Below are 121,370 nucleotides of genomic sequence, written 5' to 3' on the forward strand. Positions count from 1 at the left end.
TAGTTCTTTGATTTGAAGTGAAAACGGCGAAGTGGAACAGCGATTCACGGAAAAGATATTTCGGGAAATCGGAGCCTTTGGATCACGCAGGTATTGTAGGTACAACAACTGGAGAAGCTATCTTCATCAGATTCGATTTTCGAATTCCCGCAACACCGCGTCACTGATCGATTGTTCAATTGTCCTCAGCGGGCGAGAATGTGCGTGATTCTCGCATTACGACGTATTGGAAAGTCACAAATAGTGACATAGTACATCTGATTCCCTGTCTACTTTCAGATGGACAACTACACCGAATGTTAGAGAAGTATTGGCTTATTCACTTGAAGGTAGAATGCGCCCCAGGGACAGATATTCGCACTCTCCAACTTTTACAATCCTCTTTTGGTCAAACACTCGTTGGGGCTCATTTTGAAGCTCACGCATGGAGTAGGCTGGCTAAAGTTTTTACCGGCTTATTTTTATGAATATAGAATATTGATTTTCCTCTTGGAGTTAAGGGAATGATTAAACTTTCTTTTGAACAAAAGTTTAACCGCCGGTCGATTTCGAGGCGCGGTCTATCTGTATAATTGCACGTATAGGCCTACAGAACACAAGGAAATGTCCGATGTTTGCATAACCTTGAAACTTTCACATACACACGATGTGGGGTACTACATTAGAAAATCTTTAAGATGTATTTAACGAACCAGATTTTAAGATAAAATTGCTCGTTTTTATTTCTTTCTTAAAAACATTTGCGAAAAATGGCTGTCCCAGGAGTTTTTCGACAAGTCCATCATTTATTCGTATATCAGTTCTTTTCTCGGACGGTAACTGAGTTTACGCTTATGTATATGCCAAACAGCGATTTGCAGAACTTACAGATTTTGGTTTGACAGGAAATGATGATGCTTCAGCCTCACCCGTGCAGCTCTAATCTTCTTCACTTGAACTCTCCGTTACTTTAGATGTAACTTTTGATGCACATTTCCCACTGGTATTTTGGTTCTCTTAGTAAAATACAGTTTCTCATTCTATATGCAAAGTCATATAAAATGTGTAGTGTTGAACTTAACGTCACGGCCTGAATGTGTATGATTCTAATCTTATTGCTGTTATTTTTGCTCTTGGTGCTCAAATATTTTAGTTTGGATTATAATCAGTTTTCAATCTTAAAATTGCACGTTTTACGTAGTGCGTTGTGTTTGCATGGGCCAAAAGCTGTCCGTCCGTGTTTTGAGTAATGAAAATATTATCAGCAGCTCATAGCCCTTGCGTTACTATGATTCCTCTAAAGTAAATGAAAAACTAAAATTTTTTCCTATGGAATCAAGAATGAAAATCGGGGGTCACAACTTCTTGGTTTTAGAGAACAAATTACCACACATTTACCGAAAGTTGAAGTTCAAAACGGACGCCATTCCTGTGTTATCTCTTTGGAAAATAAATGTTTCGATTTTCACAAAACTTAGTCGATATAAACTTTATTTAAGCTTACTCCGTAAGGTTCAAAACCAGCACCCAACAAATGGAAGGCCAAAAGAATATGTAATTTTTTTACAATCCGTAGCCTACATTTACCCCTGAGGCGCATTCTACCTTTTAATAGGCAAAACTGAGTTTAGATTTATCCCTATGCCAACAATCCCATGGCAACACCAAGCCATACGTCATTATCTTCATTTATTAGTTACGTACTTACCTCTCACAAACACCATAATGGAGTTAGGCCTATATAAATCAGACAAATCTACAACAAAACTTTGGAGTTTGGTATCTCTCCTATAGCTCCTGAACACTTCGTTCATTCGGTGTTGTTTCTTCCTGTTATCTGACTCAGTTTTTTTTATTATTGTACTTTAATATTCCTGTCCCACACTTTGTTCTTGTTTACAATTTTGTCACTTTTTGGTTAAAACTTTGTTGCCTGTCCTATCAAATAATTTTTAGAAGTTACATGTAACTTGAAGTTGTTGACGAAAGATGGTAGGCCTACTGACGGTGCTGTTTTTATTCTTCCCATACCAAGCGCTCGGTAAGGAACAAATGAAAACAGAATCATGTGCATTTTGGGTTAAACGAAGGTGTCATGTTCAGCACTTACGTCGATACCGGCCCGCTACTTACACCACTTAGTATGATGTTCATCAGTGTTCATGTTTCTTGATATGTACCGCAACGATAAATACAGATGACTGAAACAAAACCTCAACCAATTAAACGTTCTGCAATTGTAATAGCGAATCGCAACAAAGCAAGATTTCAAAGTTCCCTGTGCTATGACCATAAGAGTATTAATGTTTGTGAGAACGTCCGCAAAGCGATGGAGGGACTGTTGCAAAATATAACTCTCATGGCCTGCCAATCAACAAATTACAACGAATATAACTGACAATGTGTTAAGGGGGTTTGGTTTGGGTCAATAAAAGCGCATTGTTATCTGATCGCATCCGTTGTATATTTACGTGAAGCTAGGGGATACGAATACAAAATGGCGTCCACGCTGTGCAATACAGACTTTCCTCCGTACACAGTCTGTATGCTCGACGATGTTAATTTTCTTGTCGCCGGCGGAGGGGGTCCCGTCAGAAGTGGAGTGCCGAACGCAATTGTGAGTACATTTGTTTCATGGTGTCATCCAGTGGCAAATATCAGAATTTGAGACCAGGATAAGTCCGACGACTCGCGGCCGGCTGGTGAGAGAAGTGCATCCTGGCACAGACCTATATACATGTTACGATATGTTACATTGCAATGCCAATTATTGGCAATATACAGTTATACTGCTGATCGGTTGGCTACGGTCCCGTATGTCTTTACATGTAAATTGCCCCGCAGCCAGCCGTGTCTATAAAGTTTGGCCTACCTTTGCATGTTTTACCCCTATAACTCTTAAAATTTCATTAGCATGTGTGCAGAAATATTCACTAAACGAATGAAAGTTATGTAATGTAAATTCGTTGGCCTGCACTGCAGCAACCTGATGTTATTAGTATCATAAAAGACGGATTTGACTGTAATTCTATTACTACTCCGTATGTAACATTGTGCCAGTATTATGGAAACATGTCCACATCTTTTTTTTTTTTTAACCACAGTGAAATTCTTTATTAAAATGACCGCCACGATCGATTGACCCATGTTGCATGCATCATTCAATATGTATAATAAAATTCCCTCTACAGACAATATGATTCATTTGAAATGTGAGTTCTGACCTCGCAATGCAAACAAACGCCTGCACTGACGGTACGATTATTATGTTGGAAGGACGCAAACAAATACATTAAACACACAGCAAAACCATTCTAACTGTGCATCCCAGTACAATCCATGGATTACAAAAATTGGAGAATCCATTTTTGTTGCATTTTACAACCATCCACAGCCTTATACCTATTTATGCATTTTGTGTTGCCTTCTTTTTTACAAGGATAATTGCACTGTTCATTCTCTGATCATTTTTATGAAATAATTCAATTATTCATTTTTAATTTGCCCGAAATAGAACATGATATCCAAGGCAGTTTAAAGGGCCACAAAGCCTATGTATGTCTGGTTAGTACAAATCTATTAACTTAAAAATTAATCATTTCAAAATGTAACAGACTGTATTTTTTTCAAATATTCTGTTGACATTCAGGAAGTGTTTGAGTTGTTTGGAACAAAAAAATCGGTGTCAGCTGTGAGCGCATACAGATATGACACAGATATGTCAACAGACAGGAGCGCCATCATGAACAGCGCCATCACCGCTGATGGAGAAAACAGCTGTCTCTTAGCAACGGGAAAGGATGAGTTCTGTCAACTTTACCGCGTGAAGAAAGAAAAAGAGAGTGATGAAACAAGTGATGAACAAGGTAAGACAATGGAATATCCAAAATGCTTATCACATAAATAATTTTATGTAAATCGCAGTTTAGTAATAGAAGACCTTGAATACTAAAGCTTGAATTATTTTATTAGCATCTACCTCATACAAAGCCTGAACATGAAAGCATTTATTGTAGTCATTCTGTGAATATTGATATATGCTTGTAAAAGGTTTATCAAGCATTGTGATAAAGCTGTTTGCTCAATGAAAAGTAATTGTTCTGAAAGTTGCAATAGTGAGAAATGAATGAATGAATGAATGAATGAATGAATGAATGAATGAATGAATGAATGCATGAATGAATGAATGAATGAATGAATGAATGAATGAATGAATGAATAATAAATAAATAAATAAATGTGTAAATAAACTGAATAAATAAACAAATGAATGAATGAATATTTGAACACAAACCACTAGAGGGCAGACTTATAAAGCTTTACAAAAATGTCAGAGGTACTGATTGAAGCTACATAAGCTGTACCTTTTGGCTATTTTTTCAGAACTTTCGTTTTGTCGTTTCCCTACACTTTCTGCATTGAATCCCTAAACTGTAATTTAATGCCAAGTATTTAGCATATATCAACACGACCTATACGAGTTTAATCTACATTGTTATTATTGAAAATTGTATTCAAGTCCGGACTAGAATTCATTTGTAAACAATCAACAGTGATCACTACACACATACAAAGTGTGTTGATTAAAGGAATGCTTGAAATGTCAGCATGACAAACGGATTAGGGTCAGACACTGTGGTTTCAGAATAATGAAAAACCTGCCATAAGTTACAGCTTATGTCCCTTTAAGGTAATACGTGCCTTGAAACTGTAAACTTTTGCTCTAATTTTCTTTACGAGATCTGTAAACCACTCTCTTTCAAAATCAAGCATAAAAATTCAGGGATTATTGTGCAACTTTTGGTATGGGACAAATTATCGAAAATTCACAGATATTTGCAATTCAAAATATCGGCTATCCCTGTGTTAACTATAAGGGAAAAAAATTAAGATTGTTGATTTAATAAAAAACAAGATGGCCAACATTTCATCTCTGGCGTAAACATGTTCACACAAGCAGCATACTGGCACAGTATTGTTGAAATATGAATCTTAATATCAGTACCCAAGGCTAGGTACATTCCACCATCTCTCTTGTACATTGTTTCAACATTTCCGGTTTCTTTAACCCTTTTCCTGCCAAGTCCATATTTCACCACAAGGTCAAGATAGTTAAAATTAATGAAACACAACATACTCCCTATGGTGTATTTTAACATAATACTGTACATTTAAAACTGAGCTGTTGAAAACATAAATACTGTAAACTTGATTTTTTTGGACTGAAGATGCTTTAACGGACCAAACCAAGTGGGTGATAATACGTCATGTTTTGGCTCAATACTGCTTTTTACTGACTTGACTGATGGGGAAGTGATACTGTCTGGCAGGAAAAGGGTTAAGCCTCCATCATACACTTGCTGTGCACTGCTTTGAAACCTCTCATGTGCTTGGAAAACCAGCACTGACCCTATTAAAATATATGATTTTCTCTTTTTCTGTCGGATAGAACTAAGAAAACGGAAAGGCAAAGAAGATAAAAAAACAAAGGATGATATTGACACTGAAGACTTGTATCAATTTATCATTGAAAGACTTAAGTCAACACAGACTGATTTTAATGAATCTGAACAATATCAAAAAGCCGTCAGGTTTGTCCCGGAAAAATCTCTCCTTGTTACTGGGGGTGTGGACGGATATCTCAGATTTTGGAAGGTAAGTGTCAAGTGAAGTAACAATAAATGTTACTGAAAATTTTGTTTCAATATTTTTTGTTCAGACTTTTTTCATGTCTCGTTTTTTATTGTTTTTCATATAGTATCCAATATCTTCTCTTCATTTTCCAGATATGCTTTCACTGATTTCACTTCATCGTGATTTCCTTCAATGGTTTCCAAATGTATCAACCAAGCAAGGAATATATCATTAACAGTGACTTTTTGCTTCTTGTTATTCTTGATTTCAAAGAGGATGACTTCAAGGTTCCATACGGAAAGCTCAAGTTAAAATATAAGTCTTTCAATTTTGTGGCACGTACTGCGTGACCACTCAGGAGTTATGTGTAAACTCAACAGGATCACAAATACACTATCTTGTCACATACAGCCCCTGTTCATTCTCAGTGTCTTTGTAAATATTCACAGTACTATATACTAGTGACGGCTTATGTTTGATTTCCACAGCACCCAAACCTGAGCAAAGAATTAGAAATAGAAGCTCACAGTAAAGAGATTGATGACCTTGATGTCAGTCCAAGTGGAGATAAGGTAAAGTGATATCGTAAACTTACCAAATGCTACGTCCATTCACATTTTATCTCATGTATGAAATTTATACATGTGTAATATGGCTTTATTTAAGGTAGAATGCGCCTCAGGGACACATCTTTTGACTCTCAAATTTTTACAATTCTTTTCTGATCTACCGCTTGTTGGAGGGGGGAGGCCCTCATTTGAAAGCTCTTAAAATTGTCACATCTTAGTTTTTTGAAAATAGAAAATATTATTTTTCCCCCATAGAATTAACACAGGGATGGCGATGGCATGGCGGCCATTTTGAATTTCAAATATCGGTAAATGTCAAGTAATTTGTTTCTCTGGTACCAAGTTTAGCACGGTGACCCCAGATTTGTATTCTTGGTTTGGGAAGAGTATGGTTGAAAGTTTCATTAGAAAAGTTTGAGCAAAAGTTTCAGTCTTTTACTTTCCAGACGCTTACTACCTCAATACATCTACTTCATTAGGTCCTTGGAGTTCCAACACTTGGTAACAAGTTTTTTGAACAAAGTATGTCCAAATATAAATCATTATGATCCTTGTAAGAGGAAGGCCAGGCTGGTTTCTCACTGTCAAATATTCAAACCGTAACATTTTTTTCCACTTATTCATTTGTATAGCCGTGGAAAGACTGAAATATGCAAGAAGTTTCATTCATTTTTCAGCGTTGTCATTCATGAACATGGCAGTATTTATCTGAATTTATGGAATACTTGATACCGATAAATGCATAAAACCATGACAATACACGTCAAGTTATCAGAACCAGTGGGTTTCTCATCACAACACACATGCTACAGATCGTTGTTGTATTCAGATTTCTTTCAAGGGTGCTGCCAGTCAACTACATGCGATATTTAAGCAACAAACCACACCCAGCGATTGTATATCACGAGATTTTGACCTGTTCATGACATATGTACATTAGCGATAGCGAGTGCATATATGAAGTGAACTGGTCAAAATCGAGTGGTATACCATCCCTGGGTGTGGTTTATTGCTATTATATCATAACAGCATATTGAAATTCTGGCGTGGAACATCAAAACAAGATTTTTGCTCTTGCTGAGAGGTCGTACCTGTGCCAAACATGCTACTAGTATATCTCGAACATGGTACAGTTATTTTCACATCTCAACCAATCAGATCACAGTATTTGCGCTATCAATATACTGGTATGATGTAATACTAGAAATCTCATATTTACTGTGCTAAAGGTTTGTGCCAGAATATTGGTTGTTTAAGGAAGAAATGTGCCAGCCTATTTACCAATCTAAAAAGAAAGCACTGCTCACTTGATTGATTGATTTGATTGATTGACAGGTAGTATCTGTTTCAAGAGATTGTAAAGCCTTTGTGTGGAATACCAAAGATGGAAGCCAGTCGCATGCACTATACTGGAAACAAAACACTGAAGAGAAAGCTTATAGATTTAGATCTTGTAGGTATGTATGTACAGATGTATATCAATGAAATGACAAGGAGTGAACTTTGTTATTTGTACTGTACAAGCAATCTTTCAATATGAATATTCATCATTGGGTCATTGGCGGTGGTATCAGTCAATAACAAAGAAATCAACTCTGCGGAAGTTAAAACATTGTCTGGAAGGAGGTGACTTGTTGTCAAAACAACACCACACATCCTGCTAACTCTCCAGAAAGCACCATTTTGCAAATTTAAAGTTATTTGTGCGAATCTAGTGGTGTTGTTTTGACCATACGTGTGACCTCCTTCCTGACAACTTTTGCAGTGTTGATTTCTTTGTGATCGACTGATATTACAGCCTAGACAATAGTTACACCTGACAACGTTGGCAACTCCTCAATTGTGACAGTACGTCAAGTTCCCCCATTGCGAGTGGTTCAACGTAAACCCTGTATGCATATACTGCTACAAGCAGTAGCAATAAGAACATAAAATACGCACAATAATAGTGCTAAATTTAAACCTGTACTCTCAGTTCAAGTATATATTTATGTAAAATGACAAAGCGTAGCTGAAGAATTAAGCTTGTATGTGTTGATAAGAAACAAAAGAATTAAATTAAGGCAAAGAGCATTATCTGCTGATTCACCAAATCAAGTAACATACTGTCTTGGTTTTTGTGAGAAAGTGAAACTCACTCAAGTTTTGTTTTTGTGTCACAGGTTCGGCATAGTGGAAAATAATGTCAAAAATACAAAACTGTTTACAATACATGTACCTCACGTTCAAGGCAAATCCAACACACAGTGCTACATCACCAAGTGGGACACCAAACACTTCTCAGAAGAGAAAACGGTATCCACTGGAACGGATGTCTTGTCTGCCCTCGCAGTCAGGTAGGCGGATAGTTCTATATGAGAACATTTCATCATAGTTCCGTCGTGAATGATGTTGATACTAATTAATGTTTAGAGTTTTCTCATTAATATACAAAAATAAATACTTATTAAATGGTCAGATATAGCTGTAAGAATACATGTATTTTAAAAATACATGCTACAAGTTGATTACTCTCAAAACTGAATGATGTAAATCAAATCAGGTGAAAAGTTAGGGCTGTAAGTGTCTGGGTCTAGTATCTTTCATATGTGTGTACTCAGAAGAAGAAGATATGCACTGTATCATTGATGTGGAACTGGCTCAACTTTCATAACAAAGCATTGTTTGTTTACACTATTTACAGTGCTGATGGAAACTACCTTGGTCTAGGAACAATGTCTGGAGCAGTGGCAGTGTATGTAGCATTCAGTTTACAGGTAAAATGATTTGTCCACCTTGTCAACACCTCACAGAGCAGTTTATAGCAGTGGTGAAATACGTCTTCTATGTTAAATAGTATCTGTTCCTGGTCATTCATTCAGATGTTCATCTGTCTTTTCAATCCAAAACTTTGGAGTGTAAACTTAATTGCTTCTGTTGACTTTTGCAGACTCGTATTTTAAACTGTACACCCCCACCACCCATGAATAGATCCGCATGCACCATTGATAACTATGGGTTTGGGCCAAACCATGGTGGTGGAAGGGTTCAGAAATGGGGATGGAATTGGTGTGGCATGTCACATAACCATATCAGTGAACTGTGTGTACATCTTCATCCATTTTTAGCCATTTGACAAACTGTCATGCCTGTATATGGCACAAGACCTGTACTTAATTTCCCATAGGCCACCACAGTAGCGTTGAACTAAATTTCCTAATTTTAAAACATTCAGCGGCACAAATCATCTTGACAGGTGTTAGGTCAATGCCAGCTTGAGTAACTGATGAAGTTTTTTGTGTGAGGAAGGCCATTGAAATGTTGAGTTTGTGATGAAAATGGCTACGATTTCCATGGGCCCTATAACTCCATATATTACTACAGAATGCTACAGTACAGCCATCTTTCACAACAGTCTGCATTTTGATTCAGGCAGACAATGATCTTTGCAAAAATATTTCAAATCTAAAGCTCAAACCAAACAAGCATCAATACAGGTATCAAAACTCAAAGGTCTGCATTATTTTTAACGTGATCTATCTTCGCTGATAACAAACCCAGAAGTGAGTTACTGGTTTTGTGCCATATGTTTTACAATAATAGATGTTATTATATGACTTCATGGCAAGTGACAAAACCTGTGAAATACTGTGCACAGACTAAGCTTGCAACAGACAACACGAGGATTATAAATTTCTCTCCAGTGAATGCAAGCTATTGGAGCCATTTGCTTGTGATTCTAACAGTACAGTACTGTCTGGCTGTTGTCATAACAACCAGCCTGGGGATATTTTCTGTATCTTTAAATATCCATAATATATTTGCATTATAAGAGATTTGTCGCAGTGTAATTATTTCAGTGGATTATCAAGTAACATATGTTTTAATGACAGTTACAGATGTGTATCTAGCATTTGTGTAAAAAGTGATGATGTATGAATGAATCACGCCATCTGATTTCAATCTACATATTCAGCAGATAGAGAACCTTTTCATAAATTCTCAGTGTTGTCATTGGTCAGTTAATGTATACATTTCCATCACAGTGTTGGAATTAATTAGCAGATGGTTTAGACTTGTCACATATTGTGAATTCAACGTTCTCTGTTTCAGGTTTGAATTCAGTTTCAGATTTGGAATTCAGCTTCCAGTTTGGAATATAGTTTCAGATTTGGAAGACAGTTTCAGGTTTTGACTCTGATGGCAGTTTAACTGATCAGAATTTTAGGAACTACAAGACCAAACAATTGAATAGTGTGTGACTTATAGTTTTCCCTGTCGAGCTTACGTAAAATATATTTCAAACTCTATAGCACTGAAGTTATCTCCAGTATTTATCAAGAACTTGACTTTAAATGTGAATAAGCCTTACACATACGTTGGATGTTATCGAGATTATCTCGGAGTGTAACAGTTGATTGCCAAAAAAACTTATTTACATTCACCAAACTCTATGGTGCCTAGTTCTAACCAACCACAGACCTGACACCTTGCTGTTGTAATGTTTATTTTACAGAAACTGCAGTGGGTGAAAGACGTACATGGTATCTTTGTGACTGGTTTGTCATTTGTTCCACTGACCGAAAGAAACTCAAAAATTCTCGGTGAAAAAGACTGTGCACTGATCAGTATATCAGTAGATAAACAATGTAAGATGGTCAGAGTAAATAAAAGAAGTAAGTAATACTTTTATCGTTGGGGGCGCTCTATCAAAACAAGTGGTCAACTAGAAAGTGGTAGACGTCAAATAGTGCTTAAGCAGTGTAAACATTGTAAGATGGTCAGAATAAAGAAAAGAAGTGATAGTTTTTATTGTTGGCATACTCTGTCATAAAATGGTCTACTACAAAGTGATTGGCTGTCGTCAAAAATTATGGCTTTAGCAGTGTCAAAAACTTTTGCTTTACTCGCAATACAAATCCTTTACATATCATTCATCTCACTGTAAAGTTCAGCTTTAGCTGTATGAAACAGACTGTTTAGCCAAAGCATCACTGTCTCTCTGTGGATGATATTACCATTTTGGTAATGCATGCATAATACATATATTTTGCATCAGTTAGGTGTCTGCAGTTTCACTATATCTGGTGAATGTACGACTGTTTTCTGAAATGTGCCTTAGGGAGTGTTAACATTTCGTCTATAACACAGACTATTATTTTTGTATTTTGTCTTGCAGGTGAATATCCAATAATACTGATGTTATTAGGCTTTCTAGCCATAATAGTTGGTATATTTTTTCTGTCTGACTACCTCGGATATCCTTTGTAAAAAATGAGACAACGGATATACTTACTGTTCAGTACGAACAAGTAATGGATACTGTGAGAAGACATGAAGCTGATGACATTGTTTGAAAGTTGGTAGCCTGCATGATGTCATGGGAAGACTCTCTGACGAAACAGCACCATCAGAAGGCTATCTGACTGAACAATGTCATTTGATGGTCGGTTGAAAGAAAGGAATACACGCCACGACATTTCTCAGCAGTCTCTCTTCTCAGCAATACAGAGAGGAATCTATCCTAACAATCAGCCCTTAAAGTGGAAATATATTTATTTATTAAATTTTCTTGAAACTTTTAGTTTTTAAAATGAGAAAATTGTGGTGCAGGATGTAATATTTGACACGATCATTGACACAAGATTTAAAGGTTGAAATGATAGAAACAGATAGGTAATCTGTCACATGAACTTCCATATTATAAAACAAACAATTATAAATTTTCATTGAAGATTATCAAAAATACAACAAAACTTCAGGACTTTACCTAATCATGATTTAGGGACAACTTTATCAGGTAATATGCTTGCTAAGAAAAGGGAGAATTTTAAATCTGCTTTGTTTAGCTTACTAGCAACTTCATTTTAGCACAGTCCCTCTACAGATAGAGGGACCGTGATTTTAGTTATATTTGAAAGAACGAGAACACGTGTGCTTATGTTTCAGCTTGTGTTTCTATAATTTTATTTCATTCCAAATGTCTTGTTTTTGCAAGCAATAGATCTAGAAATGAGTGAAAAGGACATAATTAAGAAATTTGGACCAAAGTATTTAAAAGTATACCATAGGAACTAATGAAATGGCTTATAATCCAGTCTCTTTATAGCAAGTATTATCATAGCTTTGTCAATACAAGTGAACTTTATGATGTCATACTGTCAGATTATTGCTGATAATTTATCTGATTATCCAGTATTGTGGCCCAAGATGTTTTCTACATCTATAAATTCACTGGCATTGCCAAATCTATAAAACAATAACAATAATGTACCCCCTCCAAGCCCATAATGGACTTATGCAAACTTTGCACTCCATAATGTACTCAACCACGCCTAGTAAATCATGTCAAGTTTGCTTTCCTCCGTTATAGGTTATAACTGTATCATTTATGTGCATTGAGGAAACTACAGTTGAGAAAGATAAAATTCACCATTGGCTTGATTTTATTTTGTGTGTGTGCAGTTTTGATTGGAAGAATATGAATCTATAAAGTGCAATTATTAGAGAAATTGATGATGGTTCCAATATCTCTTTAATTCCGTAACGATTGCCATTTTATGAAAGGACTCTTCACCATAGAGACCTGATGACTGATGAACATTTATTTCTTTATCTGAATAATGTTTTTTTGTTCTGCACTGTGTCGAAAATCAGAGTTCAAAACAGATGCGGTGATTGCACATGAACACTTTCATACGGATTCTTGCAATTCACACTGCCGCAAAGTCCAGTCACGAGACAATCTTAAGAATGGTATGTATGCAATTTAGAATTCCTTGGTCCGTAGACTGTGAAGTCTCCTTGACCACAGTCCCTCTAGTGGATAGAGGGACTGTGCCTTGACATATTACCATATCTTTTCCACACTTTTTGATCTTTGATCTTTAATCTATGTATCATCTTGGCACATGCACTGTGCCTTGATGGTGAAAATGAATTTATAATCTAACATATCTGTAGGCTTCCATTTTTCAAGTCAAAATGGATTTAACTGACATTTTTATGTGGCAACTGTTTTGTGACTGTATTGATATAATTTGTAGCTAGGGCCACCAGATACTCAACTTGGTTTTCAGGATGAAACTGGTGTGGAGTAAAACAAATGTATGGCACAGATTTCAATCATGTAGTACTTGTATCTCTTCCAATGTATTGGACGTTTCTTGACTGTATTCGCATGGTTGCTTCTGTCCCTCCAGGCAGTAGTGGTGCTTTAACAAGGCTTACATTACTGCCACGGTTGGCTAGCATAACAAAGATGCATAAATATTTTGTACGTCAGTGATTCTTGTAAGTGTACATACGCATTAACAAGGCCACAATTTATTTCCACCAAATTATGATAGAGATGCCAATCTAAACACATTTTACATTCTTGGATTTTGGGTACAGGGTACAGCTATCTTGTACTGATGTAAAATCATCTTGCACTCTCAAACTTGTGTTTTACAAAAAATTGGTGAAATGGTCACATTTTGTTACATTATTGGCAGTGATATAATCCTTGTTAGAGTGCAACCTCAGCATGAATGCATTGTTTCTAGTCAATGGCATCTGTATTTCATATACATGTATATTTTGAAGAGAACATTGTCTAAATCGATACTTGATTTATCCCAGATTTGTCTTTGCCAATATTTCAGTCTTCTCATGCTCTATGCTTTTAAATGTTCTTCCTAATGCTTGTTACATTACCTTGGTTAATTCACATTGAGAACAGAATTATAGTCTTTATTTTTCTCCTCCACAGGGTCAAAGGTCATACATTTCAGATACTTTTCATTTTTTTTAGCTAATTTGAGTAGTTGTCCACACAAGTGAAGTCTAAAAACATTGTGTTGTTTTTTCTTAATTTGATGATGGGACATTTTTTAAAACTGCAGAAAAGCCACTTCACAATTTTAGACATACACACCATATATACATTTACGGGCAAGATAAATCTGTTCAGTGGCCCTTTTGATTCTTGTAGTTCTTTTGATTCTTGTACCTCATGAAATGGGCATTCTTGTCACACACATACACACCCAGACACACCCAGTCTCAACCGTAGGCAGTATTAGCAAAATCAGGAGACAGGCTAGTTCACATATTTGTCGGAAATTTTGTTCAGAATGGTACACAAGACTGGGCTTTTATTTGGGAATTATTTATTGAATAAAAATAAAAATAATCTTGTGCTGTATGCTTATAGCGTGAATGTTTGAAGCAAAAATGGTACTTTGTTTATAAACAAGAGAATGTGATGTGCGTGCAACCTGGACAATTGGGAAACATGATCTAGTCCTATTTTATGAAGGTGACAAGTGACATGTATTACGGTAAACGTGTGGCTAACATGCTTTGGTGGCATGAATTCTCAGGCTTGTATATATTGGTTGCATGATTAATGAATTTGTTTTGAATGAGATATTCAAACTGAAAATTCCAATTGTAAAATCCCGTAAGGTGGAGCTGCATGTTGCGAACACAGTTTTTTTCAAAGCAGTATTTCTCATCAAAGAAGTCAAGGAAACCCCCCTCATACTATATATTTTCAAAAAACAGAGACTCTAAACTTTAGTATGGTAGCAGTAGTTTACTCAAAGGATGAAGTAGGTGTATATTTGGGGTAAAAAACGTCAATTTTTGATATTAATGATAAAAATTAATTTAAATCAAAAACTTGACACTATTTTCTGAAATATAGTATTTCACTTGGAAGAAGAGTATATGTAGAAAAAAACGACAATTTTATTTTGCATTATCTATCCTCATTCTAAAATGGCAAGGGTTGAAAGACTGACACTCAAAAAAGTGATTAAAATCATGATTAGCAAAATTAAAATGCCTCTTATTCAAAATGTAAGAACTTTATTGCCAAATAAAATAGTCTTTATATAGCATTTAAAGAACATAATGTGAAAATTTCAGAAGATTTGACCAAGCCAGAGTGGAGTTAAATTCTTTAGAAATTTTGAAATTGGGAGGAAAAAGAAGCCTGGAAATTGGGTGATTTGCATACATTTGCATAAATTAACTTCTTTGTTGTGCAACTTTTGACTGCTTTACAAGCCAAAAGGTGAACACAACCAATATTTTCTTCCTGGGTTAACAAATTAATCAAAATTGAATGAATATTTGCAAAAAAGTGACTTTTGAGCAAAATACGCTGTGTTGGGTGCAACACCCCCGTAATTTTATCTTTATCATGTGTGACACAATCTGATTAAAATCAGATGTAGAGTACAGCGATGTCTTTACATGTACTTACGCGGTATTCTCTTGCTGTCGCGACAGCAAGAGAATACTGCGCAAGTACAGGTCGCCGTACTCTACATCTGATAATCAGATTGGTGGGGACATTACCAAATTGTGTCAGCTATTACAAAGATGATTAACACGGAGCCAGATCATGAAATATTACTTTGATTGTGATTGTTCAGTACACTAATGAATACCATAGTTACCATGGTAATGAGACAGGTTTCAACCATGAGGTATGTATAATATACATTATGCAAACACTTTGTTGTAACATTCTTACTGTTAAAGTTATTTTCACAGAGACTGCAAGTAGCTGGCATTAGTGTTTGATCTCAATAAATGGGGGTGTTTAAGTGTGATTCAAGGTGACCATTGATATCTACACAAGAAATTGCTTTCCACATCAATTTGAACTTGCATGCTATATGTCAAAATGTCTACCCACTGAAATTACACACACACACAAACACACAGAGTTCAATGCATTTCACCTACGTCTGATGTAGATGGCACTCACGATAATGAGAAAGACCCCACACTGTACATGTACATTCTGTTAAGTATATCTCGCAATTTATTATTAACAAAGTGATTGGGTAAAAGGCTTTATATACATTGAAGGAAAACATTTAAATTTTCAAAATAATACCAAGTATGAAATGATATAAAACAAACATAAAGGACATGAAGTACTGCTTCAGGAATGTTCACCCCTAATTCCCTGTAAACAGGTCCACAACCATCATTGATAACAATGGGTTTGGACCAAACCATGGTGGTGACAGGGAGGTTTGTAAACCACTTTCTGTGTTATCTACTTTCCATGTTACACTAGCTTGGTACGAAGAGCATATATTTGAACTGTACTTGTCAAAAATACAAACAAATATCTCGCTGAGTCAGACTAAATTTGACAGAGTGTCAAGGATCCACAAGGCTTTTCAATACTTTATGTTAAATACTAAATCTTATATATACATACATGTCATACATCTACCTTTGAGATATATATATTTCAACTTTTTCTCTTTCAGGGGCGTACAGTTGTCAAATTTATACAAAAAAACCATCCTTTGATAGATACTTTTCAATAAGACAGCATTCATCGGACAGTATTGACATCACTTCTGGTATTTCAATAAGCTGAAGTCATTATTAAGACCAAAAATTAAACTTTCTTTTTTCGCACAACTTGGTCTTCCCATCCTTGAAGTACATATGGAAACAAAAAGCAAAGCTAATATCTTTCATAGATCTACTCTAATATTCAAGAAGCTCAGACTTTGTTGTTTTTTTATTTACATTTGTTAAAAATTACGACAAATCAAAAACTGAAAATAAGTGCTCAAGCATTGTTTGTTTTTGTTGTTAATCTGTTGTGAGTTATATTTACAAAGTTGAACAGATAGATGGAAATGCATTTATTCATAAAACCAAGACGGTGAAAGAGGACAGAACACTGTGATAAAGACATCAACGACAATAAAAAATAAATCAAAATTATGTACTTTGATTTCTTAAGTATCAAATGCACAGGAAAGCTTTCGGATTGAGCACTATCAGTATCATTAACATTTTTTTCCAAGTTTAAGATTTTGACATATCTTCGGCAAGATGCACAACAAAATATACTTGGTTCTTGTCTGTCTTGCATCAGGCAAAACAAGTATAATACTCTCCCTGAGCAATTCAAATTCTATGCTATATTATTGGTCAGACATCTATGATAACTACAAGACTGCTATAAATACAATATGACGGAAAATAGGTTACTTGCCGAGGGACATGGATAAGGACAGGCATACATCTGCCAAATCTCAGTGAATATATGCACATGAATTAGGTTTTTGATTTTCTGTCACCTTGTCAAATACAAAGAGGCAAGGTCAAAGGTCACATATGATGTCACAATGCAAGGTAGAATATGGCCAACTTTGAGTATCAACAGCTGGCTGCTAGTATTTACTGGAAACTATGCTCACGTCAGTCTCAGCAAGACTCTACCTCACAGTGGGAAGTTTTGCATATCTAGGCTAGAATTCTGACGATGGTTTCTGATCTGATGTGAGACTGAATACTGACCACATATTAAAGCTTTATTTTTAATAAAATCGAACACAACTGCCAAAAGCTCACATGCTACTCAGACTACTAATTATAATGTGGGTCAAAGTTGAAGCATGTAAATGTAAAAATTTGCATTTCAATGAGATAAATACATTCTACAGGTCTGGGGCATTTCTCCTTGTAATATACTAGTGGTGCAGAGTAAATGTTAATAATATTCACATCAAACTACGACAATGTAAACCCTTCACAACCATACATCTCTTGGTGATGTGCAGACAAAAGAACTGTGTACACCATGGTCTTTATGGTCTCTTCACTGGTGTTCATGTACATTGGATTTTTCAAGTGTCATTACTTTTCTCAAGTAAACTGTCTGTGCATCCAAGTATCCTATTGTACAATGGCTCATAAGTTACGGTGAGGTACTCCAATACCTCACCTGGCAAAAATTCAAGACCTTTGCACGTTTCTGACAGCTCCAAGCTTGTATCGATGCATCAAAGGCTACACAGATGTAATCCATGCCAGGTTGAAGCACTTAAAGTTCCATCACGTCAACGCAATATACTGAAATGCAATAAATCTTGATTTTGTGACGACTTCTCTTTGATAAAATCCATGTAAATTTCAGTCATGATAATATGAGTTGTCATGGTATCTTCATCTATGTAAAGGGAAGGTCACAGAAACAAGGTGCTCTCAAACTTGAGTCTTCTCAACTTCTTTGTCCAAAACTTACAGCAGGCATGTATATAATGGTATTTGCTCGACTTGAGTTCAGTACCACAATAATTGTCAAAGCCTGCATGCATCTGTCAATGGTCATCAATAGTAGATTTCATCCTTTGTAGCCCAGAATCATGGTGAAAGTTTGAAATAAACAACTCCAAGGCAAATACTGATGATTTCTAGCTGGTTATCTCCTGGCATCACAACCAGCCAGGATTATACTGAGAGAGTAAAAGTGCAAGTTGTTGATATACAATCTTCTGGTAAAGTCTGATGTATTTCCCCTGTGGGTATACGCTGATCATGTCCTAGGCATCCACAGCACTGGGACGCAGCCAGGCATCTTGGCTGGTGGCAGACGGAGGTCTATTGTGAGAGATTGATACAAAATATTTGTCATTGCTTAACCACATTTTTACGAAATAATGACAGATAGACTTTGAAAAGGCTGGATTAGGAATATAGTCACAGAACACAAAGTTAAGCTCAATCTCTAATATCTGTTTCAACAACATATGTAAATTTATCTGTTTGATTATGATACCACACTGCCTCACTGTGACATAGAGATTGGTGTCTGAGACCAAACTGGAATTTTATTTCAAGAAACTGTTATGATAATAAATATAGGATAACTGAGTGGTATGGTCAAACCACAGTCACTCCACCGACTTTGGTCAAATACTGGTATTGCTGATTACAATTAAAATGGCCAAGGTTTGTTTTGAAATTTTTTACAGCCCAAGGAAATTGAAATGAACTATTGGTTGTTTTCAATCTCCTGCACAAGTACATGACTGACTTCTCACACATTTAACAAAATTTAAACTGATGTTAACCCCTTGACTACCAAGGCCAATGTATTCCTATATACCAGGCCCCTTATGTAAATATTGATAAAATCTCGGGTGTGGTCATTGCATGAACACTGCTTAGAGTAAAAATTAAGTAAGTACCAATAAACCATATATTTTCTGAATCAGCATGAAATTTCCCTCTTTTTCATACTTAAGTTTTGTATTTCCAGGTCACGTGACTGATCACATGACACAGCATGTGACCAGAGTTGGCAAAAAATATGAATATTTGAAGCATCAGGACGTGTTTTGAATCCATAAAATGACGCAAATTTGAATACAGTTCAATTTTCATGGCATTGTCTTTACATATATGTAATAATAACTACCCTTTACTTTATTTATAGATGTACCAATTTAAGATTTTTCTCACAAAAGGCAGAGTAAATGGACCACAAAAATCAGCATCTGACATGATTCTGTACTTGAAAATCAACACATTTTATATTTGTAAACACCTGCTTTATGATTCCCTTGCAGAAACATGCATCTAAAATGGTTATGATTTATCAAAAAATAATTCACAATATTTAAAAATACATTTTAGGGAACAACATATCACATGACCAAACACATGACCAGTCATGTGACCAGTCATATTGATAATATGGCTGCTATAAAATTTCACTGGCTTATAGTAAAAAATTGCATTTCCTCTAGTTTCATTCACGAATATTGCTGTTAATAGAACATATTTACATATAAATCATTTGTTTTCAATAAATAAACATTTCATTTCATTAAAAAAACAACCATAAACATCTTCGCGATCGTCCGTACTTCTGAAAACTGTAAACAATCAGCACGACGCTTCTGTGATCAGCCTGACCTTTCAGGGTCGAGGTCATGGGTCACGACATTTGCTTCCGGATTTTGGCCATACTCGGACGTACGGGGGCGCAATCACATTGAGGCCAGATCGGAATACATCAATCTTAGTCGCGCTGAGTGCCAATGCCGAAATTACAGGATTTTTAGCGACAAAAACGAAGCAAATACGCATATTTTACTGTGCCGGATATTTCCGGCACTCAAGGTATATGGTAATTCAATATGGCGCCGGATATATCCGGCGCCATAGGTAGTCAAGGGGTTAAACACATAGAAATGGGACTAAAATGACATAGCTTGCTGTAGAGGTTGAAATTCATATAATTGGAGTAAACAAAAACAAAACAAACAAATAGTCAAAACAGTGTGATTGATTATAGAGATAAGCAAAGTTGTTGGGCAGGGAGATTTTTTTGCCTTGCTGGGGTTTTACAGAACAAAAAACAATTCATTCCACTGGCTTGGCATTATATTTACTGGATAATAACGAGTGCTGCTATTGGCTGGATAACAGGTGTGCACCTGTAAGATTCAAATTAACGGAATGTACCAGTACATGCAGCACAGGAAAGGACGCCACCTGGTTATATTACAGCTGAGAACCAAAGCATTTCCCTTCTCAAAAAAAAAACAACAACAACAACAAAAAACAAAAATATCCAAGCTATAGTGATTTATAAAGTTAAAATTATATGATCAACACAATCAAAATTTACAAGGTGAGTTATTGAGTTGAAAGGAAAGCAAGACAGCAAACAGACCAGACCAGAAGATGACTTCAAAAAATAATACAACTTACACCATGCATTGATATGCAGTGCAGGTTTCATATCTTAAAAGATCGAGTGCTTATGCTAATTGAGTGAAAATGGTTTACATTTTATGTTTTGGTTGTGTCCACAGAGAGTATGCCAGTGTGTGAAAAATAAAAACATAACAGCATGCATATTAGTGACAATATTAAGACAATGTTCTTGTAGCCGATAATTATTTCATGAAAGGGTGTTGATTATTTCTCTCTGTTTTGTCTTGTACATGTACACATACATGGTATCAGAGTCATGCATTGGCCTATGGAGTGAGTATGAACTTGAAGCTGTGAATATCTTGATGTTATATGCTGCACAATTCCATGATATTTGCATATGCATATAGCATATTTGCATATGCATATTGCATATTTGCATATGCATATTCATGATAGTTGCATATGCATAATTGACTGTCAGAAATCATCGTGATTACAATTTCAGATGTACACTGTACACAATGCTAATCTTAATGAATACTATCGTATGTCAACTCAAAACAAAATATGGACATGGTTTAAATGACTGCTGGATGTAATTATTTGATTGACTGACTGACTGATTGATTGACTTATTGATTGATAGACAGAATGAGAGAGGTATTCACCTGTCATGACTTGACTTGTTCATGAACCTCTTGAGGACTTCATCGGGATCAGCTAGGGAGTCACCATCAGCTGAAAGGCAAGATAAAACCAGACAAAAAGCAACTAGGAGAGAGTGTTCACACAACAAACATTGGTTAGAAAACAGTTGAAATAGACATAGTGTTAGTACATTTCATGAAACCAAACACTCTGAGATACCTTTAAAGTGATTGGCTGATGCACATCAATGCTATCTTTTGATTGGCTTACAGAAAGTGATGTTACTTTTTGACTGGCTGACATACTATGACAAAATCGGACAATGAGAGATGCAAAAACATGATTGGCTTGAAGTTAATTTTGAATATTAGTACCACTTTGAAGATAAGATGATTTTAAACAGAATCTGAACAGATGAACTGCAAAGAACGTAACGATAAAGAACAAGATCATTTTCCAGACTGTCAAACACAAACATAAATATTCTAATAGATATGTTAATAAACCCAGGTGTTACTTTTATCATGCAAATGTATAGATACCTTTAAGATAATCCATGATGAGATTTTTGAAATAAAAATATTTGACGCTTAAATTTTGATTAAAGTTTACCAGTCAAATTACATAACAAACAGCAATTTACAAAACATGAGATTTTATGATACACACAGATTCCTCAAATTACTTAACAAACAGCAATTTAACAAAACATGAGATTTTATGATACACACAGATTCTGATTTTGCTGTTATAAGGTAAATACATTATCGTTAATAAACAAATCCGCCATACCTTCCAAACGTTTCAAGTTTTCCAGTCTGTCCCTATTCTTCTTGGCCAGGGTGTCCACATCAAAGCTGGTCACTGAACCCATTGGATCTGCTTGCTGTGGAGCATTCACACAACCAATAAAGTTAATCAAAAAATAATTCTTTAAAATTTTTTTTTATGAATGACAACTTGATGGTGCTTTGTTTATATTGGTATTCATATTGCAGTATTTCCTGCAATGCTATACAAACTGCATGTACAAATGTTTATGTGGCAATCTCCATATGATGTACTGATAACCTTAATGACGTCTAATTTAGACCCCGATGAATGAATTCATGCAGTGTCTTATATCCTTTCCCTGTGACAGCATTATTTAACACTCTGAAACTGAAACATACTATTATTATAATTATTATTAATTTTTTAAGGGTGCACTGCACTTCTTCTGAGTTGTCTGTACAAAAATCAGAAATCAAGAATCACAGAATATTAGACACTTCTGTAACAACTATCTTCAAGAAGGGAAAAGTTTTAGGTTGCGTTTGAAAGACACAATTGGCCTACAATTTTTTAACGTTTGCTTTCATTCGACCATTTTTCCCTAATTTCTATTGATGTATGACCTCCTGAAACGCAGTGATGTACTCAGGAGCTGAAACCTGTAAGACTTGGCTACTGATATCCATGTCTGTGGATCTGCATGAGATCAGACTCTTTCATACCCCTATTTTGCTATACAGCTTCAGAAGTCCACCGAACACTGATGTCCCTCTACAGTCTCTGGCCAAATGAGACCAACGGGCATGACAAGATGAAACCATGCAACTCTGGTGACCCGAGTTGGTCCGCCAGGCTTACTATGATTGTTGTAGGCAACAGGACACGGTTGATCTGGTGGCCATGGGGGACAGTGGTAGTCTGGCATCAGATGAACACAAAACCATAGAAGAATTGCATTCTAATTTTCTCAAACCGGCACAAAGATCATACAAAATTCACCAATAGTATAATACTAACAATCTGGTTTTTTTTAATATTTAGACTTAAGCAATAATGTACCCCCCTCCTGGCCCATAGTGAACAAAAGAAAACTTTGCATGACATAATGTAAGAGTTGAAGCTGTAAGAGTTGAAGGGCCAGGAGGGGTACATTATTGCCATTACTCGGCAATGCCAATGAATTTGTAGATACAGAAAACATCTGGGGCCATAATGCTGGATAATCAGATTCATTATCAGTAATATTCTGGGGTATATCACAAAATTCACTTTTATTGACAAAGCTATCATATACCAGCCAACAATTTGAGTAAATAATTGATGAACTTATTTTGGTGGCTGAGACAGATAACACACAGATGATAAGGGTCATACCTTTGGTGAGGGTGAATCCCTGGCCACACGTCTTCTCTGTCTTGCTGAAGATGGTTTGTAACCAATAGGACTACTAGGAATCTCTGTCTCTCCAGTGTTTGCATTCACAAATGCACTCTCTGATGGCAAAGGCATGGAAGGGGACTCTATCCCCTGCACATAGACAAGTCAGGTGTTAAAAAGCTGTTACATTGACTGGTGATACTTTATCAATTATTGGTGAAATTATTGCAATGAAATTACTGGAATGCTGGCTTGGTACTTTTGCACATTGTCACGTTAAAGTGTTCTAAAGTGACTTTTTTAGACAAATGGCGTCAAAGTATTGTTATAAGAAGTTTGCATAAACAATAATTTACATAATGGGTGATATGCAAATATAATAATTTACATGATAAATGAGAAGCAAATGCATTCATTTACATAATGACGATGATGATGATGAGTATTATGAAAATACAATGATTTATGATATGCAAATGAGTGTGGGGGAAGTGATTGATATGCACATACAATATTTTACATGAAAAGTGCAAATGTATATTCTGTAAGTTCATTATTTCATGAAGTGCTGAGTGCATAGTGTTGAAGGCAAATACAAATTATTGCAGTATGGGATATAATTGCGCTGCAGTACTGTAGAATGGCCTCCGTGACTTTCACGTCTTGTGAGGACACAGCTCAAATAAGCCAGGTGCATGTAGCATAGGATGTGTATGTTTACAGGGAAATATTTGGACTGTTGCAGGTAGGGTACTGGGTGTCTTGATGGGATGTACATATAGTGTCTACTGTATAACTTATTGCGCATGAAGCCTTGGTGATATACAAAGAAGTGGCCATGTTAAGAACTTATGTGAGCTTTCTATAGTATGGTAGCCTGGAAGTGACTGATGACTTCAACACTGAGATGTGCATGTACATATACACAGTCTGTTCATAGTGTAGTTATCAAAGACTAGAGCAATGACAGACGACGATAGGAGATCAAGGAAACTTGGTGATAGAATACACAAATGAAGAAATGAGTTCTTTCATTTTCAAAGGTAAACTGCGTGGAAAGAAACAGCACTGATGAAATATACCAATAAATTATTGTGTTTTGAAAAGCATGTTAGAAATACATGTATACTAGAATCATGAACACAGAAGTTTTGTTGACTAATGTTTGTTTCCCTTAATGTTTTCAAAAAAACACTGAAGACTTCGACTGCATGATGCAGAAGTAAGTTTAAGCACAAAACAGAAAATTTTGTCAGAATATTTACGTCAGCAGCCGCTTTACATAGAGCAATAGCATTGAGTAACAAACTAACTACAGCAATCAGTGCTTTAATTTCAGAGACAGCAAATGTAGCTCAGAAATAAATCAGCTAACTGGTATCAGACAGTGATGTATATGTACAAAGATATACAGAAGATAGGGTACCCTCTGCCTTCTCCATCAGGGAGTGAAATGTGAAAATGATAATATACAATGAAACTGAATGTAGCTATGAACTGATAAAATTATCAGACCACAGCAATGTATGATAGCAATAACATCTACACAATGGAGTGGAATCGATAATGACACAACATGGAGTGAAAAGTGACATAACATACGTAAATGTGTGGATTTCTTCACGCTTATGGAAAGTGTGTACGTTTTGTATATGTTAATACAGCACGTATACATGCATGTGAGTCTTCAGGTTTGCTCTGCCAACTGTCAGGCTTCATGTACACATGTAAAATGTTGTACATGAGCATACTGTATGTAGAACTGGTCTGTACAAACATGGACTGTATGTATACATGTATTTGTAAGAGAGCACGCATGCATCTGTGTTATCTATTAGTCTTTAGAGACAGCATGCTGTAAATGTATGTTGGGATACCAAACCTCCAGTGCTTGATTTTTCTGGCCATGCATTTTTTTTATTGTATGCTTGTGTTCTACTGTATCTGCTGTATGCTGAGTTAAATGTACAAATTTGGTACCAGCGATGACAGGATGTGTTGAGTTCCACGGAAGGAAAAGAGTTGATGAAATATGTTTATTTTGTGAACTGTTACCTGGTTAGCTATAAAATCAAAACTTAAAACACCTGGTCACACTGAAAGACATTTCAAAGTCAAACTACTTACCCTTCCAAGATCACTGGGACGCATTCCTGGCATATCACGTTCTGTGTTTGTCCTACCTATAAACAGCAACATCAACACCGAATGTTACGCAAAGGTCTGTAAATTCTTTGCCAGAAAGACTGGGTATTACAAATTTTTTTTCATGTCAAACTAAAAAGAGCCATCCACTGGAATTGTTTGCCTCACCCTGACAAGACTAACTCCGTGGCTTCCTGAAAGATCACATGGTATACAATGAAACTATCCCATTACCTCACAGGAAACAAACAGTAAAAGGTACACTGTAAGTGCCAGTACACATTTATATATATTTTTCACACCAATACATGAATTAGTATGACTTAAACACTATGAAACATGAAATACGGTAGTCTGGTTGGATAACATGCGGTATATCAAACATGAAATTAATTTTGATACATGTATAAAAATGTATAGCATGCATTATTTTTTCACAAAACTCTCAAATCCAAAATTGAACACTGAATATTTACTTTAAAATTAGCTCTATTGTTACAACATTACAAATACTTTGATTTAGACAGAATACACCTCGGTGACAGAGGTTTATAATACTTGTGGTCTGTTACTTTTGTTGACAAAATGAAATTTATGCCATCTTGTTTTTGCGAAAGTCCAAAATCTAATTTTCTCCAGGGAGTTGATAGAGTATGGTACAACATCCATTTTGGAAGTCAAATCTTGGCAAATTCCACGCAATTGTTTCTTTGATCCTAAACTTTGTATGGTGACCCCGAATTTTATTCTTGAAGAGAATGTTTTCTAGTTTGTCTCAGCTACATTTGAGAATAAAATTCAGCTTCTGGTGCGTGTTATAATAATACTTTTTTCTACCAGAATAAAACTACACAAAACAGACTATATATGGATCATGTACTATGGAATATTAATACACATATGCACCGATGTTGGTAAAAAATCCATTTTTTTAATATGATAGGTGTGCTCACATACAGGGACCTGAGGGTAATATAGGGTGCAACAACAAAAACAAAAAAACACAACCAATTTCCTTATATGCAAGTTCCAGCATGGTATTGAAGACAAGGGGCCATACCAGAGAATTATATATGGGTAGGGTGTGGAAGATGGATAGTACACTGTACTGTCTTTGAAATATCACTACTGATAACCAGAAATTCAATGTGTTTTGAGAATAAGAGATCCAGCATTGACATTCTTTAAGCACAAAACAAGGATTTCCGACCAAATTAACTTCAGCTTTTCTTAATGTACGCAATACTCTACATACCGAGATTTACAATTGTAAATTTTAACATGGAATTTTTCCATTTTACGTCACTGCTGAAAGTGAGTTCAATGGTACGTGTGATACTGACATTGAGTTTCACACCGAGTTTCATTTGAGTTTCAGACTGTGAGTTTCACGTGATAAAACTATTGAACTTGACTGATGCTTGTGATGTGCCGTAAAGAATCATCACCAACAAGTTGCCAGCAATGAGTATGTATGAATCATTAGACCACAATGACTCTAAATTTGTAATGCTCATGATTTGCAGTCAAACTTTATGGTACTCATTTCCTGATTGTCAGACTTCAATAAAGATAATCAATATAGTAGTAATCAAAATGACAGCACGCTGACAAAAACAGTATTATTATATGACGGTGAATGAAAATTTAGAGTCCAAATGTATTTACGTTGCTTTTGAAAAGACCCTTCAGCGTCATTTGACCAATAAACATAGTGTTTTAGGTTTAGTGTGAACTCAACCCGAATCACAGTTAACCATTGACTAGTGTTAAGACAATGTCTTGGAAGCTAATAGATGTTCTACCCCCGGTAGATGTGAAAAATATATGGAAAGAGTGCATTACCTGCCTCCCTTAGTGCTAGAGTGGATTAATGTTAGTGGCAAAACACACAAAACAAAACAAAATGCAAAAGATTAGATATGAATGTTATGTTTATAGGTGTGGTGACAATTCTGAAAGTGAACACACACGCAAACGCAAAAAACCCCAGGTGTTAGTGTATTTTGTTGTTTGCCATACCTATCTTTTCATAGGCTGTTGATACAAGTGACAGGTGAAGTAGCAGGTGTGATTTTGATAGAACAGCCAATCACAGTGGAGAGAAGTGATATACAAGAAAATAGTTATGAGAAATGTCAAGGCTTTTAAAGGACCAAATAAACGAAAAAAAGTGAAAGAATAAAACGTTTTGTTTCAGGTGTGACACTAAATTTTCTATACGGAAAAAGGGGATTTGGGTACACGATATTAGGGGCACAGGATGTTTTCAGTAATATTAATAGTTTGTCTGCAGGTTTAATACCACTTGAGTATTGACAAGCTGTGAATACCATCTGTGTGATGTTATTTACATGGAAATAAATTTACTAATTTGATTTTGTTCACACACAGCTGTTTAACTATACTGAATTTTCTCTGTAATGTGTAGCATGGATAAATTAAAACTGCCTTCTTGTCCGATCACATGATGGCACCATCGTGCCTAATGTCTTCAGGATTCATACACAGCTACGACCAATCAGGTAAAAGAAAACAAAAAATACCCATGCTTCAATCTACATGTATATGTACATCTGACCAATCAGAAAACTGAATCTGATCATGTGATACGACTTCTACCAAACAGCTTGCTACATAGTTATTATGTTTCATTTTTCAAATACAAACACTTTAATACAGCATACTCGTAAGTGTGAAACAATCCTCTCTGTTTAAGCCTTTGCGGCACATTCCAACAAAAATCTCAGCATGAAATCATAGGTTACTAGGGTCAGAGTTCATAAGATTAACATGTACCTCTTCTGATGGCCTCAAGTTTTTCTTCCTGTTGCTGTATCAGAGCATTCTGTTGGGCCTCTAAGACAGAGTTAGAGGATGGTTGTTCAGGGTAATGGTGGCGGAATTCCTGTCTGGAGCGACCACCTGCCAAACAGTCATATCACATTTTACAAATTTAATCTGGGATAATGATTAGTCTGTTTTATATAATATATAATAAAATTCATGATATTTATAAACTTATCTTTATAAATGCTATCAAAAACATACCAGTATTTCATAATAGTTTTTCAACTTGATATTTGAGCTTGCAATTCTGCATTTTTCCAAGGCAGGAGGGAAAGTTGGTGCAATTTTTGCTGGGTTTTTAAGACTGGGCAAGGGGTTTTGGAATAAAACAAAACCAATATCTTAGCTCATCACAAATTTCAGTTAGCTATAATGGGGACGTCATGGTTGTACAGCTTAAAATGGGACGATGCGTTGATAGACCTATGAATATGTTGTCAAATGAAAAGTCCATGGTCAGAGAGACACATTGGTGGTATGAAGGTTGAATGAATGAAAAACAAACGGTGTAAAACAAAGAAACAAAACAACAAGATGACTTGTGCAAAGGCAATCACAGCAGTCAAAAACCTGGAAACAAGAATTGTCTTACAGCACCATACCTTTATTTTTGAGGTCAGTGAACTCTGACAGGTTTTGTGGATTGGCTGGTGTCGCCTGTTTCCGTGGATACACGGCTTCTTTGTTGCGAGCCATCTCAAAGACATCGACCTGGGGAGTGCGTCTTCGATACCTTGAATCAGGTGGGTCGTATGAATCATACTATACAAAAAAAAGAGAAAAATTATCCATTAAATGTATTGCCTCATTCAAGGACTATTGCTGTGGATGGAGCCATAATGCATCATTGTTGAAAGCTAGGAATGAGGTAAAGAGTTAATGCTCCCTTTTTTTAGTATTTTGTTGTATAACTCTGTATAATGAAAAGTAACACTTCAGATGTCACTGTGGTGCACAAGTCTTACAGAAATCAGTTATTGCTTTAACCTGTTCACCCCCGATTCCCTGTAAACAGGTCCATAATCACCATTGATAACAATGGGTTTGGGCCAAACCATGGTGGTGAAAAGGTTGGAATTAACCACAAACTGAAGTTCAGTGTAAATATACGTACGACAACATATTTCATATAGTTGAAAGGAAAAATGTCAATAGGTACTTCAATGTTGTATATCACTTGAATTATCCTGTATATTACTTTACACATAAAGTGCATGAGGTAGGACTTGAATTAATAGGATAAAATGCACCTAGGAGATAGATATTCAGAATTATCAAACTGTCACAATATTTTTCTGATCTACCAACTTGTGGGGACTCATTTTAAAGCTCTTGGAGTATGAAAATATTTTACCATTTTCATTTTTTCGAAAATCGAAATTTTTGTTTTTCCTTCATTGAGTCAACACAGGAACAGTGGCCATTTTGAATTTCAAATATAGTTAATTTGTTTCTCTAATACCAAACTTTGCATGATGACCCAAGATTTTTATTTGATAAAGATATTGACGAGGGTTACCCTGAGGAAGGTTTGAGCAAAAAGTGTCTTTTAATTTCAAGGCGAGTACCTGGTAGGACTGAGGATTTAAAGGGATAAAATATGTTCTTAGAGATTATACTGAAAATCCAATCCTTACAAAATATCATTTAAAGATGAACTTGTGATAATAAAATCAAAAAGGTCAATGTACAGAACACAGAGGCAATTGAAAGATTACATTACACAAATCATTATTGGAGACCTAAAGTCTTGTGTTATCATTCCTTGCAAATTTCAAAATTTTTTAATGTAAGTTCTCCCTGTGTTTTACTATACATTGAAGCTTTTTTCCACTTTGCTTGAGAAAATGGTTGATACTAACTACAGGAGAGAAAAACACAATTAGCCTACCCTGTTATTTGAAGTCTGTTTACATGTCCCATGATTTGTTTATAAACATGAAAAGGTAGCTCAATATTTGTTTGCTGGAAGAATATTAAAAAACTAGTTGAAAAAAATTTTGCAGCACAAACAGAAAAAGATTTCTTAAGAGATAATTAAATACTCCAAATTTTAACTCTTTCCCCTTTTAAGAACATTCCATAAAAGTCATTACATGTATATTAAATGTACCAAAAGCTTACATGTCGGCTTTTGATAACTGATAATTTGACACAATTTACATGTACGGCACTATATTGGAATCACTAAATGGCTCCACGTAAGGTAGTGTGCACACTGGCAGCACTTTTCATCAACCATATTACGCACTGTGTCTGGTACCTGATCTAGTCTTTTCACAAATTTGTCAACTTTGTCAGAATTCACAGAATTCCTCTTCAGTTCATCGAGTAACTCCTTCATTTTCAAATCCATGTACCGGAACAGACAGTCAACTTCCATGATCTTTCCCTGTTTTGCAACCGTATTCGGTTTCATATTTCCGCTTGCCCTGAGGTGAGAAACACTGCCAGTATCTGCTGAGGTGTTCAGTTTTGCTTTGATATCGTTCAACACAACATTTATATCATTAAACATTTCCAGTAGCTGGCCGTTTAAATCATTGCTGCTGTTTCCAGAGGCCCTCAGACATGGTTCCGTCATGTGTTCCTTCATATTCTGTCTGATGTCCCTCCACTTAGAATTAATACTGGTCACAATATCCAACACCTCATCCAGTTTTTTCTTCAAGACTTCGATATCTTCTTTTGACATCGTGAAACAAAAATTTGCCGACTAGCACAAGTATAATTCTTTTTTACATCCTAACAAATATGCTCTACATTATAGCTTAAAGGGAATTTTACTCGACATCCTGACTGCTAAACACACAAAATGCACTCAGCTTGTTTAATTTTCATTTGAAGGGTGATATATTGAATTATTAATGACAGATCAAATGTAAATTACTCAGAGACTTAATTTATTTGTGCTTGTGAATGATATTACTTTCACATATGCAATTAACTTCATGATGGCTGAGTAAATAATCTATTCTACTGTGATCGATATGTATCATATGGCATTGTTTACCCACTACTAAGTGGACTGAACCAATGCCCATATATGGAAGTATGAAATTTCTCGGTTCTATGGGAACAGTTACTCGCTAGAAGCCTAGAGGATAATTTGCCATGATCAGTGTATCATGTGAAATTGTTCACCTGCTATGAAAGTGGAATAAACCAATGCCCAAATATGGTGTATATCAAATTTCTGGGTTCCATGGGAACAGTTACTCACTTGTTGCCAAGAGGATAATTTGCCATGATCAGTGTATCAGGTTAAATTGTTTACCTACTGTGAAAGTGGAATAAACCAATGCCCATATATGGAGTGCATGACAATTACTGGGTTCGCAATGTTAATACTCACTTGTCTGTCCTGGAGCTGATGGTGAATGCGAGTGTGATCGTCGCGGAGGTGTAACTGTTGCTGGATGCGCGACTGTTCATCCCGCAGTTGACGACGCATCGCAGAGAGTGCCTGAATGACGTCTTGATTGTCGCCGACCCTGGACCGCTGGGCAGGAAGCGGTGGGGAGACAGACCGACCATCCTGAAAAGGAAAAAAAAAATCATTGAGCTGGATTAGAAAATCAATGGAAAACAATTGACTTTTAACATTATGGTTTCACTCATGGTCTTTACAGGTTCCTGCAGGGATCAGGAACATCAAACATGAAATTTGTTGGTTATCATTCAGTTGCTCACACCATTTTCCATTCATCGCTTTTCATTCAACACCAAATGTAAACTCCGATGTGATATACACTCTCCACAAGTCCTGATAGGTAAAAGATTTTCTCAATTCCTGAATTTTGGTGTAACATTTGAAGATATTCACATTCACTTCATTGTGTATGTATAAATAAACTCTGCAACCTGACGAGGTATGAACCAGTACAGTAGAGAATGCATACAGGGTTGTCTGTAATTTCCTGATAGATGACTCCCAGTTTACCACAAGTCATTCACTACATTCGTTCTTGTCATTCCCAAACAGAATCTATGTATTAGATTTGATTCAGATCTGACAAGCCATTCTTGAGATGTCGCACCCCCAACAGACAGACAGATAATGATGCGACATTAGCTCACACATGTGAACATGTGAGCTAAAAAATAACATACGCTTTGATCTACTACAGCCCGGTTGAGACATAATACACAGTGTAATGTTGTTACTATCCTTCATCACTTAAAATAACAGACCTGCTTCTAATCTGTTCAAATCTAGTAGTTACCACATGCAGTCAGATATCAATAGCACAACGGTGCCAATGTTTGTCACATAGTTATTGGTGAAAATGACAGTGATTAATCGTTCATCTTTAAAAACTGTTGCATGCAGGACAAGCTTTGCAAACCCCTAGGTTAGTTATGAAAAATGTGTAACTTGGTAGCATTAGTGGTAATCTAAACATGAATCAAATCTAACCTAAAATCTAATCTAATCTAATGTACTCTGATCTGATCTAATCTTCATTAACAAATCATTCAGTGCAGTGGAAATGCATTTCAGTACAAACTACCTACACTGCATGGCAGAGTTAATAACAGAACTGATAAAATAATTCCTTCCCATTGGTGCCTTTCACGGGCTTGAAGCTGTAAGTTTTGATGATTTTTTCACTATTTTGTTTTTTATATCAGTTGCAAGTTCTTGTTCTACTCCTAAATCATGTTTAAAAATTTCTATCTAGCTTGTTAACAAAGCATCAATAAACTGCAATTATTGCTCAAATTTGAATTCTAGTCCAGACCAGAATTAACTTATCATCAATAACAATGCAGTCTACACATGTACAGACTGAGTTGACAAGCTGAATACTGTGTATCTCAACATGCTTTTAGGAGTAGAACATGGAACTATAGTTGACAAAGAAAACAAAGAAGAGAAAAAAATCATCAACTGTTACAGCATACTGGCCCTTTAATATTCTTGAATCGCAGACCCTGGGGTGTGCAATTTGTTGTGCATCATCTTTCCTACCTCTCTCAAATTCTCCAACTCAGGGTCCTCGAAAAGCAAAGGTTGGGAAAGGGATGGGATGGATTAATGAGGGGTTACCTAGCAACTCTGAAGATGATTAGTACAGAAGAGCAGAAGGACACTGATGAAAGTACTTGAGATTATACAACGAATAAGTGTGAACATTTAGTTAAACATGCTTCTAAATGTTAATTATTGTGATCTTTACAAGTAAGGACAAGCAGTATCATATTTTCTAGAACATAGCGGATCACAGACCTAGTACCTATATCTATGAGTGGATACGTGTGTGTAAGTGTTGATCAATGTAATCTTTCTGAATGCCTTATAGTGATACCGTATTAAAATGTATTTACATTTATATATTTATATACTCTCTAAAGAGCCAGTAGCTGTAACTTTTGAGATTTTTTTCATGAATTTTGTTTTTTAATGTCACCTGCAGTTTCTTGTTTTGCTATTCAAAGTAAGTTGAGATACGCAGTGTTCAGTTTGTCAACACAGTAACACTGTGCATGAAATGGATTGTCATCGTTAACATTGAACTTTCATTCTGACCAGAATTCACTTATTGACAATAACATGCAGTCTACACACATACTTGCTGAGTCGACAATGTCATCACTGTGTATCTCAATATGCTTTGAGGAGTAGAACAAAAAATTGTAGTTGACATTAACAACAAAAAAAAAGTGAAAAAAAAAATCAAAAGTTACAGCTACTGGCCGGATAATGTTTTGATTAGGGTTACTATCTTTGACTGCTAGAAAACAAGTTTTCATGACATTCCTACAACAACTGGTAAATAAATATCATGCATAATGATAAGAATTATTGTTTTTTGTGTCAATGTTGTCATCTCTGAATGTAAAATTCTACATAATCTTGGAATTCTGCACTAAGAAACTCTATCATTGACTTTTTTAACAATTTTTTTTGATTCATTTCCATCATCTGATGCTCAATTTTTTTCTGTATTGTATGTCAACTTGATACAGAGCTATTACTAAAATCCTGCAAAATCAAAGTTACAACTAGTCTACAAGTATGAAATGAAAACCTTGCCTTAAAATGAGTAAATATATAGTATTCTTACATCGATGTTTTGAATTGTGAATCATACGGCATGTCTTGACAGCTTGTGGACATACATGTATTGCATACAGGGTATTGTGATTACTGCTGTTAATTCATTTTTAGACAAAAACGGACTGACACAGGATAGCAAAACCACCGTGATTTTGTACAAGTTTAGAGGGATGATGGTTTAGGCAATCTCCTAATCACGATGCCTACTAAGTTTGACTATTAGGAAATCTATGGCTACATTTTATTTAAAAGTTTATTGTAACTTACAAATATATTGTGTTTTGCAACTATTAACCTGTTCACCCCAATTCCCTGTAAACAGGTCCACAATCACCATTGATAACAATGGCTTTGGGCCAAACCATGGTGGTGAAAGGGTTAAAATTATGGTAAAAGTATCCATAAAATCTAACACTTGAGATTGGCAGTTGAACTGGAATTAGTAAGGCATTCATTAAAGAGCCAGTAGCTGAAATTTTTAATGAATTTTTTTCATCATTTTTGTTTTTAATGTCAACTACATTGCATTGTTATTGTTGACAAGTGAATTCTGATACGGACTAGAATTCAAATGTGAAAAATAACAGTGCATTTTACATGTACAAACACTGTGTTGACAAGCTAAATAATTGTTGTTTCAACATGATTTCAGGAGCACAACAAGAACTTGAAATTGACATTCAAAACAAAAACAGAAAAAAAAATTATCATATGTTACAGCTACTGGCCGTTTAGACTAAAGACATGGTTTGTGCTTATGGCATATGGTGTCCAACAAATCGGGTGTATTGCAGGCTTACCCTGGTAAAGCTGTCGGGAGTATGTGGGTAGTCCTGCAGTGAGAGATGGGTGGAAAGTGAAAAATGAAGGAAGTTGAATATTAGTAGTGCAGAGGCAGGGATTCGGGAAATGCAAGGCAGTGCAGAGTCTGGAATGTATCGGAAAATGAAGACTGAAACAGAAGATGACATCAACGGGAACACTATCAGTGATGATGGATTGGAAACATAAAATTATACAAGCTACAACAGAAACTGATAGACTGGCAACACACTGGTTTCCTGTGATTTACAAATGGTAACGCCTGACCATATGTCAGTGGACTTGTTCAGTACACTTGAAGCAATGCCACAATAGACAGTTGATAGAATCGGTTGACAGACAACCAACAGTAATAAAATATCAGTAAAGTAGTCATGGATAAAACAATAGACACATACATAAATTGTCGTACAGCTACAAAAGAAACACTTTCACTATTAAAGGGCCAGAAACTGTAACTTTTGATTTTTTCACTAATTTTTGTTTTGCACATCGATTGCCAGTTCTTCTTTAACTCCCCAAAGCATTTTGAAACACCTACTACTTAGCTTGTCGATGCTGAGCATCTACACGACCGTGTGAAGTGCACTGTTATTGTTGACATATGAATTCTAGTCCATACCAGATTTCACTTGTCAACAATAACAATACAGTCTACACATGTACAGGCTGAGTTGACAAGCTGAATACTGTGTATCTCAACACACTTTAGAGTGTAGAACAAAAAACTACTTGACATCAAAAGTTCCAGCTTTGGGCTCTTTAAAATGAACAATAATTTGAGACTAATATTTTAACAAATTCCTTAAAACATATTCCAACTTTTCACTTTTCATCACAGTATTTGAATGGGCAATGTAGAGCTCTGCATCAACATAAAACTAACAAAGATTTACATGTTTTGTGAACAGTTTTACATCATAACTAGCACTGTCAAAGGAATTTTGCCAACATCACATCAAAATAAACTTTCTTATCAAGCTGATCGATTTTAAATATTGTTTGGTAATTTCTCACATAACACAGTTTGAGTTCCAAAGTCAATTTTTGTCACCTTTATAATATATAACCCACATAATATTTTTCAGGTCCAACCATTTTTTTTTCAGATATTTCCACAATTGTGATTAAAAACTGTAGCCTTTGAAAAGTGTTGTCCATTTGGTCAAAAATTATCAAAAGAATTAAAGAAAAATTCATAAAAAATGTTAAAATGTTGCACTAAAATTTGGATAGGAAAAATTACAGTATTCAAAGGGTTAAACCTACACATACTTGTACACATTTACATGGATCTGTGGACACTACACCTACCTCTCTAAGCTTATCAGCTCTTTTATGGGAATCAGACTAAGGGGAAAAAGAACTCATTTTAAAGATTGCAGATATTTTTTAAATGTTTAGGTTTTTTAGTTAAATTCAAAAGTGTGAGAACTTCAAATCACTTTAAAGTCAATATTGTTATGATATTAATATTAATAAAGTTGTCAGAATCCTAATACTTCATTACCACGATTAGTATTATTAATTTTAACACATGTACTATATTCATAATATACACAGAAAAATAAATAAATACCGTGGTACTACAGTATCTGAAGTGCCACTCACATGTGCGCATACACACACAAATACATATACAAACACACACACATTATGGCCTGGGTGTATCACAATTGGACATTTAAACATTAGAATATCATGGTTTTGAATTTTTTTAACCCGAAAATTCTGAGTCCAAATGAAATATTTCTCAGATACTAGTCTTCAGGGGTTGAAATCAGTCACATTGTAGTGTGGTCTGGGCTACCGTGTTTGCTCAGTGCCAAACTTAAAACTTATCATTTGAATAAACACAACCAAATACAGATGAAAATCCATCAAAAATCACTGTTCTGTCAATTCAAACATTATTGAAATAGAATCAAATCAAACACAGCAAAAGAAACCAAAACAAAACAAAAAGTGCCAGTGACATGTCCGAGAGTGAAAAAAACAAATCGATGCATTGCTCACTTCTTTGGATATATTAGCCAAGAATGAAGCAAAGTCCAGTTGGTCCTGACCAAGCAGAAAAAAAATATGCAAAACAGAAAATGAAGGGATGATAAAAGGATGAAATTTGGACCAGTTTGTTGGACTATAAAAGCCTCTTGAGTCTGGAAACTCTGGAAAATCTGGAAACACTGAGAATGTATATATTACATATGGTTGAGCAAACAAAATTTAACTGAGCTTCCTCCACCATGCACTTATATTTTGAATTGTGCATTGACAACAAATGATGCTAAACACAACAGATACTGACTGGCATCAAAGTTATATGTTATTCAATACACTAAAACTTTCAACATATTCAGAGAAAAACTTATTTCCACAGTACTTACAGGGCTAGCACTCAACTGTTTCAGGCAGCATGTAGAAATGGAGAAAAAGTCACACAAAACTGACAATTAAGAAAAATCTAAAAAAAATCCATTGCAAAAGTCATAACAGAGTGAAAAATTTATGTTTTGAAACTTGTGTCAATAACATATCTAATTAATGGTAAGTAACTAGTGAAGAAGGCTTTTGAACAAATTGGGAAGAAAAATTCGTTCAGTTTTTGGTGGTACAAAGGCTAGCACCAAGGAGACAAACCATTGGTTGTACTCTAATAATATAGTTTGGTATTTCTGCATATAATGTTTGTCATATTTGTCCTTAGGATTATGTCATGTGTAGGACCACGGGAATTTCAAAGTTACTGTATAAGGCAAATTTTTTGATGGCCCAAGACGTTAGGCCTATGAATTTGCTAGCCTCTGTCGACTGACCCATAGACTTACGGCCACAGAAAGTTAGAATAGCACGACAGAAGATAACAGAACAGAACAGAACGGAACACAACACAACAGGATATACTTAAGGAAATCAAGGACCACAGTACAACACAGTCCAGCACAGCAGTACACATGCAAGTACTGAACAGCATGCAAGACACAATATGTTACAGAAATACTCTTTACGTCTAAACAAAATGACAAGCTTACAGCAGACGGCTGGGTATCTCTTCTTGGCCTTCGAGACTTTTGAAAAAAAAATCATATGAAAGTATATTTTTAGAAGACATCACTGATAACTTTGCCACTTTCATATCAAAAATGGAAATCACTGTGCCAGTACAATGAAATTCCCCCATTTTGAATCATAAAAATTGTAACTTCCCTTATATACCATCTCTCCTTTCTAGCACAAGGCCTGGTTTAATAGTCTAACAGCTTTTGAATGAAATTCATTTTAATATAAAAGTACAAACATGCATGCATTCATCAAGGCAGAAAGCCTGGGCATATATCAATAACAGATGACAAAGTTCCTACAGGATGGAAATAATTTTTTCTGTGTTTTTCCTTCCTACTGATGCTCTCTTGTTCAAAAGGCAAAGCACTTGAAACTTAAGGGATTCTTCATTGCACAATTTTTGTGTGTAGGTCACAATATGTTTAATGAGGGAGACTGATATTTGCAAATTTCATTTATATAACGATGGCACAATGCTATCCTGGTGACAAGACCCCCATTAAACACACACTGGCATGCAAAGATTGTAAATGCTTACTTGTCTTCCCCTACTATCCTCTTTTTGCTCCTTTATCATGAAAAGAAAGAAAAGATGAAAATTTACCCATCATTTTGAACATTTTTATCCTGTTTGTTCAAAACAGGTGACATTCATAGTTAGTACTCTGTTCAAAAAAAATTCGAGGTAGTCCACTTCACATGCACAGACTGTAACATTATTAAACTGTTAAAAAGACTCATATGATGAGTGTGGACAGAATGACTGTGTACTGTAGTACATCTTGTGATGTCAGTGTTCCCCACTAGAGGGCAGTCATCAACAAGTCAGATGCTAACTCTTGATATTAGGCCTGTAACAAATGTAAGTGTTCCAGCTTTCTGATATTCTCCGTAGTTTTGGACATGGAATACTGTGCAAAGTGTCGTGTTTTTCACTCATATGCACACTAATGACACGTGTTGCTGCAGTGAGTATGAGACACAGTATCAGCAGTGCGAGCAAGACCCAATGCATTGAACGAAACACTGTTAATGCGGGCCAGTGTCAGACGTCAGATTGTCTTGCCACCAAATTTACTGAACAAGATTACAATGTCAATGGAAAACAAAAGGCTACGACACCTCCATAATCCTCGTACAGACTAGCACAAACTTGATCCCAGGGATCAAGTCCCTGGCCTTTAGAAGGCTGTGAATGTGAAACATTCGAGGCAGCACTACTGATCAAGTATTTGTTTGTGCATGACACAAATACCAAAGCTTGTGGAAGAGTATCACAACATACAGTGTGCCAAGGTACTAGTTGTACTGTGTAGGACACACAGAGTAGAAAGCTGTAAAGCCGTGGCAGTAGCTATCGTGTGAAAGACAGTCAGTACACTATTGCATGGTGTTTGTATAAGAAAAAGGGGACCGGTGTGGATCAGAAATTGAACTACCATACAAAATTGTATGCTTAGTTCCTTATTGGTAAGTTAAAGCTGTACACAAAACCTAACATATCATTATTATTTGCATATTAGTGTATTGCTCAGCTGCAATTTTCTTATACATCACGTAAAACTGTTCTCGCCCCATGTTTCATAACATGACATATTTCAACAAAGACCTGACATTTTTGAAATAACCTGAAAGAAAAATGTTGATATAATATTTTCATGTTTTCAGATACACTGAGTTACCAGAATGTAAACTAGTAGAATACACGACTTGCAAATACTATTTTCTCGAAAGTTCTTACTTTTTGAGCAGCTGGTCTCCAATCAACATTGTACTTTGCATTACAACAAAAACAGAACCAATTTATGAATTACAGAGATCTAGTCAATCTTGTTAGCTTGATATATGTACTTGAACTTTTAGTAAGAATGTTGTTTAGTCACTTGAACTTTTAGAGTCAATCACACCTTTGTGGTTACTTTGGTAAACTCATTAGAACTGTTATTATGCTCCAGTACACAACACACAAAAGTGTTAATTTGAAAGATTGTGTGGTGGTTAGAACTTTCACTGGACATGTTAGACAGTTTACAGAGTAAAGATTTCACATTTAATGTGTTATATCACTGTTTTTAGTGTTAATAAATTGAAATATGAAAAGCTAGGATGCACACAAAATGGACAGGGACAATGGTTTAATACAAAAAATCGCATCGACAATGAGTCACAAATCAAGTCTTCAGAAACTCAAATTCAGTAGATTCATTTTGAATCAAACATGGAGAAAGTTAATACAAGAATGCCACTGCAACACAATGTATTGATCCCTATGCTTAGACTGCACTGCTTAGAAAGTTGTGTTGTGCAGTCTTGCACTTAAATTAAATTAATGTCCTTCAGGAAATCATTATGACTGAAACACTGCAGCAGGTTCAACTTTGAATCCTGTTTGAATTGTGTGGAATATATTGCATTGTGAAGTAAGTTTTCATTCAAATGTATAACTCTCTGGTTTTCATCCGCTGAATTTGTTGTTCAGACACTTATGACTGGATTGATGAAATTACTCTACGGTGTTGCTGTTCTCCAATGGTATCAAGGTATGCTAAGAACAAACTTTTTAAAAACTATAACCTGACATTTTTGGCTTTCCAAGATTACAATGATTCGATAGTGCTATGACATTCAAATTGATACGACTAGCTTACTTGATCCAACAGTATGCTGCCTGAATCTGAGAATATCTCCCCAGGATTGTCTAGGTTATGTATGTTGTTAAAGATCTATGAAACAAAAGAAATAAATGAGGATGGGCTTGTTGTCAGTTACTGTATGGTGAAGTTCAAACAAAAAAGGTGTAACTTTTGTATCAGTATATTATGAGAGGAAAACTGTATATAGGAAAACTGATTTTAGGAAATCTGCAACAAGTAATATTGGTGAATTAAAATATTTAGTATCAGGATTTAAACAAATTGATGAATATTTTGTTGGAAAAAAATCTTTGATACATCATACACTATGTACTTTCCTTCAATAAGAGCTGTGCATTTGTTCAAAATCATATTAGAATGGTGGTTCAGAAGTGGTTAAGAAATGCAATATGATATGCAAACATATAAAACATGTGAATACCCAGGTTAGTAGGTTTTCTATGCCGCAAACATTAATGATTTCAGCATTGTGTGGAATCGATTGTTACCGACTGTAGCTCAAATGTTGAAGTTCACATTGCCAAGTTCATCATCGAATTCACTGGCAGACAAAGACATTCACAACTGTAGGAGTCAGATTAGAAATTCACTCAGAACTAGGAACAGCACACATTTTTCCAAGCACTTACTTCAGCGGCTTCTCCAGAACTGGGTTGGGGCTTTTTCTGTTCAGAATTACAGTAATTGTCATAACATTAAAATCTATGAGAGAACTTCTTCCTTTTTTTTTGGAAAATTTTCATTTTGACAGAAAATGTCCGATTGAAATGTGCAACATTAAATCATGATCAATTTGTTTTGTTTTAAATACACTGAAACAAAGTGAAATAGAGTGGCAAAAATTTGGCAAATTTAAAACTGTTCTTTCATGACTGTTTCAAGGTAGAATGCACCTCGAGAACAGATATATGAATGAATAATTAGATAAATAAATAAATAAATAATAAAGAAAGAAAAAGGAAACTATAAAATGATAATAAATTACTGAATAAGTTAATGTTTTGGCTTTCAGTGTGTTCATCTGATATCTACCTACCAAAGTTTAAACGGATTTTATTCCATGATATCTTAAATATCTGTACCTTGCCATTCAATTTATCAACTTCATACATGAGCGCCTCAAGATGGGCAAGTTTCATGTCACGGCAAACTTGCAGGGCAAGTTTGCGGTCCAGACGTTTAAGGGTGTTGACAGACTTGTAGCCTTCCTTGGCGAGCCGCTTGGCATAGAAGACCATGTCTGGGTCTATGCTACGCAGCCAGTCAACCAGGTTGAAATGGTCCTGTTGGTGGTGTTGGTTTTGGTGGGGAGTGGTTTGTGATGGTAAGCGAGCATGGAGGAGGGTAGAAGAAATACATGCAAGGGTTAAATCGCCGGTGCTGGGTGAAATGCAGAGCATGGTTAACGTACAGCAGGTACCACACGTGTTTGGGTTAGTTTGATGTGAAATCACACTTGTGTTAAATTTATGTGATGAGATCAGACTGTACATCAAGTTGAATGTCAACAAGATGTATGCTTGCTACAAGAGTGCAGACTATAAGGCTATATTCTTTTCCACACAAATCACAAATTCAACAAAGATTTCCTGGACGTAAATTCCTTTCTGGAGAAAATGATCTGTATATTTTTCTTTCTTTTTTTTGACAAAATGAGGATAGTTTTCATTTCTGTTCATAATTTACAGGCAACAGTCTACAATCTTCTTAGTCACTGTCTTTCAAAAACTGATGTCTATATAATTGGATCTTAAATTACTTAAATTACGAAACAAAAGTCTGGATTTCATGTTGTAGAAAGTCAACGGATGTAGACTAAGCGTCTTTCAAAGAGACAAAAATCATCATCAATAAATGTTAGATAATGCTTCTAGATGACGCAGTTATTTCAAGAAAGTGGATTTGAGTTACTGGATCATGGTTAATCACACAGGAAAGTGAAAAACAAAATTCAGATTCAATCACGATGTTACTCTGTCTACTGCTACCTACATGTCAAAATTTACACGAGTATGACAACATTTAGCAACACCAAAAAACTATCACTATAGCTATCGTATACAGACATGTGTCACCACAACAACACTACTACACAGAACATTTTCTACATTGACAGGAATTGCACCGACTCACAGGTTGTCCATCTGGCCAAACATCTTCAATAACAGACTCGCTGTCGTCACGATTGTGCACTCTGTCAGCATTTTCAGGAGAGGTACTACGTTTTGGTGCGTGAGTCCGTAATTTTTCCATGGGGCTAAGTCTGGCATTAGCCAAGGGTATTTGCCGGGGCAAGAGAGGCGATTCCACCGGAGTATCCTGGGGAAGCCGGAACTTATCCAGAGCATCCAGCTCGGCATGTTTTTTAGGGATATCACTTTTTTCCCCAAATGACTTAGGCAGGGATTTTTCCCTCTTAGTTTTTCTCTCATTTCCAGGATAATTCCATGTTCCAGCCAGAGCTTCACCTTCTTCAAGGTCTTGGCTGTTTCTGGATAAATTGGATTGGGCCCTGCGAGTTTTGTCTTCTTTCTTGGACTTCAGTACGTATTTTGTTTGTGCTTTGGGCTGATAGCGAGGGTTCTCCTATGAATGTGTAGGCAGCATGCAAGCAATGGGATAAAGCAAGCAATTTTAACATGGAGCAACACAATATGGGTAGAGGGATTTTTTATTGCTAACACTTGGATTGGAAAAACTGCTTTTGAATTCTTTGGCAAACATTGGCCATATATGGGAAAAAATTATTACCACATTAATATTAAAATCATTGCTTTTCAAAAAAGGCTTTAGATAAAATGAACAAAAAGCCTGTCATGATTTTTTTCAAGCCAGAAAAAATATCTCTTACAATTTGGGACATTTTCTAATTTTACCAGCTCACAGTAGCTCTTTGTTGTATGCAGAAAATTCTCAAAAACGTCAGATTCAAAAATATTTCCAATATTTCTGCATTGACAACAGACTGAAGCAGTTACGTAAAATGAACAACACAAATTAATGTAACAAGCATCTGTTCATATGTAGATGTAGCACAAAGCCTGATAGCCCTGTGAAATTACCAATATAAGTCTCAATGACTAAAACGATTAGACTCCGTGTGAGGTATTACTATACACACACAACAAAACTCTAGGTTTTCACAACCAGTGTATGTTAGAACTGGAGTGAAACTCTTTGGACCGTTAGAATGTTTGCCGTGATGTTGAGGTGGGACAAAGCAAAGCCTGGAGCAGGTGTGGACCTACTGATGACTGGTATTGCAACTTATAACTCGAGGCAACTTATAACTCAAGGCTATAGAAAATCTTTCTTTCTGAAAAAAGATTTTGGCATCGCAGCCAGTTTAATTTTTTGAAGATCTACCACACAATCCTACACACTTACCTTGGATAAAGGTCTAGAGTATATATCCTCCTAAAAAATTGAGTGACCAATGTTACACATCAATTATGAGTGAGACAAATTCGACAATGGAAGAAATGTCTAAAGAATGCTAGGTAAAAGCAACAGTTCCAGAGGGCGCCCTCTGGAGGTCTTCTGAAACTAATGATGACTAAACAACTCTGGAATATCAGTACACTGCACCACAAAGCACAGAAAGCACTGCAGCACACACAGTGACAAACTTATTACATGGTCAAAGAACTTGCTGTGCTCGTAGGTTGTCTTGTAAAATCAACATTCCAGTTGATGGTAACAAATCAAACTCAGACACAATAAGAGAAGACCAAAGCAAATTGTAGTTCAGACAGCTATAAAGCTTATAAGAGTGTTCACAACAACAATCTGTTGTTAAGTGAGTTACATGGTAATACCACTTTTTGTGTAATTGTGGTACATATCCATTATTTTACAAGTGTATTCAAAGTGGATGTCACTATAACCATTTACTACAGAAGATGATCACTGCAGATTTGAATCACACAGTTATGTCCTCTGGTAATTAGTATTGCACACTTTTCATGCTGAACGACTGAAAACAGTTTATCCCACATTTACACACAGTATTCACACAGACTGCAAAACCACAGAAGTAAATGAAAACAGAATTACAGACACATGGATCTGTGTGAGGTTATTTTGTGATTGTGGGATGATTTCATGCAGTGATAAGATAGAGAGGTTATGTACAGGAATTGATAGCATGTGATCTGCTGAAGATAATTTTCCAGACAAATTGTCACTTTGCACCATAACTTAACAGACTGCACTGTCATGTGTCACATTTTTTCCACAAAACTTGGACAAATCTTAAAATAAATTTCAGTCAAACTCAACATAAATATGTAAGATGCTACACTTTGGATTTCATTAATTTTGATATATATAAGTCAGCTATTTGATAGAGTATAGCCATACCAGTAAGTTACTGATATGTGTATACACCTCTGAAATTGATTATTCATTCAATTGTGAAATACAGTGAGAATTAAATTGACACAATAATGGTACCGTCAGTTTTCTTCTTCTTCAGTGACTGCAGATATATGGCATGTTTTTTGACCAAACATAACGAGAGTCTGACCAATCTCAAACACTCTGTAAAAATAAATGTCTAGCTACCCTAAGGTATTGAATTTCTTGCAAATTCCAGGTTAACTTAGAACAAACTTTTGAGCAAATTATAACCACCATATATTTTTCAATCATGTCAAGTCCATCAAAATTCAATTCTCTGCAGTCACTCTGGAGAGAAAGTGGTAAGAAATATTAGTCTAGTGACACTGTACTATCGTAAATCACAGTATGGTGCAAAGTGACCTTTTATCACAGATTTTTATTCTATTGGTTGAGTCACCGGTTGCCTACCTTGCCAGGTTTAATGGGTCTGTCATCTGGGTCGATTTGGGATTGGCTTGGGGCTGGGATCTGGGTTGCATCCTTATCCTTGGGTTCAACCGAGGTGAAAAGAAAATTGATAAAAGTGCACAGGGCGATGTGGATGCATGGGATGAATAGCGGTGAATTGTTAATGCATTATCACATTGGTTGCATTCTCTTTCACCAAAGATGGCCTTTATTTTTATCCAATTGCAGCAAACATGACTTTATGTTTTCCTAATTCCTCCAAATAAAGATTTTGATAAAAAACTCTGCTCTTATTACACTTACAACAAGTGCATAATCAAATACAATTTTCACTGAAAGTGAAAAATCAACTTTTTCTCATTACAGCTAAAATTTGGTAATTTTGGCACACCAAATTATTTCTCAAACTCTTCTACATAAATGACAATGAAATTTTGTAACATGTGTTTTGATATCATTAAAAACATCTGGTATAAAAGAGGCCATCTCCCTATTAAAGAAATGCAACGCTTAAAAATGATGAAACTCAAATATTTATCAAAGCAAGGCATTCACATGGCATGAGAAATATCTATTTGATGATGACAGGGCAGTCTACACTACATGTTTTTAAGCAGAGAACACATGTAATCACACACACACCTAGCATACTCAAAGCAATTGTACACATTGAGACAACATAACAGAAGGAAACATTTCTTCAATGTTACAAACAATGCAAAAACGTCAAAGTATAATGTAATACAAACGGCCAAAGGCTAAGAAATATTAGCCCTGTGTGTGCAGTGGATATCCCCATGATAAAATCCCGTTTTGTGTTTCTTTTTGATACACTTGTGTTCTCCATGGAGAAATCAGACTGATGACAATTTAAATATCAATGCACAATTTGTGTATTGTTTTGATGTGAAAATGTATTCTTTTGTTGGTTATTAACATATGAATAGATTGATTGTAAAAAGAGGGGTGGCCCAGACCTCAAAATCCCCTTGTGGAGACCCTCGTACACTAACAAGATTTCAAGATCTCTACAATACAAGATTGAAAATATCTGGTAACCCTTACACACGGTATAGTAATTTTTTAAAGTCATGCACGGTCCGGTTATATGAACAGCACATTGTATCGGTGTTGTAGTTTTGAGATCACCTTTTGAACCAAGTTGAAGTTACTCCGAGTTGGATACCTTCACCTACTGTAGCACTCCTGTCATCATTTTTTTCAGCAACAGTAAATTCAATGAAAAGCAGTGTGTGAGGATATATGTGTGCAAGAAATATGACAAGATATGACGTAAGGTATACACTAGATAAAACAAACTTTTCTCACCTTTTTCCTAAGTGTTGGTATGGGTGGTGACGCAACTCTACTTGCTGCCTACGAAAAAAAAATACAATTTATGTAAGTTTCCATATTTTCTTTCATTGACATGCACAAATATCTTACTCCATGTATGTGTAACTATTGACATTTTAAGTAATTTTTTGTTCTATGGATCAACTACAATACTCTTACATAAATTCCCCTTTTCACTTCTTTATTAATGTGAACATCTCTTTTACTTCAAATAAGTTTTGATGATAGTTTTCACTATTTTCATTTGGTGCATCAAACTACGGTACACTAGTTCTCCTGACTTGTACCATCTTTTCCATGATCCCACACAGTAAATCACGCACACATAGGCTGTTTTGACCAATAAATTTAAACATGGTGCTCTGATCATACATTTTTTTTTTTTTTTTTTTATATTTTGCCATGTTTTATTGGGTGTGCATTAATTATTCACATAAAATACATGGAATTGTTTTCTTTTCCTCCGTACAATAAATAAATAGATGTATAAATAAAGTATAAATACAGTATAAAATAAGCGACATTTTGCTGGTTAATATAAGTGATGTAGTAAGGGTTGCCACTTTTTCAAATGAGACTGTAATTTGTTATTTTTCTTTGCAATAAAATATTCAATATGATAGATTCTCTTGACAAAGGAAAGTACACCTCTATAATTCGGTTTGCTTCCCTGCATTTTACAATAGTAAATATGTTTTCTAATAAGTAAACAAATAAAGTTGACTAACAATGTTTCATTTGGATCAGATAAAATTTGGCATAGTCTACTTGGTCTACCAGTAAGGTTCAATGGTTTTCCCCAAACAAAAATTATCTCTCTCCATAAAGCTACAGTATAGAAACACTGTGGTGAAAAAGATGTTCCAGAGTTTCTGGGACGATACCACAAAAAGTACACAACTCAGATGGAAATTTCTGAGGATTTAGTTTGTGAAGTTTTTGATTAGTAAACAAAATGTTGTGAAGAATTTTAAACTGGAATTCTCTAATTTACAATCAACTGACATTTTGTAAATCAACTTGTATAATTTTTCCCACTGTACATTGTTGACATTGAGGACCTCTTCAAGTTTTCTTTGACTCACAGGTACAGTAAAGATCCTCTCTATTAACTCGTGTTTTATTTCAGACTTAGAAATTGAATGTAATGGTGTTGGACAACCAGAAAGAGAAAAACTAAATTCATCAATTGTATTTCCTTATTCTTTAACTCCTCGGGGATGGCCGATAAAATACCCAGCCACTGTAGTCTATGGATTGGTGAAAAATTTTCATGAACAATTGTTGTCCAGGGAATCACTCCATTCTCATCAAATAAGTCTGAAATATTCATAATACCATTATCTGCAAAGTCTTCCAAATACACTGATTTACCATCAATGAGTACATTTTCATTATTCCAAATAATTTGATCTATGTTACTCTGGTATTTCTTTGTTTCCTCGGCCCAAGTGTCAAAACAATCTGTGACAAAGTCTGTAAAGTGGACAGGTAAAAGTTTAGTTTTAAATTACAATTGAAAATGATGTAACCTCCTAAAGACTTGAGTCTATATTCTAGAAAGACTTTCCATGGATGTGAAAATTCAGGGTTTAACAACGTTTAATCCACAAGATTCTCTGTTGTTTTTCATAATATGCAAGTTGGGCATGTTTAAGCCGCCTTGGCCCACATCTCCTACCATAGTTTTCCTCGCAACTTTATCTTTCCCTTCCCATAGAAAATCATACAGCAATCTGTGAACGTCTTGGATGATGTTCTTAGGCATAGTTGAGTTATTGAGAAAGTAACAAAACTGTGAAATACCCAATGTTTTGATAATTTGAACCTTGCCAAATAAAGATAAATTCCTACTTTTCCAAAGGTTGAGCATTTTTTCATATTTTCTACAGAGTTACTGAAGTTTCTTCTCTTGGCTTCTTCTTTATCGTAAGAAAAGTGCATTCCTACGATTTTTATGGGAGATGTGGGCCATTTTACCCCGAACAGTTCATCTTTTCTGTCTTTCCACTTACCGAGCCATTTGGCTTCGGTTTTGTCAAAATTAACTTTTAAACCTGAACAATTCTCAAAACTATTTAAAACAAGAAAAAGTTCGTCAGCAGACTTAGTAGTTGAAAGAAAACACGTCATATCGTCTGCAAATGCAGACTCTTTTATCTCTATGTCCATTATGGAGATACCAGATATATTTGTATTTGACCTAATAGCTAGAAGTAAAGTTTCTAGCATCGGAATAAAAAGCATTGGTGATAATGGCGAACACCTCTACCTAACTTAAAATAACCTGTACTGAAACCGTTATTCATTACACAACATTCAATACAATTATAAAGTGTTTTTATCCAATGTTTGAAAATAGGACCAAAATTAAATTTATCTAAAACTTGAAATAAGTAAAACCAGCTAACAGTATCAATGGCTTTTTCGAAATCAATTGCCATTAAGAAAGCGGGGATGTTTAACTCTCTGGTGTAATGAAAGATTTCATCAATAAGTCTCACATAGTCGCTAATATTACGCCCCTTGACAAAGGCGACTTGAGTTGGGCCAATTAAACTGGGGAGTACTTTCTCCAAACGTTTTGCAAGGCATTTAGAGAAAATTTTAATATCCACATTCATCAAGGAAATTGGTCTCCAATTTTTAACAACCTACTATCTCGACCAGGCTTCTCAATCAAAGTAATAATACTTTGTTTTTGTGAAATCGAAAATTCACCACAATCAAAAGCTGAATTCATTGAATCCAAAACCAATTTTCCAACTAACGGCCAAAATCTCCTGTAAAATTCAACAGTTAAGCCATCATTTCCTGGACTTTTGTTATCTTTCATAGCAGACAGTGTGCTGAAAAGCTCCCCTAAACTCAAATGCTGGTCAACAATCTGTTGAGAGGAGTCAGAAAGTTTAGGGATAGAAGGATTTTCCAAGAACTGAGTTGTATCTGCACCCTCATTTAAATTTTCAGCGTACAAATTGCGATAAAAATTCTTTATTTCTAAGAGAATATCATTTGGTTGATCAATAATATTTGCATGCTCCCCCTTTTTAACTGTTTTATACTTGACTTTCTTTTATTTCACTTTTCCAACCGAGAAAGAACTTGTTGTTTTTTTCCCCCTTTTCATACCAAGTAGCTCTGGAACGAATAATAGAGCCTTCTGTGATATAATCATAATAACTGTCCAATTCTTTGTAAGTTCATCCAGGAGTGCCTGATTTGCCTCAGTTGGATTTCAGAGTAAATATACTGGCAATGTTTAACCCTATTTTCTTAAGTGAGTAGATTCTGCTTGCGCTCTTTTGCTTTGGCTTTGCTATAGCCAATAGTAAACTCCCTGATTTTATACTTGATAATGTCCCAAAGCAGTCTTTTATCATCAATATCGGTCAGCTCCTGAAGCCATTTTGTGATATTTCCATCTAATAACCTGACATAATTACTATCATTAACTAAAGAGGAGTTAAATCGCCAATGAGAAGGGCCGTGCACACCATTATTGTTGATAAACATAAAACAACAGCGGAGTGATCGGAGCTAACACCTGGAATAATCTCTGTTTTCTTGGCCATATTCTGTAATTGATCTGAAATTATGAAATAATCCAGACGACTTTGTTGGACAAAGGGTCGTCTCCTACGCCAAGTGTAATGTCTTGCTCTGATCATACATTGTAAGAACGCCAAGAGAATAACTGATACACATTACATGTTATGAAAAACATTTTCATAATGTCAATTGGACTTTGACCATTGCACTCCATTCCAGCTTCTGTCTATTGAGGTTTAACTTTAACTGTGGGAAACACTTGGGTTGCTCTCAAATTTGGTCTAGAAAGGCTACATATAATGGAATTAACTTTCAACGGTGTCCCCCTTTGGTATTTATGTTGTAGTGACATAACTATATTTATGTAGAATTTAGGGCCGACTCGCAGCGATTTCGAAGCTGTTATCCAATTGGTTGGCAGAATCGTATCGTTATAATGAAATAATACAAATAAACTCCCTAAGTTGCTGTGAATAGTGACAATCGACCAATCAGATATAACCTTGCAAACACGCTGCGAGTCAGCCGAGAATTTACAGTCAGTCCTGTACATCGTAAATTGTCAAATGAGGGCAGTGTTGCACCACTGGAAGGCAAAGTCACACAGCCAAACCAGCATGACAGGATGTTGAATATTTAGTGATGAATTTATAGCCTGACTCAATCAGTACCTCTGCTGCCTGTCGTTTGTTTCTTTCCTCTTCTTCCAGTCGTCTCATTTCATCCTGTTTCTTGTCATCTTCTTCTCTCCTCCGTCTCTCCGCTTCTCTTCTGTTTTCCTCCGCTTGTTTTGCGAGCTCTTCATTTCGGAGACGTGCCTGCCGGGGCAAACAGAGATCGTTTGTCAAAAAAGATGCGTTGCTAAAGCTAGGAATCAAATTCAAAGTAACTGTGGAGTATGCAATAGGGTTGATGTTGAGTATAGCTTTGTCTTTAGTGTTACACTGCATGCATGACACTAGCCTCTGATGACAGAAATTCTTAAAAATTCTCTGTTGGACCCGTGTTTATGGCCTTAGCTTTTACTAGGATCACTAACAGAATGATTCCTATGTTCTTTGTCATACAATTGTGATGAATAGTCGATGAATATTCACGTTTTCTGGTACACATTTCCTAAAAAGTCTTGCAACAAATCATGACAATTACAAGAGAACTGTGGTATCAGTTAGATTCAACCTTTTGAAGTAAAACATAAACAAACAGTATAGATAAAAAGCAGACAGACAAGTTGACAACCCTACTATTCTAAGTTTTCACTCAATTTGTCTGATCAAATGCAAAAAAAAGTCAGATATTTTCTATCAAGTATTTTCTCAAGATTGCCCTTATTCATAGTTCGTTTTTTACCTCTTCCTCCTTTTTCTTGGCTTTTTCTTGTTCCGCTTCAAATTCCTTCTGCATCTGTAGTCTCTGTTCTTCCAATCGCCTTGCTTCTCTCTCTTCTTCAAGACGCAGTCTTTCCTTCTCCTCTTCATCGCGTTTTTTCTTCTCCTCGACCTTGTGATGGCAGAAAAGGAAAGAATTATTGGATCACGGCTGTGAGGGCAGTATAACAATAGTCCATTACAGCATATGCAGTGTTTGTAGGCTATTTCATGCAAATGGTTGCCGCACAGTAAACTTAGAAGGGGGAACTAAGAACAGCCATGGGCGCCTAAATAACTTGTACAGTAATTCAAAAACAGTCCTTTAAGTAGTGCTCATGTAGGAATATTACATTTTACCAGTGCTGGACATTGGGAACTGATCTGTTTCTGCATACATGTATTGTTGACAGATGTATTTTAGTGTTACATTTGTTTTGTCAAGGAGAAAACAGCAATAAAAACAGCAATAAAATTGAATTCCCATAATTTGTTTTGAAACTTTAATTCGTATATTTAGAAAATTTCCTACAAACATTTTATAAATAGAAAGGAATGCCTGAAGACAGTACCTGACGTTGAAGGAATTCCTTGTACGCATCTTGTGCTGTTTTCTGCTGAGCCACCTCAGCTGGATCATCATTGAAGATTTTACCTCGGCCATAGGTTGGCTTTGAATCATCAGCAAATGCAGCTAGGTAGGTAGAAATGACAGACAATCAAATAAGAAATTCTGATCTTGAGCGGCGTGAATTTTTTTAAAAGTAAAAGTTACAGCATTGGCAAGTCTTTGTTTTAAACTTAGATGCTATTTTCCAATTAACAGCAAACACTTCATCATCCCTAGCTATCAATGTCTTGTTTGGAGCTTTGGTCTACACACTTGTGTTCAGCTGAATTTATAAACTAGTGCCTTTTCACCATGATGCTATGTTCATTTGTATTTGTAAATTTCCTGTCTCCCTGGGAAATGTACTGTAATCTACACGGCTATTGAAGTTAACTGAAATACACATGGCTAAGTTCACAGTAGTATACATGACGACAGATAAAAACAATGGGCTAAACTATAGACCACAAACTCCTTGAAATGTGATTTCACCATGTTCCAATAACCTCACACATATTGAATGAAGTACTGTATGTACAGTGTATGCAGCTTTCCCTTTGACAACCATTTAGCAATTTTGAATCTTCGCAATATTTTAAATTTATGAAAATGTTAATGCCACACATGAATGGCAAATCTAAAGGTTTTATCTATTTTGATACTCTTATCACCAGTGTTAACAACAGTATAAGGCAGCAAAGGATAAAAATAATACAGAGTCAATTACAGTACAGAGAAATTACTGTTTCCATGTATTTATTTTATTGCAGAATTTCAAGTCCTGTGATCTGTCCCTCCAAAAACCTCAAAAACTGATAAAAACATTGTGACAGTCCACAAACTCGATACATTTATGGCAACCTTCATTTCTTACCTGAACGATTCAGTATTTTCTTCATCGAATAAAGAGTATGCTTATATTTCATTCAACAGCATGATTACTTTTAACCCTTTGAGTGCCAAAGTCAGTTTTTGTTGCCTTTATAGATTATGACCCCAACAATTTTTTTCAGATCCAGACAATTTTTTTCAGATTTTTCCCAAAATTTTGATCAAAAACTGCAGCCAATGAAATGTTATGCCCATTTGGTCCAAAACTATCAAAAAATTATAGAAAAACTTACAACAAATTGGTGAAATGCACCACTGAAATTTTGGCTGAGAGCATGTTACAGCACGGAAAGGGTTAATGTACACATAAATGTAATGAACAGTATTGGAGGGATCAGATCACACAGAATGACTGCATTTTATTTACAACAGTCAACTACAATAAAGAACAGAAATCACACACTTTTTACTGGAAAATATATTACACATAAGTCAGAGAGTCACCTGTACATCTCTATGACACTACACTATGTCACGCACTGTCTTTTACATGAACACCTTGATAAGCAAGTAACACTCATTTAATATGGTATCATCCTTGGGGACAAAATCATTATCATTGCCATGGCAACAGCCGTAACTAGTGTGCATACATTGTATAATCACGAGAGGAAGCATACATTGGCTTTGTAATTATACACTTCACTGTATCCATGGCAACACATACCCCCAGAACATGATACCTTTTTGTGATGATAGTTCTACCATAGACAGTAGTAGAGACTCTCCTACTGTCCATGATTCTATTCAGATACCACACGGTAAGTCAAGGGTTGGTTATCTGGGGTAGTAAAACACACAATACTAGGTACATGGTTCAGCACAATTAGTACTCAATGAGTTAGCGGTGGGACAGCGGATACAGGGCATCTATCTGTTCTCTGGATTTCCGGGGCAGGTAATTTTGATGCTGTATGAGCAGCTGATGGAAATTCTGGCTAAACTACAAAATTTCTTTTAATTCAGACCACTATAAATGGTGTGTGGTTATATTTTAGTGATGAAACCACTGCCTAATAAGAGTCAACTGATGAATTCTTAGATTTTAGATTTTTTTTCTGATTAAAAATGAAAGACATTTAAAACAGACTACTGAGGGCTATTCAAAACGGAACAGTCAAAAAATCTTTGCAAATAACACTGCAATGAAATACTCACAACAGCATGTCTCTTCGGAAGCATATGTCTTTATTATGCTGAGACATAATTTCAGAATTTGGAAAGCTATGATTTCTATATTGATTTACTATAGTCAGAAAAAAATACTACACTTATGGCATTTTCCTGGCTGGAAATAAAGTGTAAATCAATTTTAATACCATGTTCTGATAAATGTTGATCTTACCATGCCCTTGTAAACTCAGATACAGATGGGGTGTTAGAGAGAGAGAGAGAGATTGCTGTGGTGACATTTACAATGAGGCATATATATAGTTACCTGCAAGCTGTAGAGCTGATGGTTGGTCTGTTTGCTGTAGGTTACTGCCTTGCTTGTTGGCTTAATGTGAGGGGGGATACAAAGGGGCCATTACATGTTGAAGGCAGTGAAGTTATATCCCAAAGATGGGGCAAGGGTAAGCCTATCACATTGCCGTTTTCCATCCAAAACCTAAGTTGGCGTGTTTTTCCGGTTACCTTTTTTTCTCATTCAACTAGTTTACATGACAAACACTCTGGATTTCGAGTTTCAAACAAATGGTAGTCACTTGACACATTAAATGTGAGATTTTGGATGAAAACTGATGTGATTTGAAGATAATGGTTGAATGCTGAGAGTAGGCAGACATATATGTACCACACACCATGCATACGTGTAGATGCAGTGGGTATATGCTATTTTTCCAGCGGTACTATAGCTGGGTGATTGTGAGTGAAGAATGGAAATTTAACCATTTCGCCACCAATGCTTGGTACAATGTATCGTTTTCTGTGTTGGAACTGGACCTCTGCACTTGAAAACGGGGGTGAAAGGATTAAACATCTTTTTGGTATGCACTGCACGTGCCAACTTCGTTCAATATACACAACATCAGTACCGATATGTTCTCACATGTTTCATGTCACAGCATGGGACTCTTTGGTGTCGCGGTGCATGATAAAATAAAGAGTGCAAACATTGTGCTCGTATTCAGTGTGTTTTCATTAACATGTGCACAGATGGCTGTGATGATGGAATATTACAGAAAATGGCACTTTGGAAGCAATACTGTTAGCGAACAAAAACAACCACAGGACCTCTAGATCAAATCTTAGGTAATAATGTTACTGGAATTTACTATAAGTACAATATCTTTATATTAAATCAAATGTCGGGTATTTGTTTGTGGCTTCTATGTCTATGGTGATGACGATCAAAAAAACATGCTGGATTAATTCTGTGTGAAATCTTTCACAAGTCACACCGGTGGCTGTGTTCTAAGGTAGAATGTGCCTTTGGGCAAGATATTCATACTGTAACTTTTACAATGTATTCTGTTTTGGTCTACCACTTACAGGGGCTTTATTTTGAAGCCCTCACAGTGAGTCAAATCTTAACTGGCTTCCTATTGTTGAAATTCATAATTTATATTTTCCCACAGAGATAACACTGGGTTGGCAGCCATTTTGAATTTCAAATATTGGTAAATAATTGGCAATTTGTTTCTCTTGTACCAAAATTTGAAGGTGATCCCTGATTTTCATTCTCCATTTTGAAAGACAATGGTTGGAAGCTTGCTTGTGGAAACTGAAGTAAAAGTTTAAGTCTTTCATTTCTGAGGTGCGAACTACCTTAAAAATGTATCTTGACATTCATCCCAACTTCACACAATACACACAGTACGGCAAGTGTGTTGAAATTACGACACACAGACACACCACAATCCATCCAGATTCGATAAACACGGAAATGGAAGACATCTCTTTCAGTGCACTATGCGTGACTATGAGTACTTCACAAAAAGTAACCCTCAAAATGTTGAAAAGGGAAAAGATACTAAATGTGATATTAAGTGCATGTTCTGGGGAGTGATAAACTGACTGATGTGGTACTTACAAGGACGAGGCGATGGATCTGGAGACACTGCAGCACGGGCATACAACTGTTTCCTGGATGGGTCAGCCAACCCTTCCTCGTTGATTCCATGGAGCTGTCTGAGATCAGCTGCATTGAATTTCAAGCATATTTCATTTAGCGAGATCAAAATCAGACAGGAAAATGAATACAATTTCACGTTCACCATACACATAAAACTGTGTTTACTTCTGGTCCTTAAGATCAGCTGTGTATAAGATGTGTTGATACTAGCAAAACGTACAAAAATGTATGTTTCTCATTACTGTCCATTTCTCTGATGTTTTGTGATCTCTTGCATATTTGTGTGTATGTTTTCGCACGAGTAAATTCTATTGTTTATACCGTCTGGAGTGACTGACGTAGTGTGCTTGTAACAGACATGCCATGTTTTTACTGGTCACTGCTGAAATATAATGATGATGATCTCAAAGCTGATGGATGATACAACTTATGGTATTGTGACTGTGGTTCAAGCATTCTGTAATTTTGAATGACTAGAGACAAAAAAATGTGCTATGAACGGAAATTTGGCATGCATGGGCATTTGGAGCTGATCATGCAATATGCAGAGCAAACATAGAAATGTTGAAAGGATGATGTGATGAGTAAGCTGGATCCAGAGGAGACAGATCCACTGAAGCACATCACCATGATACAATTTTGAACAGCCCTATACACAAGGATGTGAACAAGATGACAATGGTGATTGAATGAAATCAGCAGACCATGTTGGCAGCAGTGAAATCACCACACTATATCAATCACTCCGGTATCTGTTCCTCCCTGCCCCCATCCTTGCACACTGGGGGAGGGTGGCTGTCAGAGTCCCAGGGCAGGGATGACAGTGAGCTCCTCACCTACAATGTTGCCTTTGACATCTTTCATTGGAGCTCCCCCGCCACCCTTACCCCACGGGTTGTAATCACGGGCCTCCTCCTCAAGTTTTCTGTTGTATGCGTCCTCCTCTGCTCTGGCCTTCTTCTTCTTGTATTCGTTCTCTTTCATCTGTAAAGAATGATGAAATATACTTCATCTTTACAAAGTTAAGGGGTCAGAATTACAGCCACAGTTCAGACAGACCGATAAATTTTTAGTGATATTTTTTTGCTTCAAAGATCCATAAGTCAAGTTGTTTCTGAGTCAGCCTTGTATGTTTATTGAACTTGCAGTTCAACTATCCCCAAGGGCTGTATTATGACATCCATTCAATACAAGAGTACACTGGCTGAAGTTGGTGACCATTAAAACTGTAACATCTTGGTCCCCATTCAGAAGTCCAGCCTCATTATTGAACAGAATGGGAGTTGGACAAAATCATGGTGAAAACTGGTTGTTATAGCTTGTTACTTAAAATTCACAGATTTCTCAGTAAATTTCAAGGACTTTTTGACTTCCAAACTACCATTTTCCAGATGTCATTTTACAATACATCATTTTTATAAATCATTTTACACAACATCTTTACAATATCATGATTATGATCATTCTTGTCATTTCTGAAAAGTGCGAGTGAATTATCAATTTTCCAGGACATTCCAGGAATTTCATTTCCAGGACTTTTCCGGGACTTTCCAGTAGGCTTTAAAATTCAAAGACATTCCAGGACGGACCCTGGGAACGAAATAATACCAATCTTTTGTTGGGAAAGGGTTTAACTATGCTGCAAAGAAATATATATGCTTTGTAGTACATATTTGACCAGACTTCAAATGTCATTTAGGAGACAACTTGCCTGCTCCAGCAGCTCCTGCTGGTAGCTCTTAGGATCAATTTTCTTGTTTCTTGGGCTCAGATTCTCATCACCAACATAGTTGAGGATGGAACTATCTCCCCGAAGTGACGCAGTGCTGCAAAAAAATTAAAAATAAACAAATAAAAAATATATAAATAAATAAAATAAAATAGATTGAAATTGTGAGTTTCTTGGTGAAATGGACGTTGTGAACTTATAAATGGCAATGAAATGAAATATGAACGTTACTAAATGCTTGGGGTCACTTTATTTACATGTATGGCTGTCATTTGTACCTGAAGATGGTAAGTCATTGAACAACTCGCACAATAATATTGGCTGGTCAATGACTTGTGATCTGCTTTACTGCCCTATGACCTGACGATGGGTACACTCAGACTGCGGCACAGGACTCTCTTTGACAGTGGCTGTACATTTCAAAGTTGCTAGACCGGCCAGAATTTTGATACTAGCAAGGGAACAATCATATGATACATGGCAGCATTGCTGTGTCATCACCAAACTACATGTAGCTTGCTGGACTATGGAATTTAGTTTGATACTGGGTAAAGGATCATTCAATTCTGTGCGTATCTGTTCACTGCTGAACTCTAAAATATTGCTGAACTGCAACTAGCAACTGCAATGTCAATTATGTGCTGGTCTGCACATCATTTCCTTTTTATGGTTTACAGAATGAAAATCTAATGGATAGAGAAAAGATAACATTCTATGCAATCATGCTTTGGACAGATAGTGAAATATATAGAGACTGGCTGTTTGTTGAACTTGAAGGGCCAGTAGCTGTAAATTTTGATAATTTTTTTTTGCTATTTTGTTTCTGAATATCCACAATAGTTTCTTATTCCACTGCCCACAGCATCTACCAGTATATGACACATGTAAAATGCACTGTTATTGTTTACATTTGAATTCTAGTCTGGATTGGAATTCACTTGTCAACAATGACAGTGCAGTCTACATGAACAGGCAGAGTAAACAAGATAAATACTGTTTATCTCAATATGCTTTGGGAAGTAGAACAAGAAACTGTAGTTGACATTCAAATAAATTGTAAAAAAAAGAAAGTTACATCTGCTGGCACTCTAACACTTGCATAATACGTACTCTTGCTTTGTTAATTCCGGTCCCCTTGGTGCATAAATACTTCCACTGACTCCTGGTGCACCCGGTATTCCTGCCACCCCGGAAGATCCAGCAGGTACCATTGGGACAACACCTGGTAGAGTACCCGCTGGGTAGACCAAACCATTAGCCACCACGGGGCCCTTGGTGTAAATTGGAGGGACTCCATGTGGTCCAGTAACTGCAGGTCCATCTAAAATGAAATGTATGAAGTTTGCATTAGTAGATATTTGCGCTCTTAACAACAGACAACAGCAGTGGATATGTCCAACACCTATGGGCATTATAAATTATTATGATATAAATTATTAATAAATAAACATTACAACATGATGACACCGACATATATACAATATTTATGAATTGACACATACATGCAATACTGATACACATGCATTGCATTATCACAAATTATTTTAAAATGTTCCCTTTTGAATATTGTAACTTCTTACCCAAAGCATGAAACATCATCATCAGTTGCAAGTAACATTATAACAGAGAAATACCTTGCTCTTACCAAACATTTTAGTTCTGAGTTAGGAAAACAACATTCTTTTTTTTCCATGACAGTTATGGCGATATACTCTCTCATTTGTAAAGTTGATAAATGCTACTCCCCAAAGCATGTTGAAACATCAACTGTTTAGCTTGTCAGCACTCTATCTATACGTGTTAAATGCACCAATATTGTCTACATTTGAATTCTAGTCTGGACCAGAATTCACTTGTCAACAATAACAATGCAGTCTGCACATGTACAGGCTGAGTTGACAAGGTGACTACTGTAATATATTAACATGCTTTGGGGAGTAGAACAAGAAAGTGTAATTGACATTACAGTGAAAAAATCATCAGAAATTACACTTATTGGCCTTTTAAAATGACACTGATTTTGCTACCCAGCATGTTAAACAAGAAATACCAGTATATTACATGGTGTACTAGACAGGACAGGCTAAATTTATTCATGTCAAACTTCAAAGAAAATAGCATTTATATCGCCAATGGTGAAATGACAGATGAAAATATTCTTGACTCTGACTGGGTACATCTGTGGAAAAAGTATGAAACGCTGAAATGCAACAAGAATTCTGTCACCCTATATTTAACATGTTCACCCCTAATTCCCTGTAAGCAGGTCCATGACCACCACTGATAACAATGGATTGGGGCTAAACCATGGTGCTGAATGGGTTAGTGAACACCACAGACATCAATGCAAAGTCTGCATCATTGGCAAGGTTATAACTTCTTACTTTGTTGGAAGAGTTGTTGCTGTGCTTGGAGCTGCTGCTGTTGTTGCTGCAATGCTAGCGGAGGTACAGATGCCGTGCCGGCTGCTGGGGCGGTACTACTTTGTAACCACATGGGTAACGGTGCTGGGTGGAAGAATACCCACTAAAATTCAGCGGCCGGTGCAAATACTACATCCTGATTGGTCGACTGGATCCAAAACCAGGTGACACTTAGCCAATCAGTAACTACTTCAACTTTATATTCCAATCATTATGTTTTGAACTATTTCCTTGATTGTATCAGTGTAAGCAAAATTGTATGTACACTTTAGAATCAATTCTTCCTTCTTTTCCCAGCCAATTTGCTCGCTTATGTCTCGTCAATTTGCATACATATATGAGAGTGCACCTGTTCACATCTTTTTGTTCCGTAATCTGATTGGCTAAATGTTACCTTGTAGTTTGTACTATTTCTCATGATATTATCAACCTTAGAACCTTTAACAGGATACCAAGAGCTACATTTATACAATATAAATTTGGAAAAACAAACTCCTAAAGTAATGGATAGATTGAGTGTAAACATGTCCATGTTCAAAGTTGACCAAGAATAATGAACTGAATGAAAAAATCTATGAATAAATCAATTAATCAATAATGGCAAAACAAACAAACAAACAAACAAATATAAATATTTACATATACATAGATAAGTAAATAAATAGATTTAATAAAAGAATAAATATATAAATAAATCAATTTTGACAACTTGCAACTTGAAACATGAACATGTCTGCAATCAAGTGCCTATCTTACATTTTCAGCCCTTGACACAGGCTCCTTGACACTAAGAATAACTGGAGAAACACCATGCATTATTATCAAAGTGAAAACCAAGCTATGGGCATGCATCTGTAATTGCGTAAATTGCATAATGCTATATGCATAGCGATGTTATAGGGGAAAAAGGTACAAAAGTAATCATTGGAAAGGAAACTGACCAACTGGCATCGGAAAATACTGACTCATTATTCTTCAAAATTTGACAAAAGACTGTCGTCAAAATTCTGGGTTACGTATCATAACCTACTCTGTGAACTTGTTATCGTAAACATTTTAATTTTACAGTCAAGATCAACCAAAATTTTTAGCAACACACTCCTTCACAAATTTTTATGTTGAAAAAGCAATCAATAAGTAAGTTTTCTCAGTGTTTCAAATTCTTTGATATTTTGATTGTGATGTTTACATAACGGGGTGTTTATGGTTACAGCACTCATAAAAAAGGTAAAAATATACTGAAGCAACTCAAATCATCAAAGGCAATATATGGATGCCATACAGGACATCTTTTCTAAATTTTAATACAAAATCTCGTTAGATTATCAATTACTTATTACTTTCTAATTTACTGATATAAACTCTAGAAATTTGGCGAGTTAGACTCAGATGATATCTGCATTCTATATATCCCAAGTTGAAGTCACATGATGCCAGGTGCTCTGTTTCTACATTACAGTATTTCTAAAGAATACAAAACCAGATTTTTTCCCGTTAAAATTCATCAAAAGATGGATATCTCATGCTTGGTTAGGATTTGGAGGTTTGCAATCAGCCGGGTATTATAAATTTGCTTTATCCGGGTAAAAAGCTGAAAAACGCTAAAACCAAACGCCATTGAGAAAGTCTAGACAGAGACACTCTACTGTACACCACATTCATCTAGCTGTACATGCATACAACGCACAGACAGTGACAATCACACAGAACACAGATTGATGTACGTCCAGAACACAGTCCTCAAACACCACAGACTCTTGGAAACACTGACGTCATCATGCAAAATGATCTTCACAAATACAAACATAGAGTACATACACTGCATGTACAATTGTACATTCATACAAACAGATGTACTACTTCATGCAGACATACAGACGGAGGTACAAGTAAATACAGACAGACAGATGTACAAGTACAACCACATATACCGGTACATACAAACAGGTACACACATACATACATGGTAGACATAACAATTGACAAGTACAGGTTACTAGGAGACACGGACAGATTTCCACACATGAGAACAATCAAGTGACAATGCATGCACCCTGTATAAGCCTCACTGATCACTGAGACTCACGTTTTTATTAAAGATGCAATCACATAACAACATTATCAATACAAACAATATGTGACTCAAGACTGCATTAGAAAATTGATTTTGACTATTTTACCCTTTCTCTGTGTGTGCTGTTTCAATCTTTCAGTCCAGTAAGCTGGGTGATGGTTAGTACAGGGAAATGATTTAATGTTAGTACATGATGCAATGGTCTAGTTTTCATCCTATCATCACCCACAGTACGTCCCCAAGCAGCAATGAACCCATTGGTGTTGTTATGCATTTAGCCTTGCCCTGTCACCCCCATTAACCTGTATAGAGGACCAACTTTGCCATAGGAAACAATAGCATTGGGCCAAACCATAGTGTTGAAAGGGTTCAAAGACTACCAGTGGCAATAAGGATGAAAACTATATGCATCGTAGCAAGTATTTCTTTCCTGATCCAACTTTAACTACCCTAGTAGAGAAAGAATCAGAGTGTGCAATTTAAACTAATGAAGTGACTCAGGAATGAATAAAAGCACTGTTTGCATCACATTGCACAAATCTTTGTGTTAAGGCAGAATGCGCCTCTGAGATAGATATTCAACTCTCAAACTGTTATTATATATAATCATATTCTTTTGGCCTTCCTCCTGTGGGGGCTCATTTTGAAGCTTATGGAGTAAATACAGTTTTTAATGCTTAGTTTTGTGCAATCCGGGAATTTTATTTTGCCCCTTTCTGTGTTAGCGCTGGGTTTGGAAAGCTGTTAGCCACTGTGGCGAATAGTTTCAAATTTTATTAGCCACAGACAAATTTTATTAGCCACACATTTTTACGAAAACAAAGCTTTCTATAATGCTATTATCTCCAGTGTCGGTTGCATGCACAAGAATAAACTATCAACACATCAACCTTGTATCCAATTGTCTTCATTTTAACACTCAAAAATTGCATGATTCTGGACCGCGATGCAAATCGACAGCAACACGGAACGTTGAGACCGCGATTAAAATGAACTGCAACACGGAAGGTTGGGCCCGCGATGCAAATCAACAGCATGAAAGCAACACTGAACGTTCGGACTGCGATTAAAATAGAAGTTTGGTTACACTTACATGTTACGTTCCATCAGTACGCGTAGCGTCTTTGTCACGTTATAACAAGACGTCGCATACATGTGGCACAGACGTTCGGAACGTCAAACGACACTTCTACATATAGTCATAATTACGTGTAGTAATTTTTAGATTTTCTTGATGAATTCCGGGAATTTAGACAGGAAATCTCGTTAAGTATCATTGTAAATTAGCAAACATCTTTGATATCAGAAAATTCCGTAGAGTTCACCGGTACAAGACGTACGTGCTATGATTTCCAGACATAAATGAAATGTTGTCGTCTAATTCAACATTTTATCTGAAGCTGTCACAAAGATTTCCCTAAACCACATAAATAACTGTATTACAGAAAATCGGTAAATTTAATGCGAGGATACAACGAGCTTGAATAGTCTTCGCGTAGAGAAATTAATTGTTTCTTAAAACTTAGACGAATTTCGTATGTTTCTGAAAAAAAAAAACAATGCTGCAAAATCATCAGGAACGCGCAACTAAACCAAAAAATTCACAACTGAGCACGGATACGCGTACGCCACTGTGTGCCTTCAGTCTGAGAAGTTCAGACGTACACGTAGGATTAGGTTTAACTAAACCTCTCTAATGAACAACAACACGGAACGTCGAGACCGTGATGCAAATTGACAGCAACACGGAACGCGTCGTTGGGATGGCGATTTAAATGAACATCAATACGGGACCATGAGGACCGCGATGCAAATCGACCACCATTAAAATGAGCAACACAGAACGTCTACACTGCGATGCAAATAAATTTCAACACCGAACATTGTGACGGCGATTAAAATGCGTATGTCTGCTGTAGCAAAAGTTTCAATTCTCGCGAGTGTTCGCTTTGTTTGCTGTACACTAGACAAAATGACGTCAAATTTATCGCGAGACTAGGGGCTCGATTGCGTCTGTCTAAATTTTCAATTCTCGCGATAGTAATTTACATGCATGCTGTACACTATACAAATCGACGTCAAATCTCTCGCGAGACTTGGCTCGATTGCAATTGCGTACGTCAGAGAGAACAATACGGAAGTAGATATGGTTTTTCGCGAATCGCCAAAAGGAGAAGTGCAGATCAACAAAAGACTAAAAAACCCCACGTTTTTCTTATTTTGCCATATTTTTTAAACAAAAATCACTTTCGCCACTGTGGCGAATTAGGATCGATTTTGTTTCGCCACTTCTGATTTCAATTCACATTGCGAATGTGGCGAATGGGCAGCGTGAACACAGCCTTTGAGATAATACAGGATGGGGCTATTTTGAATTTCAAATACCGGTAAATATTGAGTAATTTGTTTCTCTAGTACAAAAATTTGCATAGTGACCCCCCATTGTTATTCTTGAATTTGAAAGAAAATGGTTGAAAGTGTGCTTGAGATAAGTTTGAGCAAAAGTTTGTCTTTCATTTCTGAGGCGCACACTACCTTAACTACAACATCTACATCTAAAACCACTGTGATAAAAGAAAGTGTGACCCAACACTTTTACATGTGACCATTTGCTAAACTTCCCACATATGGGTCATCATTATCATTAAATGGACAGCACCACCAACTTTTCATCATGATAGTTTCATTATTTTGCTTCCAGAAAACAAATAGACATGTTCTTGTTTTTTTCTTCTACTTCACAATGAAATACTCAATGTCATCCCTGCACATGCAACCCTTTTTGCAAAAATGTATGTGATGATATTGTTGACAAATAAAATTCTAGTCCAGACTGAAAGTCATTTGTCAGCAATCACATTGGATATAACATGCATACAATATTACACGATTGCAATAATTGCTGTTATTGAAATTATTGAATTTAACAGTAATAATTTGGTGATAATTCATTATGTGATCATTTTGCATGATGTTTAGACAAGGAAAGTTTATGGTCACGTGCAAGATGTTGAAGAATCTATACTCTATACGATTGAAATTCTACATTTCTATTCCAAGACATTTTTGGAACCAAAAATCAACTTCTACAATGCATAGCTGTGTGAAACTGTGTGCAACTAGGGATGGATGGATGGGTAGTGTGGTGTAATCTAATGGAATGATCTGCATGGGGAAATGATTGGGTTAAAGTGGGTGAAATATGAACCACTAGGTGATATAATTGGTAATGGTAAATAATTGGTTAAAAAAAGGCTCTTATTTGTTAAGAGGTAGATGATGTCTGGGTTGAAATGGTAGATGGAATGGAATGATGGAATGGTCTATTGGTGCATTCACACACACAGCTAATAGAGTAGATATTTACTTGGTTTGTCATTAGTAGGTTCTGCAGGCTTTCTGTTCAAAAAATCTTTATAGACTGTATTTTCAGGGATTGAGAAAATGTAAAGTCAGTGTTAGTTGTTGTCCAGTCACTGAGTGCATTTAAAGGCCTGTGTCAGGCGTCAGATTGACTATGAAATTTACTATTTACTAGATTACAATTTCAATGGAAAACAAAATGCTATGACAAATCCATAATCCTCTTACTGACTAGAACAAACTAGATCCAAGGGATCAAGTCCCTGGCCTTTAGGGTCAGTAACACAAACAATTACTTATATGTGTATTACGTGCCAGTTTGTCAACTGTTCTTTGTAAAATGTCAGCTGATCTTTGTGATATTGCCCACCAGATCAACAATCTCTGTGGCCATAACAGTTATACAAAATCAAAATTATATCTAGGTACAGCAATATCAATGTGGTGAGCTTTTCTCCACCAAAAATCATCATCATAATCTCAAAATGCCATGCTGCAGTTGCCATGGTTACCTGGAAGTTATATTTGGCTATTTTCTGTATTGTATCGTTATGCATGATGGGATCTAATAAGCCATATGGCAAGCGAAATTTGAAATAGTTATATGATCAGTACAATTTAGCTTTTGTACTTGTCATTATACAGCAGAACAAAACGTTGGTAAATATTATCATTTATTTACCCTCATATGGACTCCTATCATCACGAACACCAGAACCTGCCAAACCTGACCCTAGTGCTGCATCTGTTGTGAAAAGCAAACTTTTTATATGAACAGAAACCTTCACAAAAAGACATTTGACAAGTTTCTGAAATCAAAGTGGGTCATCATCTCCGAACGACAAACAAACGGAGTGATGTTAGAACATCTGATAAACAGTTATCAGATACCATAGAAAAGAAACTCACACTTCAAAAATAGGAAATGAAAGAAAGACTGAAGTTGAAACTTCATCATGTCCATCAACTGGAGATATACCACACATGTGGATAGACATCAATGGTTACCCTAGTAGAAATCTTGGTTAAATCTAAATGTCGCTAAGCATGAAACTGGTATCGACATAAACACAGCATTCCAAAGAAAACAGTACCCCACACTCCAAACAGTGCCTACTAGTCTCCTTGAGATTTGCTTTGACAAATTTAAAATTCTTACAGAACGAATTATATCTGTCCACTTTTTGCCTACACAAGACAACGTCAGTGAGAGAATGTAATCTTTGTTATTATGGTGAGGAGAAGCAAAAAGAAAGGGAACAAAAAATAAAGAAAATCACAAATTACTTTGATCTGCTTCTTCCCTATTTTTGGACATCAAATCTAGCAGGTAGGAGTGCATTTTATCTATGTTCAGTGCCCTGGTATTACCTGGTGTAGAAAATATACCTATGTACATGCGGTGTCATGCTTTGAAAATGTGAATATGAAGACATTCTCTGTGCTGTCTACATACTACTGGAAGCAGTGAAAACATGGAAACAATGATTCCACATGTGACATAAAACCAACAAAAAAAAGATTGCAAAAGAAATCCTTGCCGAAGGTGAAAAAGAACTTGAAAAGAAAGAAAGAAAATGGAAAGATGCAGATGTTAAAAGCTATTCTAATAAAATAAAATATTATTAGTGTGGGTGAAACGAAATGAAAATGTGCATCTATGTGAATCTAGCTACTGAAATCTAATTTCATTCGATTTCTCAACACTGGGTCAACAGACATTTTTTTATTTCAAGTGAACTTTGAATTTGCAATGATCATATCTGTAAAGCTGTGATACCCCAAAATAATCACACCATAGGATTGATAAGCTACATTCTGCATGAAAAGCTACAAGCTATCTTTGCATGGCAGCTGCAGTACATCTGAATTACCTTTAAAATCTTCAATTTGAGAGTAAAGGCCACAAATTACAATCAGGGAATTCAAGATATTTTCTAGACATAACTTTAGATCCTGTACATGTACACTGTGGTGTTTTAAAATTACGATGCATAGTTTCATTTATTCATTTAATAGTATCAACAACTTTTCAAATTTGGATATTCGAAAAATTATTTCATGTACTGGAACATGCACAAAGAGAAACAATCAACAATCTGATACTGTTTTTCAAAGGTGTAGGTTTTTCTGGGATGAGTTTGAGATTTCACAGCTTTGTATCGGGGTTAGGAACTCTAAGTCATAAAGTCAAATGATAATTTTTACAAATTGAGATAGCTTGATACTGTTTACTGAGCCACAGTGCAACAATAATGTTGCACAGCAGAATAAGATTGAAAGATAGAAAGCAGTGCGCGAAGTTAAAAGTATCAAGGAACACAGCACAAATGGAAAAGGATCAGAAAACGTTACGGAATGATGCATGTGGAACTGAAATTAAAATAAACTTTGGGAAAATTACTTCTGTCGACCTGCTCCCTATTTTGAACCACTGTGTCTAACAAAGGAGTGTATATGCTTTGATTTTTAGCAGCACCTGGGATGGAGAGAAAATGCTGTCATTTTGGGGAAGTGTCTTTGCTAGAAAGTCTGCAATATTCAGACTCATACCATAGGGTGGCAGAGAGTGTTAGAAAATACAACACACAATGTTTGCATACAAGACTCAAGACCTTGTTAGGGATAATTTTATGAATATTTTGGTGTTAAATTGCATTTTACAACTAATTAGCAGTGTGAGTATATTTTATGAAACTCTCTGGCATGTTTGTCAACAAAAATGCAAACAACTCTTATACCAAACAAACCATCTAAAAAAAGTTAGTGGTTATAAATCTTGGTTAATACACCATCAGATACACACTGCCACTTTGATATATTAGAAATATATAGAAATTTTTTAATGCAAAATAATAAAAAAGACAAAATATGACAGTTTACTTGAATCATCAGTTGACAGCTGAGAATACGGACGGCGTGTAGATTGCTTTAATTGCACATCTGTCAATGCATGCAAATCTGGGAAAGAAATGATGGTCTTCTTTTAGAATAGATTTGTAATAATTGTGATTCAGAAAGACCTTAGCGCCCCCCCCCACAATTGTGTGTTATGTTTCTGAAGCTGCTGACCCTACAACTAACTCTAACCCTTAAACTCTAAACCCTATGAGTCTGAATTTGATATGTTTTCTATAAAGAGAGCCGCCCCCCCCCCTTTCCCCCAATAAACTGATTTCATGTTGGGCTCCTGAAGGAAGTTTTACCAAAAAATATACTACCACTGCAAACTGTGTAAAAAGTCTTGAGAAAATGCAGTATGAATTTTAGAATGTTAATTTTGAGGACAACTAGTCAATGACTCAGTACAGACAGCAATTGTTAGAATCTTAGTCAGTATTTCAGCTGGCCTAACAAACAGCAAAACAGCAAGCCGCGCTAAATTGAATATTAGTGTTGAAACCACAATGTGAAACTAGGGGCTAGTGTTGGGTAAATATATTTTGGTTAGATGTGTTAATTTAAAAGCAAATTACAAATATAACAAGATAAACAAGATAAAAGGATAAGTCACAGATGTCCAAGGAAAAAAAACAATTCTTCACAAGGAAGATCACTGCAGGACATAGGATTGAAATCTACAGAGAGACACAATACAGAGATTCAACAATGTAATCCAAATCCACAATGCTAAGACAATACTTTTTATATATTCCCCAATGTTGATGTTTGTATCAGTGGGTTCTGACTTGTCTCCGCTCTCCTCACTATCAGGTACTGCATGAAATGGAAATACCAAAGATTGAGATGAAAAAGAGTTTTGGTTTTATACAAATGCCATTTCCGGACATGGACAGAACATAGTTGGAAGGACCTCCAACACCCACAACATCTGTCGTAAACAGAGTAAACATCGTCACTAACAGACTAATCCATAATCTGTTAGGTGGTTCAAATGAACAAGTTTTTTGCTAACTGAGGACTTTTGAAAACACCTACAAACATACCAACAACACATTAAGGAAACGTGAATTTTATCACAAACAGCATGTTTGTCAACTCATTTGTTATGCATCAAAAGCCGACCAATCATAATACGCACACTGCACAGGGCGTAAAAATCCTTGATGCCAGTACTTTCTGAAATAAATTGCTCTGACACTTATTTTGTAGATATCACTGCATGAACAAAACCATGTACACTGTGCCAAGAACGAACTTCAGGCAAACTTTATGTATCCTGTTTATGTTAACATAGGCAACATCATATCAAAGTAATAACAGTAAGAAAAAGATATTTACAGTTAAATTTCACTCGTCCCTTGGCCCTCCTGGGTGTGTTAGCCTGTCCTGGTTTACCTGTATTAAGATGTGCATGCTGTTAACTTGAGTACTCAACCATTGAAGACAAACATCTGTTGACAATTGATGCCACTCACTTCCAATTACGAACATAGTCTTTGTTTTCTATGCATGTATATATAGAATCTATTGAAACACTCAAATCTATCGAAATATCATCTCTTTTATTTTATGTGATCAAGGGTGTGCCTCTTCTGTTCTCACAACACGATTGTTAAGATTTGTAGTTTCATACTTCAATGATGCACCTATCAATGGTTTCCTCAGGGGGTGGGGAGAATACTGGCCTTCCAGGGGAATTTGACATTTATTTTCCAAGCCATGTGAAGTTCCCCGCCAACAGGCTACAAAAAATGTCAAATACCCAAGGGTGGGGGAAAATAGAGGCTATACATGTAGAAAATTTAGGACTTGATATCTGTCAAAATTCTAGTGCGATCAAATTCCTGCCCCTGTATGTAATTGTGATCAATTTCCTGCTGCTCCCAATTCCCAAAGCTCCTACCCCACCCCGAGGAGAACACGGATCAGTGCACAATACTTAAAATGGTAAAATTACTGTGGATCATTACTGATGCTCATGTGCATTATAATACAGATCATGGCAGAACAGGGCCAGCAGAACAGTGTGCAAATAATTGTTCTATCTAGATTTGAGTTACTGATTCTCTATGGAAAAGCAGTGATCTGCTCGGCTGCCATCAGTTTGATTGACATGTCCTCAGATAGACCAGGTGCATGTACATGTGTATGTAGATGAGACAGCCATCAGCCAATGGTGATTTGATGTAGCAATGCAACCTCTAAGCAAAAACTTCCTTATTCAAACATTACAGTAATGAGCGTATTTTCATGCCATGCTGCATTATATTGAGAAAGAAAAACATAAAATAATCCAGGAACAAACTGTAAAAACAAAACAATGTATATTTACTCAAGGCTCCTTTGGTTTGTTGTCTTTCTTTGGTTCCCTCCAAAGAGGCACTGTGAGCTATAGCAATGAAGAATTGAAATTTACTGGGGTGATTGCAACACTATATAAGAAAGATGGTTGGTGCACTCTAAATACCAGTTCCAATCAACATCAAACCTGAAGGTGTTAATTCAATAGGATTACCAACCAACACAAACTTCACATCGATTATTTCATCGCTAGTTTTCCTTGATAATCCTGGAATCATAACAGGTTAATTTCACTTTGCTGAAATACTGAGCACTTGAACTACGGAAGAACCATGGTGCAGATTGTGCAATAAACAGCAATGAAATTCACATTGCAACACTATCAATATTGTAGAAGTGGAAACATCAACTTAACCAGAAATACGAAACAAAAAGTTTTTAAAAAATTTATGTATTTACTTGCAAATGGTGCTTGTAAACTTGATTTGTTTTTCCTCTCATCGAATTTCCTATTTCCTGTCACTGGTATCAAAAGACAAAAATAATTATTTTTTTGTCCTGTGAAGACTGGAATATGTAGAGTGTTAGAACTCAAACAGCACATGATGTACGACCTAACACTCAATGACAAGTTCTCATGCACAAACAGAAGTGCTAAATTCCCACTTACAGAATACTGCGGACTTATGTTTAGTACATTACATTTTTGTGATGGACAACCTTGAAAAACTCAATGGAAATATGTTCATCATTTCTGAGAAAAGTCAATCTGCACAGTGTGAATTACCTTACTATTTTATCTTCTCATGTTATGCAAAATAGATTTTTATCACACGCAGGATATGAACATACAGTAGTGTGTAATTGGCAGTTTACTTGCAGCAAAGGGATAGTCAAGTTTGTCACGTGACTTCATCTCAACAACTACATTTGGTTTTTTTTCTTTTTTTCTCTATAGTTTCTGCAACCTACATAGTACAGATATGCCTCATTTGATAGCATCAAGTAAAATTTGTATTCCACATCACCAGAAACATAAATTGAAAAAATATTTCATCTATCCATTTTGCTAGTGCATTGTACATGTGATCTATGTGAGGTGGTATGTGCATAATGTATGGTGTCACATATACATGTAAGTCTACAACAGATGGCAATATTTACATCTTTTCTTAGAGGGTCCTAGACCAGCATTCCCTTGTGTGTTGTTTCTCCCTTTTTGTTGTGTCTTTGTATTGTTGTTGCCGTCGTCTTGGTCAGACTTCAACCAGTCTGGTGGTATAGCATGCAGATGATTGGGGAGTGGGAGGTTAAAAATGATATTATCATGCAGTGAAGGGCTTGTGCAAAAAACATAGCAATGAGAGAAAGCTACTGTACACAGCAATAGGTAAGATAGGCTGGGATAAAGCATTCATAGGTGAAACAGAAGCTATAATTGATGAGATCGAAACTCCCTAGTCTAGGTGCAAATACAGTGAAATCTGTATACTACAGACACCCTACCCATAGGAATACCAAAAAGTGTCCATAGCAGGCAGGTCAAGTTCTCTTCAACTTATAACTTGGAATTCTGCTATGGCTTGTTGCACAGTACTAGTGGCAAACTTCAGAAATGTGACAGTTTATAGAAGTTTGAAAAACAGCATCACAGGGTAAACATCTCAATTCTACAGACCATGCAAAAAAGTACAACCCAGACAATTTTGATGCACACAGCTACAATGAACCATGATTTCACCACCTAGCAGCAGTCAGTGTAAATTTTTTTTACATGTAGTGATATTTAACTTTACCGTCATCCTTTCCCAATTTCTTCATGTAATCTGACGCGGCGTTTGTGAAAAAAAAAGATGACACATGTGCATATGAAAAAATATCTGGTTGAAGCCAAATCGTCAAACATGATATTAAGTTTTTTCATAGTTTTTGCAATAAAGTCAAAAGGCAATGAAATCACAACAGTGATTTAAAGAGCAACGTGTACAGAAATGTAGAGGACTATAAAGAACCATACATCAAAACAGTTTCTGAACAGAGTTTATGAAAATAACTGTGAAAATCTAATATGCAGGATAATTACCATCTAATGGGTCTCTCCTCAGGGTGACTGGTGGCATGAGTGAAAGAACACAGATGTATATTGGTCTAGCGAAGTTTCTGCCCAAAATTTAAAAAGTTATTGTGAGACTGTATGTTTATGAAACGCTGAGCTCACTGATTCTTTTGGGTGACCTATGTTGGCAGTAACATCAATAAAACTATAAATATTTAATATATTGTAGTTTCCCATAGTTTTATTGAATGAAAGGTGTGTAGGACTTTAGTTGAAAAATTTCCCAAATATGAATGTGTCACTACCACTCACTGTCAGGTTACAGCAGGAATAGAAATGACAAACTTTACTGAATAACTTATGTGGCCCATTTACTATGAATGTACAAAGTTTTTACTGGCAATATGGAATTGGGAATTGTAACCAATTGATGCTGTTACAACTTACATGAATCACTAAAAAAACTTAAAGGGGCAGGTATTTTATCAGCTTGATCACTGAGTAAATTGATTAACTATGCAAAACTTTCAAAGGAGAACAATGGGCTAAAATTACATAAACAGCCAAGTCAACAACCACTAATGTGAGAACCAGGGACTGAGCACTGCCCCTTTAAGATTGTTACTTGTTGGCTAGATTCCATTGATCAGCACATAAAAACTTCATTTACCAGCAAATGTATCTGCATTCTGGTTCATGAGAATCCCTGTTTGGCAAGCATGTTTGGAAAAGACAAAAGATACAAAATGTGTACATAAAAGCTATTCATTAAAACAAAAAAACCTTGTATCTCATACTAACAGAGCACAGAGTCTAAATAAATCTTTTTTCTGGTATACTTAGAATACGACGATTTATCAACAAAATTCTGTTAATTATTGATCTTAATTAACTCACAACATATGGCACCCAGTCACCTAGCTAAGGCATCACAGTCAAAACCACTTGGCTAAATCCCTACCCTTAAAGAGTGGTTCAATGACAATCACTGGGGTGCTTGACATTGGACTTGAGTTCAACAGACTTGTCAAGTTTAGTAAGTGGGTTTCAACTTTACTCAAAAGATTATTCGGGCTAAATAATTCTCTCGCAGTAAGATTCTTAATGTTCTAATCTATACATCAAACAGGTGCAAAAATATGAATTGTTATTGCCTACGATCACACATACAGTATCTTATAAAGTTTATTTACCAGTTGTTCTGTTGAGTGATCTGGACATTTCATCACACCATATTTGTCCTGTTGTCAAATCCTCTATGGTAAGCATTGCATGGGATAGGAGTTACCACTTGTTAAGATGCTGTTTGCGATATGTAAATTATTCTTTGATTTTTCTTTGAAATTGTAAAAACATCTGCAAACAACTGTACTTTCACTACTCATATTACACATATACACTAAAACACTACGAGCTATATCTTGCTTCAGTTGTAAGATCCACATGTACATGTAGAGAACAGTGTGTTTTTTATGGAACCTATTATCTATGTACAACTTTACACATAATATACACTCATATCAGTGTATACATACATTGTACATGTACATATACCGTACATATAAACATATACATAGATGGATACATCAATACTGTCCATCAATACACATACATACATGCATGCATACATACACATACATGTACATACACATAAACACCATATACACCACAAACAAACATAATGTATACAACATACATATATACATGTACATACATACATACATACATACATACATACATACATACATACATACATACATACATACATACATACCTGTACAGAAGAAATATACAGAGACACACACGAACATAAAATACATAGTCACAGTTAAACTGGTGAAAATACATAGTCACATTAAAACTGGTGAAATGAATGTAAACATACATTAACATCACAAGAAATGTAATACATGACAACAATAAATTAAAACAGAAGTGGACACAGTACGACAAAGACATGATACATGGCTATGGTATTATAGCGGTACCACACATAACACAGCATACCCACTTAAAAAGCTATTTATATTTGTACCTTCATTCTTCATGCATTACTGTAATAAAACATTAACTCCTATAAAAGTTAAATGAAAATTTCACAGCAAACCTTGTTAGCTTGATACATGCATCACTTTGCCATGCAGTGCTGTACTTACTTTTTGCAGTCTCCGGGTCAAGAGGATCCCTCATTCCGTAGTACACATACGGATCATTCGGATTCATCTGGCTGGTGGGATAGGCTCCCAGATCCAGAGGTCTGGATAGACAAAGCAAGAAAGACTTGAAATATTTTAGTTTTGAGGTACATAAACTCAACATTGGAGCTTCAATGACATTTTAGTTTGGCATAGTTTGTGAAGCAATCACGGCATCAAAGCAACTAGTGTAATTAATATTGCTTGACTGTATGTATATTGAAGGGACACTGCATAACCAATGCATTATGATCATTCAAAAGCTATTATGTGAGTATATGGGTTCACTTCTATGATTTTTGGTTCATTTAATGAGTAGCTAGCTGATCAGTCACAAATGTAACTTCAAAACTGGCTTGACATTTAACCAACATGATAAAGGTTCACAACCACAGATCAAGACTTTGCCACGGTGCAGCATTCATAGCTCAAACAAAGCCACAATCTCAATTTGTATATGTCCATTCAGTAATGTACGATCCATGGATTGTTGGACTCAGCTTTAATAGCTTAAGTAATGCCTTAATTCATGAAGAAATATTTAATTTGCTGCCTCCATGATGTAAACCATTGACACACTTGATTTCAACTTTCACTATTCAACTCACATAGCTCACAATGTCATCGTTTCATATCAGGAAGAGAGTCATTTGTTTCTGAGATGGACTTACTGTTTTTTTTTTTTTTTTTATATTTTGCCATGTTTATTGGGTGTGCATTAATTATTCACATAACATACATGGAATTGTTTTCTTTTCCTCCGTACAATAAATAAATAGATGTATAAATAAAGTATAAATACAGTATAAAATAAGCGACATTTTGCTGGTTAATATAAGTTATGTAGTAAGGGTTGCCACTTTTTCAAATGAGACTGTAATTGTTATTTTTCTTTGCAATAAAATATTCAATATGATAGATTCTCTTGACAAAGGAAAGTACACCTCTATAATTCGGTTGCTTCCTGCATTTTACAGTAGTAAATATGTTTTCTAATAAGTAAACAAATAAAGTTGACTAACAATGTTTCATTTGGATCAGATAAAATTTGGCATAGTCTACTTGGTCTACCAGTAAGGTTCAATGGTTGTCCCAAACAAAAATTATCTCTCTCCATAAAGCTACAGTATAGAAACACTGGTGAAAAAGATGTTCCAGAGTTTCTGGGACGATACCACAAAAAGTACACAACTCAGATGGAAATTTCTGAGGATTTAGTTTGTGAAGTTTTGATTAGTAAACAAAATGTTGTGAAGAATTTTAAACTGAAATTCTCTTAATTTACAATCAACTGACATTTTGTAAATCAACTTGTATAATTTGTCCCACTGTACATTGTTGACATTGAGGACCTCTTCAAGTTTTCTTTGACTCACAGGTACAGTAAAGATCCTCTCTATTAACTCGTGTTTTATTTCAGACTTAGAAATTGAATGTAACGGTGTTGGACAACCAGAAAGAGAAAAACTAACTTCATCAATTGTATTTTCCTTATTTTTTAACTCCTCGGGGATGGCCGATAAAATACCCAGCCACTGTAGTCTATGGATTGTTGAAAAATTTTCTTGAACAATTGTTGTCCAGGGAATCACTCCATTCTCATCAAATAAGTCTGAAATATTCATAATACCATTATCTGCAAAGTCTTCCAAATACACTGATTTGTTTCTGAGATGGACTTACTGTTCAATGTAAGAGCTTGGTTGTGACCTGGCATAGGCTTTGGAAAGGCCAAGATTTGGCGCTGGTTCCACTCTGTCTCTTAGTGACAGCCCTCCTCCTTGACTTGCACCAATGGTGGTCGGGAGTGCCTTGCCCTCCTGTGGTGGTAGATTCCTCAAACGATCCGGCTGAAATGACAATGTTGCGAAACAATGATAGTACATGGGTCAAGATGAAAATATACTGCAACTCGGCTTCTGCAAAATGTTTGCCAAACAGTGCCCTCTTTCTGAAGGATAAAACACCAATGATCTTTTGTTTTTATAAGTATGACACTCTCAGCATGAGGATACCACACGAACTCAATAGACAGCAGAAACAAGGACAATATACAGATTGATACAACGGTTTCTGGCCAGTGTGTAGAAGATGGAAAATCCAGGAGAAAGAATAATCATAATATGAAAACAGAGATCCCAAATTTCATTTGATGAACCATTAGCATGTATTTCCTGCCAGGCAGGGAGAGCCATATTTAGATACTTACATATTTTTCAGGATCAATTTCACCTGTGGCATTGACGGCTAACTCAGACTGTTTCTCCCTGTTGAGAGATAAACACTCTACTGTATTATCAATGTTGGGGTGAAACATATCAACATCGTCTTGGTGAACCAGATTTTGACATATTGCAGACAGATTTGCAGATGTACCTCCAATTGAATTCTATTTACCAAGAACAGGGTAGACGGGTTAAATACATGTCTCTGAAAATAAATTATTCTGTTTCTTTAAAATGATTTCAGGGTCACTGGTCAATGCAAAATTGACAAATTCTTAAGTATGATGTAAATTAAGTAAAAATTTCCAAGGCTGATGGCAAACACATGAAATATGCCCCAGGCACAGATATTCAGACCCTCAAACTTTTTCAATACTTTTCTGATCTACCACTTGTGGGGGCTCACTTTAAAGCTATTACAGTGAGAAAAATTTTCACTGACTTAGTTTTTTCCGAAAGCAAATATTAAATTTTTCCCAAATAGAGTTGACACAGGGAGGCAGCCATTTTGAGTCGGTCAATGTTAGGTAATTTGTTTCTCAAGCACCAAACTTTGTATGGTAACCCCTGATTTTTGTTCCTGATTTGGTAAGAGAATTGTTGAAAGTTTCATTGAGGAAAGTTTGGGCAAAAGTTTAAATTCATCTGCAATATGCAGTTCTGAGTATTGTCAAAAAGTAGTTCACACAGATAATATACCATCAAATATATACAGTATTCAAATTGCTCCTCTGTCTATATCAGATGTTACTGCACACACACAGTTAGTTTGTAGAAGGAATAATATTCCCTATATTAGTTTCCATTTGCATAAAGCACACACATTAATATTTGCCTTCAGTTGTATCAAATTACCAAAATGGGGGAATAATATTGAACTTGGACCCTTGAATTTTGCCATGCCTTTCAGAGTACATGTAGGTCCCACTTCTTTCTCGTAAAAGAAAACAGCTGGATCACAATCTGGCAGAAAATGTTGTTTCTTCAAAAGGTTTTAAATTTCCCATGTTCACCGAACACCAGTCACTCTACATGAAGTCAATCTGTCAGCAGGGATAAGCTGGTGACAGCTGAGGAATCCCGTCCAAAAATGTTTGTCGTTTTAGAAGTTGGTCTCTCACTTCACCTGTGATACGGCAATGCACAGTTAATAGTTCAGGATGATTTACAAAATACCGGTGATACATAAATGCTGAGCTATGGTTCACGATCTCTTCACTGTGAACTGCTTGGGTAAATGCTATGTCATATGGTCAAGTATACACCAATATACATATATGCACTGAAAGCATTTTCAAGCTATCAGTAGCATTCATAACACTGGGACCAACTTTCTGGAATTCTGATTTTTGATTTTTTCTTTTCATATAATATTCAATTTGTGGCAGTATTAGTTCATATCTACAGTTAGTGTGCATTAGTTGCATCAACTGTAATAAATAGTCTTTCCCTACTTTTAAAAATACTCAATGAAATACACAGGAGAAAGTACATGTGACTGTTCTATATAAATTCTTTGACGAAGACTTTCTAAGTATATACTATACAGAAAAATTTCAGATACTTTACAGGTCCAAGCACATGATTTGACCAGAATGGTAAAGCAATTCAGCTGCCGACTTCATACTTGATTGGGTGTAGTTCAACTTTTGTGAGCAGCTTCTCACAAAGTCATACATGTACCAATCAACAGAGATTATAGAACTCCTATTTCAAGAGTTCACAAATTTCAAGAGTGTACTTCAGTACACGGAAATGGATAGCAAGGCTTCACCATTATGGCAAAATCACAACTACAAAGCATCTGAATACATTTTATCCACATTAAACTGAGACAGTATACACAGGTATAAAGGAAGCAAAGAGTACAAAACATGCGATATTAAAAATACCAACACACATATAAATCTAGGAAACAATAACATGCATTAACGTTCATTCCATGCAAGAAATCAGAGTAATTTCAATTCATGCATTAAACATAAAGAGAATGTCTACAAAGCAAGCAATGTCACCTAAAAGGATTCACACAGTATGAATTCAAAGATTAACACACTGCCATATAAAAACACATTCCATTTCCACAATCAAACATACGCTCTTTCATAGATTTCCAACAAATCATGAAAAGTCAATTCACTTTGAATGTACATTTACAAATAAATAGAAAATGTTTGATTGTACTCATATATTTTTAGGTTCCAGAACATGATGTATGAAAACAAAATCTGAGGATTTCATTGTGCGTTGTGAGAAAGAGTTTGCAAGTGAGAACTGTTCAGTGCAAGTGACACACGCAGACTGTGATTTCTGTGAGCTCGCTCTCTCTCTCTCTCTCTCTCTCTCTCTCTCTCTCTCTCTCTCTCTCTAACACATCCAGTGTTAGCATATAAATTGGCAAAGAGCATGCATTATGAAGCTGGTAAATATTACATTGCACGACACAGCACTCCTTGTGGTCTTACCGTTGTTTTTCTCTGCAGGGGAGGATGTGGAAAAACAAAGACAATATTGGGAATGTGTACATAAAGATCAAAAAGGGGAAAACTAAAAACTTACAAATGGGCTGAACTCATTGATAACTACAATTGTTCGTAATGGCAAGCATATTTAAATTCTGGTTTAGTGTTTCATTTTTCACAGAATCATAGCCTTCAGTATAATTTGCACACTGACAAGCATGTCATTCCAAAATGTGAGGCGTATTTTAATTATGGTCATGTTTCATTTTAGTTGTAAACTACGCACAATCCTGTGGACAAAGATTACACATGCATAATTGAAAGCCACGATGATGACCATATAACTACAATCGAACAGTATTTGACTTTAATAGCAGTATGATAACGTTCTACGAACAGGTATACATCTTGCTCAAACTTCATAATTGTTCTTAGCACTCAGGTCGTTCAGCCCATTTTAAGCTACGATAGTATAACCACAACACCCTGAGCAGCACCCAGTTTGTGAATAGTTATTCTCAACAAAGTTGACCATTAAATGCAAAACACACAAAAACAAAGTCATTGTCTTTTAAATGTACTACTCATACATTATATGTATTGATTAATCTACTGGTATAAACCATTTCTGTGAAGTTTACAGCGATCATTTATAACCTTAGGAAGCGATAACTTACAAAAAATTTTAAACCCACGTATCTGTTTGGCTCATAGGCATTATAAAGCAATGCTATTTTTTTGGCAAACTTTCAAATATTGTGCATAAAAACCTCTAAGAAATTGTCAATAATTTTAAAAGAATGGATTTTTATTTTTAAAAAATGAATATGAGGTATACGGTGGAAAAGAACAATTATGCTGGTTATACAGTAGATGAAATATCAAAACATCATCATGATAATTACTGATTCAACACTCCTTTACTGATATTAGCCTTATGATACACCCCTGATCAACGCCCACCTTGGTTGCATTAAAACACTGACATGCACAACTTACATACAGATTTAAATGTACAGTGATTAAACCAACACTATGTTACAACCATGACTGTTGATCCTCTAATACACTTGAAATTGTCATTTTTCCAAAACAGTTACATGCACACATTTATGTGTGTGTGAATTACAATGGTACAGTGATTTTGTAATTCCAAATTACATAAATTATGATTTTCTTTATTTCATTGGCTAATGTACCTCAAGTCTTATAAGTGGATACATGCTTGTTAATTGGAATTTTTCCTTAAAAATTGCAATTTGTCTTCTACTGTTGCATATTATGGCCTTAAAAGCCTTTACTGAAATAGATTTAGGAAAACTCTAAACATAGCAGACTTCGTCACTTATCCTACAGACTAAATTTTCATGTTACACAATACTGAAGTTCCCATTTTTTTGGTACTGCTCATTGAAAATTGTCTTTATTGGTAGCAATGTTTTGATGTAGCTTACAAACTTTTGCAAAATATCAACAGCCATTATTACAACACAGTGTCTACACACCTTCAATCATATTTTAATATTTTTCACCGGATTTACTTTTTTATGTATTTCTGGACAACACATTATAAGGCATACCTTCGCTTTGCTTCCCTAGCTTCTGCCATTTGTTGTTCTAAGTCTCTTCTGTACTGTTCTTTCTTTCGTTGCTGGGCACTGGCGGTGCTTCCCACTCCTGCAACAAGAGAAAGATAAATAAATTATCGATCATTGTCCATCTCCAAATATTTTCAGGGCATATTATTTCATTTCATTTTCTCTTTCTTAATTTGAAATGTTTGAGATGTGTACAGTTATTTCATTGATTGACAATGGGTTTTCAAGTGCAAAATTATCATTATTGCTATGGGTAGAAACAAGCTGCATGTGAACTTGAGCTTCAGAGATACATAGGAGTGCACATGTAATTCATGAAATGAAAACCAAAGTTTTTGGCATGAGGCAGTTTTGTAAATATAATGATGGACACCACACGTACGTGCCTACTTTGAAGAGAAATCCCAAATGATCTCTTGAAAAGCTATTGTCATCTACACATACAATTGAAGCTACGTAGCAGTTTTTGCAAACTGTACACACATGATGTACAGAGCAGTGATTTTGACCTAGTACACTGATCAGATAAAAGTACTGCTCATGTGTTTGTGTTTTGCAGCTGTTTTAGTCTGTTGATCCTACTTGCAACTGACAAAATTAACTCACCGATATTCAACCCTGTACCGGCATCATCAATTGGGGCTGACCTGGCTCCTGGTCTGACATCACTTTGACCCGGTCTGTAGGGATAACAAAATTAACAAAAGAGAATTACAACATACTGCAGTTGAAACAAAAAAAAAATTTCAAGGGGAGACAGTGCCTGTAAGTCTCACCATTTGAAAATGATCATCTTACATCACAAATATTGCTGTTATCAACATAGAATCACTTTAAATATCAATGTGGTGTGCTGATCTGGTATACAGCATTACTTCCACCCATGTCTATACTTCAGTCATTGTATTATATCAAGGGAGAGATCATTTAGTATCTGGATGTCCTCAGACTAGTATCAGTTTGAGTCCAGTGGTCTGTGCTCTAGTTTAGAAGTCCTGTGCTAGTTTACAAGTCCTGTGCTAGTTTACTTGTCCTGCACTCTATTTTGCTTGTCCATCAATCTAGTTGCTAGTCCTACACTCTAGTTTGCTAGAACTGCAGTCTAGTTTGCCAGTCCTGCAGTCCAGAGTGCTAGTCCTGTACTCTAGTTTGCTTGTCCTGCAGTCTAGTTTGCTAATCTTGTACTCTGGTTTGCTGATCCTACAGTCTAGTTTACTAGTCTTGCAGTTTCATTTGTTAGTCCAGCAGTCTACTTGCAGTCCTAAGTACAGTCTTTACAATAAAAATTCTTGTGTCTTCACTGATCTATGTGGCCAGGGGAACTCTAACTACAATGGTCAAAGTAAAATATTTGACAGTCCAGATCACATTATTTGCTTTCCCCTGCACATTAATGCAATCTACAATTTTTTCCAAAATTCAGTAAAGATTTGGTAGAACACAGCATTCATCGTGTGATAGCACGATTTTAATGATCTATTGTACGAATCGCTTACCTGTCAGCTTCACCAAAACTTCTTCTTCTACCCAATGAACTCTCTCCCTGAGAATGAAATAATTGACAGTCATTGTAACAATGTCTACTACTGCTATGTGTTTGATGGCTTCATGATTTTGAACATCAAATAATTAGTTTTCTGTTTCTTTAACAGTAGTGTTGCTAGATTGCTGAATGTACAACTTGGAAGAGGAGAAAAGAATTTTGTCAGTGAATGAAGAAAACCTGGACAAAGTCATTTGAACTCTACGTGATGGCGAGATGGTGTAGTAACGCAACTGAGTGAAAAACCTGGGTTTTGAGAATTTCTATAATAACATACAAATTGGAAAAGTTCCAAATTTTTTGCATCATCTGCAACAGATGAGAAAATACCAACCTACAGCCTACAACACAAACCAAAAGTGTGACATTCCATTGACATGATTTTTCAAAATTTATTTCATATATTATGTACGACTTGAGTATTCAATTAATTTACACTTTTAATGTGCAAGCAACTTTGCTAAGAATTGACATGACATGTACAGCATGAAGTGCATGAAACATGGTGATAAATCACAGTTCTACTTATTTGAAGTATTAAGTCGTTTTCCGATTTAAATTATCCTGATTTGTGTTGAGTGACAACACAATAACAAAAAACGTAGAGAGAACTGTACAATTGCTAGATCTGAGAATGTAACTAGAGGTTAATTTGACCAGTAATACCTACCCAGTTGTACGAGTCTCTGTCATCTCTAGGGGGTGGTACGTCCCTGTAATTGGGTCTGTCTGCTGCATTGCTGTGGTTGTGATGTGAAAATAACATTACTATTATCAAAACTGCTCTCAAGTCGTAGTCACTGAGGGCACTTTGGTTGTGAGAAGGGTTGAATTCAATTTGACAAAGTAATACAGACTATGTCATAAACCAGGCACAAGTCACTGTACATCACAGAATGGTGAATCAAACCATGCAATAGCTGAGTATAGGATGGATACAGAATGTTTAATATGGAGCTGGAAAAACAAGAATCTGCTCAAGGGTAACACAGAGGCAAGGCATAACATTTGACAAAAAGAAAGACAGTATCATGGAAAAGTTAATTTGCAGGATGCTGGTAGCATTCACTGGAATTCTAAAACAATCTAAAATTGAAATGCATCAAAAGGAAAGCTGGAGAAGGGGACAGTCTGGTTTCACACGTAAATATACTGAGAAGAAACCATTTTTATCAAAACAAACAAAAGCACAGGAAAATCAAGTTATGCGTTTTACTTCCTCAGCTACCATATTCTGACTTGCATACACAGTATATGATCAGAGACACTTGGCTTTGATTCAGAAAAGTTGCACAAAATTTTTTCACAGCTTTCATTGACTCAAACACAAGAAATATCCGTCCAGTTCCATTGAAGGGGCAACAATTTCACCGAAATGAAAAATTGTATTATAATATTTCTTTTCAGAGCAAGTATATATTGAGGGGTGCTTATGAGAAAACAAAACAGCACAAAGCAGAGATGTTACATGTAATGAAAGTAAATGTTTTTCAGGAGGCTACTGGTTACCTTGGATTGTAAACTCCACCTCTTATTGCCTCATCCCTGAAACGTACTTTCCTGCACAAGAGAAAAAGCAAAGTGGCTTTATTTTGGCTTCAGTCATTCAATTTATTTTGTAATGTCACCATTTTTTGAAGTGACTTGTGTGATTGAAATATTTATGAAGATGACTCCGCTTCTAAATAGTGCACTCTACTTGCAGCTGCTAATGATTTGTTTTTATAAATTAATATTCTACTCAACATTTCAAGCAATTTTGATGCCTACCTGTATTCCTTTTTTTGCAGTTATATTTTCTAACATGAAGATTTTTGTTTGGTGATGGTAATGCTGGCACTGACAGAATTTTGGGAAAGACACAGTGAATCTTGGCAGCTGAAAGAAGAGCTATGCAAAGCAAGCGACAAGACAGATTTTTCACTTGTATGAGTAAAGATTATGCAGATGATAAGTCAGGGGGTTTTTTAGCAGTAAAGCCACCAAAAGCTTGAAAGATAAACTATCTGCATCATATCACAGGATAATCACTGCACACATAACAAACTTTCAAAAATATTTTCCCAAATGTTTCATTCATTGACAAATCTGACAACAGCATAAATTTCAATTCAACAAGAACTCACCGGACATCATACTCTTGATCAAGATGGTCTAGTCTTCTGTTAGTCAGTCTATCATCCTGGAAAACCAAATGAACTTTTTGTTAGAGTAGTGTGTCAGATATATGATATGCACTGTGTTGCTATGCGTTGTCATGCATTGTGCCTCATTCTGGTTCTTGAGCAGCATGGCCTAAAGTACCCACGCACGTATCTGGAGATTCAATTCTGAGCATCCTCTGATTCTATGGAGTACGAGTGACCAACATCAATACCAAGTAGAGTGCTATACAACAGTCAGCGGCTGTATAAATCAGAGTGATAGGATTGCTATCCTCGGACTTTGCTTTGATTACTTTTGTAGCACATGAGAAGAGGTTGGTGGCGCTGTGCTGAACAAACTACATGTATGAGCTATCCATTGACGGATGGCGAGAGAAACCTTGTGTATCGGTTGAGCTCATTGGTTAATGATATTTGGTGTCAGTGCAATACGGTTGTGTGTGATCTCCATTTTTTGTCGACAGTACACTTTTCCCGAAAGTGACCCAATACTGCTCATTATGAAGTGCACAGGTCAAATAAAATACCTTATTTGTGTAAGACCCATTATTTAGTATTTGCATACATGCGCATGTTTCACATTCATGTTATGATTGCAGGTTGATTTCTGCAAGATAGTCTTGGGAATACCACTACATTTATTGAAAGAGTATTATTCAGTAAAGTGACATGAGGTCAAATTACACATTCTATCTAACAAAAGGAAAGACAGTAAATGGTACCTCACAGCACTATGGACTTTGAAAACAGAAATGGAGACCAAAGAGTATACAATTCAGTTGCAAAAATATCGACAAAAAGTGCATAGATCATGCTCAGTGCATTTATATAAACTATCTTTTCATCGAAGAAATGCTCTTTCCATAAAATGTAGTGCTGTTTCCAAGACTATTTACCAGCAATCATAACCTCGACAGATACATAAATGTTGCAAGTTAACTGTAAAACAAAGAATTCAAACTTACATCTTCAAAGCTTTTCCTGATATGAGGATCGCTGTAGGCTGGTCTCAAACCACCTTGTCTGGCATAGTATGGATCATCTTGGTATTGTCTGTAAAAAAAGGAAAATGAATTGAATAATGAGTGTGTTAATCATCTTTGAATTTTTTGGGAATGAAGGTGAGAAAACTACATATTTTTTTCTTAGATGGATTACAACCTACTGCACTGTGACTGCTTGTTCAAGGAATTTTACGGCTTAGTATGTACAGCATCAGGCATTGAAATTGGATGGGTTAATAACAATCTATAATTTATGCTGAACTTTTGAACAAAAGGAACTGTATTTTGACATAGTTTTACACAGTTTAAGTAGTGCCTCCACTGTAGCAGCTGACTCTAGAAAAATATTTATTTTGTTGGGTGGACTAGCATACAGAAAATTAGTTAAACTGTACCATACATGTACTGTATGGGAATATATCTTAATTCACTTGAGTTACTCACAGTAGAATGTGCTATCAATAATCATGTCTAATTTCAATTTCATGCAACGAAGTTGAAACATGAAAATATCATTATATAAAATATCACCTGTATCTAGCTTCATCTTCTCGTTTTCTTCTCAAAAGTTCATCATAATTATCCAACGGAGTTCTCCATCCTTGCCTGGGAGGCAGCGGTCTCTCGCCAAAAGTTAGATCTCGTCCCTGGTCTCTCGGTGGCGGCGGAGGCAACGCCAGCGGCTGTCCTCGGTCCTCGTAATACGGCTGATTTGTCTGTGAATATTCGTCTTTTGTTGGTTTGCGATAATCAACTTTTTGATCATCCCTGAAACCTGTGTGATCCTGCGGCTCATGGGTGATTGGATTCGTGCTAACCATTTTATCAATCTTTGGACGTGGACAGGGGCGGAAGGGAGGCCAGCGAAGAAGCAAAGACGGATGGACAGAAAGAGAGAAAGAGACAAAAAGCCGTGAAGGTAAGATGAACAATACGCATGGACCACTGTTTCTACCTTACCTTTACCAACCCTAGAGCAGAGTCTGGAGTTTAACGTCTAAACATACTGTATAGCCACAACCAATTTAATTCCAAGTGATACTGTTGGTTCACACAAGCAGTTTATTTATGATATAAACAGCGTGAAATTACCTGTGACTAAGCATTGGCATTGTGAAATGTTGCTCTTTGTCATTTCAATTGGTAACTGACTGACTGACTGACTGACTGACCGACTGGCTGACTCATTGACAGACTGACTAATTGACTGACTAACTGACCGACCGACTGATTGACTGACTGAGGAACTGATCAACTGACTAACAAGATGACTGGCTGTTTGACTGACTGGTAAACACCTGGCTGAGTATGATCGACTGACTGACTGACTAAGTAACTGATTGACCTACTGACTGACTAAATGGATGGCTGGCTGTCTGACTGACTGATTGACAAGCAAACACCTGACAGAGTACAATCACCAGGCTAATAGACCAACTGACTGACAAGTTGTCTGACTTGCTGAAAGACTACACTGAACATCTGATAGACTGTCTCTCTGACACACTAGTGCACTGAATGACTGTGCTAAGATATGACTAACAGATTGACCGCAGAGCTAGATACCTGACTACAACTGTATACATGTACCTGAATGACTGACTCACTAACTTGTTCCTTCATGAAGTACCTATCTAATTGAATGGCCTACCAATGATAAAGCATAATTTTTACGTACATGTAGGTAAGCAACTGTATGTGTGTATATATCAGTGAGTGAGTGTGGGGGTGTAAGGGTGGTTGTGTATATGTAATCTCTCTGTATGTGCATGATTGTACTGAATCTAGGCCATGCTTAGTCTCAGTAATCGCTGCCACACAATGAACGCATGGAATTGCATTGGATATCCCGGATAAAGCCACTCATGCATTAGGGTAGGAAGATATTGGCAGAAAACGCAGTATATCTTACAAATTAACACCACCATAAAATGATTTCACAAAAAGTGATCAAAGAAACAGTTCAAAACTGTAGTAGTGACAAACAAAAACACTGTTAATGTCCTTGTAAGTTAACACATTTAACAATACCGGTACACACAACAGCACATGCAGGTAGCAGTGATTAGCAATGCTAGTATATCAAACCAGTAGCAATGGAAGGGAAGGTTTTTTTTCTTTTCCATTATTTGGTAACCTACCTAAACGAGCAGGGTTCTGACAATAGTTATGTAATCCATACTCTACAGGATCTCTGTCACAGGGTTTTGAGTTATCAGAATAGTCCAGATGGAAGATGCACTTCCAGTGTTTAAACATACTAGTTTTGCATCATCTCCATACTTACATGTAAGAACTTGTGAGTTTAGATTTTGTTTTTAAGAATCAATATCCTGACGAACCTATGAGTGTTGCCTCTTTAAGTACATATTGAATGTGTAGAGAAGGTAGGCTTACTGACTGACGGATAATTTCTGATACTGGCTTGAAATTTTACATAAATTCGATCACATGATCGGTATTTTACAAGAAATGGATAATTTGCATGCTGTTTCACTAAAAAATTGAATTAATATTTCAATTGTAAGAACATAAAATTGACTTGTCAACTTTAACAAACTATTATAATTTGTGTACTTCAAGCATGCAATACCAAATATTTTTACCCTTTCTGTAGTTTTTACCGGGCATTCATAAATTAATGTGTATAAGTACAGAACAGACAACAGAGTGACATATTTGAAAAAGAATAAGTACACTGAAGTAAAAGCAAGAGTGAAATATATTAACTATATGGATTCAATTTGTTAGTCATAACAACATAACACAAACACCACAATGCCAGGCTGTATCAGTAGTTTTTCAAAGATAAAACACTGACCACAGGATCCTCAAAGTCAAGAGCAAATGGGGTACGTCTGCTCGGCCTCGAACTTGGCTGTGTGTTGACCTGACCTAGCCTTGAACTTGGCTGTAAGGTTAACTGCCCTGACTGAGGAAAAAGTGACCCCTGTAATAAATGCACACTCACGTAACAAACTACGATTACTAACATTTCTTCATGCAAGTTCATATCTACGGCAAGCTTACTTGTGATCTTGTTACAGTACACTAAAATACAACATAGGCAGATTTGAAGTGCACTTGGCCTTATATTTCTCATGCACACAATTCACATTTTCTTAGGGGCCCTTCCCAGTGTAAAGTGAAACCCCTAGCTTTACTATATACACTATAGGCAGGCTTACAGAGCACTGGTCCCAACATTTCTCTTGGAAGCAATTACATTTGCTTAAGGGGCCCTGTTCCCTGAAAAGTGGAACCCCTAGATTACAGTATACTGATATGCAAACTTTTCAACATGGACCTAGTACTCCTCAGTCTTGCCAAAATATTTACATTTTCTTAGGGGGCCCTTCCCGCTGTAAAGTGGAACTCCTTGCATTACTGTATATTGATATGCAAACTTGTTCACTGTGGGCCAAGTATTCCGCAGGCTTGCCAACATATTTACATGCACTTTGCAAATACTGTTGGAGAGTTCGATGTAAAACACACTAAAAGATTCTACAATTCATATTTTTTTTTTAGACTTTAGGTACATTAAGGTAATGAATATCATTCAAAGTTCTCATGTTCAAGAAGATGGAAAGTGCTGACAGTAAATAAATGGTTTTATTCATAAGCAATCATTTGCTGTACTTCTATGCATTTAGTTTCATCCCCAGTAAGGTCTGGTAGCCATAAGCCTTTCATTAAAATATCTGACCACAGAAGGTAAATGTTGGTCAAAATGTGATATACTTACAGCTTTTGGAGAGACATCAGGTTCACTGACGGCTCCGACTTGACCACCTCCTCTCAATGCCCGGCGTCTCCTATTCTGCTCTTCTTTCTGTCGTAAATAGTCATTGTATTCTTGGTTTCTCTGCTGTCTCATCCTCAGCTGGACGAAAGAAATATATATCACAAACATTTTTCAACATGTGTTGAAAATACATGTATCTTTTTTGAGGGGTGCTGCATAATGACTGGAATATCTGCAATGCACGCACACAATGCAAGATGTGTATAACCAATGCAATCAACCTGTGTTTCAGTAGAGATTATGAAAATATTGCCTGTGACTCCAACCATCAGGGTGCAACTCCGTACTGAATGGTTCTACTCCACAATAAAGAGGACGTGTGGTTTTCTGCAGTCTCAGTACATCCATTGCAAGCACAGACAAACTAACATGTACAAAAAAATGTATGGAAATACATGTATTTATGTGTGTGTGGTTTTGTTGGTACCATGGTCCATTCAAACTCAGGGTTTAACTTACTGACATTAAGGCCACAAAAAAAAAATAATTTGTTTCTGGTCATCGCGCGCATCATTTCAAAGTGTGCGATCAACTCTTTTTTTCCTGTTTTTCATTTGCCCCTATGGAAAAAAGGGGGAAATGTATCAAATTCCATCAAAAATTTTAAAATTTTTTTTAAAAAATCGCGTTGCTGCATCATTTTTGCCACATGTCAATGACCAGAAACAATCTTTTTTTTTTTTTTTTTTTTTTTGCCTAATAGACTCCAAGCTACTGAAAGGTCCATTCCAATCATAATTCAACACAGCGTGATACCGTATGTCTGACAGACAGTCTTCATTCTGGAACCAGTGAGAATGCACAGGAAGGCATTTCAACCAAAGCTTACAGTACCTTAGCCGAGTTTCTTTCCTTGAGACCCGGAATACTGCTTCCTTCATCCATTGGGTAGCCTGGAGCATCCAGTTTTCTCTGAAGCAGGGTAAATTCAGGAAAAACGTCATGGTATGTTAAATTTGAGTACATACATGTTCATTACTCGGAAACTACCACTCTAATGTTATTTCTTTTCAAGATGTAAATATCATTTACCTTGAATGGGTATGTATGTATACACCAATGTAATAAAATTATTATTTGTAGTTACCGTGCAAAAAACAGAAACTGCTATGTTGTACATTGTAAATGGCAATAACAATCAAATGCTATTACTTGTTACAGTATGTTGAATGAACTGCTACACTATTACAACTTGGAACACAAAAATTTGTAAAACTTTATACAACAGGATGTAAGTGAGTTATCTGCTTGTTTCTTTTTCTTTTCCGGGGTGTATATTACTACAGTATGATTGTTGCTAGCTTCTATGGTAGATTGGGAGAGGGGAAATCAAAGTACAATACATGTTCATTAAACAGGCTTAGACTTCTCCAGCAAATTCATACTCAACTGGAAACTGTAAATAAAATAAATTTATCTTGAGCATAACAAGAATTTTGACGTTTTGTTTTGGTTGGTAAAAGTAATTTTTTTTCCCAAGACTCTGAAAGTTCATCTTATACTTACATGTATAAATCTGACTGAAAAACAGTTTACATAATTTACCTTCCTGTTTGAAGTTTTCATGTAGTTTGTTTTTTGCCAAAAATAGTATAGTCTTGACTATCTGCATAACAAGGTCGTGTTCTGGCTGATTTCACTACCCATTACATTTGCATTGAATTCTTCCCAAGAGTTGTGCATCTTATTGGTTGACACACTTTGAACTTGCTCACTATATAACACCTCATTAAGGTAGAATGCGCCTCGGGGACAGACATTTTGACTCTTAAACTCTTACAACTTATTTTTGGTCTACCACTTGTGGGGGCTCATTTGAAGCTTACGGAGTTAAGAAAGTTTTCACCAGCTTAGTTTTTTGAAAATCAAAAAATGTCATTTTTCCCCATAGAGTTAACATGGGGTTGGCAGCCATTTTGATTTTCAAGAGTTGGTAAATAGTGGGTAATTGGTTCTCAAGTACTACATTTTGTATGGTAACCCCTGATCTTCATTCTTAATTTTGAAGGCAAATGGTTTAAAGTTGCCTGGAGGAAGTTTGGGCAAAAGTTGAAGTCTTTCAATTTCGAGGCGCAAACTACCTTAAGGTAGAACGCACCTCGGGGACAGAAACTCGGGCCTTCAAATTATATCAATTTTCTTCTGACCTACCACTTGTGGGGGCTCATTTAGAAGCTCTCAGCAAAGAAAAGTTTTCATGGTCTTAGTTTTTCGAAAATCAAAAATTTTATTTTTTCCCATAGCGTTAACACAGGGATGGCAGCCATTTTGGATGTCAAACATCGAGAAATCGGCAGTTATTTGTCTCTCTAGTACCAAAATTTGCATGGTGACCCCTGATTTTTATTCTTGCTTTGGTAAGAGAATGGTTGAAAGTTTCACTGAGGAAAGTTTGAGGCAAAAGTTGAAGTCTTTCAATTTCGAGGCGCAAACTACCTTAAACTGATGTCATAGTAAATATGAACTAAAGCTTAACAAACTTTCTGAGATTAACATACAGATATTACATCTGAATGATAAAAGTATGATACCAATACATTTACTGTGCTGGTACAAAAACAAATCATGTTATTGACGAAACTCTTACAAACTGGAATGTCTTAATTTCTACAATATTTGAAATAAAATTTTTGAAAGAACACTTTAAGTCTACTATATTTTTGTATATGTATCACGTTTGATCAACAAAATTTACCAGTTACCATGCAAGATTGTATCAGTGCATAAATATGCAAACACAGGGAAAGGAACATACAATGAATGAAAAATAAAACACTGGATGAATGATAAAGGGTAAAAGAGGGAGAAATACCTCGTCATAGTAACGGTTGATATTGATGGTTCTTTCCACGTCCATCTTGGTGTTGCTCTATGGTAGAGTGACAGAAGTAGAGTGGCATGCACACACACACACAAAGAATCCAGATGAGACACATATAGGTCTGGCATTGGATGCATGGACAAGTTAAGCAAAGTACTATACAACTGACACTAAGAATCGTACCTGTACAGTGACAGATCTCGTGAGGCAATGGCAGTGAGGGGAACTCGGAGGGAGGGGGAGGTGGTGCATGGCAGGGATCAGGTGTCCAGGGGTTGCAAGGCAGAAAATTACATATTTTAGACAGTTGATGTGTTAGTACTTAACTGTGCTCCGGAAATTTTCAATGGTGAATGTTTGCTTTTTTTGTAGATTAGCTTAATTTATTACGATGTAAAATAGCTCCTTACTGCTATTTGAATGAGCACTACATTTACATTTTACCTGGATTTTAAGGTTATCGCTCTCTCTGATACGTATCAAGACTGAGAAAGATGTTCTCTTGAGATGTTGTATTTTATAACTTAAATTTATGTTGATGGTAGATACACGAAATAGTTCAAATGATTTTTAATCAGTGAACATAACATGACTGTGCTTATTCATGTATCATTATTGAAACTTTCTAATGGATGATATTCAGGATCCAACACTCAAAGTCAATTAAAATTTAAAGACGTTTTTCAGCAATTTTCAAGGATTTTTAGGTCAAAACTATCATTTTCTCAATATCATTTTCAAAAGAAATCATTTTTATCCATGAAATATAGGTATTTCTTAACTCAGAAGAGTGAACATCAATGAGTTTAAGAAAAACTGTAAAAAGTGACAAAATGTTCAGCGGCAACCAAGAAAAGAACTGTGGTAGCGACTCTTGTGAGAGTATTGAGCTGGTTCAATGAGAGCATAGTAAAGTATATGAAGATTACGCATCGGGGTGATTTCTCAAGATTTTTATACTGAGAAACTCCAGTGGGTGAAATGCTAGAAAGATGTAATGTACAGCAGTACAGACACAAAGAAAGGATCAAGTCTATGTGAAACTGGTGAATACAGAGGTTTGCATTGAAGCTGTCTGAAATGAGGAGTTGCCAACACTGTTAGGGTTAATATTGATCTGGGTGGTAATATCAGTCAATAATAAAGAAATCAGCTTTGCGAAAGTTTGAAACAACACACTTAGTTGAAAAACACCGCGTATCCCGCTGAGGAGAATGCATTATTTGTTAGCATTGTTTGTGATGATCTGGTGGTGTTGTTATGACCACATCTGACATCCTTTCAGATAATGTTACAACTTTCACGGAGTTGATTTCTTTGTGATCGACTGGCATTACCGCCTAGACATTGGTTACACCTGACAGTGTAGGCAACTCCTCTATTTTGACAGTACGTCTAGTTGCTGTGTTGTCAACGGTTCAATGCAAACCATGGTAAGATGGCATATGCTGGAATTTTAGCACAGAAATCAGTTGCAGTGTGTGCCTTGTTACTATTTACACCAATGACCGATTTACAATCGGTTTATCAATGGATCAATCAATCACTGTTTGATTGACTCACTGAACAGAAAGTGTATCCTGAGATTGAAGTGGTATTTTGAAAAAAACTATCATTCTAGAAATTTAGAAGAAGAAAGTGAAAAGCATGACACATAGGTGATTTAATATACTGTGTATATAGCTCGAATGATCCATGACCTGTGCCGATGAAAGGATGTTATAAAAGATGAATGAATACCTTGAAACTGTAGACACCAATACAGTATTACATAATTCTTGCAAAGTTTAAGCAAATATCATTATGATGTTTGATAGTCTTTGATAATATTTATGTGCAGCCTACGGTGTTTTCTAGTTTGCCTACCAGCCCTGCATGGCATTAATCTAGCATTAGCAAGTTGCTTGCCAAAATAATTACCTAGCATGTGCTATGGACACGTCAATAGGTTTTTACTCTCATTAGAAATCAACATTTTACATGTTTTTGATGAAACATCCCCCATCATGCCTTCATTCATTCATTCATTCACAAAGTGCATGCCGTCTCCTTACAAATCCCATAACTTTAACATTCTGTCTTTGAATTTTGAGAAACAAATATGGGGGAGTGAGTTCAGGTTTTTTTCCAGGAGGCATGAATGTGCGAATCTTCCTATCTAATCAAAATCCCCTGCAAATTATCAGAAGTGTGGTGACATGCCGCCCTGCTTCAGTGAGGTTTGAGATTATGATTTATACAAAATACTTATAGCAGCATTCCACTTCATGATTACTATCTATGATGTAACATCAATACAGTTGATGTAATCCACTATCTGTAACCAAAGTAAAGTGATACAAGCTTTCTATCTACAGAAGGACATGAGACGCAGCTGAAAGACTATCAACACCATAGAGTTTGCCTCCTGATTACAAAATTGTGTTCGTACTGAATGAAGTACAAATGATTTGTGTAGGTTTCTAATTTATTCAACATTTACTGGATGGAAAAAATAAAGAAACAGGAGTGTCTTTTATTTGATATTTGACTAATGCTATAACCTTAATTTGCCAATACTGTGAAAAAGTCTTAATTTGCATAAATTAAATTTGCATAATTTTTTATAGTCCCCCTCGATCAGAACCAAATGCCCCTAAATTTTCAAGGAGGGGTGACATTCCTCCCTTGTGAGAGAAACCTGGAGAAAACACTGCCAGCTTGTTCCTTCACATACACACACTTTGCGTAACAACTAACAATTTGTGCGACACAATTTGTGCAAGGAAAAATTATTTTTAGAGACAGCAGAATGTAGTAGTTGCAAAAACTGTAAAATGTTGATTTCTGTCCACAAAGCAGTAAGCACTGAAATGCTCTATACACATTTTACAATCACTGAAAGCACTGAGAGGGAGGTCAACTCTGGACAGAGTCCATTCAAGAAGTTTAGAACTACATTATTCTAACCTAGAAATTAAATGCACACTACAATTTTCTTGGACTACATGAAGCCACGAAATCACAAAGATCTTGCACCAATGATGACTACAAGGCTGCCATCTATGTAGAGGTACTGACTCGGAAAGACATGCTGCATGCACATGCTTGTCTACACAGTAGATGATAGTGTCATTTCGCGCAGAGACAATTCTAGCTGCCATTTGCATAGGTACTTTGCTTTACACAGTGTCACACAGATAGCTAACTACGTGACTTTACCTCTTGTGTTTTGTTGTATTCTTGTCTGCGCTCTTCGTTCAGTCGGTTTCGGACTTGTTCGTAGCTGCCTCGGGGGAGTGGTCTTGGCGATATTTGGCCTCCTGAAAAGATGTGATTAGAACGTTACACTTTTAAACAAGAAAACTTTAAAGGGATATAGTCGTCGAAACTGCGCCTGTGCGAGTTTCTTGTTTACAAACAATGTATTTCGTGCACGATATCAAGATGAACCTCATCATCAGAGCTGCAACATTTAAATTATACGATGATAGATTATGAGATACATGTTTTAACTTTCATCAATCACCATTGTGCCTTGGATACATTGTTGCCATGGCTTGTATGGGTTCCATACGACCTTTGAGCACAGTTCCGACGACTATATCCCTTTAACTGAAACCTTAAATGCATTTAGCAGTATTTTATACCGCATTTTGTTGGAACTCTTAAAATCTGTGAGATCAAAAACTTGATATCTGAAATATACCAATTCTGAGTATCTGAGACTTGAATGTGCCTTGGGGACATATATTTTGACTCTCAAACTTTTACAATACTTTTTGCACAACCGCTTGTAAGGGTTCATTTTGAAGCTTATGGAGTAAATAAAGTTATAACTGGCTTTATTTATGTAGAAATTGAAAATTAAATTTTTCCCCATACGGTTTAATAGTCGCGCCAGCGGTTTACTGACTACGCATGCGCATATTCATAATATACTATGCGAGTAACCGGAAATGTAACCTACTTTCATGGGCGCCGCCATGTTGTTTTTTGAGTACTCGTAAATAAATAAAAACGTACAAATTACTATTACATAACATGCCATTTATGAAATATACCTCTTTTATTAGCCAGTAAATGTTATTATGCACCTTGTCGCTGATACAAAATATCGTTAATGTAGATAAAGGGAGAAAACTGTCGTGCATATGAACGGGGGCATGCGCAAAGAATGCTGGGATTTAATTTTAGAAAAGCGCCCCCTGTGTCATTAATTAGATTCAAAAATTGCCAGTTTTTAGACGGAACGCTATAGTTTTCAGCTTGCAAGTGGAAGGTGGGCAGTGCGGTTACCATTGCAATCATAATGATTGCATAATACGTCCCTTGTTTAACGCAATAGGCTGTTATCATTGTAAAAATTGCCAATTTTTGTCCAAATTTTACACGTTACAGAAAATCTACACCTGCTCTGCTGCAGGGTTTGACGTCGTGTACGTACGTGAACTGCTTCATCAGAGGGAAACTAGCTGGGCATAGTTGTCATATAAACGTTTATGAAGTAACAATTAATTACATTTTATCATGAATCAATACAAATAACATTGCCAATCTTAACCCCTGGCGCGACACCAAGGGCCGAGCCCTATATAATTTATACACTGTAACACAGAGATGGTGGCCATTTTGAGCTTCACAAATCGGCCAAATGTTGGGTCATTTGCTTCTTTAATACCAGATTTTTCATGATGACCGACTTTATTCTTTAGTTTGAGAGGGAATGAGTTAAAGTTTCCTTACACAAAATTTGACAAAAGGTAAGGTCTCAGAGTTATAGGTCTTACAGGCCCGAAAATATATGAATCAAAACTCTTCTAAACCATTACTGTTGTTTCATCATTCCGTTCCTACATGTCACATGTGTGCTTCACACTCAAATATGTGGTGTACCATAGTCAAAGTCCACTATTTCCATGACCTTGGTCATCACTCTTTGACACCCCCCCCCAATCCCACTTACGGGGTTTGACCTAGCCATGGAAATGAATGGGGTTGTACCAATCTACCGGTACTGTGGTATACGGGTAAGGCAGGTACAGGCAAAGCATATTCTGGAGACATTTTGTGATCGCAACAAAGCTGTGAAAGTTGTTTTGAAGTACTGCAAGTATGTCTATGAAGTGACTGAGTATGTAAGTGTACTTTACGGTGGTTTATAGGCGTGTGCATACATGCATATATCTTTATTCATAAATAGACAGCATGATGCCAAATAAGGTGATATTATTGCAGATTACCTTCTACAAGTTCTGTAACGTCATCAGCACCAACCTCATCTAGATGGATTACGTCAGCGTGCAAGCAAGGCAATATGGTTATTGGATCATTCAACATGCAAGTGTGGCACAGGTAGAAATAGGGTGCGATGGTAAGCAGTAGGTAGCAAATTTCATGGTATGTGTGTTATTATCTTACACAAAGTACACGTATGCAGTGAAATGTGCAGCAATTGGGTTTGAGAAGCAGGCACACAACACAAAACATAGAAGGGGTACAGCAGTAGACAGTTTAGTGTTTATTTCACAAAATGGCAGGAAAATTGGCCAGAGCAACACCAGTACATGTAGGAAGGAAAAATAAACCAACCACACAAACATCATACACACAACACATTTAGTTAATGCCAGGGTGTTGTCTAAATGTCCGTCCCCGGGGTGAGTAGGTGTTTCGTTGTATTGCTAATAAAGATATATTCTACCAACCTTTGGTGTTTTGGTCTTAACTTAGCACTGCCCTTGACAATCTTGCGTTAACGTTTATCAACATGCTGTATCTATTATCTGATGAGTTTGAGTGCCTAATTGGCCAAAGTAAGCAAGGGTAAATTACTAAGCTGTGGACACTGTCACCAGATTATCACCGGATTAAATTTGACAAAGTCAACAACGAACGCGCCAGTAAGGTATAACTGAAGAAAGGGCTGAAACTCTCAAAAGCCGTGTCCAGAGGTGGTCCGTAAAACTAGTGGACACTTTATATTCATGTATTCAGAAACAAACAGAAGGCAAAACAAACTTGAATATTCATTTGTAAACGAACAGGTCGGAAAGGAGGACCTCCCAGGAATGCGTGGTATGTGTTGAACACACCTTGGTAACGTATCGGAGATGTGTTTATACTCTTCCTGCTGGCCCGGCAAAAACCACCTTGGTCGACGTGCCTATAACACCGCATCGAACTGAATCAGACTTCACGGTTATATTGAAAAATTCCGTGTTAGTCGAGAACAAGAACGGAAAAGACTTTATTAACTCGACGTTCGAGCTCGCCTTCAACTTGTCCAGTTTATCAACTGCGTTCTTGCAATACGTACACTTTTGTATTAGTCTTCTTTTTCAAGTAACAAAAAAAGACATGTTTTGCATACGACCGATTGTGTGCTCTGCAGTACGAGCGGTGTTGTGGGTTGGTGACTACGTGCCTGCAGATTTTATACACCGCGATATTTTGCTCTGAATTTTTCAATTGACCCCATGTGCTAAGTTAAAACACAAAGAAGAAGGTCGAATGTTCTCTCTGCAAATGAAGTAGCATTTCGAACACGAACGATTCGGATATCTTGACCTCAACATTATTAGCTACGCAGCTCGAAAGTTATGCTCGGAAACAGGACGGGAACATTAGTCAAAGCCGGATTTTGCATGGAAAGCATGCAATGTACTGCATACTGCTTATGCTCCCTTGGGTCCGAGACTCCCGCCCTCTCTGCTATAAACGTCATTGAGCTGCCAAGAATATGATAGTGCAGTCGCGTGAATCTGTGTATATTTTGATACATTATTTTATCAATCCTTATACTCAACTACCTAACGCATCAAACAAGGGTCATGTCAGGTTCTTAGGACGTTCTCCAAAAGACATATAATCGATTAGTGTCGCGGACTGATTTTCACCAGGTTTGAGAACTAATAAATAACTGGTCGTCAGTGTGTCTTCGCATATCAAATCGACAAGTGTATTAGTAACTTCGAGGGATCACATCCTTCACTGTAAAGTTGTTTTTATACAAAACACATTTTCGAGAAAGCTGACGTGCAAGGGAAAGACACAGCAACTGAGTCCGACGGAGGCGCAAAAACGGTGCATTCGCATTTGTGTCCGATGTACACATCTCTGTTATTCCATTCTATCAGTCGACGAAGCCTACGTCAAATTGTAGTGAACTCCGAGCAAAGTCCCACATAACATGTAAAGGCGAGCCAGTGGCCATATGATGATGGATTGCATAAACTTCGAAGTCGAACATCCTTAACTGTAAAGCTGCGGTTTTTTTATACAAAAAAATTTTCGGGAAAGCGAATGTGCCAGGGAAAGATGGGAAAGACACCGCGATCGCGCGACTGAGTCCGACAGCGGCGCAAGAAGTGTTTCCCCGACAGTCAGACATATACAGTATGCTATATCATGCATTTCTAAAGCGTGTCCAAACGTTGACATAAAAAGATATGTCCAAAAGGTTTTGATTATATATAGTTATTACAGTGTTACGCAGGGTTTCACGCGGGTTCAAAAACTGACATAAAAAGATATGGTGTCCAAAAAAATTCGTTTTATTTAGCTGACTGATTTATCGTCTTTGCTATGGCCTAAACATCCCCGTTTTCGTTCGACAAGACCGTGACATCAATATCTCCCCAACGTATAGATCAACCTGGTTGAGTATTACTATGCTTCCAATGTGTCTTCGCAGCTTTCATCTCGTCTTGAAACGAATAAGCATAGGCCTATAAAAGGCACGAAAATACTTTTGCCGACTAACAAGCGGCGAGTTTCTTCCCCCAAACGATGACCGGCTGTAGTCAAAAACACATAGATTGTCATGTCCGTGTTTATAAACACCGATGAGCTTGACCCTCGATCCAACCTTCCTCGATCCCAAAGCATGTTGGCTAATTTGTTTACCTCTATCGATCATGTGGGCTTAAACTAAACATTTCTAAGGTCAAAGGTTTCTAGTTCCGGCTTCCGGTCTGACGGACCACATCGGGACACTGACTCCACCACTTCGATTAGTGTTCTATTGCTCATAGAAGCAACCGACGAAGGCCTAAATAGGCCTGTCCCCGTTTAAACATGTCAGAAAACTGTTGACGTTCGAAAAATTAGGAAATGTTTATTGTAAAGTAGATTTCTGTGAACACAGCTTTTGAGAGTTTCAGCCCTTTCTTCAGTTATACCTTACTGGCGCGTTCGTTGTTGACTTTGTCAAATTTAATCCGGTGATAATCTGGTGACAGCGTCCACAGCTTAGTAATTTACCCTTGATTACTTTGGCCAATTAGGCACTCAAACTCATCAGATAATAGATACAGCATGTTGATAAAACGTTAACGCAAGATTGTCAAGGGCAGTGCTAAGTTTAAGACCAAAACACCAAAGGTTGGTAGAATATATCTTTATTAGCAATACAACGAAACACCTACTCACCCCTGGGGACGGACATTTAGACAACACCCTGTGGTTAAAGTTGAAATTAATGCAGCACTTTTACAAATCATGTCAAAATTACAGGGATATATGAAGTGGAAATTACATTGGTCTCATGAATAAAACATTGAGAAGCATAGATATTGGAAACATATTATTGTACACCTTATCTGGTCCTCAGAATTTCACATGACATGTATGGCAGAAATCATTATCTTCTGTGTCAGTTTCAAATCTTGAAATGAGTGTTATATTGTATTGTACAGATAAGCTTTTGATAAACTTGTAATCTCTTAGAAGTTAAAGATGTAGCCCTTACCTTTCTTAGCTCTGTTTGGTTCTTTAGAAGTAGGGGGATAACCATTCTGTGGACGGTTTGGAGCCTGAAAGGTGTCAAAACATTAGAACATCAGCGATACACAAAATATTTGAGCCCTAAAATTTCAACGCAAACAAACAGTACATTCTGTCACTGATTACAAATACATGCAGCATACAATGTACATCAGTGTGCCTGCTAACTTATAATATTTCAGTACTCCTGAGTCAATTTTGGGATTTATTTGAGGAAGCCATATGCAATGTAACATTTCTTGAGTCACGGCGCACGCTGAACTGACTCATTGATTGCACACATAGGGTACACTGACATTGTACACTATGAATATGATATGTTTGACAGCACAGAAAGTACACAAAACATTAGTACGTGTCGTAATCAGGGAGAGACACACAATAAATGTGCTGGTTAAAATTTGAAGGTCAAAATGTTTACTATACAAAACACGTCACTGATCTATAAGGAACTTTCTTAATAACAAGCAACATAACACGTGTGCTTGTAATGGTACATTGTATGTAGCGTTCACAAATGTAATTATCTTGAATGTTAATTAAATATTGTCAACATCTATTTTCAATAAAATTCATCTTTCTTTCTAATATGTTTCATAATATTATGGCATTACTTTGGTTGACTTAGCATTATCATTTATCAACTTCCTAAACACACAGTATTATAAATATGCGTGATTCACATGAAGAATTTACCATACTAAATAATTCAAAATTTGATCGAAAATTCAAACTGAGTTAAGAAGAAGTTTGAAACAGCTATTGTCCCCAGGAAGAAAACATCTTTGCTGTATGACAATTGTACACAAGGTCCATCTCTAAGGCACAACGATTCCAGTCGATACATTCATCATGTTTATTGGAACTCCTCTTATGACTTCAGCGGTTATTATATAAAAAAACTAGTAAGTCTCTGGCTGCATGGAACTACACTTTAGCAACATCAAAAGCTGCTCACAACAACATGTAGAACAGCAATGCTGAGTACTTAGCTGTTTCTTGGTACTGATAAGTACACGTTCAATCATCACTACACAACATACTGTAACCCCCTGGAGAAATTTGAAGTATCTACGAGATAATCCTAACTACATCTTACTAGCTTGTTACTGCCTTGCATTGCTTTCAACTGTCAAGCCGATGACTTTTGCCCATACATTGTACCGGTGGCCACAATATATTTGATACTTATATTGTATATTATTTCCATTTTTAGAGAAGAAAAGTTTTACTGAAGCAAAAGTTTTTCATATTTGCAAACTTTTGGACTATCTGTACCATCACAGACCCTAGGGTCTATGGTATCATTTATCCCCCTCCCTGATAAATACTTTTATTCTTGTATTTACGGTGAACAAATATGTTCAGGTATTTATATATGTTTTTTGTATTATAGGACATGTATTTCACGGTTACAATACATATTATGTTTAGGTGTAGTACGATGAAACTGGAGTCACTGTATGTACTTTTCTGTCACTGTGTGTGTACATTACTCCAATTGCAAAAGGTTTTGTGGGTGAGAGATACACGTTTAATGGTATTAATGGGGAAACCACTACCAACACAGTCTCAGATTGTTTTGATTTTGCTGAGATCACTGATTTGGCATGGTTAAAATGTGTGTTTCCCCTTTTCAAACTACGCTGTAGGCAGTACATGTGACATGCACATTACCTCCAGTGTTGGTTGCTATTTACAGTATACTGCTTCACATGTATATCCTGACAACCACAGTAGAAAACCTCTGACCTTATCCCTGATGTCACATGACTTATTATAATTTTGACTTCCACCTATCTCTTTAGGTTGCTTCATTCACACCCATTGATCCTAAGCAGATTGTTTCTGAGGTGGGATAAACACACAGAACAAAGGATTACAATACCCATCTAGGGGCTTGTCTTTGTCTTGCATTGATTGGACAACAAAACAATCCTACAATGGGCTTTGTTGTCCCTCATTATTGTTCAGTCTGAATACAACTGTCACTGGGAGGGATCCCTTTGCATGTGGGGGTGTTTTTTATTATTATCACTGAGCAAACTACTCAATCTGTGGCAGTGGAACAGGCTGGAAGAACGGTATCGGTTGATGGCACTATACATAGTACACAATAGGAAGTCACTGTGAAGACACAATACAAACAGTAAATCATGCCACAGACATCCTATTATTTACTTATATTCACACACAGTCTTAGATTTTCTTTTTGCTAAGAATCAAAGTACACATGCATCGTGATGGAGGGGGCTATGATCACACACAGACACTGTTTGCTAACACTGCCGTTGTTGTTTATGGGTAATGTAGTGAATCAATGCTATATCCAACCATAGACAGTAGAGTTCTCTGCTGTCTATGATCCAACACAAGATTATTGTTGTTGAGACTCAATTCACAGCAAGCCTCAAAGCATGATATAATATGTGGACACAGTTGGAAAAACTTCATTTTCAAATTTGATGTACTTTCCCTGATAGAAGACAATATACCTGTAAATTCTATGTCCATCTAGTCTTACTACATGCTGATGTTCCAAAAGAGTGCCTTTGAAATAATAATGAAGTTATCGATACCTTTATAGTTTATTTTTCATCCTTCTGTTTGTTCATTTCTAGTGTAAAGTGCATTGAGATTATTTTTAATGCAATGCACTATACAAGAAATTAAGATTAAGATTAATAGTATACTGAAACCCATACAAAGTATGTTATTTTTTCCACAATTTGTTAATTTGTCATTGGTTGACTGGTATGAAGTTGGAATTTCTTACAATTACATGAAATTTGCTCTGGATTCACTCATTCAAAACATATGAGTGGATCCGAGCGGAAAGTCACCTTTCCAACTGATATTGATCCTCACAACAATTGAAAAGGATATCCTATCCTATCATCACCTGGGCTAACTATAGTATATGTTTATTTATCTGTACCCTACAGCATTTCTCAATGTCCCAGTACTATTGTACTCCATGTACACAATATACAGAGCGGTGTGTACAGTGATAATAGCCAATTTGCATATTGCTAACAGCACATGTGTATTGGATTATGGTGGTTTTAAATTTCTCTGAACACAAAAGAATGTAATAATTGTGTTGAGTTGGGTTACCCAGTAGCCCAAAGTAGCTTGTAATACATTGTAAGCATTTTCAAACAAGGTAAGGAATTCGGCTTGAGTGCATCATTTCTTCAGTGTTCATTGTAAGCCAATTTAATCTCATCCAACCTTTTTGTAAATTTTTGCATTTATCAAATGTATACCAAATTTTCTTTTGCCTGTTCACTATGTACTAGAAGGCAAACTCAAAATACAAGTGCATTTTTGCCTATCAAGGACGGTTTGCAAATAAATTGGATCATCAAACATCCAAACATTTTGGCTTTACTTTGTTGTCATTCGAGTAGCAAAGTAGCGTTTCCATCTTGATGATGTAATGAAGGGAATATGTATGACTACGTGTACTGTATGTATGTGTAGCAATGGAAGACATGTTGGAAGTAACATAAACATGACCGAACTAATTCAGGAGGAGAGAATATTTACGTAATGTTAGTTAATCAGCAACTTTACGCACATGTAATTTTCTTTTTTTTTTGCAATTCACTTGTTTTTATGTTTTTTTGTAATGTAGCAACTTTCAGCTATACCGGTAGGGCACCTAACACTTTGATGAATTTGAACATCTAAAAGATCCTATTCTCCCACATTAATTCCATAATGTTCATAATACCGTGATAATAAAGGACTTGAGTGTGATGCAGGGATTAGATTCTCTGGTTTAAAACTCTAGGTTTAATCGAAGGGGATATTTTTTATCATCTTTTAAGGTAGTATGCGCTCCGAGAGTGAAAGGCTTACACTTTTTCCTCAATAAAACTTATAATCATTCTCTTACCTTATCAAAAATAACTACAAGGGGTAACTGTGTAGTTTGTTAAGCAGAGAAACAAATTATCTAACATTTACCAATATTTGGAATTCAAAATGGCCTCCATTCCTGTGTTAACGCTACGGAGGAAAATTAAATTTTTGATTTTCGAAAAACTTAGATGATGAAAATATTTCTTACTCAAAGGGCTTTAAAATGAACCCCTACAAGTGGTAGACTATAAAGCCAATCTGTCCAAACGGTGCATTCTACCTTGAATGCACAGCATGTTTTAACATAGACAGTGTGAGTTATTCTCTATGGTTTCAAGTATGAGTTAAATTTAAAAATCGTCTCTCTCAATCCCTGGTTCTAGCCGTAGTGGATATGTGAAGTGCTTGTTAATACTTTGTCAATCTTTTGTTCTCCATTAAAATATTTATCAACTATTTATTCTGTTTTGATAAGTGTGAAAATGAAGTGGGTCCTGTACACTCAACTTCCCACAAGGAAACTTCAAACCATTCTCTTTCAAAATCAAGAACTAAATTTAAGGGTCACAATACAAACTAGATAGTGGAGAAAGGAATGCTATTCCCTGTGATATGACAGCTAACTAAATCATGGACCCTCCTCATCCCGAGGGTGTATGACTAAATATGGGAAAATGTAAATGTTTAACAAAACAGTCAAAATGAGTACCATAAAACCATACCACCAGAACAGAAAGGTATTGTAGTATTTGATAATTACAGTCCAGCAAAATTTGTTTTCCCAAAGATGCATTCTACAAGCTACATTGATAACAACTATTAAACTGATACAATTTGAAGCAAGTCTCCTGCATAACTGAAAGATACAGACTGCTATTCAGAAGTATGACATGACATAATGTAGCTTGAATTTGATAGTTTTCTTGAAATTGTGTATCTACAAGCAACCACTCTAATCGCATCACCTATCATTCAAGTCTTCAGGTAGTACAGGGAACATGTATATTATTATAGCTTTGACAAAATCAGTGAAATATGTGATGTCAACCCCCAGATTCTTAATGATAAAGGTATCTTATTATCCAGTATTGTGGCCCAGGATGTTTTCTGTATCTGCAAATTCACTGGCATTGCAAAAACTACAAAATAATTGCAATAATGTACCATACTCAAATTTTCAGGGGTACTCACCTATGGAAAACACCACAAGATGATTATAATAGTAGCCCCAGATCCCCTTGTCATATACCCTATTTATAGGGTGGGAAATATCTGGGTGGCAAAATGACCAGGTGGGACCATCCTAATACAGGTATGAAATGTTCATATAGCTCTCACTCAAAGGAATTTGAGAACTTTATTCAAAGTTACCAGTAATCATGCTATGTGAGAAGGTACTGTAGTATTGACCATGACAGTGTTACACTTTTCATTGACACTTCAATACATGTACACATCCACAGAACAAAGGATTTCCTTGGCCAAAGCCTTGAGGTGAAGGAGCTATTGGCTACGCCATATTTTGTCCCAGAGAAAAACCTTACATCCTAACACTTTGAAGATTTGAGTATAATATCAATAAATATGTAGGTTATGTTAACCATTCCATGTTCATTCCCAGTACATAGGTCAAACTTTGCTACACAAGACAATGAGAGTGGCTCAAACTGTGATTTTTAAGGGATTAAATGAATAACACGCAAAATCTGAGCAACATCACATGAAGTGGACTGTTCTAGCAGCAGTGCTGTCTGACAATGACATGATACATGTACCTCTGACATGATATCTCAAATCTTGCATTATCACTAATAGTAAAGTCTGTCTGTACCATCTCTGAGACAAGTCAGTATTTAATCCTTTTAACCATCTTTTCTGCTTTTTTATCCCTGGACTTTGAAATGATGTACGCACAAGATCATATGTAACACATAACACAACAGACAGACATTTCACATTTGTACATGTAAGCCTCAAACCATGGCGGGAGATAATAGTATCATGGAGGTGGCAGTGCTACCTGTATGAATGCAGTGTATGAAGTCTCTTTCAAAAGTACTGTTACTGTAGCCATTGAGGTGCGCCACACGTACACTGCATATTATGGAAAATGCAGTGTTCATTTACAACATGTGAACTTGTGGGATTAGGGTAACAGTTCAAATCTGACATATACAATCAAAGCTGTTTTTAAAAATAAATGGTAACGTTCGACTGAGCATGTTTTGTTTAGTTGATTGCAGGGAAAGTATTTCATACAGTAACTAAATGCTGCAACTTACATTAATGCCGTTTACATCATTTAGTTTTACTGTGTTCATTATAGTGAACCATACAAGCATAATAATGACATTAAAGTAACATGAACACAAATTAACACAAAGTTCCGAAATTTTTGAAAGTGTAAACATGTTTTGCGCATATAACCTTGCTGCATGTGAACACATCAGCAATGTTTCTACAACAGTGGTGTAATGAATACATTCTCCTTACAAAACTTAGCGTGTTGGATATATGCGTGAAAAAGAATGAAACGTGTGGAATGAAACGTTACTGGTGCGAGTTTACAGGAACGACTATGTGCACATAATTTGTGATACTATACCTGTGGAGGCCGTTTGTCCAGGTGGTCCCTTTCATGTGCAAGCTTTGATTTCTGTTCGGAAATAAAGCGCTCTACCTCCTCCGCTGTCGCCATGATGTCTAATTTTACAGGAAGAGTAGGTCTATGAGTAGGGGTTATGAAATGAAGATGGGTCTCTGGGTGACTTTGGAGAGGGGTTCGAGATGAATTATAAATAAGGGTCTATGCCCGTGCTCTCTTCAAGCTAAAAGATACGCCAGTGTGGTACAATGAAGCAAATAAGTGGTGCTTTTACCAGCATTATCGATAAAGTGTGGTTAGTATCGCATCTGGATTAAAACAAGATACCCGTGTCATAATAATTCCGACTAAAGATTAGGTGTCGAGGCACATTTTAGCACGTGGGATCACACAATTCAAATTCAGTAGATATGTTGACAACACGTCCCGACCTGCCTGTCAGTTTAAAAGAAAATACGATCGATACCAGAAAGAATGGCACCCTAGAATAGTTTCAAAGCAGTTCTTAATATTTGAAACTTGAAACATGATATTTACCGATGGATCCGGCATAAATGCTCGCTTGGCGGCTGAATTTACCCTATCGGTGCACCGTCCGATATCTTCTTCAGCAGTTGACACTTGACCTCAGAACACTGGTAACTCGAGCAAGTTAGCAACATGTACACAAATCCTATTTACGCTGTTTTCTCTTCTGTTACGGTCCACATTTGCATGAGCCCTCGTCTTTGGTGATTTAATACCACACTGTTACTCTCCTTGTGCTCAAATTTCGAAAGTAGACAATATATCCTAGTGGCCAGACAAAATATTTACTACAAATCCAAGGTAAGCTCACCGTCCAAATATGTCGGCGACATAATCTCGTGTTGCATTCTGGGTAAGGCCCATACAAGTCTCGCGCGACTTTACTCATATCTCGTGTTATTACCTCTTGAGTCGGCTTGCTGCTTGGCCACAGGCACTCGGAGTACCCAATGTGACATCCAATATGTATGCATGGTTCACGTAAGGTGCCTCGGCAACAGTAAAAGCTGTACTATTAAACCATTTTTTAAATGTCAGAACAAACATTTGAAATTTTAATATTAGTTCAAACAACTACAATATCAAGAAAGCGTTCAGCAAGATACCGAAGATAAGGGGAAGAATTACGAACCTATCATAGCCTTGTCTGAAGTTGTCAATAAATTGTGACGTCATCTCCCAAATTATTTCTAACAATGTGTCCGATTATCAAGCATTGTGGCCCTAGATGTTTTCTACATCTAAGAATTCTTTGGCAATGCCACAACTTTAAAATACGGGTCATGTATAAGGGTATTCACAAAATACGGGAATTTATGTCCGAGTACGTACATTGTGTAGCAAAAGTATTTTCCGAGTAGTGTCGAGAACAAAACAAAAACGTTCCATGTTTGCATATTTTTGAGCAAAACACACACACACAAACACACACAGGTTTTAAAATATTCTCACAATTTTCGTAATTTTCAACTGTTGACCTAACAGTTAAAGATTAGTGTCTGCAAACAAGGGTCTCGACTTCGACAGGTGAGCAAGGGACGATGTCTTGAAAGCGAGACTGGATGTTCAGGTGTAAACATGCTATCCTGTTTTAAACAAATTTGAAATTTAGAAGGAAGTTTATAACAAAACCTTTTAGCTACTATTCTCTGGGAAGTGATCGTTTACCAACCACTACCCTCCCCTTTCCCCTCAGTCTACATCGCAAGACTATCCAAGTCCCCATTATATATTACAGTCTCCTTGCAACAAGCTTTTGTCCTCCTGCTGGGCAAACTCAAGAGAAATAACAAATCATAAAGCACTCTTTATAGCAGCCAACTGCAGGAGGCAAAAAAAAAAAAATTTCGGCACCAGCTGTTGGGGAAAATTGCCCATGTGACTTGAATTGCCAGACACGAAAGTGATTGAGACTGGTTGCTGCTACAAAAATATTATCAATCTTGTAAGTGAAAATATCAGCCGCCAAATCGATGCATGACTGTATTTCTTAGCTGTTAAGCTCTCATTTAAAAAGTAATCGATTCGGTGATGCAAGTCGGTGATGTTTGAGTTCGAACTATTATCAGTAAAAATAAGCTTTTGTTTGAAAGTGTTCAATAGTGCCTCCACACACAAGATAGAGGGATTGTGGTGAGTCTTTTCCCCCTCCCTCCCCCTTCTCTGAGTTTTCGATATTTTTGACTGTGTGACATAGGAGAGCAAAAGAAAGAGGAACTAAGTGACTATATAGTTGGCGCTATACCGAAAACTCTCTAAAGCTCTTGCAGTAAAATTCCAGTCTACGTTCCTGAAAATCGAAAATTTTGTTTTCCTCTCACACAGTTAATACAGTGTAGGCAACCATTTTGAATTTCAAATATCAGTAAATGTTACATAATTTGTTTCTCCAGAAGATAAGTGCACCGTGAACCCTGATTTTCATTCTTGATTTGGCGAGAGTATGAGTGAAAGTTTCATTTAGGAAAGTTTGAAGCGAAAGTTGAAGTCCTTCACTCTGGAGGCTCATACTACTTGAAGTTTGAGACTTTGATAATTTGAATAAACTGACAATACACTCTGATATTAATACATGCTGCAATGTCCTCAAACTTGATTATTGTGATTCACTGCTATACAGACTTGCCAGATCAAATATCGGACTGCTTCAACGAGCTCAAAATACGGCAGCCAGAATCGTCACCCGTTCGAGAAGAACAGATCACATATCACCAGTACTTCGTAGTCTTCATTGGTTGCCAGTTCAGTGTAGACTTGACTGCAAAATTCTACTGCTAACTTACAAAGCTCTCAACCGTCTGACCCCAGTCTACATTCAGGATCTGATCAAGCCATACAAGCCCCGTCGTTCACTACGCACGAACTCCAAGAACCTGATGTGCGTACCCAACTACATGTTGGACGTGCCTTCTCCGTCACTGCACCAGGACTCTGGAATACTCTACTAAGAGTTAAAAACAAAAAACTCAAGACATATTAATTTGCCAAAGCGCATTTCACCATCCTAAAACGTTTTAATGTTTTCCAGCCACTGAACATGGGTGTATGAACAAGCGAAGTACGAGACGTGAAGCTGAAGTACAAGAAAACAGAATGCAAAAGATGGAGAAGGCGGTGGAGCAATCTTGCTACATGGATACCACATCAAAATCATATTTATGCACAGAAAAAAACTTAATCTGTCATCAAGGAAGCCATAGAAAAAAAGGAAGGAAAAGGAAATTTCAACATTTTGAATAAAACTTTATTTGAATGAAGTTTTAAGCAGTTACATTTTGTGTACTACCTGTCTACCAAAATTTACTTAAAGATATAATAAACAGTTTATGTACTACCTTGCATATAATAACATCAATGATATACATGTAATAAAATTTTCATAAGGTATGTTGTGCGAAAATGGTAAAGACTTTGTCAAATTTGAAAGTTTGAGTGCAAATATAATAGCACCATCTTAAAACTTTCTGACTTGTGACTGCAAAGTGACTGATTTCAATACTGTCTATGTGAGTGAATGCAAGTGTGTAAATGTTCAAACACCTGCCATGGTGTACATAAAAGCCAGTACCTGAGAACAACCTAATGTCTAACAAAAAGTTCACATGCAAGTTTCTCCTGAGAAAAGCACCATGGGTGAAATTAAATATTGTAATGTATGGATACATAACCTCAACAGATATAAATCATTTTTTTTTCTTTTCATTGCAAACAAAAATACTTCAATACTGACTATGACATATTGTGTTGTGATTTTGTGGTTCTGCCACTGGCTAAGAATAGAGAATCTTCATATGTGTTGTCGTTTTTTGAGATGTTTAATCATTTTAGTAGTGGCTGTACGTTTCTGCTGTGTGCTGTATTGGCTTTGATGTATTAATGCGCCTCAAAAGACATATACTCGGACTCTCGAACTTTCTGAATATTCTTTTGGCCTTCCACTTGTAGGAACTCATTTTGAAGCTTATGGGGTATCGGCTTTTATGTTATTTTTCCCCATTGAGATGACACAGGGATGGCAGCCATTTTGAATTTCAAATATCGGCAAATATTGGGTAATTTGTTTCCCTTGTACCAAAATTTGCACAGTGACCCCATTTCTATTCTTGATTTGTTAAGAGAATGGTTGGAACTTTGCTTGATAAGCTGAGGGAAGTTGTGAGTGAAAGTTGAAGTCTTTCACTTTTGAGGTGCAAACTAAAAACATGAAAAAGTTAAATGATCTCCTGTTGGCCTGTGATGGTCTCTGCATGTCCGTTTCTTCTGAAGGACTCTTCGTTTCTTCTGATGGCCTCTTCTAGGTATTGGATGGTTTCCAATTGGCGTTGCATGGTTTCCGACTGCTTTTGGACAATTTGTTTCAGTCGTTCTATCTCTTGCTTGAGTGATTGCACGCTGTTTCGGTCGCTACTCGTGTCGAAGACACAAGGTGGTTGTGGCGTCAACAGTTGCTCCCGTCATTGACATTTTCTTCGATATTTTCCCTGGCTTGAATTTTCCTGGGTGGGCCATTTTTCGATGGGCTTGGGCTCTCGTGAGTTCTTTTTCTTCCCTGCAGAGTGAAATGGAACATTCCAATTAAAAATATTTACTTAGTACTTCATGATTATTGATGTAAAACAAGGTAAGGCAGGACAAACAAACTAGTAAACAAACCAACAAAATCAAATTCAAACAAATAAACAAACTAAACAAAAACGAACAAGTAATAAATGAATAGCGACCAAACAAACCACAAAGAAACCAATAAATATCCAAAACAAATAAATAAATAAATGAACGAACAAATGAATAAATATAGGAGATACCAATAAATTGAATAAGAATTGAAATCATGTAACATATTCAAAATGTGGCGACAGTATCAGTGCCCAATATACTCCATATAGTGGGTAGTGATACTGATGTCGCATTTCGAATATGTTGCACATGATGTTTGATCAATTATTTCAATTCTTGTTTAATTTATTGTTTTATCTTATATTATTTTATTTATCAATCTATTTATTTACTTGTTTGGGTTGTGTTGGTTTATTTATTTATTTGTTGTTCATTCATTACCTGTTTGTTACTTTTTTGTTTGATTCGTTGTTTTTCTTTACATAGTATCCTGGCGTTCCTATGATCCAATCACACGATTACATAACGTCAACTACTCCACAACGCGCTTCGTAAACACATATCATTCTCAACATCACAAATCTATACGCCTAAAAGGCCATGCACTGCTGCAAATAGTTACATTTGAGCGCCTCATGAATGAAACTCATTTTTGCGAACCCGGAAGTGAAGTTTGTTGAACATACCCTGCCTTTCGTCGGCGAAATCAACGGTTCACGATCCATATGTGCTGTGAAATCACGTTTCTTCGGGGCCAACGTCACGCAATCTGTGCAAAATTTTGGGCCACGAGCTCCCATCCGACGGAAAACCTTCAGTATTCCACTTTGGACGTAGTTGACAAACTTTGGCTTTCGGTCTCGTAAATGAGTTGTCCATGACTCGTGTTGGGGGTTCGCGCACTTGAACACAAATCTGCCATGGCCCGCCTTCCGATATCCCGCGAACACGAGGAACGTGACCAACATAAAGAGTGCCAGGAAACCGTGTTTGAGCTCTGTTGTCATATTCGAGATGTCATCGTTGCTATTTAGAGAGGTTTTACCGAGATTGGGAGCCATGGTCGTGCAAATCTTCAATTTTCACTGAACCAGGTTGGATCGCCTCTTGCTCTCACCCTCACAGACAGTTGTGAAAACGCCAAATCTGATTATCCTCAGCCCCTCTAATACAGTGTATATCACGTGTGGATGTTTGTTCGCCTACACAAACCCCGCCAATTGGCACCACCAATGAAATTTTCGCATTAAGGTAGAAGGCGCCTCCAGGACAGATATTCCCGGGCTTTTCAAACTTTATCAATTCTAGAACTCTTCTGATCTACCACTTGTGGGGGCTCCTTTTAAATCTCTTGGTGAAAGAAAAGTTTTCACCGTCTTAGTTTTTCGAAAATCCAAAATTTTATTTTTTTCCCATAGGGTTAACACAGGCATGGCGGCCATTTTGAATTTCAAATATCAGCAAATCTTAGGTAATTTGTCTCTTTAGTACCAAATTTTGCACGATGAACCCTGATTTTTATTGTTTATTTGGTAAGAGAATGTTCGAGAGTTTCAATGAGGAAAGTTTGAGCAAAGTTAAATCTTTCGCTTTCGAAGCGCATACTGCCTTAAGGTTGGTCATTGGAATGTGTGCATTCTTGCTATCTGATTAAAATGAGATGTAGAGTACGGCGACGTCTACGCGGAGAGAGGGAGCAAGAGAATACCGCGTAAGTAAATATCCAAAACTAATTTTAATCAGATTGCATTACTAGAAGATGTTCTACATTGGCTGCACTTTGGTTGACTGAAATGACAACATTGAATGTTGTGAAGACACTGTCGTATTGAATATTCATGATACTTCCATATTTAGCAAGCAGGGTGAGTGCACTGTGCGTCAAACACTATAATTAGGGGAGAACCGCGTAACCGTTTGATTTCTGGTGGGGTTGAAGAAATGGGATTGTACAATTCTTTTATTTGCTCATCATGGCGAAAAAAATCAAATCGTGAAAGGTGAACGATGGAATTTAATATCAACGAGAAACATAAATTAAATAAACAACATGCATCACTTTTAACGAAAAGGTCATGACAAAAGCTGAAAGAGTAGCGAAACCCAAAAAAGGGGGTAGGTGTTTGAGGGGACGCCCCTCTCACAGTTGGAAATTCTGTAACGTATACGACCTCTTTTTGATGAACGTCAAACCAAATTGAATTCATAATGCCATATCATACATTGTAAATACTGAAGAACTACGTGGGCGCCAATTCTCCAGATGTCAGACTGAGCAACCGCTGCAACCAAGACTGTAAAAAGGGAGCAGTCTACTGGTAAGGAGAGGCAAGGGAGTATCACATTTAATCACGAATAAACTGCATATACATCATAAAGAGGTCAACTGAAGCATATCATTATAGCTTTGTAAATATCAGTGAATTTTGCTTTCGTCCATTAAGATCTTTTACCTATAGGAAGTGGCTGACAAAACTAAGAATTTCGGATCACAACCTTCAAATAGAACTGGGTGAAAGATCAATTCCAAAAGTTCCTGCAAATGAAAGATTCTGCAAATATTGTAAGTCTTTAGTTGAGGATGAATTTCACTTTGTTATAGAATGTCCAAAATACAGAACTTATCGAGATATTCTATTTTCATCCACAAGTTTGTATAATCCTGGCTTTCTTGATTTGAATGACAGAGAGAAGTTCATGTATATCTTTACTCACAAAGATAAGCTACCTCTTGCCAAATTTATTTCTTGTACTTTGGTTCCTCCCCCAGCAGCAGCTTCATCCAGTGTTTGTTGAAGTCTGCATCTTTGAGTTTTGTAAATTTTTGCCTTTCCACACTCCCTGAGTGTTTTGTTGAGCAAGAAAGTAAAATAAAATAAATTATGGGCCGAGGGAGGGGAGGGTACATGTTGCTTAATCATTTGTGTCACTGTAGTTGGCAGGCTGGATCTAGTTCCTCACTCAACCCGCCAGTATTTCTTTGAAGGGCTAGAAATGCTTACTTTGATGTTTTTTTTCATTTATTTTTACTATTTTACTTTGTATATTAATTGCATGTTCTTATTCTACACCCAAAATAATGTTGACGCACCCACTGTTATTGTTTACATTTGAATTCTAGTCCGGACCAGAATTCACTAGTCAACAATGACAATGCAGTTTCCACATCTACAGGCTGAGTTGACGAGCTGAATACTATAGGCCTACAGGTGTACTCGTGGGAAATCACAGTGCTGATCACAATGCTAAACAAGCAGAGCGTTGCAAATCATCAGTCTGATAATGGCTACATACATGAAATTTTAGTAACAGATATTATTACTTTGTATTTGAAGTACTGAATTTGTGTTATTATTTGTAATGCCTTGTTTTTAGCATCGAGCACTGTAGTTTCCCATGAGGACATCTATATACATGTACTTTATATATTAGTACCATGTAACCATTTTATTTTCTATAGTGTTTTTGATTCCTTTCTATTATATTTGTATCATTTCATAACTGCACTAAATGCTTCAGTACATTTCCCAAAAAATTGAGTTGCGATGCCCCCCTTCTTCCTCTCCAAACTTTGAGCAACCCCCTTTTAGCTTTCAATTTCTGAGTGACCCCTTTGAGATTCCTCCGTCGCTACGCGTCAGGATGACTCGGTGAGCTTCGCGTGCGAGAATGACCGTTGAGGGCGCATGACCACATGGTTTAAGATTGAGCTCGGCGAAAACAATAGCACATATAGAGAAATCTGGAAAACAGTGATGGAGAAATTTACGAATTGCCTAAAGATCTGGATTACCAGAAATCTGTCCTTTAAAGGCAGGGTAATAGCAGCTAATATGTTGACTGCATCAAAATTATGGTACCTGGCATCATTTGATCACGTACCGAAGGAAATTATTAATGAAGCAAATAGTAAATTATGGAATTTTATTTGGAGAGGCAAACGAGAAGTTATAAAAAGGGGCATATTCATTGAAAGATATGATGACTGTGGCAAAAATGTCGTCGACATTGAAGAAAAAATTAATGCACTCCAATTAAAGTGGCTTTTGAAATTATTTAAGAAAAATCCAGATAAAGGGACTCCTAAATGGGCCAGCTTATTAAAGTATTTCATAGCGAATTATGACAATAAACTGAATAGTGATTATTACTATCTCCATCTCAATTTCAAAGTCAACAACAAACGAACCCCAATGGTGTATGGGGATATGTCAAATACATAGAAGTCACTTAGACTTACAAGAGTGAATTTACCAACATCAAAACAGAATCTTCTCAGTGAAGTTCTGTGGTATAATGACAATATTAAGAATGAAGGAAGTGTCCTCTTTTATGAAAAATGGTCAAAGAGTGAAAATTATCACTTCTAACATCCAAAATGAAGAAATCTATGATATTTTAGACTTAGACAATTATGGTCTGACAAAAAGTGACGTCAAAAACAAACAACTTTATTCGAAATTAGTGGATAATAAATGGCATGCAGTCAAAGGTCACATTGGTCAAAAATGGGCTGAGAATCTAAGTCTCACTCAAAGCTACTTTATTCAGTCGTCTCAATTCAACAGGAATTGTTAGCAATTCCGTAAATGATTTAAATTGAAAGATTTTCCATAGAGGCCTAGTCACAGGACGCTTGGCCAAAACTTTCAATTTAAGAGATGGGAAATGCCATATTTGTGGCAAAGAAGAAACACTACAACACATCTTATTTGCTTGATGTAGAAATATTTATTGCTGCCATTTGTGGTTTAACTACAAATCAAAGGTTTTGAACAAACTAAAAGTTATGTATAACAATGTTTGGAGGAGGCTCCTAGGTGTATCTCCTGGTAGTAGCAGTGCTTCAAATATGTTTGTGTCTAACAATATTATGTCTCTCGGGGAAGTTATCCGACGAAGTGTTTACAATTGTAAATGCAGAATTGATAGATCTTCAAACGCATTGATTTCTGTCATATGTAATTCAGACTGGAATTGCCACAGTAAGATTTTCCGTTTCTGGAGGAAGCAGTTGTACACAATTTAAATCTTTCTTTCGCAGGTGTTTCTCATTATCTCTGTTTCTTCTTTCTGTGTTTTTTCTTTGCTTTTGACCATTTCAGTTTAACTTTCCTTTTGTTTGTGAAATGCTGATATGGACACATTGTCTGAAATAAACAACAACAACAACAACAACAACAACAACAACAATAATAATAATAATAATATTAATAATAATAATAATTAGAGTGTAAATATGTAAAAGAAATCTGGCAGAAATGTATTTCTTTCTTTGTCAGAGAACACAACTTTGATAAAAATATCAATATCAAAAGATTAGCAATTGCAGGAATCGAAAATGATAATAACGTAATATCTGACATTATTTATTGTATTACTTCCTTTTTAAAATATACAGTTTGGAATATTCGAAATTTAGTTACTCTTAATGGGATTAAAGTTTTCCTTCAATCCTATGTTATGTAATTAAAATGTTGTCTTTCCTCATGGATGAATACATTATATTTCACTTATAAGATGATGAACAAAACTGAGGATTTTATCGCAAAGTTTTCAAGCCTTGTAAGACTTGAAGGAGAAGAATGCATCCTGAATGATGATCTTTGTAATTAAACAGCTTATTATTTGTTTTTTTCAGACAAGTTGCATTGTAATTTTAATGCATTCACAGTTATGTAAATTTGTTTTGTTTGCGACTATGTTGAAATAAATTTATCTTTTTCAAAAAAAAAAAAATATGATGTGGAATACAGAATGGGGAACGAATGTATTTTCTGACTTTAATACGTGTGTTTGCGTTCACATTTTTCCAACAGCTGGGGAAGACGATGGCCACTTTTCGCATTTTTAATACTCAGCGGAGTGACATGCATTTGGATGATATTGCTTTGATTTTCATCCCTGAAGGCACACGTAAGTATATGCATTGAACATCAGAAATGCAGGAAATAAATAATACTACAAGATCTACAAGTTGCTCGTCATTGTGATGAGAAATCAGAACCTTTTAAACAAAATGAAATTCAAACACGTAATTGTTGTATCACTTCTTCCAGAGAGTGGCGCAATCTTTATCGGACTCAAAGTTACCGTCATGTTACTTGGCAAGTTTTCTATAAGCGCTGGATACGGTACGGTGTACGTGTGGACTCCAGAAATATATCCCACCTTACTTCGGTGAGTGGCTATTAGGTCCTCTGCACAATTAACCTGAAGGGAGAGTCTCTACAAGACTTAAACAGACCCGCTTGCTTTTGATGTCATGAAACAGCTTATTAATGCAAAACTGGCGATTTTCATTTTGATTACTGTACAATTTTTATTTTTCCTTCCCTATTGCCTATATATTCCCATGTACTGTAACGGTACCGAACCTTTTGCTCGTAGATAATATAGCGAGCATATATGATTGAAAACATGGCTACTTTTTGCCGGGCCGGGAATACCGATCGGATAAAATTTCACTCACATGATGACGCTGTCCTTTTTGTTTCATTCGTGAAGAAATTTTGGATTCAGCTTTTGTGAATTCTGTGCCAGTATATATAGGCGGTATTGTGGCGCCGTTGACGGTTATCGCTGGTAAGTGCTGAATCTTATATTCTTACTTCGACGTCGTGGTCGTCGTCATCATCATCATCGTCATCATCATCGTCGTCGTCGTCATCATCGTCATCATCATCGTCGTCGTCATCGTCATCATCGTCGTCATCGTCGTCATCGTCGTCGTCGTCGTTGTTGTTGTTGTTGGTGGTGGTTGTCGTCGTCGTCGTCGTCGTCTTTTTTCGTCTTTGTGTCACCGTCATCATCATCGTCATTATCGCCGTCACCACTCCATTACATATATGGCAGACAAATTCGCATTCCTCAACGAGGTAGCGCTAAAGCGACTGCAACATCACAAACTACGACTAATCAAGACAAACACCAATGATGTTTGCCAATCGAGTATATGGTAATTAGCTTAGTACTACGACAACGTGCGGAATTTGTGATATTCAGACATTTTTGGTGAAAACAACAACTGCGTATCAATTTGTGGCAGGTTTATAATTGTTTGATTTGCCGCATTATTCCACTTCAATTCAAAGCAGAGCTGTTGCCATTTTCGAAATTGTTATATAAAATATCAGGTGTCAGACGTTAACAAGACTTTTACATCGTTATTCAGATAATTACTGTGTATTATTTTTCCAGGCTCACAACAATATCGTCATTCCTTTCATGATATTCGAATCACTGCCGCTGGTGGCGGGATTCTTGATTTTGCTTTTACCGGAAATGAAGGATAAAGTCATGCCACGTACTATCGAAGAGGCCGAAAATTTAGCGAAATCGTCACCAACGGTTGATAATCGCGCAAATGAGGGCTCTGTCGTATCAGCCAGAGAATACCATGACGTTGTAACACAGACATGAGTGGGACAGTGATCTCGAACTTGAAACAGCAAACTCTGGGATTTAAAGTTCCATTAGCTGTATCTTCTGGCGATTTTTCCGTTAGTTTTGATTGAAATGATCACTGGCTCATGTTGAATAGCCTGTCAAATAACAGAGAATCGCATATTATTCGGAAACATTACGTGCCCTACAACTAAATAACATGTGATTTTACAACGAAAATTTCAATTTTTGTCCGGACAGAAATACAAACTCTGTTGACACGCGGATTGCAACGTAGGTATTCTTCTGCACCTGCGCGAGCCATTTACAGCAATTTCAAAATAAATATTCATTACTTATGCCCGGTACTTACGTCGTAGTCCATTGTCCGAGCACGTTGCGTAGCCAGATGTCTGGCAATCCACGACGCAATGTTGTTTTGATCCCGCAATAAACATGAACTTGTACATCTCGCGTGATCGCGGCGTCACCATATCTGCATTCTCCCCAGCACGCTGAGCATGCCAGACGTCAACAAACGAGCTCGGAAGGGCAACACGTTTGAACAAAAATTAGCAGTTTTATGTGGCTATAACATCACTAATCATGTTTGTTTCTTCGTAAAACAAAATTTTGCAACAAATATGAGCCTCCAACATGGAATTTTCCGAGGTAAAAATGGTCAAAAGTTACAAATAATGGCCCTTTAAGTTTCAGGATCT

General features: G+C 36.3%; 2 protein-coding genes across 2 annotated transcripts; one reads left to right on the forward strand and one right to left on the reverse strand.

Moving 5' to 3' along the window:
* The first annotated feature begins 2,459 nt into the window (after window positions 1-2,459).
* On the forward strand, window positions 2,460-14,340 carry LOC139133500 (guanine nucleotide-exchange factor SEC12-like). Its single transcript, XM_070700134.1, has 9 exons — window positions 2,460-2,596; window positions 3,629-3,845; window positions 5,429-5,634; window positions 6,102-6,185; window positions 7,518-7,639; window positions 8,345-8,518; window positions 8,866-8,938; window positions 10,678-10,837; window positions 11,341-14,340. The coding sequence occupies exons 1-9, from the start codon at window positions 2,477-2,479 to the stop codon at window positions 11,430-11,432; spliced, it is 1,248 nt and encodes a 415-aa protein (XP_070556235.1). The 5' UTR covers window positions 2,460-2,476; the 3' UTR covers window positions 11,433-14,340.
* Window positions 14,341-15,957: 1,617 nt separating this feature from the next.
* LOC139133499 (uncharacterized) lies at window positions 15,958-109,480 on the reverse strand. The gene is made up of 63 exons (XM_070700132.1): window positions 109,156-109,480; window positions 108,619-108,716; window positions 102,109-102,172; window positions 98,600-98,638; window positions 96,579-96,679; window positions 93,369-93,425; window positions 91,391-91,468; window positions 90,497-90,634; window positions 89,570-89,698; window positions 87,280-87,578; window positions 86,710-86,797; window positions 85,706-85,761; window positions 85,089-85,139; window positions 84,250-84,319; window positions 83,533-83,579; window positions 82,643-82,716; window positions 82,019-82,115; window positions 80,442-80,453; window positions 77,961-78,018; window positions 77,435-77,601; window positions 75,713-75,813; window positions 74,750-74,812; window positions 74,227-74,262; window positions 73,584-73,610; window positions 73,297-73,326; window positions 72,665-72,772; window positions 71,960-72,022; window positions 71,532-71,588; window positions 70,538-70,594; window positions 66,978-67,040; window positions 66,300-66,353; window positions 59,546-59,756; window positions 58,418-58,532; window positions 57,543-57,690; window positions 56,665-56,772; window positions 55,069-55,128; window positions 52,702-52,823; window positions 52,113-52,262; window positions 51,434-51,580; window positions 47,184-47,231; window positions 45,855-45,932; window positions 44,430-44,459; window positions 43,176-43,628; window positions 42,125-42,325; window positions 41,672-41,707; window positions 41,037-41,111; window positions 40,130-40,162; window positions 38,927-38,956; window positions 38,358-38,393; window positions 37,713-37,727; window positions 37,342-37,386; window positions 36,640-36,675; window positions 35,304-35,336; window positions 33,415-33,441; window positions 31,795-31,977; window positions 29,042-29,201; window positions 28,389-28,514; window positions 27,612-27,626; window positions 25,572-25,627; window positions 23,442-23,594; window positions 22,086-22,179; window positions 21,314-21,383; window positions 15,958-18,575 (listed from the first exon to the last, which is right to left on the reverse strand). The coding sequence occupies exons 2-63, from the start codon at window positions 108,709-108,711 to the stop codon at window positions 18,518-18,520; spliced, it is 5,529 nt and encodes a 1,842-aa protein (XP_070556233.1). The 5' UTR covers window positions 108,712-108,716; window positions 109,156-109,480; the 3' UTR covers window positions 15,958-18,517.
* Between the last annotated feature and the right edge of the window lie 11,890 nt (window positions 109,481-121,370).

The sequence above is a fragment of the Ptychodera flava genome, chromosome 5 (genome assembly GCF_041260155.1).
Source record: "Ptychodera flava strain L36383 chromosome 5, AS_Pfla_20210202, whole genome shotgun sequence".
NCBI classification, from domain to species: domain Eukaryota; kingdom Metazoa; phylum Hemichordata; class Enteropneusta; family Ptychoderidae; genus Ptychodera; species Ptychodera flava.

Bases quoted from the DNA above. Each gene is read 5' to 3' on its own strand.
- LOC139133500 (XM_070700134.1), top strand. From the start codon at position 2,477: ATGGCGTCCACGCTGTGCAATACAGACTTTCCTCCGTACACAGTCTGT. The intron at 6,186-7,517 runs GTAAAGTGATAT...ATTGATTGACAG, and splicing joins TCAGTCCAAGTGGAGATAAG to GTAGTATCTGTTTCAAGAGA. The intron at 10,838-11,340 runs GTAAGTAATACT...TTTGTCTTGCAG, and splicing joins GGTCAGAGTAAATAAAAGAA to GTGAATATCCAATAATACTG.
- LOC139133499 (XM_070700132.1), bottom strand. From the start codon at position 108,711: ATGGCGACAGCGGAGGAGGTAGAGCGCTTTATTTCCGAACAGAAATCA. The intron at 52,824-55,068 runs GTAACTATATAT...CTACCTACCTAG, and splicing joins ATCAGCTCTACAGCTTGCAG to CTGCATTTGCTGATGATTCA. The intron at 41,112-41,671 runs GTAAGTGCTTGG...TTTGTTTCATAG, and splicing joins GTTCTGGAGAAGCCGCTGAA to ATCTTTAACAACATACATAA.